Consider the following 144,179-nt stretch of genomic DNA (forward strand, 5'->3'; position numbering starts at 1 on the left):
TATAGGATTTCTGTCCCTGAACACAATTGAGTAGATGTTTTTTTCTTAAGTTGAAATGCCTCTTTCGGAAAGCAATCTTGTTCTAATGTTGAAATGTGAACAATTATGTTGTCATCAGAGTAGTTTCTTGTAATTGAAAGAGAAGCATCTGTACAACTTAAGGTACATATGTTTCTTTAGGTATATGAGCTTAGAGAATGCATTTAACATATTGATCCTCAATTTTTCCATCTGTTACATATAGCTCTTTACTTTGAAGACTAGGCTATTCATATATAATGCACTTAAAGTTTTAGACACATGGCAAGTGCTCAGAAAACGCTAAAACCTCCCACATTTTATTCAGTTTTTTATAGAAACAGCATTGGACGTTAAGGAAGAATCACAAACTCCCCTCCTCCGTTTTTTAAAGTACTATATTTTAGTGGTAGAGAATTTTCCTTCACTAGCTGTTTCCTCGAATGAAATAATACATTTTCATATCAGGGTATTTGGAATGGCCTGGGTATTAATCCTAGCTAATACATATTGTTCTCATTGATTCATGTGGGGAATACTATCTGGCTGTTCTGATTAAGATGAAATCACAGGTTGTTAAAATAATCCAGAGATTCATTGTCTTTGCAGTGAGAATCATGCATAAACATTAACTATCTTTGCCTAAGCTTTTAGTTCATTTAGCTTAATTCATTTTCAGATCTCTGTGTCAAAGAGAAACTCTTAAATTTATTTCCTTAATTGGAAAAAATGTGAAATGACATTATCAGAAATTAACTTCTATGCTAAAATCATCGTTACAGATTCAGAACCAAAAAAGTGACCTATCTGTATGAAAACTGCAAAAAAGACACACTGTAAGAGAATGTAACTTTTTGTTTCATAATAAGTTACTGCATTTATTTGCACTTAGAATCATTAAAGGACAGAAGGCTGATAAACTGAGATACTTTTGGCACACACTCACAAAATGCTCCCCAAAATGATGTCAGAAGCTGACAACAGAAGCCATTGCAATCACAAGCCATAAAATCTTATTATACAAAGTGACTATGTATGGACACAAATAACTGTTATTACAGTGGTTTATCAAGATCCAAACCATTTATATTTAGATCATCTATATCTTAAAAGTCTTTTAATTAGTAACTCTTTTCAGCTTAACTGCATTATAGTTATTATAGGCTCATCTTAACTATTCACACAGATTCAAAGGTACCAGGTACATTCCATTGTCCAACAATAATTTATTTTGAGACAAATACTTCAGAAATTGTTTGAGAATCAGAAATCAACTTCCTGGATTTGTCTGGTCACTCAGCCACCTATTTCTACTCACGCTTCTCCCTCCTTCCTCTCTTTGTCCAAATATAATATTTTTCCTTAGTTAGAGAGAAAGAAGAGAAAGTTACTTGAAGAGAAAGCCCTTTCAGTGAAGGAACAGATTTTTACAAAATAATAATAATTTGGACAGACTGTACTTCAGGAGATTATTCTTTTTTGTCATCCCTAATGTGGGAAAACCTTAGATCAGTAGGAAAAATAAGCATGTGATTAAAATGTTACAAGTAACAACAAGATCATAATACTTCCAAAATTACCTTGTAATGTTTTACTGTCAGTTTACACTCACATACCTACAATGCAATACAGGATCCCCTTTCCTACCCACAGCATGTCACTTAGTTAATATTGTCTGTTAATCACAGCTTCTTGTTTGCCTTTTTTTTCCTTTTATTTCAGGATCTATCTTTCCCCCTACTCCATTGAATTTCTATTCTTATTTCTATTTCTATTCTATTCATTCTCTCTCCTTCCATGTATTATAGTAGAAGCTTCCTAACTGGTTTTTCTTATTCTAAGCATCACACACCAGTAGGATGAAACTTTCATGATATTAATAATGATGCTTCTGTACTCATGTAACATCATAAACTCCTCAAGAATTGGTATCACCCAGTTCTGTTCAGTAGCTCAGTCATGTCTGACTCTTTGCAACCCAATAGACTGCAGCACGCCAGGCTCGTTTCACCCAGCCCTCTGAAATTTGTATTCTTGCCTCTCTATCATGGGGCTAGACCTATCTATCTAGCCTCATCTTTGCTTGTCCCTGTATGAATTTTAACCTTCAATTAAAATGAACTTTTATGTGTACCCAAATAAAAGCAAACTTTTATTTGATTCTGCTTCTTTATTCAAGATGTTTACTCAACTGGAAAATGTGTTCTCTATTAACCTCACCTATTGACATACTGAATTCTCAAACTCCCATTTCTAAGCACATATTCTCCAAGAAACTTTCTCAGAGTTACCCTCCCTCCCTTAGATTGTATAACTCATCTTCTGATGATATGATGATTTTCCTAACAAAGTTCATTTTTATATTCCCTCTTGTACCTCATTACCTTATACATAGGAAGTGCTGCATAAATATTTGAATTAAGTTATGTTATTTTCAAAATGAAAACACAAGAAAAGCAGACCTGACCTTACATTGACTAGAGCAGTGTAGTCAATAGTGTCTGGAAACAACATTTAGAAAATTTGTTAGAAGGTTGGGAATGGACTTTACTATGGTAAAGTAAAAGTAAAGCAAATGGACTTTACTATGGTAAAGTTTACTATGCTTTGTCAAGGGCTCTCCAGCAGCAAAAACCATGACGACCAAAAGAAACAATAGCAAGTAAGTCTGGACTTTGTCTGGTGTGACAAAGGGAGTTACAAAAATTTGATGATGTAAAGAAAAATAGCTTGGTCAGAAATTATTTTCAAAATGTTATTCTTGGGACAAATGCTAAATCATTAAAGGTCTATGGAACCACTTCACTTAAACTCCAGCACTAAGATCAATGAAATATTGTAATTGAAAATGTGGTATCTTGCTGAATTTTTCAAGAGTGAAAACAGGCACTGGTATAAAACTTTGGGGACTTCCCAGGTGGTTCAGTGGTAAAGAATCTGCCTGCCAATGCAGGAGACACAGCGGGCACAGGTATGGTCCCTGAATCAGACAGATCTAGAGGAAGAAATGACAACCTGTTCCAGTATTCTTGCCTGAAAAATCTCATGGAGAGAGGAGCCTGGTGGGCTACAGTTGATGGGGTCATAAAGAGTCAGACATGACTGAATGACTGAGCAACAAAAAAATAAACCTATGATTTTATACATGCATTTATTTATTATGCATTTATTCATTTATTGGTAATCAATTTAAATTTTAAACTCAAACATATCATCTGATCTAAATCTCTTGCATAATCAAAGTACAAGATGCCTTTCTTCACAACACACTTGACTTGAATTACAATTTCACATCTTACAGTTAGGGGCCCTTGATGTGAGAGCCCTGTCATTATTTTTGATGTTGAATCCTTGGAAAGGATGTAGCTCTCAATATGGGTCTTGTTATTAAGCTGAAATATAAGATATTTTATGATTAAATTTAATATCAGAATATGGGAAAACACTAAAGAGGGAAAAAACCTTGGGGATTGTTTCAATATTTACCCACATTTATTATGAAAAGTGAAATGTTAGTCACTCAGTCGTGTGTGACTCTGTGACCCCATCAACCGTAGGCTGCCAGTTTCCTATGTCCATGGAATACTCCAGGCAAGAATACTGAAGTGGGTTCAGTATATTTCAGTATACTGAAATACTGAAGCTATTCCCTTCTCCAGGGGATCTTCCCAACCCCTGCCTGCAATGGGGAATGAACCTGAGTCTACCTCATTGCAGGCAGATTCTTTACCATCTAAGCCACCTGCTGCTGCTGCTGCTGCTGCTAAGTTGCTTCAGTCGCGTCCGACTCTGTGCGACCCCATAGACGGCAGCCCACCAGGCTCCGCCGTCTCTGGGATTCTCCTGGCAAGAACACTGGAGTGGGTTGCCATTTCCTTCTCCCCATATTTATTGTACTTTAAACTAAAGTTAATAAGTTTTAAAAACTCCTTAATGAAATCTATATCTTTAAAATATGATGTATCCAATGAATTGTCTAATTTCTGCTTATATATACCTTCTATATAGCTAGATTTACTCTTGAATTATGCTCTTTCCCTACTGAATTCTCAGAAAATCTAAGTTCTTTTTTTTTCAGAGATGACTTGAAATTTTAGGAATTTGATTTCAATTGAGTTTATCTATGCAATTCAAAAATAGATAAAATATTTTCATGCACTCATAAATCCAAGAGAATAAAATCATGCTAGTCACGATTTTCCTTTTCAATACTTCTAGATCCTGGTAACATATTTAGAGGATAGTGCTATGTGAATTAACACTTCTCCAAATTATTTTAAGTCCCTCTGGTCCAGTTATCCTTTCTCTATCTATATCTTTTTTTTTTTTTGGTGTATGTTATTCGGTGTATATTTAAACAGTCAGAAAACACAAGTACCAGTGAATCCAATAAAATCAAGATGTAACTCACATGGAGAAAGAGGAGGAATTATTTTTTAAGAAATCTTTCTTAAGATAATAAAAATAATACTTGAAAGAAGAGAGAAACAGGGATTAGACTGCATTTCCTTTTAAAGTAAGATCTACTTGATTTGTAAAAATAATCTAATTGTAACTTCTTTTCATTCTCATTTTTAGAAAGAATAAAATTTGTACACACTTCCCTTTCTGATCCGCATGTTTAAACAGAACTGCTCAGAATACCACTGGCTTTGAAAACAAATCAGATGTCTTGATGGTATATACAATGAATGTACATAGAAAAGCATGTCATATTTTTATCTAATTTTTATCATATTTTATTTTCTCTTATTCACAATGTGAAAATTGTTAATAGTGAAGTCGAGTTAATGGAACACAGTGAGAAAAGCAAAGTTGTTCATATTAATTTTTAAGAATTTTGAAGTATGGTCATGCTCAGATAGACTTGAAAGAATAGCAGAATTAAAACTGTCCCCATGATAATGAGCAGGCCAGAGCTTAAAACATGGAAATACCCATGATACATTTTAATGAAATGATTTATTCTTCATTGGTACTTCATTTTTCATTTATCTTTAAATGAATGTTTACTTTAAGAATATCCTCAATATGCAATGTTATAAAAATGAAAGCATGAGCACTTTGTAAGTGAATATATACATGGCCAAAGTTTAATTTGGCTCTCCATTCAAAAAAAGCAGTGTCGGTGGATATTTGGGCAATATCACTTAATTCATGGTTACTTTTCCCCAAGATTTATAAGCAAAGTGAAAAAATTCAGATGTAGGCTGTTGATACAAAATGAAATATACTAGACTGAAAAAAAAACCCTATATATTCTCAAAACCTAAGTAATACCATGCCAGAGCATAATCATGTATTCACTAACCATGTGGTGTCAAGTGCCCAAGGGATAGCTTCCTCCACATACCATAAGATGGTCAGGACCATAAAACGCTTTGTCCTGATGGTTGCTGTTGACAATGGAAACAATTTTTAAAAGCTACCCTCAAGATCACTCTGGTGATTTTCCAAATGATTAGGTTATGGTGAATGAATAGGGAGTTCTTATAAATAACTGATATGCCAAACTAGTTACAGGAATATAATAATTAAAGCCTGAGTTTAACTTGCCTCTTAACAAAACAGACATTTGGAAACTATTAACCAACAGGCTCTAAACTATAGTAAGATTATTTTTGTTCCTATCTCTCAGAATTGAGAGTTCCATACATTCATTTTCATTAGAGGTACCTCTAACAGAATTTCACCTTTAATATAATTTCTGTGCCTGCTCACATTTTCTAAAAAAGAGAATGTCATTACAATTTGTAACAAACTCGTAAACCTGACCAAGTTGAAATTTAGGAACTGGAAAAGACGATATACAACACAGTCCTGAAACTGTGTTTCCAGAATATTACTGGTCTGACAAATGTTAATAGCATGTACTTAAGACAATATCCTTAAATTGAATTTCAAATCAATTTGCTGGATAATATTCTTTAGCCACATGAGTAAATACAAGCCCTCTTCCTCAATGTTTGTTGTTGTTAATTTAAGGAATATAACACTTTTGTAAAAGGTTAAGAAAAAGTCATAATTTCAAGGTTGGTAGATCTAAACATTTCAATATTAATTTCTTTGTTCTTCATAAATGCTATGAAACAAGAATAAAATGGTTAAATGTAATATTTTTCATTTATTTTCACCTTGTATTTAAGTGTCTTTGATAGTTTCCATCCTAGTTTGCAAGCCACCAAACCTAAATATTTCATCAGGAAATGAACTAGATTAAAGGTAAGCTAAAAACTGGCTTTTTCTTCTTTAAAAAATAAAAATTGTAAAATTAATTTGTTTGGAGGAGTAAAGCTTCTTAGAAATCAACCCAATGAAATCATGGTTCACTGTTTTCAACTAGTTCTATTCCAAACAAAGCATAAAAAAAAAAAAAAAATCAAATTAACAATATTTTCTAGGCAAAAACAGATTACATAGTATTAGGCTACCATTACAAATGATTGATTAAACTTAAATAAAGTTTGTAATAAATTATTCCATTTTTAAAATATGAATCACAGAACTCATAAATTCAAACTCCTAATAGGATATATGTAAAAATAAAGAAAATTAAAGTACAAATATACAATACTATTTTAATAGGTTGAATTTTGCAATAATCTGTTTTATATAAAGTACATTAAACTGAAAGCCACTACTTTATTTACCTATGAAAGCCATAAAATAGGTAAAATAACTATTCACATTTAAACCATTGGTTTCTCTGCATTTTAAATTCAAACTTCATGCAGTACTGAAGGACAGTAGATTATATTGGATTTAGTCAGACTTCTTTTTCATTTTTTCTAGTAAGTAGAATTTATAAGTAAAGATAGCCAACCCAATAAACCAGATTGAACAGGGCAAAAGCTGTTGGGAAAAATATTCGAGAATAAGAATCAATTTTGGCAATGCGTATGTGTATCCTCCCTTCCCTCCAAGATCCTGTTCTGCAGTCTTCAAAGCAACAGAAGAAGCTGGCACAATCTTTGCCCTCCAAACACTGGTAGCCATAATCATCTTCTCCTTGTGGCAGAGAAAGGCTATTCATTGGAATCAGAGTAGATCCAGGATGGAGTCCAGAGGACATCTGAGTAAGATAATAAATGAGTGTTGAGAAAAAAAATAGCCTAAAAAAGATCAATTTGTCCCCTCAAGGCAAACTCTAAGAGTGATATGCAGTAAAAAAAAAAATCATATTTTTCAAAAATCAAACAAATATTCAATCCTAACATCTTTTTTAGACTATAATTTACTTTGTAGCATATACCAATATTATTTTATGGTCCAAAGATTTTGAGGGAAAAATACACTAAAAAATGAAATATATTTTTATACCTTTAAAAAGATGATCTACTAAATTATTATTGACCATGAATCTAATTCTAAAATGAGGATAAACTATATTTTCTATGATATTTTACAGTAAAATATTTATAATACTATAAACATCTGTTGGTTTGCTGTGGTTATATTCTATACTGTATTTTAGTCATAATGAAAACAAATAATAAAGATTCACAAGTTGGTATTGATTTTCTTATCACTTAATACCTATATAGCATATGTTCAAATGTTAATCAGAGTGAAGGTGGTTAAAATACAAGATTGTTAGTATCTGATTTTGGTAAAGCAGAAAATTTTAAGAAGGTGTAAATGAATAAAAAATATTTGAGGTCTGGAGTTGTGGATAAGCACAAAGCATTGTGTTTGGGAGAAAGAACGTGCAGGAGTTAAAAACTCAGCTTGGAAACAACTGATATTCAAAATTTTGCTCATTCTACCAAAATTTGTCTCATTCCAGTCTTCCCCATAGCTGGGGAAGAATTATATTAATGAATGCTTTAATTAAATGGCAAATAAATTATGAATGAAAATTGCCATCTTTAGTAACCCTTATTCTTTAGGACATCCACGTATTTCAGGGGTTATTTTAGATGTGAATCTCACAATATAGTATAATCAGTGGTTTTATTTTATAAACACAGAATACAATGCTGAGATTATCACAATTGTTTTATCCTGATTTTCAATTCTAATGAGAATGTTTATAAAAAATTTTTCATCCTAAATTCTGAAATAAATCTCAAAACTATGAAAATTAAACACTGTATGAGAAAGATTTAGAAAATCAAGCACAAAATGAGAATTTAAAAACATTTGGACTTATATTCAAACCCACTTTATTTCTAAAATAAACATAGAATCTGAACCAATAAACATTAAACATTCAGTAGATGCAAAAAAATAATCACATTTAATGATGTTTTAAAAAGATAAATCCATTACACAAGTTACACTATCCATATTAGAAAAAAACTGTGCAGCTCAAAGATAAACAATGCCCTAAAAACAAATAAATGTGTGACTTAACCTGTGCACACGCATCATGAACAACAGAGGCAATATATAATTATATGTTAATGATGATCTTCTGAGACTGTTACTTGGGTTTACTTGACTGGACTCCTAAATTTTAGTGGAGCACTAACTTATGTACAAAATTGAGATAAATTTGTATTAATTTTCTTATCACTTGATACTTAAATAGCATATGTTCCAATGTTAATAAGAGTGAAAGTGGGTAAAATATAAGATTGTTAGTATGCAATTTCAAGGCTATAAGACATAAAGCACATTCCCTTTATCACTCAGAACTGCCATAAATGGACACCGTGTGTTTGTTGGAAGATATCAGTTTTGTATGAGAAGGATGATCAAACATAAAAGTGCACAAAAATGGAGGAAAACTGCAAATGTTTCACTTAAAATATGAACCAATCCCTGGTGGCCAAAATCATGGAGAACATCTATTGCAGAGACACTTCAGACTGATGGTTTTCTAGTTTCCTGCTATCTCCCTCAAAACACTACTAATCATAAATTGAAACTACACTTCATTGAATGATGAACGTGACTTGAAGTGAATTTTGTATGTGCTAAGAAAAATAACTAAAGAGTTGATACAATATCAGTAAAATAAAATATTTGTGATATACAGATTTGTAATCTGGAACCACTGAAATATGAATTGGAAAAGTATAAACATTATAAACTTTATTTATCTGAAGTACAACTGCATAGCCTACCTTATAATTTCTCAAATAAAGATCCTGATGTCCACCCAAAATAACAAACATTGAGAATATAAAATAGACCTGTTTAAATAATATAAAGAAAACAATAATCGAATAGAATTTTCTTTTACTTCAAATGATGTAGTTTTGAGAATATACCATCTTTTTGTTATTTCAAAAAAATCATTAAGAATATAGCTGAACTTAACATTTTGAGAAATCAATCCCATTCTATTAAAGATACATATGCATCTGGTTATATACTAAATACTCTATTGCTTATAGTTTAATCATATAGTTTAATATACAAATCATATAGTTAATATACAAAATATACTTTAAGCACCAAGGCCAATACTTTCTATTTAGATCATATACTACTACCATTGATAATATTTAGTATTAGCAATTAGCAGACATTGCAGACATTATTAGGTCATGTTATTGATATTATGAAATATTGACTAGTATCACTATTATTAATTTTTCATCAAAAAGTTACATATGAGAATACTTAGTTAATTATCAGTCAAAATTTCAAATATTATGAAACTATATTAGTGTTAAAATAGATGTGAGGTAGATTTTCGTCAGAGTTGTCAATCTTGGTACTTCAAGAATACAGAAGTTAATGTAAATAATTATCAGAGGAAAGTAAAAAATAGAAAGTTAAAAAAATAAACAAATAAACCTAATTCTGAGGGTTGGGACCAAGGCTGATAAGCAGAGAACTGTATTTTCACTTGTACGTTTATACATTGTTTGATTTGTTCATTTGTTTCAACCATACACAAGTAAGCTTCTTACTGTATTTCAGATTTCACCAATATCAAATAACCAGTCCTGGGAGCTTTGCCAAATACCATTATAGGAAAGAAAGTTTATAATTGGTGAAACTGTGTATTGATACAGCTTTTCATTATTTTTGTGCTCTAAAAGGTAGAGGATTGCTTATTTATAAAGATATGATATGTATTAGCTGAAGAATGGGCTGTGGGTTGTGTACTCTGGACAAAACAAATACACACACACAAGAATACCTTTCACACTGTATTTCCACTCTTATATTCTAGTGACATTCTCAGTAATATATTACATCTTGAACTCGTGCAGTAGTCTGTATCTCCTTGCTTCTTTGGTAATTCAAAAGTATTCCATGCTACTTACAATTGTCTTTCAAAAATACAAAAATAAATATGCCATCTTTTTGAAAACATTCATAGCTTATCAGTGCTGACAGGGCAAAATCTAAATTTCTTAACATTGTGCTGGAGATTTCAACATCTTGGCAATAAACAACTTTTCTATCCTCAACTTGGCTTAATTTCTTTCCTAAGATTCCTATTTTTAAACCAGCATTGTCCAGAAGTTTCTACTAGTTACATATGGCTATTAAGCACTTGAAATGTGACCACTGCTACTAAGATTTAAATTTTTGGTTGTTTTTAGTTAATTTAAATCAACCTAGCTAGTGGTTATTGCATTAGACAAAGAGCTTGAGAAACACACCAGTCTACTTTTTATTCTTATATGTAAACCTCAACCTGGATTACATGGTTCCTTCTCTCAAAGGTTCTTACTAATTTGTTTCCTGAAAACTGCAATTTATTCTTCAGAGAACTACTTCAATGATGTCATGCTCTCTTTGTAGTTTTCTCTATCAAATTCCCACTTGGAAGAATTAGTTTACATACACTTTGAATAAATTATTTACAGTGAAATGAGAGAAGCCCACCCACTGCACTGTCACTCACAATGGTATAGCTCTTTCTCAACACCATGTGCTTGTTAGTGTTTCACAAACTACATTACATAATGTCTCAAGATTCGTTTTGTGCATGAGACAGGCCACTTAGTTTGGACTCTGTGGTGGCTATCTCTATTTCAGTATGAACATCTTCAAATATGCTTAACATATCTGTTGTAGAAAATATTTTGCTGCTGCAAAGGTATTTGAAACCAGTTATCTAACTTCTACTTCCTTACAGTGTCTTTGTTTACTTTTGATTTTTACATTGGACTGTTATTTGTACTGTATTTCTTATCTTCTGTTTATACTTCTAATTCATTTTTCCACAACTAGATTTACAGAGCCCTGAAAGCAGAGAACACATTCTGTCATTATTCTCTTTATAGTGTCTTGTCCATTCTTAGTCACTCAGTCGTGTCCAACTCTATGCAACTCCATGGATTGTAGCCCACAAGGCTTCTCTGTCCATGGAATTCTCCAGGCAAGAATACTGAAGTGGGTAACCAACCATTCCCTTATCCAGAGGATCTTCCTGACCCAGGGATCTAACTTGGGTTTCCTGCACAGCAGGGAGATTCTTACTTCAGAGCCACTAGGGAAGCCCATCTTGCCCACTGTTGGTGAAATAAACTTCAAACATTTAACATTTCCACCAACTAAGAGATTACAAATAAGAAAGTTCCATCCTCAAATGGGTATACCAGGCTCCTAAAATAGGTATAAAATAGTTTTCTGGTATTTTTATCATCAAAGGGCTGAATATTTGAGTTTTAAAATGAACAACTCTTTATTTGGATTGTTTATTACCATTGATTTTCTGAGATCTTTACCTCTTTCATAGGGGATCTTGATTCTATAATTCAATATATTTAGTATACTAGATTTAACTGAAAATGGATATTGATACAAACATACCTGAATCATATTCTCAATGAATAGAAATAAAATCCTATTAAAATATATTCAGTTCAGATGCTCAGTCGTGTCTGACTCTTTGTGACTCCAGGGACTCCAGCAGGCCAGGCTTCCCTACCGTCACCAACTCCTAGACATTGCTCAAACTCATGTTCATCCAGTCAGTGATGCCATCCAACCACCTCATCCTCTGTTGTCCCCTCTCCTCCTGCCTCCAGTTTATCTCAGCATCAGGGTCTTTTCAAATGAGTCAGTTCTTCATATCAGGTGGCCAAAGTATTGGAGTTTCAGCTTCAACAACAGTCCTTTCAATGAATATTCAAGACTGATTTACTCTAGGATTAACTGGTTGGATCTCTTTTCCATCCAAGGGACTCTCAAGAAGCTTCAACACAATAGTTCAGTTCAGTCGCTCAGTCATGTCTGACTCTTTGTGACCCCATGAACTGCAGCATGCCAGGCCTCCCTGTCCATCACCAACTCCCGGAGTTCACTCAAACTCACCTCCATTGGGTCGGTGATGTCATCCAGCCATCTCATCCTGTGTCATCTCCTTCTCCTCCTGCCCCCAATCCCTCCCAGCATCAGAGTCTTTTCCAATGAGTCAATTCTTCGCATGAGTGGCCAAAGTACTGGAGTTTAGTTTTAGCATCACTCCTTCCAAAGAACACCCAGGACTGATCTCGTTTAGAATGGACTGGTTGGATCTCCGTGCAGTCCAAGGGACTCTCAAGAGGCTTCTCCAACACCATAGTTCAAAAGCATCAATTCTTCAGCGCTCAGCTTTCTTCCCAGTCCAACTCTCACATCCATACATGACTACTGGAAAAACCATAGCCTTGACTAGACAGACCTTTGTTGGCAAAGTGATGTCTCTGCTTTTGAATATCCTATCTAGGTTGGTCATAACTTTCCTTCCAAGGAGTAAGCATCTTTTAATTTCATGGCTGCAATCACCATCTGCAGTGATTTTGGAGCCCCCCAAAATATACACAATCGTTACAAAGCATCAATTCTCTGGCGCTCAGCTTTCTTTATAGTCCAAATCTCCCATCCATACATGACTACTGCGGAAACCATAGCATTGACCTGGGTTCATGTACTGTTGAAGCCTGGCTTGGAAAATTTTGAGCATTAGTTTGCTAGCAAGTGAGATGAGCGCAATCATGCAATAGTTTGAACATTCTTTGGCATTGCCCTTCTTTGGGATTGGAATGAAAACTGACCTTTTCCAGTCTTGTGGCCACTGCTGAGTTTTCCAAACTTGTGGCATACTGAGTGCAGCACTTTCACAGCATCATCTTTTAGGATTTGAAATAGCTCAACTGGAATTCCATCACCTCCCATAGCTTTGTTCGTAGTGATGCTTCCCAAAGCCCATTTGACTTCACATTCTAGGATGTCTGGCTCTAGATGTGTGATCACACCATCATGGTTATCTGGGTCTTGAAGATCTTTTTTGTATAATTCTTCTGTGTATTCTTGTCACCTCTTCTTAATATCTTCTTCTTCTGTTAGGTACATGCCATTTCTGTCCTTTATTGAGCCCATCTTTGCATGAATGTTCCCTTGGTATCTCTAATTTTCTTGAAGGGATCTCTAGTCTTTCCCATTCTATTGTTTTTCTCTATTTCTTTGCATTGATCATTAAGAAAGGCTTTCTAATCTCTCCTTGCTATTCTCTGGGACTCTGCATTCAAATGGGTATATCTTTCCTTTTCTCCTTTTCCTTTAGTGTCTCTTCTTTTCTCAGCTATAGTAATAAAGACCCCGTCAAAATGGAACTGACATTCACAATAAAAGATAAAGAAGAAAGAAATAAAGAAATACAGACATAAGAAAATGGTAGAAGGATGAAAAGAAGGATGAAAAGATAGAAGGAAGGAAGGTGGGGGATGGAGTAAAAGAAACAGAGAAGAGGTCCATTGTATAATATCACATGGAGAATAAGGTAGAAAGCATTTTTATTAACTTATACTTTTCTTAGAGAGATCATTGAAGCTAAAAATCTATTGTGTTCAAGTATCATCTCCTTCTCTTGGAGGAGGGCATGGCAACCCACTCCAGTATTCTTGCCTGGAGAGTCCATGGACAGAGGAGCCTGGATGGCTACAGTCCATAGGGTTGCAAAGAGTTGGACACAACTGAAGCAACTTAGTACTTACGCATGCATCATCTCTTCCTAAGTAAAATAAATTGAACTTTTCAGGGATTCTCAGCTAAGCAGTCAAAGAGATCTCAAGAATGGCCTTGAGTATCATTGAAATAGACACGTTGACCTTTCAATGACTCTAGGCAAGATCTTTGGTCCTGGCCCATTGCCATAAATAATTTGGTGAAGGAAAGGAAATGCTTGGTTTTAAACTATTCACAATTTGGGGCCTATAAAATAAAGTAGAGTGTTGGCAGAACAGAGACATAGAGAATGAGAAAGGAAGATAAACTCACAAACTATTGAAACAGGTATAAAGGCAATGTGCTGCAAGATTTCTGGATCTAGGCTTGCCTTTGATTCTCCTGGCTGGAACAGAAGAAAAACACAGATTCCACAAAGCCCTTAAATAGAACATTTTGAGACAACAGCAAACAGAGCTATCTATTCTTCATAAAAGTGTGTTCTGATTTACCTGATTAGCGAGACCATATGGTTGAACACTGAACTAGGCAGGGAGTCAGCTTTGATTAGTGATCCAGTTTTTCACTTAAAGTTTCATTTAGTATTGAAAGAGCTAATGAAGCATGTAACTGAACAGAAAGAAGATACTATAGAATTTTATTTTAGATAGCTCTAAATATATTTCTTCTCTAGGTAGTCAATTACATGTTTAACTTTTTGATATTTATAATTTAATGCTTTTAAGCACTCATTTATTTTTTATTCCCTACTTTTTCAGCTTTAGTATTTAGCTTCTAGGGCTTGGTAATATATTGTAAATATTCAACATATAGATATTTTTTTTTCTTAAATAACTGTTCTAGAACAATACCTAGAACCTGGGTGTCCTTGATAAATATTTGATGAATGAACAATTATATGAACATCATAATTTTAAAGCTTGCACTCCAGTGTTTCAGCTTCCTGAGTGAGGCATCTGGTAAGGTGACACATGACCTGGAGTCAAATCGTAGTTTGACTGTAGTCAAACTGACTACAATCTGTAGTCCTACAATAGCCTTAGACTATATTAGTATCTATATCACATATTCTTAGAATGAAATTCTAGAATCCTTGTGAGACTGTACATTGTTATCCTATAGTGTCAATTATTTTTATTTTAAACACTTTCATTTACAATGTTCAGAAATAAAATTGTCAAGGTAGTAATTGAGCATAGCTGTGGATGAGTAAATGATGAAATGGAAAATCCAGAGAGGATTCTTGGCTTGGATTAAAGGAAGAAAGTAGAAAACCTGTGTTTTTCTTTACTTAAAAAAATAGCAAATGGGTATTAAACTTGAAGTCATTGCCTCCTGATGCTTTGTCCATTCAGAGCCCATAGTTAATCTTATTAATAAGCTAAAATGACATCAGTTTGAGAGAATCACAGGCTAATTTTACCACGTAAATTCTGAAACATGTACCACCAAAAATGTGTTCTTCTTCCTTGGAATATTGTGGAAATTTGGAAGCAAATACATAAGGCTTTGGTCCTTGGAGTACAACATAATATAATTTTAAAGCGTGGCAAAATTATATAAACAAACTGATGAAAAATGAGGGACAGGAGAAAAAGCATTATATCCTAGAACTTACAAATTTAGCACATAACCTGAAAAATCCCATGCTTCGTTATGTATCTGCTATGGTAGGCTTGGGCTCCCCAGGTATTGCTAGTGGTAAAGAACCCATCCACTAAAGCATGAGACACAAGAGACCTGGGTTCAATCCCTGGGTCAGGAAGATACCCTGGAGGAAGATTCCCCAGTCCAGTATTCTTGCCTGGAGAATTCTATGGACAGAGGAGCCTGGCTGGCTACAGTCCATACGGTTGCAAAGGGGCAGACACCACTGAAGCAACTTAGCACACAAGCATGCATGGTAAGTTTACAAGCTTGCCACTCATGCATAACTGTTTTGTATACTTTTCAAGTATATTGCTATTATGGAACAAATCTGCTTGGAGAACATTTAGTGAAATTAGCAATGAAGTGTCTTATTTTTCAGAATCTTTTAAGAACATACAACATAAAGGAAGGGTTACAAGCTTGACCTCTGGCACCAAAAAAGACCTGGGTTTGAGTCTTGGATTCTTCACTTTCTAAGGCTGTCTTTGTGCAAAGTATTTATTAGGTGCCTATGAGCATAAATGAAATCATGCATGTAAAATAGAGGAGTTCCTGGCACACTCAGTAAAAGTATTACTTTAAGGTTGTTATAATGCCATTATAAAAAGAAATTATAGTTAGTCATCCAATACTTAATTATTTTAGAGTCAGTAGAATTAATTCTAATTAACAAACTTGATGTTTTATAAGTTAAGGTAGACATATGCTTACGAAGGAGGAGTGAGAGAGTACAACTGTATCTGTACAAAAGCCAAACAGATATCTTTCTCTGACATAGAAAGCTGTGTTTTTCAAACACAGTTGAATACCAACATTAAAGAGGGATATTAATCTCTAAAAATTAGGTTTGTGGGACAACCATATTAGAAATTAAAGTCCTATCACAAAAATAGATTCAAAGAGAGAGCTTAAATGAGGAGTTTTCTAGGGCAAAGGATTTACTGCTTGTGGAAAACTTCACAGCATAATAACCACTCTTTGCAGAGGTGATTCAAAAGTAATTTCTAGGGAAAAAATATAAGTATACTTCTGCTAGTAGGAAATATTAGGTACTCAGTTTCATTTTAGTATCTTTTGTCAGGGTGCCTCTAACATCTATATCAGTTTAAGAAAATATAACATGAGAACTCAAAAGAGTATCTCCAACAGTAAGTTGTTTATAGAGATAATTTTTTTTTTCACATACCGAGGTCTTGAGTTTTGGCTTTTTTTCTCTAGTAGTCTTAACTTTTTTGTTGCTGGTAAAATAATGCAAGGTGCCATACTCCATCAAAGCTGCAAAAACAAAAATGAAACAAACAGAAACAAAGAGATCCATCGCAGTCACATAAGAAACCTTAGGTAAGGACTTCCTGGCAATTGTACTCAGAGTTGTCATAGTCAGCACTGTGGTGATACCTGTGGAGGGAGGGAAGAAAAATAGATGATGAAAATGATCTTAGACCATTTTTGTTCTTCCATTTGATATGGCAATATTGTTTGCATAAATAAAAAATAGAAACAAAAAATATGATTATTCATGATTTACAGGGGAAAAAAATCTGGTAACCATAGCTACATTGTGTTCAGTGTGTTCTTGTATGACTGTTAATCATGTAAATTCTCTGGACTGAAAGTAGGTAACTCCCCATATCTGTCCTTGCCTTCTTCCAGAATAATAGACTATCCAATTTTCATCTGGCCTGTGCCTGCCCGGAAGTACACATTTATTTGCCAGCATCCTTTAGCTATGTGTGGCCACAGGCTGAAATGTAGCCAAGAAGAATCAAGTCAAGGTTGTAAACAAGGACCAAAAGATGTCCTTAGACATTAGAGAGATAGGAAATGCCCTTCTTGTCCTCTTTCTCGGTTGATTTCTGCTGGAATATGATGGCCAGACCATCAGAAGCCACGTTAGACCCCTGTCTAATTTAATCTACAGTGATTTAAGGTTTCCTGTCACACACAGTTCAAATTAATCCAAACTGCCATAACATTTTTATAACTTGTATTAAAACTATTTTTTTTAGTCTCACTAAAGAATACAGGCAAAATGATACCAAGTGACTATTTTTAAAAGACAAGAGTAAATCATATTTTGAAGAAGTCAACATATAAAATGAGGATGTCCCCCTGGACTGAAGCCCTGTGTATGGATCTCTGAGGCTGTCTATTTCTCTTTATCCATGGCCTTCTTGTGTTCTTACCACTGCTCATTTTAGTCCCCCTTACAGATGCACATGCTCTACCTCCTCTTATCTAAACTACCTTACTTCTCATTCTTTGTCTCATGAAACAGAGCACCATTAGTGGAATTGTTTTCTCTCCAAGAAGTACTAAATATAATGCCAGATGAATCTTAATTTGGGCAGTTATTTACACACTGGTAATATCTGGGTTGAAAAAAATAGCACCTCTTTTGTATGATGAAGTTAATAGCCAACTTTTTCTTTCGTGTCTACATTAAACCACACCTTAATAATTTCTTTCATATGCCCATCGTTTTATTTTTGTCATCACTTAGGATTGAAAAAAATTAAGGATGATACAGTTATGATGGATTGGAAGTCATGGAGACAAGTTAAGTTCAAATTCTGACACTCCCACCTATTAATTCTGTGACCTCAGGGAAGTTTCTTAACTCATCTGTGTCCCTCAGCTAAAAAATTGACATGGAAATGTAATACATTTTGTTTAATATATTTATAAAAAATGTATTTACTTCACTTGGGTTTAAAGTAGATGTAAAATCTTTCTTCCCTTCTAATACTAGAGTTTAAATCTATAATTTCCCCCTCTAAGCAAGGCTTTAGCTGCATTTTACAAATATTTATATGCTAATTTCTTACTAAAATTCAGTTTGAAATGTTTTCTAATTTCTCTTATTTAACCCAGGGGCTATCTAAAAGATCATTTTAAAAAATTCCAAATAAATGAGGCCATTATTAACCTATAAAAAGTTTTATTAATTTTTCATTTACTTTCATTTTGTTCAGAAAATATATTCTGGAAAATTTTAGGCTTTTGAATGTTGTCAATACCTTGGTTAATGTTTTGTATGCATTTGAACATGTTGTATATTCTGTAGTTAGGTACAGTGTTTTATAAATATCAATCAGGTAAAGTAGGTTGATTATTTCATTTAAATTTTATATATCTTAATTGATTTTTCCATGTAGTTATTCTGTAAATGAAAAAGAAAGGGTATTAAAATATCCAATTATTACTGTAGATTTTTTTTGTATTTCTCTCATTATTCCTGACAGTTTTTGCTTCAATTATTTTTAACCCAAAATTATAATTAAAGGATTTTCATATAGTAAGTGTGAAATAATCTCAGTGACTACCACTCTTCTCTCTTCCTTGCTGAGTGCACTATTTTTTGTAATTTATTAAATCATAACATTCCTATGGTCAAAGGTAGATTTCCCAAGGTATCCCTTGCTTCCATTATTATGTCTCATTCCAAGTAGACTGATTTCATTATCAGTGATGAAATTAAATTTCACTTGACTAAAATACTATTACATATCTATTTCATGAAGTAAGGAAAACTATAGCAGAACTTAGCTTTTAGATATTTACCTATTTTATTTAGTGTTTATTATCACAGAGTTTAGCTTAAAAATAATATGGTGGATTTCCTATTAAAATATCTCTGAGTTCATGAAATTAAGAAAACATTTAGAATACCAGATATCCAACAGAGATTTCATTAGGTCTCTGCCACCTCCTCAGAGAGGACTAATCTAACTCCACAAGATAACATAGCAAATGAGTATCTACCCACATACCTTGTCATTCTTAGCCATTTACTTTGATTTTTCTTTATAGCTGTTATTACTCACTGACATTTTATCATATGCTTTATACATGTGTACATCACTTTTGTACCCCGCTAAAACATAAATGTTTCCTGTTTTAACATGAACATTAGCACTTTATAACATATGTTCACTGTTAACATTGCAGCACCTAGAACACTACGTATTTCACATAAAGCAGTTGAAAAATTTTGTTAAAATGCAATGTTGAATAAATGAGCTGAGGAAATTGTCATTCAGTGACATATATATGCATGTATGCATATATAATTTTTAAAATATCCTTGCTCCTCCAACTACATAGGATTCACAATTTTAAGAGATATTTTCTAAGTAGACTTGACTATGGCTTATGTTTATAGTTGATATGGTAACATTATAAAATATGAATTCATGTAAAAATACAATTCCACAATTGTCTATTCTCTTTGACATTATGGCATAGGCTTTTGGCTTTGTAGAAACCTAAAGGTATAAAAAATACATCCAAATTATCTTTGGGAAAATATGAAAATAATGTTTAAAAACAACATACAATATTTACTATACTCAGTTGTTGTTGTTTAATTGCTAAGTCATGTCCTAACTCTTTGTGATCCTGTGGACTATAGCCCAACAGGATCCTCTGTCCATGGGATTTTCTAGGCAAGAATACTCAGAGTAGCATACAAAAAGAATCTAAAGTAATTTATTTACCTTGTAACATAAAATAATTTGAAATAATTACAGAAACAACATTCAGATATGGATGCATTGTCCCCAGCTGTATCTATACCTCTCTAGACCCTCTGAGAGTTGCAGTTCCAAGTACAGAACTAGGTACTTCCTGTTTTATCTTGCTACTTTTATGTGATTTGAATTTTACAATTTTTTTTTACTATTTACTAAATGGAGTTATTTATTTACCAGCTGCAATAGAACCACAGGAAAACCTCTTTATTTTTGAAAATAGAAACTGTCCCAACTTTTTTTGTTTTTAAGACACGATTATCAGTAGTGAGATTCATGCACTATACTGATGTGGGGAAGTAATCAATTAATCAATAATTTATCTTTGTATATCTATATAAGAGTTTAGGTTATCATTTTCTTTTAAACAAAATGTATAGTAATTAGGGACATTTTCTTATGCCTAATTACTGATTACACTGATTATTGCAACAGATTGCCAAAGAAAGAAAGGAAAAGTTTCTTTTATCAAGTACTAAATACTAATTATCCTTTTAATCAATACAGGCAACTCTCAAAAGTTCACAGAATAATAACACATTTTATAGATAACAGAAGCCCAGAAACTTCTTGTTCCTGTCCTTTGGAACAGTTGAATATTCATTAGTACCATTGTAAGAGCAGGGGATTTAAAAGCCTTCTAAATACACGCTAGTCAATAAATACTGCCTATTAGTGATTCAGCTAAAAATAGTCTTGATGAAAAGTATTGACAATACTGACCACATTTAAGATGCATGGATTATGTATGATTTTCATGCATTAATTCTTATTTAGCTTTTATGCTTCCCTTGACCTCTATTAAAAACATTTCTGAGATTTCCATCTCTTTACAATTCTATTTCTTACTTGTTTACATATATTCACTTCAACATCACACTGCACTAGAGTTATCTGTCCATTTTTGTCTGACTGTAGTCAGAGGAATATTTCTAATATATTAAATTATAAACTTTTAGCACATTAAAAGTTGTATGACACTATGGCATAATATTACATCATACCTAATGATGTTCTTGCAGGTACTGCATCTTTATTGATCCAAAAAGATACCCAAGAAAGTACAACTGTCAGAATACATGGAATGTACGTCTGAATAGTGAAATATCCCATTCGTCTACTCAGGTCAAAGAAAATTGTCATGATAATATAGTCCCCTAGAAGGAAAAAAAAAATTTTGGATATAAAATACAAATAAGTATAGGATTTCAAGCCATAGATTTAAATACAAATGCCACTTGATGCTAGCATTAGTCATTGATTTGTGTTCCTTTCTTACCAGAGATTGTGTGAGAGATTTCAGTTGTGTTCCGTAATCCTACAAATGCAAACTGATATAATCTCCAGTATTTAGGATCAGCCACTTCTACAGAAGGCTTTTTCCACTTATACTCAATTTCATTTTTAGGATATCCATCTAAGTAAAAATTAAAATTAAAAATATATACATTAGCAGATCCAAATCTGTTACTGTTGCAATACCAACATTATCAAAAGACAAATGTTTGGAAATTCTTTCTCATTTTTATATTTTGATATATAAAAATACTGCATAAAATTGGTGAGTATAGTATAAAGAATAATCCTAATGATTAAATAATGATAGTCCATGCTAATTACATTTAAATCAAGAAATAAAATCTTGCTAGCATTTAAGAAAAACCTTGCATCCACTCCAATAGTGTTTCCCCATTCAACAAGAGGTAACCACTGACCTGATTTATGTGATAATCCTCCCCTTGTGATTTTGGTTATATATATTTTTGATAAGCAGTTCTTAAAAATATAGTTTAGGTTCTTTTTGAACTCTGCTTGATTTTTACCATGCTGGATGTATTATTTTATATCTTATTTATTATAATATAGTGTTTATATTCATCATTCATGCTATTTTATGTAGCAGTAGTAAATTTTTTCTGTTGTAAAGATGTGCCAAAATGTATTCATCCATTTTACTGTGTCCACACTTGTAATCTTTCCTGTTGGCTATTACTAACACTGCAGTTTACAATATTATTGTACATGTCTCACAAAACACATATATGCAAAAGTCTCTCTGGTACAAATACTTAGACATGAAATAGCTGGGTTGGGGATTACATATACTTCCCACTTTATGAGATAGTGTCAATCTCTTTTCCATAGAGAATATATTAACCTCATCTCTCACCAGGCAGAGTTTGAAAATGCATGTTGATCCATGTTCTCATTAAAGTTTATGTGGACAGGCTTCTTTATTTTCACTGTAGAGTGTGTTTTTTTTTTTTTTTTTCCCCTGAATACAAATGAAATCTAGAACAAATTTCACGTGCTTATTAGATTTTTGAGTTTGTTCTTTGGATCATTGCTTATTCAATTGCCCATTATTTTACTGTTTGGCTTTTTTTTTTTTTTTCCTATCTTTTCTTGGTCTGAATTCTTATATATATTCTGGATACTAGACCTTTGTTAGTTATCTGTGTTGAAAACATCTACCTTCTCTATAGCTGTCTAGAATGGAAGTGCATTCTTTTAAAAAATATATGCTTTTATTTTTGCTATATATCCTAGAAATACACAAGGTATTTTGGACCAAGTTAAGGAAATTTGGGAAAATCCCTGTTGGGTGGGCTTGTGATTAAATCCTCTCAAGGAGTTAATTCACTCAGGTATGCTGATTTAGACCTTAGTCAAATAAGACAGTGAGGTAGTTACTTAACCACTCTAAATTTCATGATTTTGAGTCTTAAAATGGGAACTATAATGACATCTTCTAAATATATTTGTTGTGAGATATTAGATGGATAAGGCTTAATTCTCTATTGGACTCATATAGAGTGTGTGAAAAAAAGATGGTTATAATTATTATGTTGATGTTAGTGACACCCAATTGCACTAACAGGGATAGAATATTCCCAGTAGAGACAATCAAAGCTAAAGAGATACTACACCAAGAATTTAGGCATGATATCTAGAGGAGAATATATCTTCAAATATTCCTGTATCAGCTACTCCTTGAATGTTCCTTTAATCAAGTCTTTGTTATTAATTGACTGTTTTATTCATTGAGAGGTCAATGCTAGAAAATCAAAGTAGTGAGACATGAGATTATGAATTAAAAAGGACATTTTAGTGAGATGAAAATTTTAAAAAGTCAAGAAAATCCTTAATAAAGGGCAATAAGAGATACATGGGAATGTTTAAAGTGAAGAAGCAGGATAAAGACTTATGAATACTTATAATCTACTGTAAATAAATTCTAGAAAATATCTTTAAAAATCAATTTTAAAATAGGAAAATAGAATTATATCATTCACAGACATAGGCAATATCATTTTTAAAGGTATTTTATGTGTTTTAAAGACTTGCTCAATTATATATGTAGAAAAATACTTTTATAAAAACATATGTGAGAATAAATGTTAATAAATATAAAATAAAACTGATATTGATATAGAAAGATTATAGCTATTTCCTTGCAACAAATATTCAGTTTGTGTACCTAAATTATTTCTCTCTAGAAATTTATCTTTGTTTCATTCATTCTTTTGAATGAAATAAACATTTCTTCCTTGACTTTTCCAACTCATTAAAGTCTTCTTAAATATTTGCTATTTATGTGGTAAAATTCTTCACCAGACCAATTAAATATATTTTCAAATACAATGTAATAAACTTAAATCTGGCCTCCTAGAAGATGAATAAAATTTCAATCAACTTTTTATTCATGGCACTGTAAAAATATTTGAATACAAATCTATCTTCAGTAGTCCTTTAGTTAATCAAAATAGGAAAAGGATTCAGATAGAATGAATATTTGTAAATAATAAGATATATATTCAATATGCATTTATTATCACTTTTGAAAGTAAGAAATAAATGTTATTTATAAATTTAAGACAGTTAAACATAATTTAAACTTCTGCTAATTGTATAAATCATGGTTTATCTCACATCATTTTACATTTTTAAATAAAAAGGGTCATAGACTATAAAGTTCTATGAAAATATCAAGCATTTTATCACTTACAACTTGAAAATTCCAATGGACATGAATGTTCATCCATAGGAAAGTTATGAAGCTGAAGATAACATTCTGCATTAATTGTCAGTCTATTTAGATAGAAAAACAAATATTAAATAATGAGAAATAATTTCAGGTATTAAAAATATTTTCTTTAATTTTAAAACATAATTTTGTCCTACAATAATGGACTGTGATACAATATAAAATAATATTAATTCTGAAGTCTCAAATCTTAAGTAGTAATATTATAACATTCTTAAATGGTTAATAAAATTCTGACATTTTTCTCTCCAGCCAACTAACTTGCCTCAATTAGCCCAAGTGTGGTTTCTGAGTTTGTGATTAAAATTTTATACTTCAGAATCTCAACAAACACACAGGCATACATACACAGGCAGATTAACAGAGTGTATTCAGTTAAGTATGGTAATTTTTTTTCTTTGGATCATAAACACCTTTCCATTAAAGGGATGATTTATAATGAGTCAATATGTTCAAGACAATGAAATAAATAAACCTGAATCTTACCTATTAACCCTCATTCAATCCTCTGTTAGGGATGTTTTACTACACCACTGAAAATCAAAGTATTTTAAAGTATTATAGCAGGGTGGACTCCTAAAGAAAATCTTTGTCAATCGTTTGCCTTATAGGTTTAAAAATATAGTGTTTATGCCACAGCCTTTTCTGCTTCAAAACAGGGAAATCGAGGAGTTTTTCCTCTTTGCTTTCAGTCCTATTCACATACTGGTAATGCCAAGCTTAAACAAGTGTTTCCACAATATTTCACCTTTTTAAATTTTAGTGTATGAAAGAAGCTTCATATTTATTACTTTGCAACTTTGAAAAAGGGAAATTTATGCGCTTCAAATATTAATATGGAAACTAAATTAGAGCAACTACAAGTTGTTTTTTTTTTTTTTAACACTAATACCTTAGAGTATATAGAACTCGTCCATCATTCCATATTCGAAGAAGACGATTAGGAGTTGTTATCCAATGAGCATCAGATTTTCTTGAGTTTCTGAAGAAAGTGTCAGGAATCCAAATTTTCCCAACCATATTACTGTTAAGCATGAGCACTTTCATGGTACTATTGAATTTTAGACGACTATCAAACCAGGTTTGGGCAAAAATTATATCTATTGTGTATTCCTAAAAGATAAAAAGAGAGTAATGATTCATGATAGTAAAGCTTCTATTTTAGTCATTCTCTTCAGAAGTTTGAATTTTTATATTTTAAAATTTCTGTAAGTAAATAGCACTTGAACTCAATCTTTTCATAGAAAAGTGTATGCCATTATCTTAACCTTTCTTTTTCATTGTTTACATGAGTCATGTAAAACAAAATCCAAGATTTCTAGCAATAACTGCTGTCCAGTGTCGCTTCACACACTTTTTGTAAATTGTATTCAACATTTTATAATATGGTTATTAATATAAAGGTCAATCACTTTCATGTTAACAACTATATAAAAATTTTGTGATACTTATGAGTGATTAAGTCACACAAAAAGGCACACACTAAAATATAAAAATTCAAGCACTCACCAAATTATCTAACAGCCATCAGATTATCCTTTGTCCAGAAAACTAATTTCAGTCATTTAGATTCAAATGTTTTAAAGCAAACACACTCTCTTTTTCTCTCTCTCTTTCACACATACACACACACACAGAAATTCATTAAGCACTTATAATATGCTAAGTATTGTGTTGAGTTCTGCAAGTATCAAAAATTGAGAGAGAGAGAGAAATAGAGTTTTGCATATATCAGGGCTTCCCTGATAGCCAGTTGGTAAAGAATCCACCTGCAATGCAGGAGACCCTGGTTCAATTCCTAGGTCAGGAAGATCTGCTGGAGAAGGGATAGGCTACCCACTCCAGTATTCTTGGGTTTTCCTTGTGCCTCAGCTGGTAAAGAATCCACCTGCAATGGGGGAGACATAGGTTCTGATCCCTGGGTTGGGAAGATCCCCTGGAGAAGGGAAAGGCTTCGCACTCCAGTATTTTGGCCTGGAGAATTCCATGGACTGTATAGTCCATGGGGTTGCAAAGAGTCAGACATGAATGAGCGACTATCACTTCCAAGTATCATGTCATTAAATCCTTACTACAGCCCTATGAAATAATTACTACTATAATATTTATTTTAAGGAATGTTTATTAATAGAAACTGGAGAAGGCAATGGCACCCCACTCCAGTACTCTTGCCTGGAAAATCCCATGGACAGAGGAGCCTGTTGGGCTGCAGTCCATGGGGTCGCTAAGAGTCTGACACAACTGAGCGACTTCACTTTCACTTTTCAATTTCATGGGTGGAGAAGGAACTGGCAACCCACTCCATTGTTCTTGCCTGGAGAATCCCAGGGACAGGGAAGCCTGGTGGGCTCCCGTCTATGGGGTCGCACAGAGTCAGACACGACTGAAGCAACTTAGCATTAATAGAGACATAAAATAATTCTCCCTACATCACAGAGTAGATGGTATGAAAACTGAGGCATTGTTAAGTTGAATCCCAAATCCATATACATAGCAACCACATATAATGGTCATCATAGTGAGGCCTGATGGATGCCATAATTAGAGAAAAGCCTCTGTTCATAATCAGAAAGACTGTAAATAGGAAATTGCATGGTTATGAGAAAATTCTTAGAAGTAGGTGCTTAGGTATAACCTACCTTTGTATCCTGACAGTTATGCCTACCATATTATAAAAGTAAAAAATAATTTGATAAAATTAATGAATAAGAATGCATAACCAATGCTATTGAGAAAGGAAAATAGGTGTATGTATGTGTGAAACTTTGATGTTAGAAGGTTAGGAAAAGAGTAAACCGAAAAGTATGAAGTTTTATATGAGTCATTTGAGGTGGGAGAGATTACTTGCTCACTCTTGATGTAATGCTAGCTCTTGTCCAAACTTACCCAGAAAGAAATATTTAATATAATAAATAGAAGTATGCTTGAGAGTTTGACTAATGAAATAAAAATCTTTAAATGGTAGAGAGAATTGAACAGCAGAAACTGCTTAAGATAAAGTAAGAGGCTAACATACCCCCACCAGGATTATGGATTAGCAAAGATACAACATTGGTTGGTAGAGGAAACCTTAAGCTACTTGGTAGGTATATTGGCTGCAGTATTCCTAATGAACAGGACATTAAAAATGACACTTGAGAACTAGCTTGTATAGGGCTGGGAAACAGCCCAGCAAACAGTTGTGGATCCTGCTTTTCAGCTGGCAGTTCCTTCTTTAGCAGACCTGTTTGTAACTGTGCTAATCACTGTTGGATGAGTTATGACTTCCAAAGGGTCAAATTTCCTCAAGCAGAGATTTTTGGGAAAATGGGAAGATTTTTTTCTGCTCACAATTCCCTCAATCTAGGTTCAAGAAGAGAAAGATACAGAGCATGTGTCTTGATAATCCATCCTTCCTAAACTTTTTGCAGAGGTTAATACTTCCAAGCTGTTTTAAATTACTAATCCTTAATAAATGCTTCACTGAGATAAGAAGTTATTCAAGCCTGTGCCATTTTATACATAATTGAAAAATCCCATTTTATTTGCTCATTTGTATTAGTGTAGTTTCAAGAAAATGATCAAACCGTGTTCTTGTACTTCATGTTCCTATTTACAGGTTATAATTATCTACATAATAACTAAGCAAAAGAAACATGAAAAGGAACTTCCAGTCACTCAGAACAACAAGGAGAATAGCTTCTAGGATAAACATTTCAAGATGAGGAGCAGTGCATTTAGCATTTCAGCATTGTGAAACTTTGCCTCCTTGCAGTTAGCCCAGAAAATAGCATTAGTGGGTAAAGGTGAAGAAGTGAGCCATCTTGACTTCTAACTCAATCAATCAAACCATAATTGATGAAAGTGAGTGTCATGCCCTTTTCCCACTTCACTGTCAGCTTGCAATTACATGCTGTGTCTAAAACTTAAATGCACAGGTTAACTCAGTATCTTTTTTTAGTAATGAAATTAACATCACACAAAATGCAGACCTAAATAATTAACTTAGGTGCATAATTACATCATGAAATTGGGTTGATTCTCATCTGATCTTAGGAACCTGGCATTGATCTTTCCCTAAGCTATTGATTCACATGGCCAAAACAGTAAAATAGATCAGTGGTTAGCAGTGAATCAGATACTAAGGCTATAAACATGTAAAGAAAAGGTACAAGTGTAGCTAATCACCAGCACAAATAGCTTTAGTGATGCAAGTTCATAGGATTCTTCCCCACTTTGCTCAATTATCATAAAAGCACCAACTTCTTGATACTGTCACAAGATAAGAAAAAGACTTGGTATTCCTTTCTTCAAATGAAAAAGAAAAAAAGGTTTTGTCAGATACTTAAATCATTGAAGTCAGTCATCAATACATTGACGGATATTATGACATAAATCCTCCATTCAGTTACCAGCTGGGTTCTATTTTTATGTCTGTAAATTTAGATTGCCAAAAGTACATAATGCCATGTATATTCATCAAATAACTTTTTAACAAATATTTTTCAGTGTTCAAGATACTTCTATATTGTTCTCAGTTTACAAAGATGAATGTGAAGTTTTTCCGTTATGTATATTTACATAATAAAATTGGAAATTAATACTACTTAGGAGAGACAGAATTAAAGAGAAATAAAAACAAAAGAGATTATTTTCAGCTAGGAGAAATTAATAAAGACTTCACGATGAAAATTTTATTTAACCTGAATTGACTTTTAAACAGTTGCAAACTAACATTAGAGATTTTTGTCTCTAAAACAAAAGTTAATTATGCTGTCCAAGTTCAAGTACTAACACAAACATAGAATCAGAGAATTTCTGATGTATCAGTATGCTTCTAGAATAGCACTCTTCGCAGTATCATCGGAAGTGCTGGCTTCCAGTGTTTACTTATCACAAAATAGAGTTCTCTATGCAGATAAAACCAAAGCCTGTTGCAGGACTTGCACAACTTCTCCTAGAGAGATTTGTCATGATTTCTGTTATAGCAAAATGTTAAAAGTGGAGACTTTTAACAAGATTTATCTACTTCAGATTTTATTTAAATTGATGTGAGTTAAAATCCATTGCCCATGGGAAACCTAAGGCTTTCATACATTATTTAAAAGCCTTTGGACTGAAAAAATAAATAAATAATATATATATATATATATATATATATATATATATATAACACAACTAAGGAATAGGACATTCGCTTTAACTGTATGCTGCTGCTACTGCTGCTAAGTTGCTTCAGTCGTGTCCGACTCTGTGTGACCCCACAGACGGAAGCCCACCAGGCTCCCCCGCCCCTGGGATTCTCTAGGCAAGAACACTGGAGTGGGTTGCCATTTCCTCCTCCAATGCATGAAAGTGAAAAGTGAAAAGGAAGTCGCTCAGTTGTGTCCGACTCTTAGTGACCCCATGAACTACAGCCTACCAGGCTCCTCCATCCATGGGATTTTCCAGGCAAGAGTACTGGAGTGGGGTGCCATTGCCTTCTCCACTTTAACTGTATACATAATTTTAAACACTTTTAAGATAAACTACTACAAATACATCAAATGTGTGTTATAGTGAGAAGTTACGATGTAATCTAAAGAATACTGGTTGAATGGAGACAGGAAATCATGTCAGCTCCCAATTCTGAGTTCCTAGAGTAGGAAGCTGATTAAGTCCTTTATTCTTTTTCAATGGAAAAATGAGGGCACTACATAAAATTATCATTCTTATCTTTCCTAGCTCTAAGTTTCAGTGATCATATTCTAAACATAAGAATAAAGGCCCTGTCGACATTGTAGCACCCAGTGACTTATCCTTATAAAAATACTTCTGATTTAAGATATTGAGAGAGTCAATTCCTATGTGGTTGATAAGAAGTCCAGGGTCCCCAAGGAGGAGATTTTTCTTTTTTCTTTTTTCTCTACATTCCTCAGTGTTAGTCACATAAAACTTCATTTTCTTTAAGCCCAGAACTGATGATTACACAACAAACAACTCAGTTTAAACTCTGCACTAGGAATTATATAACAACAATGAACCCTGCTTGAGAGTGATTTCTCTTTCCTGAAAACCTTCTGACTAATTCTGATACCTTCACTTCAGTTCAGTCAGATAGTTCAGTCCCTTGCTCGTGTCTGACTCATTGCAACCCCATGAATTGCAGCACACCAGGCCTCCCTGTCCATCACCATCTCCCAGAGTTCACTCAGACTCACGTCCATCGAATCAGTGATGCCATTCAGCCATCTCATCCTCTGTCGTCCCCTTTTCCTCCTGACCCCAATCCCTCCCAATTCAGAGTCTTTTTCAATGAGTCAACTCTTTGCATGAGGTGGCCAAAGTACTGGGGTTTCAGCTTTAGCATCATTCCTTCCAAAGAAATCCCAGGGCTGATCTCCTTTAGGATGGACTGGTTGGATCTCCTTGCAGTCCAAAGGACTCTCAAGAGTCTTCTCCAACACCACAGTTCAAAAGCATCAATTATTAGGTGCTCAGCTTTCTTCACAGTCCAACTCTCACATCCATACATGACCACTGAAAAAACCATAGCCTTGACTAGACAGACCTTTGTTAGCAAAGTAATGTCTCTGCTTTTGAATATGCTATCTAGGTTGGTCATAACTTTTCTTCCAAGGAGTAAGCGTCTTTTAATTTCATGGCTGCAGACATCATCTGCAGTGGCACTTCAGTTCAGTTCAGTTCACCCTTTGTGACTCCAAGAATCGCAGTACATCAGGCCTCCCTGTCCATCACGCACTGCCAGAGTCCACACAAAACCATGTCCCTTGAGAAGGTGATGCAATCCAACCATCTATCCTCTGTCATCCCCTTCTCCTCCAGCCCTCAACCTTTCCGAGCATCAGGGTCTTTTCCAAAGAGTCAGCTATTCATATCAGGTGGCTGAACTATTGGAGTTTCAGCTTCAACATCAGTCTTTCCAATGAACACCCAGGACTGATCTCCTTTAGGATGGACTGGTTGGATCTCCATGCAGTCCAAGAGACTCTCAAGAGTCTTCTCCAACATCACAGTTCAAAAGCTTCGATCTGTGCTCAGCTTTCTTTATAGTCCAACTGTCACATCCATACATTACCACTGGAAAAACCATAGCCTTGACTACATGGACCTTTGTTGGCAAAGTAATGTCTCTGCTTTTTAATATGCTGTATAGGTTAGTCATAACTTTCCTTCCAAGGAGTAAGTGTCTTTTAATTTCATGGTGGAAGTCACCATCTGCAATGATTTTGGAGCCCAGAAAAATAAAGTCTGACACTGTTTCCACTGTTTCCCTATTTATTTCCCATGAAGTGATGGCACCGGATGCTATGATCTTAGTTTTCTGAATGTTGAGCTTTAAGCCAACTTTTCACTCTCCTCTTTCACTTTTATCAAGAGGCCTCTTTAGTTCATCTTTGCTTTCTGCCATAAAGGTTGTGTCATCTGCATATCTGAGGTTATTGATATTTCTCCCAGAAATCTTGATTCCAGCTTGTGCTTCCTCAAGCCAAGTGTTTCTCATGATGTACTCTGCATATAAGTTAAATAACTAGGGTGACAATATATAGCCTTGATGTACTCCTTTTCCTATTTGGAATCAGTCGAATGTTCCATGTCCAGTTCTAACTGTTGCTTCCTGACTTGCACACAGATTTCTCAAGAGGCAGGTCAGGTGGTCTGGTATTCCCATCTCTTTAAGAATTTTCCACAGTTTATTGTGATCCACACAGTCAAAGACTTTGGCATAGTCAAAAGCAGAAGCAAATGATTTTTCTGGAACTCTCTTGCTTTTTTGATGATCCAGTGGATGTTGGCAATTTGATCTCTGGTTCCTCTGCCTTTTCTAAAACCAGCTTGAACATCTGAATGTTCACAGTTCACGTATTGCAGAAGGCTGGCTTGGAGAATTTTGAGCATTACTTTACTAGCGTGTGAGATAAGTGCAATTGTGCAGTAGTTTGGAAATTCTTCGGCATTGCCTTTCTTTGGGATTGGAATGAAAATTGACCTTTTCCAGTCCTGTGGCCACTGCTGAGTTTTCCAAATTTGCTGGCATATTGAGTGCGGTACTTCCATAGCATCATCTTTCAGGATTTGAAATAGCTCAACTGGAATTCCAATACCTTCAAAAGTTGTGTTCATAGTGATGCTTCCTAAGGCCTACTTGACTTCACATTCTAGGATGTCTGGCTCAAGGTGAGTGATCACACCCTTGTGATTATCCAGGCATGAAGATCTTTTTCTACTGTTCTTCTGTGTATTCTTGCCAACTCTTCTTAATATCTTCTGCTTCTGTTAGGTCCCTACAATTTCTGTCCTTTACTGAGCCCATCTTTGCATAAAATGTTCCCTTGGTAACTCTCATTTTCTTGACGAGATCTCGAGTCTTTCCCATTCTGTTGTTTTCCTCTATTTCTTTGTATTGATCGCTGAGAAAGTCTTTCTTATCTTTCCTTGCTATTCTTTCGAATTCTGAATTCAAATAGGTATATCTCCTTTTCTCCTTTGCTTTTCATGTCCCTTCTTTTCACAGCTATTTGTAAGTCCTCCTCACAGCCATTTTGCTTTTTTGCATTTCTTTTTCTTGGGGATGGTCTTGATTCCTGTCTCCTGTACAATGTCACGAACGTCCGTCCATAGTTCATCAGGCACTCTGTCTACCAGATCTAGTCCCTTAAATCTTTCTCACTTCCACTGTATAGTCATAAGAGATTTGATTTAGGTCATTCCTGAATGGTCTAGTGGTTTTCTCCACTTTCTTCAGTTTCACTCTGAATTTGGTAATAGGGAATTCATGATCTGAGCCACAGTCAGCACCCGGTCTTGTTTTTGCTGACTGTATAGAGCTTCTCCATGTTTGCCTGCAAAGAATATAACCAATATGATTTCAGTGTCAACCATCTGGTAATGTCCATGTGTAGAGTCTTCTCTTGTGTTGTCGGAAGAGGGTGTTTTCTATGACTAGTGCGTTCCCTTAGCAAAACTCTATTAGCCTTTGCCCTGCTTCATTCCGTATTCCAAGACCAAATCTGCCTGTTACTCCAGGTGTTTCTTGACTTCCTACTTTTGCATTCCCGTCCCCTATAATGAAAAGGACATCTTTTTTGGGTGTTAGTTCTAGTAGGTTTGTAGGCCTTCATAGAACTGTTCAACTTCAGCTTCTTCAGCATTACTGGTCAGGGCATACACTTGGATTACCGTGATATTGAATGGTTTGCCTTGGAAATGAACAGAGAACATTCTGTCGTTTTTGAGATTGCATCCAAGTACTGCATTTCGGAGTCTTTTGTTGACTATGATGGCTACTTCATTTCTTCTTAAGGGATTCCTGCTCACAGTACTGTAGATGTAATGGTCATCTGAGTTAAATTCACCCATTCCAGTCCATCTTGTTTCGCTGATTCCTAGAATGACGATGTTCACTCTTGTCATCTCCTGTTTGACCACTTCCAATTTGCCTTGATTCATGAACCTAACATTCCAGATTCCTATGCAATATTGCTCTTTACAGCATCAAACCTTGCTTCTATCACCAGTCCCATCCCCAACTGGGAGTTGTTTTTGCTTTGGCTCCATCCTTTCTTTCTTTCTGGAGTTATTTCTCCACTGATCTCTAGTAGCATATTGTGCACCTACCGACCTGGGGAGTTCATCTTTCAGTGTCCTACCTTTTTGCCTTTTCATACTGTTTATGGGGTTCTCAGGGCAAGAATATTGAAGCGGTTTGCCATTCCCTTCTCCAGTAGACCACATTCTGTCAGACCTCTCCACCATGACCCATCTGTCTTGGGTGGCCTGACACAGCATGGCTTAGTTTCATTGAGTTAGACAAGGCTGTGGTCCATGTGATCAGATTGGCTAGTTGTCTGTGATTGTGGTTCAGTCTGTCTGCCCTCTGATGCCCTCTCTCAGTGCCTACCATCTTACTTGGTTTTCTCTTACCTTGGACGTATCTCTTAATGTATATTATGGGAGTAGGTCTGGTCAGTACAATTCAGTCACTAAGTCCTGTCTGACTCTTTGAAACCCCATGGACTGCAGCACTCCTGGCCTCCCTGTCCGTCACCAACTCCCAGAGTTTACTCAAACCCATGTCCATTGAGTCAATGATGCCATCCAACCATCTCATCCTTTGTCATCCCCTTCTTCTCCCAGCTACAATCTTTCTGAGCATCAGGGTCTTTTCAAATGAGTTAGTCCTTCACATCATGTGGTCAAAGTATTGGAGTTTCAGCTTCAACATCAGTCCTTCCAATGAATATTCAGGACTGATTTCCTTTAGGATGGACTGGTTGGATCTCCTTGCTGTCCAAGGGACTCTCAAGAGTCTTCACCAACACCACAGTTCAAAACCATCAATTCTTCGGTGCTCAGCTTTCTTTATAGTCCACCTTTCACATCCATACATGACAACTGGAAAAAACATTGTTTTGACTAGACGGATCTTTGTTGGCAAAGTAATGCCTCTGCTTTTTAACATGCTGTATAGGTTGGTCATAACTTTCCTTCCAAGGAGTAAGCATCTTTTAACTTCGTGGCTGCAGTCACCATCTGCAGAGATTTTGGAGCCCAAAAAAAACAAACTCTGCCACTGTTCCACTGTTTCTCCATCTATTTGCCATGAACTGATGGGACTGGATGCCATGATCATAGTTTTCTGAATGTTGATCTTTAAGCCAACTTTTTCACTCTCCTCTTTCACGTTCATCAAGAGGCCCTTTAGTTCCTCTTACTTTCTGCCATAAGGGTGGTTCCATCTGCATAGCTGAGGTTATTGATATTTCTCCCCAGCGACCTTGATTCCAGTTTGTGCTTCATCCAGCCCAGTGTTTCTCATGATATACTCTGCATATAAGTTAAGTAAGCAAGGTGACAACATACAGCCTTGACGTTACTCCTTTCCCAATTTGGAACCAGTCTATTTTTCCCTGGCCAGATCTAACTGTTGCTTCCTGACCTGCATATGGATTTCTCAGGAGGAAGGTCAAGTGATCTGGTATTCCCATCTCTTTCAAAATTTTCCACAGTTTATTGTGATCCACATAGTCAAAGGCTTTGTCATAGTCAATAAAGGAGAAATAGATGTTTTTCTGGAACTCTCTTGCTTTTTGGATGACCCAGCGGATGTTGGCAACTGGATCTCTGGTTCCTCTGCCTTTTCTAAATCCAGCTTGAACATCTGGAAGTTCACCATTCACGTACTGTTGAAGCCTGACTTGGAGAATTTTTAGCATTACTTTACTAGCGTGTGATGAGTGCAATTGTACAGTAGTTTGAGCATTCTTCGGCATTGCCTTTCTTTGGGATTGCAATGAAGACTGACCTTTTCCAGTCCTGTGGCCACTGCTGAGTTTTCCAAATTTGCTGGCATATTGAGTGCAGCACTTTCACAGCATCATCTTTCAGGATTTGAAATAGCTCAACTAGAGTTCCATCACCTCCACTAGCTTTGCTTGTAGTGAGCTTCCTAAGGCCCACTTGACTTCACATTCCAGGATATCTGCCTCTAGGTGAGTGACCACACCATCATGATTATCCGGGCATGAAGATCTTTTTTTTGTGCAGTTCTTCTGTGTATTCTACTCACCTCTTTTTAATATCTTCTGCTTCTGTTAGGTCCATACCATTATGGCAAAGACATTACTTTGTTGAATAAGGTCCATATAGTCAAATTTATGGTTTTTCTGGTAGTCATGTGTGGATGTGAGGGTTGGACCATAAAGAAAGCTAAGTATCAAAGAATTGATGCTTTTGATCTGTGGTGTTGGAGAAGACTCTTGAGAGTCCCCTGGACTGCAAGGAGATCCAACCAGTCCATCATAAAGGAAATTAGTCCTGAATATTCACTGCAAGGACTGATGCTGAAGCTGAGGCTCCAATACTTTCACCACCTGATGTGAAGAACTGATTCATTGGAAAACACTCTGATGCTGGGAAAGGTTGAAGGCATGAGGTAAAGAGGCAACAGAGGATGAGATGGTTGAAGGGCATCACCAACTCGATGGGCATGAATTTTAGCAAGCTCCTGGAGTTGGTGATGGACAGGAAAGCCTGGTGTGCTGCAGTCCACAGGGTTGCAAAGAGTCAGACATTACTGAGTGACTGAAGTGAACTGAATTGAATCTTCTAAAATGGTGAAATATTATCCCTTTGAAGTGATCTTTAGTCCATGATAAATCATCATCTTATGTGCTAAACTGCTTTTTCCTATTCATTGTTTTTCTGTTTTTTAAAAAATATTATTAGCAACATATTACTATTTGTCACTCTCCTCATATAAATAAATTTTATATTAAGAAATGAAACAATCAAAATGGTTGCTTAATAACTTTGAATTCATCACTGAAAACCCTTGGTAGGTACCATATAACTCAATTTAAATAAAGAGGTGAAAACTGTAGATTCAAAAGGTATAACTGTATTAACTATAATATTTGACAAATGAAACAGGGCCTTAAATTAGCTAGGTAGGAAGCAAAACTAAAAACCAGATTTTAACGACATTTTGACAGAACTTTCCCCCTAATCCTAACCTGAGGCCAGAACTGTCAAGCAGTACTAGCCCATTATAGAACATTCTATATCTATTAGTACATAAAGGACTCAAAATTATAACTAAGCTGGGAGGCAAATCATTAAAAAATAATTCAACATTAGACACCTCCAAAGACTAACCACAGTATTAGAAAATAAATTATTAAATATATATTTAATATAGGAGGCAATATTTAATATTTTTAAACAGGAATTAACTGTAATAACCAGAGAAGGCAATGGCACCCCACTCCAGTACTCTTGCCTGGAAAATCCCATGGACGGAGGGGCCTCGTGGGCTGCAGTCCATGGGGTCGCTAGAGTCAGACACTACTGAGCGACTTCACTTTCACTTTTTACTTTCATGCATTGGAGAAGGAAATGGCAACCCACTCCAGTGTTCTTGCCTGGAGAATCCCAGGGACAGGGGAGCCTGGTGGGCTGCCGTCTATGGGGTCGCACAGAGTCAGACACTTCTGAAGTGACTTAGCAGCAAGTGTAATAATAGCCATGATATAATACATGGAAAGATACCATGTTATAGTAAAAATATGCATAATAATATAGTATTTGGGGAAACCATGTATATAAAGTTATTAAAATGTTAAAATAGTAGCTAACAGTGGTGACCACTGTATAATGATAATCCATGATATTATTCAAAAATAGTTTAGAAAATATGGCATAGGATCACCATTTGCAAGTTAAAATATGTATGGATTTATAACAGAATTTTTCCTGACCCTTCGTCCTCTGTATTTATCTAATCCTCCCCACTAGGTTTTATGCTTCTCCAAAGAAGGCTATATATTTTCTAACTCAGTAATCAATGTATCAACTGTCACAATAGAAGTGTTACATAAATAAAAGACAAATAAGATCATAGAATAAAAATTTTAAAGTGTTTTTTAACATTAAGAAATAGTATAAATTATTTTAATAATTTTTGCAGGTTTAGTTGTCAATTTAATTTCTTTATTATAAGAACTCTAACTTCCTATTCTTGGAGCAAATGAGCATTCTGGATCAAAGCAGCACAGAGATGAAAATAACACTTATCTATTTATAATTTTTAATTTTATTTCTGTTAGTGTTGAGTCAAAAGTTACCTAAAATAGAGCCAGTGAAAAGAAATTGACTTTAAAGGATATAATGAAAAAATAAATCTTAATGTAATATGCAAAAAAAGAAATAAAAACTATGGTAGCAAGCTTTAAAATGTTGCACAAATGAAACAAGTAAACTTAATGTGTTGCTGTTTTATAATTCCTAAAAGTAATATAGCTGGCAAGGAGTGACTATTTCCTGTTAATACAGTAAAAGTAAAACATGGAGTTAATTTAATATTTAGAAGCTATGTTTAAATCTTTATTTCCTTAAATCTGGAAGCATCAGTAACAAAAAAAGAGAAGAAAGGAAGGAGAGGAATGGGAAGGAAAAGAGTAGAGAGGAAGAAACCCCAAGAAAGAGGGGCAGAAAGAGACAAAGACAGAGAAATGGAAGAACTTATGAACATTGGGTAGAGAAGGAAATGGCAACCCACTCCAGTATTCTTGCCTAGAGAATCCTGTGGATGGAGGAGCCTGGCAGGCCGCTGCCCATAGGGTCGCAAAGAGTCAGACACAACTGGAGTGACTTAGCATGCATGCATGCATTGGAGAAGGAAATGGTGACCCACTCCAGTATTCTTGCATGGAGACTCCCAGGGACAGAGGAGCCTGGTGGGCTGCTGTCTATGGGGTCGCACAGAGTCGGACACAACTAAAGCGACTTAGCAGCAGTAGCAGCAAGAACATCACGACCAATTGTATGAACCATGCTAAAGAAATGTGCTCCTTGAAAGAAATTCATGATTCATGAAGAAAAAACTTCTCCCCAAGCACCAGCTTTCTCAGTATATTTGGAATGGTTAAACAAAAGTTATATGTCTAGGGATTTAATGATAAAAATTGAGTTTGATAAAATAAGGTAAAATTTTAAAAAAATCTTAAAAGTCAGTTCTCACCATTCTCAAATGAATTATTTAAATATACCTTACCCTCTAACTATACCTCATGGGCTTCCCAGGTGGCTCAGTGGTAAAAAAAAAAAATAAAAAAAAAAATCTGTGCTAATTCAGAAGCCGCAGGAGACACCTGTTCATTCCTGTGTCAGGAAGATCCCCTGGAGAAGGAAATGGCAACCCACTCTAGTATTCTTGCCTGGAAAATCCCATGGACAGAGGAGCCTGGCAATGCTACAGTCCACGGGGTCACAAAGAGTTGGACTTGACTTAGTGACTAAACCACCACCCTCTATATGGTGGCTCAGTGGTAAAGAATCTGCCTACAATGCAGGAAGCCGCAGGAACCAGGGTTCTATCTTTGGGTTGGAAAGATCCTCTTGAGGAGGGCATGTCAACAAACTTGAGTATTCTTGCCTGGAGAATCCCAGGGACAGAAGGGCCTGGCAAGCTACAGTCCATGGGGTCACAAAGAGTCAGACACGACTGAAGAGACTTAGCATGCACTCAGGCACCTTCTATACAGACATTTGATGCTTGCCCATTCTGCTTAAATGATAGAACAAAACTTCTTTACTAAAAAAATCTCTTATCCACCTTATTTCATTTCCATGCAATAATAATTAATGTTTATAACTTTTGTAAGTTCACGTATGCTTTAAGATTATTTATACTTTTATAGGGAACAGTTGAACTTTCCTTTTCTGGAAAAAAAAGCCTGAAAGGGGGCATTATTGTTAAATATTTCTATACTGGCAAGAAAGAAAACAACTTGTCTTTTGCTAAATACAATAAATCCTATTTGTGTACTGCTCAGATCCTGATGCTGGGAAAGACTGAAGGTGGGAGGAAAGGGGGATGACAGAGGATGAGATGGTTGGATGGCATCACCGACTCCATGGACATGAGTTTGAGTAAACTCTGGTAGTTGGTGATGGACAGGGGAGGCCTGGCATGCTGCAGTCCAGGGGATCACAAAGACTGAGGGACTGAACTGAACTTCCCTGTGTTGTCACTCCAGCAGGTAGTTACTCTGGAATCTAGCCCAGCTGGTGCCCTGGCTTCTTTCTAATTTGCCCTCTTTATAACTGGTGCCTTCATTCTTCAGCCCTGTCTCCAGTACCATAACCAATAAAAATTTCAAGGCTGAAGAATCTATCCAGCTTAGGAACCATAGTCTCAGATCATGTGACCTATGACCCTGGCATTTACAATGATATAAAGTTAAATTCTATAGACATGATTTGGGATCTTGTTCTTGAGAAGTTTTTTTATCACTGTTTTTCTCTCTGATCTGACACTTTCAAAGTACCTATACTGATAATCTCTTAATATTGGGCTGTATAAGGGTGTTGCTGCTACTGCTGCTAAGTCGCGTCATTCGTGTCCAACTCTGTGTGACCCCATGGACGGCAGCCCACCAGGCTCCCCCATCCCTGGGATTCTCCAGGCAAGAATACTGGAGTGGGTTGCCATTTCCTTCTCCAATGCATGAAAGTGAAAAGTGAAAGTGAAGTCGCTCAGTTGTGTCTGACTCTTAGCGACTCCATGGACTTCAGCCTATCAGGCTCCTCCGTCCATGGGATTTTCCAGGCAAGAGTGCTGGAGTGGATTGCTATTTCCTTCTCCAGGGGATCTTCCCGACCCAGGAATCGAACCTGAGTCTCCCGCATTGCAGGCAGACGCTTTACCGTCTGAGCCACCAGGGAAACCCACGTCCAAACTATAGCTGTAATTTTCAATGATTACTGTTCTGTACTTACTCCCCTTGTGTTGCTGCTGCTGCTGCTGCTAAGTCACTTCAGTCGTGTCCCACTCTGTGCGACTCCATAGACGGCAGCCCACCAGGCTTCCCGGTCCCTGGGATTCTCCAGGCAAGAACGCTGGAGTGGGTTTGCCATTTCCTTCTCCAAGGCATAAAAGTGAAAAGTGAAAGTGAAGTCGCTCAGTCGTGTCCGACTCTAGCGACCCCATGGACTGCAGCCTACCAGGCTTCTCCGTCCATGGGATCTTCCAGGCAAAAGTACTGGAGTGGGGTGCCATTGCTAGATACCCATTATATCATCTTGGATTCACTGGAGCTTTCACTGATTTTTATTCAGGGAATTCCCATAACCCTTGGCTGTTATATGTGCTACCAGAGGATAACTGCAATTGTTTAATTACCCTGAGATATTTACTCAAAAGAGTGAAAACACATAATCTCCTCAAAACTTGAAAAATTAAGAGGATGAAATACTTTAATTTCAGTCTAATAACCTCTATTAACATTTTGTGCCTTCATTTTTTATTGTTTTTTTTTTTTTTCTGTTTACATTTAGACAGTTTTAATTAGAGCATGCATAGTTGAATGGCCTCTTTCCAAGTTTTTTTTTTTCAATTCTGATTAGTTGTATCTGTTACTCACTTTGCACTAAAATTTTCAAAATAAAAATTATGGGACAATCTATTTATCGACTAATTTATTCATTCTTTTAACATGCAATTATTGAATATCCAATGTTTGACAGTGACACCAGGATTGAAGCCATTAACCTAACCTTGAATTTAAAAAAAAAGAAAAGAAAGATACATATGATCGTAGAATGATACTGTTTTAGGTCTTATCAATAATCTACAGATACTATTTTATGCAGCCAAGTTTGAAAAAAAAAAGCATTTTGTACCAAACCGTATTTTATTTCATTTGAAAAAGTAAAATTATTAAACTTATATAGTAGCTTTGATTCTTATCAGTACCTTAAGTTGTTTATGTAGTTAAGAGGGGGAAAAGACTTGCTTGCTTAATTCTATTCAAGTCAAAGCAATTCTATTCATTTTATAATAACTGAATTCTAATGTTCCTGCATTGTTTAGTTAAAATAGTTTTCTCTGTAAACTGTTCCTTCGTTCCTAGTATGACATGCTTCTGTTTTAATAAACACTATTAAATATTCTAGTTTTTTTCTTATATGTGCTTTAGTATCACCAATTTTAATAGTAATTTCATTTAATTAGCTTTAAAAAAAAAAAAAAACTATCACTGTCCAAGGTTACAAGTGTGTGATTTGCCCCACTGGAAACTAAATATTTAATACTATGAAACTTTTATGCAAGAATATCATCACAGAAGTCTCTTGATAGCTATTCATGTGAAAGTATTTCTGGAATACTAATTCAGTCTTGAATTCTACTTCTTTTTAATAACCTCATTTTTTCTTTAATGAATTCATTCAAATTGAAGACAAAGGGCTCAAATAAAAAATACACAATGCAGGAAAATTTAGACTTCCACATCCCTAAATGGGTTTACCTAAGTATTAGTAGAGACTGAATATTTTAAGATTCTTTTAAAGAGAAAATTAACATCTTAGTAAGGCATTACTTTATAAAATCTTATATTTGCATAATGTTAAATTAATACACACAGCTATATAAACTTCTTTATCTTTATGAAAACCAAGTGGTTGTATATAAATTTGTTTGGAGTTAGAAGGAAAACTAAAACACTTTCAAATTTTACCTTCCCTTGCTTTATCTTCATTTTCTTGTCAACTTATCAGTTTAATTTGCTAACTCAGCTTCATCTTACAGGTCCTTAAATGTATATATTCCTCAAGGTCTGATATTGTTTCTTTTTCCTTCTCTCTTTACTTTCAGATCTTCCAATTCCTCAGAGGTTTAGCTAATCCCTGACAAATATTTGCATCAACCCTTTACCCTGAGAGCTGGCTCCAATTTTCAGATTATCAAATTCAACTTATCCACAGCCAGTTCATATTCATTTGCATTGAGGCAACAAAGATGTCCATTATTGTGTGGAGAGAATCCTGCCACTATGGTGATCAATATAGGCACTGTGAAAGTTAATGACAAACACATGAACATCATGTTGACTAAGAGAAAAACCGATCATGACTGTAATACTATAGGACAAAGTAGACACTGATAACTGTTAGGTATATAATGATGGTTATTCAGGTATAATAAAGGGCTTCCCCATTGGCTCAGTGGTAAAGAATAGCTTGCCCATATAGGAGGTGCAGGTTGGATCCCTGGGTCAGGAATATCCCCCTCAAGTAAGACATAGCAACCCACTCTAGTATTCTTATCTCGGAAATCCCATGGACAGAGGAGCCTGGCGGACTACAGTCCATGGAGCCACAGAAGAGTCAGACAGGACAATGACTAAACAATAACATTCAATTATAAAATGGTTAAGACTAGAATAAAGGGACAATTTGTTGTAATAATGAATAAATGAAGTTGGGGAGAAAAATCATCAAAGCCTTAGAAAATTATCTTTGCATGGTATTATGCACTGAATTCGGAGAAGGCAAGGGCACCCCACTCCAGTACTCTTGCCTGGAAAATCCCATGGACAGTGGAGCCTGGTAGCCTGCAGTCCATGGGGTTGTGAAGAGTCGGACACAGCTGAGCGACTTCCCTTTCACTTTTCACTTTCATGCATTGGAGAAGGAAATGGCAACCCACTCCAGTGTTCTTGCCTGGAGAATCCCGGGGACGGGGGAGCCTGGTGGGCTGCCATCTATGGGGTCGCACAGAGTCAGACATGACTGAAGCGACTTAGCAGCAGCTGCAGCATGCACTGAATGGTGTCCTCCCACAATTTATATGCTGAAGGCCTAACCCCCCAATACGTTAGGGTATGACTGTTTTGGGAGACAGGGCTTTTAAGGAGATGATTAAGTTAAAATGAGGTTGTTAGGGTGGACCTGAATCCAATCTGACTGCTGTTCTTATAATAAGGGAAAGTTTGGATATTTGGATGAAACTTGGATGAAAATTTGGATACACAAAGAGCACAAGGGAAGTGGATGCACTGAAGAAAGCCTATGTGATTCAGCAAAAAGGCGGATATATGCAAACCAAGGAGAGAAGTCTTAGAAAAAAGTAAAGTTGCTGACACCTTGATTTAGCTTTTGTCCTTCAGAACTTGAGACATAAGTGTCTACAGTTAGAGCCATCCAGTCTCTGATACTTTATTTCGGCAGCCTGGGAGGCTAACATGGGTGTCCATCAAAGGAGATGAAAATAACACATGATAGAACCCATTGAAAAGCAACAAGTAGTCTGACTCAGAAATGGGATTATTAGGGTTCGGATCAGTACATTTTCAATCTGCTTTAAATAATGTCTATGGGTTGTATTGTAGGTGTTAATTATGTCTTTTTAATGGTAAGGAAAACTATTCACTCTACATGTAAGAGATAAAGCATAGTTACACACTTTTATTAATTTTCAGCCTAAATGACCTTCCCTTGGCATTTTTTCATATTCTCTCTCTTGCCCATAGTTCTCTTACACTCTCTTCCCTCTCTACCACCAACTTCTTATCTCATTCTCTTCTAAGTCAAGTTTCTTAAAATAGTAGTTACAGTGTAAGTCAATTTTCTCAAAATAGTAGTTCATAAAATTAACCTGCATTCCCACTTAATCTCCATCATCTTGAAATCAGCATATGATTTCATGTCTGTGAACCTGTATTTCAGGGCTCTGTGCCAAGAAGTTGGGTATGAGACCAATTATGAGGCTGGAGCAGACATATGATTCAGCTCTTATTCTTTTCTTACTTTCAGCATTCCTCTGAATTTTATCTGAGAGAATCAGTACCATCTAGCCAATACCAGTAGGCCCAATTTAATTCATTTATCATTGGATTCTCATGTACATAGACAATTGTTTATTAATTCCTTCTTCTTCATCCTCTTTTCTTCCTCAGATACTTTAATACCATCTTCTCCCTGCTTCTCTTACCCACTGACTTTTCTGATTATGTCCCTTTTCTGCACTTCTCTGTTTTTCCACTGTAGTTTATACACGTTGGCCTCAATTTACCATCTGATTGTCAGATCTGTGTTCTTCTTAATATGTATCTCTCTTGGATCACTTCTCAAGGCTTCAAGCTATATCTTATACTGCTTATTCTTCTTCCTTTCTCAATTTATATCTATTTCCAAATCATCTCCAGATCAACTTATTCCCTGAACTTAAAATCCAAATCATTGCTGGACCGTTCCTCCTGAATGTGCCTTTAGCATTTGAGGGCATATGTGACTATATTCCCAATCTCAAAAGATGACTCTGCTGTCCACAAAGTCATCTCTATACCTTAGAGTCAGCCTATGCACAACCGGAAAATCACTTCACCTTTTCACCTCGAACTCATTCAGAATTAGCTCTCAGAAGTTGCTCACATATTCATTCTATTGCTGTGGTATGTACTCAAGAACTTTATGCAAATAATAATTTTTAATATCATAACTCACCATATTTATGGGATCAACTGGTCCAATGCTGTTTACATAAACATCAGTTTCAATTACTGTGGGCCTCACTGCAAAATACCAATACAAAGAATGTTCAAAGATATAATCAGAGGTGGTATTAAATCTTATTTAAATAAGTCTTTACTAATCATTAATACTTTATCATTTTAGTTATAAAACATTTTGCACTATGAAATGAAGGAGCATGATTCATTATATAAACACAACCATCTTTTAAGTCAATTATGTAACTAAAAAAGACCATTTTTGACTAAAAATATTTCAGCGCATAGCCTAAAAATGTTAAAACTGTTCAAACCTTCCATGAAAATTAATAAAGTTAATTCAGTTAAAGTTGTTAGATGACTTACTCTGCAACAGTTATAGAATTTAGGACCAGATGGATTTTAGAGCCTAAATACTGTTACGTAAGCCTGTGCATGTGCACATGTTCAGTCGCTTCAGTCGTGTCTGGTTCTTTGCAACTGCATGCACTGTAGCCTGCCAGGCTCCTCTGTCCATGGTATTCTCCAGGCAAGAGGGAGTGGGTTGCCATGCTGCCGGGAGCCGGCATATTGCATATTGAGTGCATATTGCATATTGCATATTGAGTGCAGCACTTTTCACAGCATCATCTTTCAGGATCTGGAATAGCTCAACTGGAATTCTATCACTGCCGGTAGCCAGCGTGAGGAACTCCGCCCATGACAAAGGTCATGAGGAAGGAGGCTCGGCATACGCAAAGGCGGGATCGAGCTTCAGGAGTCCCCCTGGAAATTCTCGAGCAGAGTCTGCCGACTTTCTGCTTTGTGCTTTCACCTACACCTCTGACTTTACGGGGGGCTGTCCCCCACTACCTCTCTGAAAAAAGAGTTAGCTTACAGCTCCAGTTAATAATTCCTGGGTGTGACAGTGTTTAACCTACAAACTCCTTTGGAAATCCTCTAGCCTGCCTGAATAGGTTTTTCCGGCCACATGTGATTGTTCAGAGCCTCCCAACTGTGAGAGGCAGGAGATGTTCTAAACTGTCTAAACACAGATTCTTTTGAGTAGTTAAAAGATTGATTAGAAATTGTATTGGTGAAGGGATTTTCACTTGTTGGGCCAATGTTTGCTGCTAAGTTTCCATATCCCTTACCTGCTGTGTCCCCGGCAGTGTATTGATTAATATAATTGGTGTAAGTAGTAGCTTTAATGTTTGTAACCTGGGACCCTTGAGTTAATTCTTTTTCTTGTTATAGCCCACCATACCTTTGCTCTGTAGGAATGCAACTTTATCTAATGCTTTTGGAGGGTGGCTCCTGACCAATCACCTTTAGAGAAAAATAAGTTTTCTGAAGAAAGGGTCTTAAAATGTTAACAGGCCTCCGGGCCAGAAGATGATGCAAATCACCTAAGCTTTTGCATATGATAAGTTTGCAGGAAGAAAGCCTGGCTTGCTGCAAGACTCTACCCCTTCCCCGATTATCCTCTATGCATAACTTAAGGTATAAAAACTACTTTGGAAAATAAAGTGCGGGGCCTTGTTCACCGAAACTTGGTCTCACCATGTCGTTCTTTCTCTTACCTTCTGGCTGAATTATTCAGCCTGTTTTCTACACTGAATTTCCTCACTGAGCTATCCTTATTTCAGCCTCTTTTCTTCACTGAATTTTACTGAGCTATCCTCATTCTATTACTCTTTATATCCTTAATTAACATTTAATTAAGCAATTGTTTCCTGATCTCCGCCTACGCCGTCTCTCCTTCGAATACCCTGGATCAGCCGGGCTGGTCCCCGGCACCATGCCCTCTTTCAGGGGATCTTCCCGACCCAGGGATCAAACCCATGTCTCCTGCATGACAGGTGAATTCTTTACTGCCAAGCCACCTGGGAAACCTGTTAATCTATTTAGTGCATATCAGTGGTGTGCTAGCAAATGTTACCAAGCTTACTCTTAGAGATGAGTAAAAAGCCCTGATTTGTATCTTTTGCTGATTTCAATGTTGCAAATACTCCCACAATAACTGATGTAGAGATACCACTGTGAAGTCACTGAGTGCAGAGTGGGGACAATATGTAATTAGTGGCTATTGTGAGCCAGTATAAACCAGTCCCAGCAATACTAGAATTTGAAGCACAGTTATGATGATCAAAGGAGGTGATGAATGTAAAGCATCTACCTCTAGGTCTGATTCTTATCAGGAGCATAATCAGTGTATATACACCCCCTTCTTCCCTTGTTAACAATCTTCCTTTGGATTGTTTACAGTTGGCTCCAAGGAAAGGTGTATTTTCATCTAATTCTCAGAGTATACTATATAGCCACCACTGTGAACTTCATCTGTACGCAGCCATTTGTGCTTTCTGAGTTAGTCTTTAAATGTCTATAGTCTTATATTCTATCAAAATGTGTAGCATGGTTCAGCCTTTTAAACATTTACTGAATTATATGGTTAACTAATACACTCTATAGTAAATATTTTGTGATTGCTAAATAGTGATTGTGATTTAGGCTTTCTGCCTTTGTCAGGTATTTTTGGCTTCCTATAATGAGATTTACCATAGTAATGATAATTTATATTCATGAGATTTTTTTGTTTACTATGAAAAACATTTTCACATAGTTTATTTTTATTCCCTACTCCCCTAAAGGTTCATTTATTGATTCCACAAATACTTGTTGAGGAATACATGTAAGGGTTTCATAAGTGGACAAGAAGGGAACAAACGTTGTGAGAAAAAATCTATAATAGATCTCAAAGAGATTTACATAGAGATAATGCAAAAGCAGAAAAACCACCTTATACATTAAAAGTTTCTAAAGTAAGCATGTTTCTAGTAATATTTATTCAGTCATCCTTTCTGGATAACTTTATGTGATTTCCCTTTCTGGCCCAGTGTTTATCATTCTTACAATGCAAACACTATATTAGACCTGGCAGGATGAATCTTCTTAATATGTAGCTGAGTCTGCCTGTCTGACTCCCTTGCCTGTCCAAAATCTCCCTGTCTTGGTAACCTACTCTGGCAGAGCCTCCAGGCTGGTAAGCTTCCATGGAAAACTTAAGGCATTTTGAGAAACAGTGCTTATATTATTTTAAAACCATATTTATTTTTAATCTTTGAAATTATAAATAGTTTCAGCAGGCAAAACTACAGGTTTCGGTACTTGAGTGCTCAGTTGCTCAGTCCCACTCTTTACATCTGACTCTGTGACACCATGGACTGTAGCCTGCCAGGCTCCTCTCTCCATGGGATTTTCCAGGCAAGACTACTGTAGGGGGTTGCAGTTTCCTCCTCCAGGTGTAGGCTTCTAGATTTATACAATACATGACAATGTAATTGGATCTACTAACCAACAATTAGATTTCTTAAATAAAAGTAGGTCTTGTAAAGTAGAGAAGGTTTTATAGCTTAACTGGTGACTTCTAAATGAGTTCTTTCAATCAGCTGCCATTTATTTTTGACTAGCTATGAGTTGTAAATGTTCCCTGGTGGCTCAGAGGATAAAGCATCGGCCTGCCATGTGGGAGACTCAGGTTTGATCCCTGGGTTGGGAAGATCCCCTGGAGAAGGAAATGGCAACCCACTCCAGTATTCTTGCCTGGAGAATCCCATGGATAGAGGAGCCTGGCGGGCTACAGTCCACGGGGTCGAAAAAAATATCATGTTATTAAGCTAATTATAACTATATTCAGAGTGGTTTTATGCAAGTCAATTAATAACAAGACAATAGGTTTATTAGTTTCATTTGCAAGTACATTTTTTACTAGTTATAAGCAATTAAGTGCAGTGAACATGTCTTATTTGATTAGATTTTTGGTTCACCTGATAAACCAACAAACACTGAATACCTGCTCTTTATTGCATGATACTTGGGGCTGAACTTAGTCTATACCAAGAACTAAATGATTCTTGAGGACATTATTGGGCTTCCCTGATAGCTCAGTTGTAAAGATTCCACCTGCAGTGCAGGAGACCTAGATTCAATTTCTGGGTTGGGAAGATTCCCTACAGAAGGGAAAGGCTATCCACTCCAGTATTCTGGCCTGGAGAATTCCCATGGGCTCACAAAGAGTCAGACACGAATGAACAACTTTCACTTTCACTTTCAATAATTTAAAATGTGAGCATCTTTTCATCCACCTGTTGACCAGCTATATGTATTCTTTGGGAAAATGTCTATATACGTCTTCTGCCTATTTTTGGATTGGCTTACTTGTTTTTTTCAATATCGAGTTGTAGATACTGTTTGTATATTTTGGATATTAACTCCCCATTGGTCACATCATTGCCCATATTTTCTCCTATTCCATAGGTTGTCTTTTTGTTTTGTCGGTGATTTCCTTTGCTGTGCAGAAGCTTTTAAATTTAATTAGGTACCAATTGTTTATATTTTGCTATTATTTATTTTTCCTCAGGGCACTAATCTAAGAAAATATTGCTACAATTTACGTCAGAGAATGTTTTGCCTATGTTCTCTTCTAGGAGTTTTATGTTGTCATGGTTTTCATTTAGGTCTTTAAGCCATTTTGAGTTAATTTTTCTGTATGGTATGAGGGAGTGTTCTAATTTCACTGATTTATAAGTAGTTGTCGAGCTTTTTCAATACCAGTTTTTGAAGAGACTTAAGTCATTTAATATATATATACTCTGAGATGAAAAGATAAAATGCTACTTTGCACTGTACATTTTGTTGTTGCTGTTCAGTTGTTAAGGCCTGTCCGACTCTGTGACCCCATGCACTGCAGCACGCCAGACTTTCCTGTCCTTCACTGTCTCCCAAAGTTTGCTCAAACATGTGCCCATTGAGTCACTCAACCATCTCATACTCTGTCACCCCTTTTCCTCTTGCCTTCAATCTTTCCTAGCCTCAGGGTCTTTTCCAGTGAGTCAGCTCTTCATACCACGTGGCCAAAGTATCAGAACTTCAGCTTCAACATCAATCCTTCCAATGAATATTCAGTGTTGATTTCCTTTAGGATTGACTGGTTAAATCTCCTTACTGTCCAAGGAACTCTCAAGAGTCTTCTTGAATGCCACAGTTTGAAAGCATCAGTTCTTCTGTGCATACATGACTACTGGAAAAACCATACATGACTATATGGAAAAACCATACATGACTATATGGACCACCCAAAATCCATACATGACTACTGGAAAAACCATAACTTTGACTATATGGACCACTGTCGGCAAAGTGATATCTCTGCTTTTTAATATGCTGTCTAGGTTGTCATAGCTTTCCTTCCAAAAGAAAGTGTCTTTTAATTTCATGGTTGCAGTCACCATCCAAAGGAATTTTGGAGACTGAGAAGAGAAAATCTGTCACTATTTCTACTTTTTCCCCATCAATTTGCCATGAAGTTATGGGACGGGATGTCATGATCTTAGTTTTTTTGAATACTGAGTTTTAAGCCAGCTTTTCCACTCTCTTTTTTAACCCCCATCAAGAGGCTCTATATTTAAATAAAAGTTAATGAAGTAAGCTTGAATTTAAATGTGCTTGCTTAGCCATACTAACATAATTCAATACTCAGTAGTCAATAACCATTTTCAAATATTCAATACTCATAAATATAAGGCTATTATTAATATATGACATATAATTAATACATATAAATTTAATTATTGAGAGTGTCTTATTAGAGGAAAAAACACTGATCTCTAATTCTGAATAAATGTCTCTTTAGGCAGAAGGCTGAGCAACTTATCCCTGGGCTTATACCTAATCAGGGGTAAAGAAAAAGAGGACTGGTAAGATTTAAGGAAAGAGAAGCAGTGGAGTCTTTACACACTCACACTTTAGAATGGCTCAGTTCAGTTCAGTTGCTCAGTCATGTCCGACTCTTTGCAACCACATGGACTGCAGCACTCCAGACTTCCCTGTCCATAACCAACTCTTGGAGCTTGCTAAAACTCATGTCCATTGAGACAGTGATGCCATTCAACCATCTCATCCTCTGTCATACCCTTCTCCTCCCGCTCTCAGACTTTCTGAGCATCAGGGTCTTTGCAAATGAGTCAGTTCTTCACATCAGGAGGCCAAAATATTGGAGTTTTAGCTTCAGCATCAGTACTTCCAATGAATATTCATGACTGATTTCCTTTAGGATTGACTGGTTTGAGCTCCTTGCCATCCAAGGGACTCTCAAGATTCTTCTCCAACACCACAGTTCAAAAGCATCAATTCTTAGGGGCTTAGCTTTTTTATACTCCAACTCTCACATCCATACATGACTACTGGAAAAAACATAGTTTTGACTAGATGGACCTTGGTTGGCAAAGTAATGTCTCTACTTTTTAATATGCTGTATAGGTTGGTCATAACTTTCCTTCCAAGGAGCAAGCATCTTTTAATTTCATGGCTGCAATCACCATCTGCAGTGATTCTGGAGCCCCCCAAAATAAACTCTGTTACCATTTCATCATTTCCCCATCTAATTCCCATGAAGTGATGGGACCAGATGCCATGATCTTAGTTTTCTGAATGTTGAAATTTAAGCCAATTTTCACTCTCCTTTTTCACTTTCATCAAGAGGCTCTTTAGTTGTTCTTCACTTTCTGCCCAGAGAAGGCAATAGCAACCCACTCCAGTACTCTTGCCTGGAAAATCCCATGGGCGGAGGGGCCTGATAGGCTGCAGTCCATGGGGTCACAAAAAGTTGGACACGACTGAGCGAATTCACTTTCACTTTTCACTTTCATGCATTGGAGAAGGAAATGGCAACCCTCTCCAGTGTTCTTGCTTGGAGAATCCCAGGGATGAAGGAGCCTGGTGGGCTGCGTCTAAGGAGTCGCACAGAGTCAGACATGACTGAAGCGACTTAGCAGCAGCAGCACTGTCTGCCATAAGGGTGGTGTCATCTGCATATCTGAGGTTACTGATATTTCTCTGAGAAATCTTGATTCCAGCTTGTGCTTCATCCTGCTCAGTTTTTCTCATGATGTACACTGCATATATGATAAATAAGCAGGGTGACAATATACAGCTTTGATGTATTCCTTTCCCGATTTGGAACCAGTCTGTTGTTCCATGTCTAGTTTTAACTGTTGCTTTCTGACCTGCATACAGATTTCTCAGGAGGAATGTCAGATGGTCTGATATTTCCATCTCTTTAAGATTTTTCAGCAGTTTTCTGTGATTCACACAGTCAGACTTTGGCATACTCAATAAAGCAGAAATAGATATTTTTCTGGAACTCTCTTGCTTTTTTGATGATCCAATGGATGTAGGCAATTTGATCTCTGGTTCCTCTGCCTTTTCTAAATGCAGCTTGAACATCTGGAAATTCACAATCCATGTACTGTTGAAGCCTGGCTTGGAGAATTTTGATCATTACTTCACTAGCGTGTGACATGAGTGCAATTGTGTGGTAGTTTGAACATTCTTTGGCATTGCCTTTCTTTGGGATTGGAATGACAACTGACCCTTTCCAGTTTGTGGCCACTGCTGAGTTTTCCAAATTTGTTGGCATATTGAGTGCAGCACTTTCACAGCATCATCTTTTAGGATTTGAAATAGCTCAACTGGAATTCCATCACCTTCACTAGCTTTGTTCATAGTGATGCTTCCTATGGCCCACTTGACCTCACATTCCAGGATGTCTGGCTGTAGGTGAGTGATCACACCATCGTGATTATCTGGGTCATGAAGATCTTTTTTGTACAGTTGTTCTGTGTATTCTTGCCACCTCTTCTTAATATCTTCTGCTTCTGTTAGGTCCATACAATTTCTGTCCTTTATTATGCTCATCTTTGCATGAAATATTCCCTTGGAATCTCTAATTTTCTTGAAGAGATCTCTAGTCTTTCTCATTCTATTGTTTTCTTCTATTTCTTTGCATTGACCACTGAAGGGGCTTTCTTATCTCTTCTTGCTATTCTTTGGAACTCTGCATTCAAATGGGTATATCTTTCCTTTTCTCCTTTGCCTTCACTTCTCTCCTTTTCTCAGCTATTTGTAATGCCTCCTCAGACAGACATTTTGCCTTTTTGTATTTCTTTTTCTTGGGGATGGTCTTGATCACTGCCTCCTGTACAATGTCACAAACCTCCATCCATAGATCTTCAGGAACTTTGTCTATCAGATCTAATTCCTTGAATCTATTTGTCACTTCAACTGTATATTCATAATGGGTTTGATTTAGGTCATACCTTATTGGTCTAGTGGTTTCCCCTACTTTTTCAATTTAAGTCTGAATTTTGCAGTAAAAAATTTGTGATCTGGGCCACAGTCTGCTCCCAGTCCTGTTTTTGCTGACTTTATACAGCTTCTCCATGTTTGGCTGCAAAGAATATAATCAATGTGATTTCAGTATTGACCATCTGGTGATGTCCATGTGTAGAATCTTCTCTTGTGTTGTTGGAAGAGGGTGTCTAGGATATTTTATTTTCTTATGGGTACCATTCACATAAAAGGAAAATACCTGGACCAGAGACAGCTTGCCAGTTTTTTGGCCACTAGCAATACATATATCCAGACTAAATTGTTGATGAAAGTAGGTAACACAGGTGAAAGATATAGAGAAGCATCCTCAATTCCAAGTCAAGGAAATGAGCAATTTAAAATGCCTATGAACAACAGCAAAAGCATTCCTATACTCCTACCTATAAAATAGTCATTATGTATATGTTTGCTTCTCAACTTAAAAATGCAGATGTGAGTTCTATGCTATTCTTTGATCACTCTTCCCCTTGGTATATATGTTCTGTCATTGTACAGCAATAGTGTCTAAACAAAATACAGTGGCTTAGAACTTGTACCTGCCCCACAGGGAATTAAATCAGACAATCCATAATCAACTTTCCCTCAAGGCATGTACTAATTCCTAAATTGTGTATGTGCACATGTGATGCTGAGGAAACAAATATTAAATCAGCTTCTGAACTCTAAATTAATATGTAGAGATCTCAGCTATTTAGAGAAGTCTAGGGCCACCAAGGAGAGGGAATCCTAGTACAACTCTCAGGCTATAAGTTGAGAAATTTCAAATGACTGTGCTCTAGGAGAAATAAAAGTTTTACAAAATGAAATACACCAATTTTGGCCAAATGAAGTTTGGCCAAACTCACCCTGACTACACAAGCAAAATTACATCAACTTTGCAGGAAATAACATCATCTAGAATATCTATTGTTTTAAATATGTCATCGCATTCAATAAAAAATTAACACACATTTCATGAAACAGAAGTAAATCACCTTTAACCAAGACATAAAATTTTCAAAAATTATTGAAAGGTACACAAATAACAAATTATTGTGATTATCAGAGACTTTAATACAACTATGAGAAAATTGATGAGATGATGTCAAATTTGATAAAATGCCTAAAGTTGATTTAAAAGTTACTAATGTTTAAAAGTGATTTTCAACAGAAATAATCAAAGAAAATGGAGTAATGTGTATAAATTTTGAAAAGGCAATAATAGCCATTCTGGGGTTTTGCATACATTGAAAATATGATTAAAAACTGAAGACCACACAAAAGTATTTTCATATAAAAACTGAAGTAAATTTTTGCCAGGAGATTTACACCAAAAGAAATACTACAGGGCATATGTTTCTAAATGGAAATACAGTACTGAAAAGAGGAAAGAATATCAGAAAGAGTAATTTCTTGATTAAAGTTAATTGTTGTTCAACATTTAAAAATAATAGTTTCTTTTAGTATTTCAAAATATAGACTGAAAATATGTGAATGTAATAGCAAAAAAAATAAGGACTAGAGTTTATGTAGTAAATGGCTTGTGAGGTCCTCAAATCATGCTAAAGTTACTAATGTATGAGTAAATCTAATAAAGAAGGCATATTTTAATCACTAAAATTGATAAACAATTGTACATATAATAAGATAATGTCAAAAGAAAATAAAATTATAACTAGATGATGAATTCAAAAGAGGGAATGAACTGAGGGAAAATAAAATCTGGATAAAATTGATCGTACAACAACAAAAAAAACAGAGCCAATATATTGGAAACCATGCAACCCCTCACTCACCACCAACCAAATATACACCACCCACAACAACAAATCCATTCAAAGTTGAGGTTTTGCTCTACTGACATAAGAAATAACGATAAACTAGTAATCTTGCAAAACACTCATAAACATCAAAAAGAAATAGGAAAACAGCAAGGAAAGGATCCATACTAAAATGCTGAAGAAATAAGAAATCAAGATCCAATGCAAATTAACTGTGGAAAATCCCCTCAATACACGTAAGCAGGAAGTTAAAAAAAAAAAAAAACAGGTACACACAGTCAAGCAATCACTCTGGGATAAGAAAAACTTCCTTGTATCATAAATTCAGAAACTAAAAATGTGCCATTCCCCCAACACAAACATGAACATAGGAAGAGATGAATAGGAAATTTATTGAACTTAGGAAAGAAATGGAATACAATATTACAAGATAGAAAAATAAATAAATAAACTAAAAATAATGAATAAAAAATGAGGAAAATATCAAGAGAATATAAATGAGTTAAAGAGAGAATTCAAAGAGAATGAAAGAAAATAGAAAGCTATGATTAACACGCCTGTAATTGTAGCTTAAAAAGAAAACCAAAACAGTCAAAGAAAATCAATATTCAACACTATAATGCAATAAATAAATAAATCTATTAAATCTATCCAGATTTAATCTATCCAGAAAGAAAACCTGAAATTGCATTTTAAAAAGACATTGATTACCCAGAAAAAAATGTTACCTAAAATGAAAAACTCTAAGATACATCTTAACGAAAGTATTCAGCTGAAAGACAAAGAAAAAATCCATAAAGTCCTCTAGCTTTCATAAAACAGAGATTGAATCAATAACCAGGGCAAGAAAATTGTATTGGCATTAGATTTTCTCAAAAATGACACTACAACTCAACTTCAAAAAAAATAAACCTAATTAAAAAACAGGCAGAGAAACTGAATAGATGTTTTTCCAAAGAAGACACACATATGAAAAAATGTCCAGCATCACTAATATCAAGGAAATACAAATCAAAACCACATTGAGTTATCACCTCATGTCTGCAAGAGGGCTTTATCAAAATGACGAGAAATAACAAGTGCTGGTGTGGATGTAGAGAAAAAGAAGCCCTAGTGTATTGTTGTAAGTGTGTGTGCTCAGTCACTCAATCATGTCTAACTCTTTGTGGTCCCATGGACTGTAACCCACCAGGCTCCTCCGTCCATGGAATTTCCAGGCAGGAATACTGGAGCGAGTTGCCATTTCCTACCCCAGGGGATGTTCCCAACCCATACTTTGAACCCGTGTCTCTTGTGTCTCTAGCATTGGTGATAGGTTCTTTACCACTAGCACCATCTGGAAAACCCAGGGAACTATTTGTAGGAATGTAAATTGGTAGAGTCACTTTACAGGAAATAGTCTGGAGGGTGTTTAAAAAATTAAAGATAGTTATTCTACCCATTTTTTAATTGGGTTGTTCATTTTTGATGCTGAGTTATATGAGATGGTTCAGTCAGATAATTTGCAAATATTTTTTTTTCCTATTTAGTAGTTTTTCATTTTGTTTTTGATTTCCTTTGCTGTGCAGAAGTTTTAAGTTTAATTAGGCCTCATATGTTTAGTTTTTCTTTTATTTCCTTTGTTTTAGGAGACAGATCTGAAAAAATCTTGCTATGATTTATGTCAAAGACTAATATACTTGTGTTTTCCTCTAGGAGTTTTATAGTTTCCCATCTTACATTTAGGCATTTAATCCATTTGGAGACGTTCAACATCACTAGCCATGTTGCCATTTGCAACAATATGGGTAGGTTTTGAGGGTATTATGCTAAGTGAAACAAGTCAGAGTAAAACAAAGTAAATTTAATCTCATATGTGTAATCTAAAAAACAGGCAAACAACCCCTCCCTGCCCCCCGCCAAATGCAGACTAATAGATACAGAAAACAGTTAATTGGTAGAAAGGAGAGTGGTGGGTTAGGGACAAAATAGGTGAAAGGGATTAAGAGGTACAAACCTACATTTATAGAATGAATGGGTATATAATATAAAGCATAAAAAATATGATCAATGATAGTTTTATATTTTATGGGACCAGACAATTACTAAATGTATCATGGTGACCATTTCATAATGTAAAGAAATGCCAACCACAAAGTAGTACACTTGACACAATATTGTACCTCAAATATATATATATATTTAAAAGAAACACATGAAGCACATCAACTCTGAAACAGTCTAATAAAAGAAAACTCAGTGAAAGAAAGCCTGAACGAAGAATATTATATGCAGCCAATGTGTCCTTCAAGCACTGGGTCAATGAAAAAGAGTTTTCAATGTAGAAAAACTTCTAAAAATATATACTAGATTGGAGAGAACTGGGAAAATAGCAGAAGAAAAAAATGCTAATGATGAGCCTTTTAACACATATCCATGCAGATCAAATACTAAAACAAAGACTGAGACAAGGATGTGAGACTATTTACAGTTGTTATATGTTGTTGTAAAGCAGAAAATATGTTAACTAAAAATAATAAAGCATTGGAGAGGAAAAATTAAAACCTAGAAAAAGCTTGCTGTTTCATGGATAATAGGTGGGAGTTAAATTATACCAAAATCATCTGATAATAGAAAGATCAAAGACTTTAAAAAAGGGGACTAAGCCCATTAGGAAAGTTAAAACTATAAAGGTAAAGTAGAACAAAAATATAAAGGTTTGAAAATACTAAAATATAAACATTATCAATTAAAGTGCAAATAATCCAATCTCATATAGAAAGACAGTAACTATGACTAAAATGTTATGAAAGAATTGAGAACAAACCTATCAGTCATATTGACAAATATAATGGAATCAAATGATCTGTTAAAAGAAAAAAACCAAATTGTCTTTATCTTGGACTACAGAACAAGACCTAATGACATGGTGCATACAAGCGACATAGCTAAAACAAAGTGATCAACAGAGGCAAAATTAATGAAGACGAAAAGATACAGGCAAGTGGAAACAGTAAGAATACTAGGATTAGCAATATCTTGATATCAGATAAAGGAAAATGTAAGTCAAAAAGCCTTGTGATCTGCTATGCTCAGTCATGTCTGACTCTTTGAGAGCCCATGGACTGTAGCCCATCAGGCTCCTCTGTCCATGGGATTTTCCAGGCAAGAATACTAGAGCAGGTTGCCATTTCCTCCTCCAGGGAATCTTCCCAACCCAGGCACTGAACCCATGTCTCTTGTGTCTGTTGCAGTGGCAGGCAGTTTTTATTCTTTACCACTGAGCCATCAGGGAACCCCAAAAAAACGTTATAGGTGTGACAAATAGCTGACAAGTAAGTTCTCTTTTTAATGTTTAAATCCACAAGTCAGTATGAAGCTATAACACAAAATTTTTCTACACTAAATAAAATGCAGCCACGTTTGCTTCTCTGGTGGCTCAGCAGTAAAAGAATCTGCCTGCAATTCAGGAGATGCAGGTTCAATCTAGAAGGGTCTGGAAGGGCCCCTGGAAAAGGAAATGGCAACCCTTCCCAGTATTCTTGCCTGCAAAATCCTATGGACAGAAACTTGGTGGGTTACAGTCCAGGAAGTCACAAAAGAGTCAGACACAATGACTAAACAAAAACAAACAACATTTATGAGGTAAAATATACAGGGAAGAAGAAGAAAAAAAAAAAAAAAGGAAACACAAATAGTAACACACCAAAACTTAAAGAGGGAAAATAAATCATTAAATTTCAAGCTCAAAAAACACAATACAAAATAAACAAAATAAAATGAAGGTTATAATAAAGACAGAGTAGGAATTATGAGATAGTTAATAGAAAACCACTAGAATGCATTTGCTATTATAATAAATGGAAATCCTGAAAAAATCCACTACTCATAATTTTTGTGATTAGAAAAAATGGGATAATAATACAAAATATGAAGTAGGAAATAACAAATGGGAACTAAACATTGAAGCAGAGAAAAAAAATGATCAAAAGATTAACTATTTCCAAATAGCACAAGACCTGGATGAATTTATATGGAATTCTACCAAATTTCCAAGAGTCAGACAATGCCAACACCTGGACAAAGAAAGTGTTAGACCTTTGTTGAGCATCTTTTCACATGCCTCTTGGCCATCTGTATGTCTTCCTTGGAGAAATGTCTATTTAGGTCTGCCATTTTTTTGATTAGGTTGTTTGCTTGTTTTATATTGAGCTCCATGAGCTGTTCATATATTTTGGAAATTAATCCCTTGTTAGTAAATTCATTTGCAAATATATTCTCCAACTCTGAGGGATGTTTTTTCATTTTGTTTATGGTTTATTTTGCTGTGTCAAAGCTTTTAAGTTTAATTAGGCCCCATTCAACACCATTGTTTACTAGAGAAATACAAATCAAAACTATAATGAGGTATCATCTCACCCCAGTCAGAATGGCCATCATCAAAAAATCTACAAACAATAAGTGCTGGGGAGGGTGTGGAAACAAGGGCATATACACTGTTGGTGGGAATATAAATTGATACAGCCACTGCAGAGAACAGCATGGAAGCTCCTTTAAAAACTCAGAGGGTAACAGGCAGGAAGGCCAGGGGTCTCCAAATGGAGGAAATAGGCTGCAAGTGTCAGACATTTTTATCTCTCTTAATCAGCAGGAGGAAACAAACTAGCGAAATTTTTTTCCTTCTCTATACAAATTTAAAAGGAGGTTTCTCTTAAAATACTATGTTGCCATAATGACCCCTGGTTTCACCTGAAGTTAACTATTCTCAAACCTTGAGTTAACCAATGCACTTCTCTTATGGAAATGTTTGTCTTAAGCTATGTTAATGTACTATGCATTTACCCCAAACTCTGTCTTCAAGTCAGGTTCCTCCTAATGGCTCAGAACCTACTTGACAAACCAGTATGTTATACTCAGATATTGTTCCCCTAATCTATGTAAACAAAACTATTTTTATGGTAATCTGCCCTTCTACAAGATTCAAGTCAATCCTTTTATGGCCCAAGATGAATCATCTGGTGCCAAGATTATCCCAAAATGCATTTTATGGATGAGGGGCCTGGTGCCATTCTGAGTTTTAAGACATTCCTTTCTTTCATTAACAGACTGCTAGTCACTATATAACATCCAGTTGAAGACTAGCAGGGGGGTACTATTTCTGCCTCCTTCTGATGCTTATGTCAGAAGCTTTCTCTATCTCCTTTATACTTTAATAAAACTTTATTACACAAAAGCTCTGAGTGATCAAGCCTCATCTCTGGCCCAAGATTGAATTCTTCTCCTCCAGAGGCCAAGAATCCTGGCGTCTTTTCGTTCAGCAACAACCTTTCAAATCTGAAACAGAGCTACCATACGATCCAGCAGTCCCACCCCTGGGTAGATATCTGGAGGAAAGCATGATTTGAAAAGATTCATGTAGCCCAATGTTCTTTTCATTTTTGTTTAGTTGCCAGATCATGTCTGACTCTTTTCTGACCCCATGGACTGTAGCCTGCCAGGCTCCTCTGTCTGTGGGATTTTCTGGGCAAGAATAACTGGAGTGGGTTGTCATTTCCTTCTCCAGGGGATCTTCCCAACCTAGGGATTGAACCTGCATCTCCTGCATGCATTTCCTGCATTGCAGATGGATTCTTTTAATGCTAAGCCACCAGGGAAACCCAACCCCAATGTTTAGTGCAGCACTATTTACAACAGCTAGCACAAGGAAGCAGTCTAAATGTCCATCAACAGGGCGAATGGATAAAGAAGATATGGTACATATGTCTCTTTCAATTCTGGTTTCCTCAGTGTGTATGCCCAGCAGTGGGATTGCTGGATCATAAGGCAATTCTACTTCCAGTTTTTTAAGGAATCTCCACACTGTTCTCCATAGTGGCTGTACTAGTTTGCATTCCCACCAACAGTGTAAGAGGGTTCCCTTTTCTCCACACCCTCTCCAACATTTATTGCTTGTAGACTTTTGGATCGCAGCCATTCTGACTGGCGTGAAATGGTACCTCATTAATAACAGCACTGTTTATAATAGCCAGGACATGGAAGCAACCTAGATGTCCATCAGCAGATGAATGGATAAGAAAGCTATGGTACATATACACAATGGAGTATTACTCAGCCATTAAAAAGAATACATTTGAATCAGTTCTAATGAGGTGGATGAAACTGGAGCCTATTATACAGAGTGAAGTAAGCCAGAAAGAAAAACACCAATACAGTATACTAACACATATATATGGAATTTAGAAAGATGGCAACAATAACCCTGTCTACGAGACAGCAAAAGAGACACTGATGTATAGAACAGTCTTTTGGACTTTGTGGGAGAGGGAGAGGGTGGGATGATTTGGGAGAAGGGCATTGAAATATGTATAATATCATATATGAAACAAGTCACCAGTCCAGGTTCAATGCACGATACTGGATGCTTGGGGCTGGTGCACTGGGACGACCCAGAGGGATGGTATGGGGAGGAAGGAGGGAGGAAGGTTCAGGATGGGAAACACACGTATGCCTGTGGGGGATTCATTTCGATATATGGCAGAACCAATACAATATTGTAAAGTTTAAAAATAAAATAAAAAAAGAAGATATGGTACATATATACAATAGAATATTCCTCAGCCATAAAAAATAAATAAATAAAGCCATCTGCAGCAACATGGATGAATCTAAAGATTGTTATACTCAGTGAAGTAAGTCTGACAGAAGGAAATAAAGATTATATGATATCGCTTATATATGGAATCTAAAAAAGAATGTACAAATGAACCTATTCACAAATAGAAATAGAGTTACTGATGTAGACAACAAACTGATGGTTCCCAAGGGGGAAGCAGGTGGGAGGGAGGGAGGGATAAATTGGAAAAAATTGAAATTCACATATATACACTACTATCTATAAAATAGATAACTAATAAGAATCTAATAAATAGCACAGAGAACTCTACTCAATACTCTGCAATGACCTATATGGAAATAGATCTAAAAAAGCATGGATATATGTATACATACAACTGACACACTTTGCTGTACAGCAGAAATTAACACAACATTATAAATCAACTATACTCAAATAAAAATTAATTTTAAAAAGTGCTAGACCTTTGAGAATGAAGGAAAATACCCTTTCATGAAACAAATGTAAAAGGGTAACAAAACATATGAAAACGTTACTCAAAAATAAAATGGAAAATGAATATCACTTATAAATACCAATGCAAAATACTAAATAATATATTAGTAAGCAGAATCCAACACCTTGATAAGTGTCTTAGTCCAGAATTCAAACATCTTTATCTTTAGTAAGATCAGTATCTTACTAAAATATCAATATTTAGTAAGAATTTGTAAGAAAGTAAGAATTAGTAAGAAACTATTGATCCAGAATTCAAATAGTTTCAATTACTATTATATACCATACTAATAGATTTAAGGAGGGTAAAACTCAAACTTATGTCCATAAATGTTGAAAAAGACTGAAAAATTTCAACACTGATTCTTGATTTTAAAACTAAATCAAGTGAATCAAGGGATAAGTTCTTAATGTGACTATTCATATAAAGGAATACTTGAATCATTTCCCTAAGAATGAGAACAAGGAAAAGTTATCCATTATCTCCGTTATTATTTATTATATTAGACTATGAGACATTGTAATGTTTTTAGACAAGAGAATTCAATTAGTTTCATATGAATTGGTAAAGAAAAAAGATTTTTTTGCATATGGTATAATAGTAAAATTTTGAAAAGAAATAATGCTTAAACTAATAAAAATTGATTAAGCTAAAAGGATATAAAATAAACATTCATAAATCAATAGCACTAAAATACAAAAACAATAATCAGAAGATATTATGTTTGAGGAACTATCATTTACGGAAGAAAAACTTAAATGTTTAGGATTCAATTTAACAAATGTGACAAAAATCAATGACTAAATCTTAAAACATTCCAGAGAGATAGAAAATAAGCATGAAGATTTAGAAAGACAGCCCATGTTCCTGTTTTAAATGACTCAATATTATAAAGATGCTAGTTCTCCCAAAGTTAATTCATAAGTTTGACAGAATCTCAATAAAAATACCAACAAATCTTTTTCAAGTGAAACTAAACTTGTTGTTGTTCCTATATACAGGAATAAACCTCATTCATATATATATATATATATATATATATATATATATATATATATATAAAGACACACAATAGCCAGGAAAACTTAAAAGGAAAAACAAACTAAAGTGAAAATATGAGGTGGGGCTAGCTTTAGGTCAGGCATTAAAATACTTTAAAGGCATTACAAGTACCAAAATACTGTTGAATCTCTACTGTTAATGTAGTGTAGTGGCAAATAAATAGAAAAACAAGTAAGAAAATGGAATAGAAAGGTCATAAATAACAAAAATACATAAGAAAATACAATATACAGTTGACATCTCACATAATGGAAGCAAAGATTGACTTTTTAATAAATCATGCTGAGTCAACAGAAAAGCCATTTGAAAAAGATAAAAATTAGATTCATACTTTACACCATTCACAGGATAAAGTTCGAGTGCATTAGGGAATTAAATGAAATAAAACCATACAAATGCTTAAAGTAAACATAGTTGGATTCCATTCAAAGTGGAATATAATCAGTAACACTGAAACCAAACTGGTAAAAAATGGGTAACATAACAACACTGAATGGGGATAGGGAAGAACAGAACTAAGTAATTTTGGGGAACAGTGTTTTCATTACAGACTTCAAAGATAAATACAAAACTAATTGTATACGAATGCTTTATTCATGTTAGTTAATTTTTAATAGACCTATTAAAATTATAGAACAACTTTATGCATTTATTAGAATTGAACAAATAAGAAAATATACAATGGGAAGATGAGAACCAGGTACCTATTTGTTGGAAAAAAGAAGTTACAAATAAGGAAAAGTGAAAGGTTTGGATTCATGGTTCATAATACATGTACATATGGATATACACAGGAATGTGTGAATGTGTAGGTAGAATATATATTTTCTCCATCTGTCCAATGAAGTCAAGAAGCAATGACCCTCAATATTAATGAATATACCAAGGACCCTTGTAGGGGTGTCTGACATGGGCGACCCCATGGACTTATACAGTCCATGGAATTCTCCAGGCCAGAGTACTGGAATGGGTAGCCTTTCCCTTCTCCAGGGGATCTTCCCAACCCAGGAATCCAACCAGGGTCTCTTGTATTGCAGGCAGATTCTTTACTAACTGAGCTATCAGGGAATCTTCCTTCATAGCTCAGTTGGTAAAGAATATGCCTGCAAAACAGGAGATCCAGGTTTGATTCCTGAGTTTGGAAGATTCCCTGGAGAAGGAAGAGGCTACCCACTCCAGTACTCTTGCCTGGAGAATGGTATGGACAGACGAGCCTGGCAAGCTACAGTCCATGGGATCGTGAGAGTCGGATGACTTAGTAACTAAACCACTACCACCACCAAGAACCCAGATTTTGGTTTCTAAATATCATTCTACAAAAAGTGGAATCAGGGTCTTCTGTAATGAGTCGGCTCTTTGCATCAGATGGCCAAAGTATTGGAGCTTCACCTTCAGCATCAGTCCTTCTAATGCATATTCAAGGTTGACTTCACTAAGGATTGAATGGTTTGATCTCCTTGCAGTTCAAGAAACTCTAAAGAGTCTTCCCTAGCACCACAATTCAAAAGCAGCAATTCTTTGGTGTTCAGCCTTCATTAGGGGGCTTCACTCATTGCTCAGTTGGTAAAGCTGATAAATCAGCCTGCAATAAAGGGGATCAGGGTTCGATTTCCAGGCAGGTAAGACCTCCTGGAGAAGGAAATGGCAACTCACTCCAGTATTCTTGCCTGGAGAATCCCATGGAGAGAGGAGTCTGGCAGGCTACAGTCCATGCGGTCACAAGAGTCAAACATGACTTAGCGACTAAACCACCACAGCCTTATTTATGGTTCTACTCTTTCATCCATACATGACTACTGGAAAATGCATAACTTTGACTATAGGGACTTTTGTTAATAAAGTGAGGTCTCTGCTTTTAATAAACTGTCTAGGTTTCTCATAGCTTTTCTTCCAAGGAGCAAGCGTCTTTTAAATTTGTAGCTGCAGTCACCATTTACAGTGATTTTGGAGCCCAAGAAAATAAAATCTGTCACTACTTCCACATTTTCTCCTTCTATTTGCTGTGAAGTGATGGGACCAGATACCATGATCTTAATTTTTTGAGTGTTGAGTTTTAAGCCAGCATTTTCACTCTCCTCTTTCACCCTCATCAGGACACTCTCTGCTTTCTGCCATTTGAGTGGCACTATCTGCAAAGCTAAGGTTCTGATATTTCTCCCAGCAATCTTGACTTCACTTTGTGATTCATCCAGCCCAGCATTTCACATGATGTATTCTGCATGTAAGTTAAACAGGGTGACAATACACAGCTTTGTCATACTCCTTTCACAATTTTGAACCAGTAAGTTGATGCATGTAAGGTTCTAACTATTGCTTCAGGCTTCACAGGAGACAGGTAGGGTGGTCTGTTATTCCCATCTCTTTAAGAATCTTCCAGTTTGTTGTGACCCACATAGTCAAAGGATTTAACATAGTTAATGAAGTAGAAATAGATGTTTTTCTATAAATCCTCTGCTTTTTCTATAATCCAATGAGTGTTGGCAATTTGATCTCTAGTTCCTCTGCCTTTTCTAAATCCATCTTGTACATCTAGAAATTCTTGGTTCATGTACTGCTGAAGCCTAGCTTGAAGGTTTTTTAGCATAACATTATTAGTATGTGAAATAAACACAATTTTATGGTAGTTTGAACATTTTTTGGCACTGCCTTTCTTTGGGGTTGGAATGAAAACTGACCTTGTCCAGTCCTGTGCCCACTGCTGAGTTTTCCAAATTTGCTGACATATTGAAAGTAGCACTTAAACACTGTCATCTTTTAGGATTTTAAATAGCTCAGCTTGAATTCTATCACGTCACTGGCTTTGTTCATAGCAATGTTTCATAAGGTCCAGTTAAGTTCACATTCCAGGATGTGTGGCTCTAGGTAACTGAACACACCATAGTGGTTATCTGGGTCATTAAGACATTTTTGTATAGTTCTTTTGTATATTCTTGCCACCTCTTCTTAATTGTTTCTGCTTCTGTTAGGTCTTTACTGTTTCTGTTCTTTATTGTGCCCATTCTTGTAGGAAATGTTTCCTTGATATCTCAAATTTTCTTGAAGAGGTCTCTACTCTTTCCCATTCTATTGTTTTCCTCTACTTCTTTGCATTGTTCATTTAAGAAGGTCTTCTTTTCTTTCATGTTGTTCTCTTGAATTCTGCATTCATTCAGGTATATCCTTCCCTTTTCCCCTGCTTTTCGCTTCTCTTCTTTCCTCAGCTATTTGTAAAGCCTCCTTAGACAACCACTTTGCTGTCTTGAATTTCTTTTCCTTTGGGATTGTTTTGGTCTACCAGATCTAATCTCTCTATCAGATCTAATCCCTTGAATCTATTTGTCAGTTCCACTGTATAACTGTAAGGCCTTTGATTTAGATCATACCCGACTGGCCTAGTGATTTTTCCTACTTTCTTCAATTTAAGTTTGAATTTTGCAATAAGGAACTGATGATCTGAGCCACAGTCAGTTCCCAGTCTTGTTTTTGCTGATTGTATAGTGCTTCTCCATCTTCGGTTGCAAAGTTTATAATCAATCTGATTTCAGTATAGACCATCAGGTGATGTCCATGTATAGATTTGTCTCTTGGGTTGTTGGAAAAGGGTGTTTGCTGTGACCAGTGCATCTCTTGGCAAAACTCTGTTAGCCTTTGCCCTGCTTCATTTTGTGAGCACACGTGCAGAAAAGCACAAAATATCAGTCTGTGGTATTCTTGGCAAAAATGCATAAGCACAATTTAATAATGAAGATATCAGACAAATTAAGTGGTTTACTCTGGCTAATATACTTTAAAGTTATCAAGTTCATGTACCAAAGAGAAAACTGAGAAACTATATCAGATTGGAGGAGAGTATGGAGACATAAGAACAAAATGCAATGTGTGATCTTGGTTAGGGTTCTGAACTAGAAAAAAGGGTCATTAGTGAAGTATCCAGCATAATTTGAATAGGTCTATAGATTAGTTAATATTATTGTATTGATACTACTAGTTCGTTGATTTAGGTAATGGTTCTATGATTACATAAATGTTAACAGTACATTTAAAGGTTTATGGGAATTCCATGCATAGATAGCATTTTGTTGTTGAGTCACTTAGTCATGTCTGATTCTTTGCAACCCCATGAACTGTACCCCTCAGGTTCCTCTGTGAATGGGATTTTCCAGGCAAGAATACTAGAATGGATTGCCATTTCCTTCTCGAGGCAATCTTCCTGACCCAGACATTGAACCCACATTTCCTCTATATGCAGGAGAATTTTTTCTACTGCTGAGCCACCAGGGAAGCCCATATAGTATTTTACTAAGTCTAAATTCTATTTTTAAATGAAATATTTAAAACAATGTAGGAACACAGGAAATTAAATAAACAAAAAATAAATTAACATAATAAACAAAATAGTGACATTTAAGAAATTTGACAGAGCCAATATTTGATTTTATGACAACTGATAAAAAGTTTTAAGTCCTTCAAGATTTATTCATAAGTGAAAGAATAGTTTATCAATATGAGTGATAAAGGGGAAAAATCCTTAGTGCTAAAAATCACTAAAAATATCACAAAAGCTTTATGAAACAATTTAACATTAGTAAATTTAAATTCCTTGAAAGCCCACCAAAACTGATTATTGAAGTAATGGAACTGTTAAAAATTTTTCCTAAAATGCAAACTTTAGGTCAACATGATTTTACCAAATAATCTTTTCAAATTTCTAAAAGAAACAGTATCCATTTTAAATAACTCTTTCAGTGAAGAGAAAAATGGGGAACCATAACTCATTTGTAGATGCTAGCATAATCTTGACTCTATAACTGAAAAAAAAATTTTTTTAAGCAAAATAACTAATTTTCTTCCTGAATATATATATAAAATTCTAAAACAAAATATTATCAAATTGAATCTAGTGATATATTAAATATCTTACCATGTAACAACCAAGTGACATATAAGCATGCAAATTTGGTTGATGTTTTAAAAATCAGTCAAATTTATAAAACAAATGGTAAGTAGAATAAACAGCAAAATATGATCAATATGATTGCTTCGAAAGATGCACAGAAATCATTTTAAACATTAGGGAGGAAGAAAGAGCCCTAGCAAAATTTTTGAAAATGAAGTAAAAATTCATTAGTTGAAAAATGGACACTATTTGCAAAGTAGTCATTATTTGTAATAATCACCATTCAATAAATAAAGTTGACAAATTCAGCAAGGCTGCTGAGGCTACAATAGATAGCAAAATGTCTATCATATTTCCATATGCTGCTAATAAACACTTACAAAATAAAATTTAAAAAAATTTATGCTTATATAAAAACTCCAAATATAGATAATTAAATCTAGCAAAATATGTTCAGAACTTCTTTCAGAAAACATTAATAAAAATAGAATACCTACAGAAGGATATATGATGATCATGAATTTGGTTTGGAAAAATTCAATATGGTAACATTTCAATTTCCCTATATTGATCATAGATTGAATACAATTTCAATAAAAATTTTTGCTGACTTATTAATGTATTTTGCTCCTTTGTTTTAAATTGTCACAGGAGAAACAGAAGTTAATCATGTTATAAGAGGTACACAAAAATGCACAGAACTGAGACTAACAATTTTGACAAAGAAGAACAAAGTTGGATTACCTACGCTAAATATACTCTCAAGGCTTATAATTCTACATTATCTAATACAGTGCAGCAGTACTTTACAGAATTAGAACTCTTAGTTACATTTGAAATATTCTGTTTAATGAAATATCTCAGCATTTCATCAAAACTTTGATGGCTATTTTATCAAAACTTTGCCATTTCACCCTTTGTTGTAGCAGTTGTAAAATAATGACATAAAAAATATTTAGATACCTTTCTTCCCACATCAAACTGTGAATCTTTTGAAGCAGTACCAGTCCAACTAATAACTGTCAAACCTAGCAGTTTATAACATTTGTCAGAAAATCAAAAAATATGAGATATGATTAAAGTAACATCAGCAAGTGTGGCTTTCATAGGCACTAAAATCCCAGAATGATTACTCAAACTTACCTCCTATATCTGGGCGAAGTTTATTGTCATAGCCTTGAAGCAAGGAGTTGAGAATTTGTGTTATATCTCCTTCGTGAATCTTTGGTGCCAAGACCCAAGTTTTGTTCACTGTTAAGTCCTCATCATCTTCATCATCTGCTTTATCAACACTAAGGAATTCAAAGAAAAATTTGTATGATAGTTCAGTCAAAGAAGGATTTTAAAAAATAGTTTAAGGTTGCTATAATTGTTTATGGGAGTAATAAGAGGTGAAAAAAAGCATTAGAAATATCTTATACTAAGTAAGCCTAATACCTAATACCTTCATCATATGAACTGTCCTGTTTCAATAATATTCAAAAATGAAGAAATCAATACAAGGAATAATCATGTATATTAATATAATAAAATTTTCCCATCCCACAACTGTTATTTACAATGACAGAGATCATGCAGATAATAGTGTAAGTAGTGGCCCTAGATTTGTGCAGATCACTATCTGTAGAGTCATATACAGTGATTCTAAACCAGACAGTAAAATAAAAATTAAAAGGTAAATATATATAGGAAAAGTTATAATAATTAGTCTAGTAAATGTATTTAAAATGCAAGTATAAAAAAGAAGACAAGGAAAGATGAGTGAAATAGAGTTCAAAGAATAAAAGGAAGAAGTATTAAATACATCTGGTCACAGCAAACACCCTCTTCCAACAACACAAGAGAAGACTCTATACATGGACATCACCACATGGTCAACCGAAATCAGATTGATTATATTCTTTCCAGCCAAACATGCAGAAGCTCTATAGAGTCAGCAAAAACAAGACCAGGAGCTGACTGTGGCTCAGATCTTGAATTCCTTATTGCTAAATTCAGACTTAAATTGAAGAAAGTAGGGAAAACCACTAGACCATTCAGGTATGATCTAAAGCAAATCCCTTAATATCATACAATGGAAGTGACAACCCTTATGATTATACAGTGAAAGTGACAAATAGATTCAAGGGATTAGATCTGATAGACAGGGTGCCTGAAGAACTATGGACAGAGATTCATAACATTGTACAGGAGACAGTGATCAAGATCATCCCCAGGAAAAAGAAATGCAAAAAGGCAAAATGGTTGTCAGAGGAGGCCTTACAAATAGCTATGAAAGAAGAGAAACAAAAGGCAAAGGGGAAAAGGAAAGAAATACCCATTTGAATGCAGAGTTCCAAAGAATAGCAAGGAGAGATAAGAAAGCCCTTCTCAATGATCAATGCAAAGAACAGAGGAAAACAATAGAATGGGAAACACTAGAGATCTCTGCAAGAAAATTAGATATACCAAGGGAACATTTCATCCAAAGATGGGCAAAATAAAGGACAGAAATGGTATGGACCTAATAGAAGCAGACAATATTAAGAAGAGGTGACAAGAATACACAGAAGAACTGTACAAAAAAGATCTTCACGACCCAGATAATCACGATGGTATGATCACTCACCAGAGCCAGGCATCCTGGAATGAGAAGTAAAGTGGACCTTAGGAAGGGTCACTATGAACGAAGCTAGTGGAGGTGATAGAATTCCAGTTGAGCTATTTCAAACCCTAAAAGGTGATGCTGTGAAAGTGCTGCACTCAATATACCAGCAAATTTGGAAAACTCAGCAGTAGCCACAGGACTGGAAAAGGTCAGTTTTCATTCCAATCCCAAAGAAAGGCAATGCCAAAGAATGCTCAAACTACCACACAATTGCACTCATCTCACATGCTAGCAAAGTAATGCTCAAAATTTTCCAAGCCAGGCTTCAACAGTATGTGAACTGTGAACTTCCAGATGTTCAAGGTGGATTTAGAAAAGGCACAGGAACCAGAAATCAAATTGCCAACATCTGCTGGATCATCGAAAAAGCGAGAGAGCTCCAGAAAAAATATCTACTTTTGCTTTATTGACTATGCCAAAGCTTTTGACTGTGTGGATCACAACAAAGTGTGGAAAATTCTGAAAGAGATGGGAATACCAGACCACCTTACCTGCCTCCTGAGAAATCTGTATGCAGGTCAAGAATCAACAGTTAGAACTGGACATGGAAAAACAGACAGTTCCAAATTGGGAAAAGAGTCCATCAAGGCTGCATATTGTCACTCTACTTATTTAACTTATATGCAGAGTACATTATGAGAAATGGTGGACTGGATGAGGCACAGGCTGGAATCAAGACTGTTGGGATAAATCTCAATAATGTCAGATACGTAGATGACACCACCTTTATGGCAGAAAGTGAAGAAGAACTAAAGAGCCCCTTAGTGAAAGTGAAAGAGGAGAGTGAAAAAGTTGACTTAAAGCTCAACAATCAGAAAACTAAGATCATGGCATCCGGTCCCATCACTTCATGGCAAATAGCCAGTGAAACAATGGGAACATTGACAGACTTTATTTTGGGGGGCTCCAAAATCACTGCAGATGGTGACTATAGCCATGAAATTAAAAGACACTTGCTCCTTGGAAGAAAATCTATGACCAACCTAGACAGCATATTAAAAGCAGAGACATTACTTTGCCAACAAAGGTCCATCTAGTCAAAGCTATGGTTTTTCCAATAGTCATGTTGGACTATAAAGAAAGCTGAGCACCAAAGAATTGATGATTTTGAACTGTGGTGTTGGAGACGGCTCTTGAGAGTCCCTTGGACAGTGAGGAGATCCAACCAGTCTATCCTAAAGGAAATCAATCATGAATATTTATTGGAAGGACTGATGCTGAAGCTGAAACTCTAATACTTTGGCCACCTGATACGAAGAACTGACTCATTTGAAAAGACCGTGATGCTGGAAAAGATTGATGGTTGGAGGAGAAAGGGATAATAGAGGATGAGATGGTTTGATGGCATCACTGACTTAATGGTATGAGTTTGAGTAAGCTCCAGGAGTTGGTGTTGGACAGGGAAGACTGGAGTACTGCTGTCCATGAGGTTGCAAACAGTCAGACCCAACTGAGTGACTGAACTGACCAAACTGATGCTTCTTCCTTCTAAGTCAGAAGAACCCAGACCCCAGACATTTATTCCAACAATTTGGTTGAAAATTGTGTTTTCAAATCATTGAGTGAATGACTCACTCTTCATATATACATGACTGAAAACTCTGATTATCAAATTTTAGGACTAGAATTTAGACTTTAGGGATCAAATAACCCACTGCCTTTATTTTATAAAGAGGAAACTGAAGTTTGTAGGGAACTAAAGAAAGCACAAACTCATTTGTTTGCAAAACTGAAACTCAAACCCTGGTCCTACAGCTAATGCTTCCTGTTAACCTGTGTGTTTAACAAGCATAAAGTTTCAACTTACTTATGAATTATATTAGAAACATATTGTGGTAGTAATATCTGTGTGTGAGTGGGTGGGTGTGTGTGTGAGCTCAGTCTCTCAGTCATGTCCAACTGTCTGTGACTCCCTGGACTCTAGCCACTAGGCTCCTCTGTCTATGGAATTTTCCAGGCAAAAATACTTGAGTGGGTGGCCATTTCCTACTCCAGGGGATATTCCCAACACAGGGATTGAGCCCAAATCTCTTGCATCTCCTGCACTGGCAGGTAGATTCTTTACCACTGTGCCACCTGGGAAGCCTCAGTTGTAATATATTTATCTTTGAAAAGTCAAAGTCACTCACTTGTGTCCTACTCTTTGCCAGTCCATGGTATAGTCCATGAAATTCTCCTGACCAGAATACTGGAGTGTGTAGCCGTTCCCTTCTCTAGGGAATCTTCCCAGCACAGGGATCTAACCCAGCTCTCCCACATTGCAGACAGATTCTTTACCATCTTTGAGTGAAATCATCCTAGACTTACACTCATCTTTAGTAAATCTTAGTCCCCAGTGAAAATATATATATATATATATATATATATAAACTTTTATTGGTAAAATTAGGTAAATCTATAATACATTATTTACTTATATATGTTTCAGAGATGGGCTTCCCTCCCATAATAGATATTGAAGTTTATCATAATAGCTTTAGTTGTCATTTCTACACTATTCATTCAGCTGTCTTTTGCTGTGGACCTAAACATCTTAGCTAATGCAGTCCTTAACTCTTTTATCATTTTTTCCAGTTTTATTGATACATAATTGACTTACAACATGGTATATATTTAAGGTATACAACACGACGATTTGATCTATGTATACAGCAAGATGACTACCACAGTAAGTTTAGTTAACATTCACCCTTTTTATCCTTTAAACAGTATAAATTAACATTGTAAATAAAAACTTAACCTTTGAAATATGTGTGCCTCATTTCATCTTCACAGTTATTATATTGATAGTTATTAACAGATAATGGGATGTATTAGTCTTCTCAATATTTCTCATCTTCTTCCTGTCAGATAATTATGGTTTTCACTTCACTGGCTTCTAACTTGGTTATGTGACCTGAGTTCTCCTTTCTCAAAGAGAATTATACATCCCTGACCCACTAAACTCAAGTTTGGCTCAGCAGTTTGTTTTGGCTAATGGAATATGTAACGTGTGCCACTGCCAAGCAGAAGATCTAATGTCAATGCATGTTCACCATATCTCTCTTGTCCTTCTGTGAAAAGACTCAGACACACTCAGAGGCTACTACTCCATGACTTGTCTATCAGAGTAAAGGCAACCTGAACAGAGCCACAGTTGACCTACAATGGACACGTGGCCTGAGTGAGAAATAAACATTTAGAATTGTAAGTCACTAAGATTTGGGAGTAGTTTATTACTAGAGTATATAATTTTATCCCTTTTGTAAGCTACTGAGACTTGGGGGGTCTCAGTATACAAATTATTATATATTATATTATATACTGTATTCTATTGTATACTGTATATATTATGTGCTGTATATTATATACTGTAATATATTATATTATATACTGTATTATATTATATACTATATATTACCACAGTATACAAATTTTATACTCCTGGTATATTAACAGATTTTTAATGTTCATTCATAATTATTTTGCTGTATTTAACTTAAAGAGTATATACTACTGAAATACAGTTACATGATTTCCTTCAAATAATTTATTTTCTCTCAATAAAAGGTATATATATGTACATAGATACATTCATTTATGAACTAAGGAGTCGAAAACACTGAAGTATTAGGAATCCGTGCTGGTATGTCCTCCAGCAAAATTTTATGAAATTAGAATTGCTGAGATATTGTCAATAACCAAAACTTTAGGGCATACATCTATCTTTAAAACCCGGTTTTATAAAAAATTTGATGGATAGAGAAGATCATTACACATATAAGAACTTGATTTTTCTTTGCAGTATGATTGTAGTCAAAAGGATGTTCCCAGAAAACATAAAAGCTTTGCCTAATTTTTAGGGCAACAAAATCTTTGTAATCCCAAAAGTACATGCTAACACTGATGTATATTTCCATTTTCCCAGAAAGCTCAGAGGTAATATGAAAATTTACCTCAAAGATATTACAAAGCTAACTTCCCTCACTTTTGGCAATAACAGAAAGGAATTTTCATTATATTAATAGCTTATTATTCTACATTTTCTTCTACATTTTCTAAATTGCCTTCAGAATATTAACTACTTTAATATTATATTGGTATTATTTTGTGGATTAAAAAACACTTGTAATAAGTTAAACATAGTTTGTATAGCATATCAATGTCTCACTGTCTTTCATAGGCTGGAAGATCTGTAACATTTACGTATGTCGAGTGAACATTCATTTGGGGGAAATAAGTAGTATTTTCTTAGGAAATTTCCCTGGGAATTTCTAGACTCATTCTCAAGCACTTCTTTTAAATAATGTGAATAAATATAATTTTATAATTACTGGAAATACATAGACTCCTCAGTATATAATTTTATAATTTGTTTATTTTAATGAGTGATGTTTTCATTTTTATTAACAACTGTTGAGGGCCAGTAATGCACCATTAAGTTCCTATTATGTTTTCAGAACTGTGTGTAAGGTTTCTTCCATATTATGTTATTTAACACAGAGTAGCCCTATTAAATAAATATTACTATTCCTATTTTACAAATGAGAAAAAATAGATATACAGAATTTCCAGGACCCACACTATTAAACAATAGAGGCAGAATTTGAAACAAGATTGATGTAGTTTGAAGGCTCATTTTCTCTTTGAAGTTTCCATGGTATCCTATCATTAAACAATCCAGTGTGGTTGAATTTTGAGTCTTCTAATTTATAAGAACACAACACTTGTGGTAAATAGTTAGCAAGTGCATTAGGATTGTGCATGTGTAGGATGCTTAGTCTCTGCCTTGAGTTCTGAGAAGTTAGAATGATAATTTCAAAGAATCACACATGCTCTCTCTGATGAAAAAGATTTTCTAACAGGTATGCTTAATCTTCAATCCAATGCTTTCATTCTTTTATAGCAGAAATAACAAGTGCTACAAACATGTTAACTACAGAAAACATAAAGACAAATAAAACTGTATTCCTGATCTAAATGATCTTCTTGTTATTGTTTAGTCACTAAGTCGTGTCCAATTTTTTGGAACCCCATGGACTGTAGCCCACCAGGCTCCTCTGTCCGTGAGATTTTCAAGGCGAGAATACCAGAGTGGGTTGCCATTTCATCCTCCAGGGGATCTTCCCAACCCAGGGATTGAACCTGAGTCTCCCACACTGGCAGGAAGATTCTTTATCACTGATCCACCAGGGAAACCCCTAAATGACATTATTTTCTATTAAAGGAGATAATTATTCAAACAATCGGGCTTCTGTGGTAGCTCAGCTGGTAGAGAATCTGCCTGCAATGCACTGCAGTATTCTTGGGCTTCCCTGTGGCTCAGACAGTAAAAATCTACATGTAACGCAAGAGATCTAGGTTCAATCCCTGGGTCAAGAAGATCCCCTGGAGGAGAGCATGGCAACCCACTCCAGTATTCTTGCCTGGAGAATCCCCATGGACAGAGGAGCTTGGGAGGTTATAGTCCATGGTGTCTCAAAGAGTCAGACATGACTGAGCAACCAAGCACAGCACAGCACATTCAAACAATACAGAAAACCATTATATACAAAGATGCTTATCACAGTGTTATGTATAGTAGCACAAACTTTAAACAGTAAGATCATGTTTAAGTAAATTATTATATGCCTATAGCGTCTAAATGGATTTATCCATTCAATTAGTGATTGTGAAGTGTCTTGTAAAAATATAAAATTATTTTCATAATTGAATGTTATATACAAAGTAACACATAATAATTTGCGTTTATCAAACCCTAGGTATAAAATAGCTAGAATATTTAACAAGAAAGTAGCAATATGAATATATTAAGTGTTCTATACTCATGGAGCTATAGAACATTTAATTTTTTCTGTATATTAATAGTATACTGCTATAATTTTGTACTATAAATACATGAAAAGCAGTTCATTTGACATTAATACCTACCTAAAAATGAACTGCCTCTTCCTATATACCAGATAATGCCCTGAAATAAATTTCTAATCATAAAAATTAAATAATTAAATAGAGGCTTTTATGGAGAGAAGTAGAGCTTTATACTCTGCCAGGAAAATGAATATGGCAGCCCTAAAATGTTGCCACTTGGCTTTCCTGGGATGGGAATATGGTTTACTGACAGCCTAGGTGCCAGTTCTCTGGACCAGCACTGTGTCTGCACCAGATCCAAGCTCCCCCGGGCAGCTTTCAGGCAATAACTCCACATTGTGGCAATGGTTGGAGAAGGTAATGGCATCCCACTCCAGTACTCTTGCCTGGAAAATCCCATGGACAGAAGAGCCTGGTGGACTGCAGTCCATAGGGTTACGAAGAGTCGGACACGACTGAGCAACTTCACTCTCACTTTTCACTTTCATGCATTGGAGAAGGAAATGGCAACCCATTCCAGTGTTCTTGCCTGGAGAATCCCAGGGATGGGGGAGCCTGATGGGCTGCCATCTATGGGGTCGCATAGAGTCGAACACGACTAAAGCGACTTAGCAGCAGCAGCAGTGGCAATGGTAGTACAGACCCATTCCTGCAGGACGAGGGACCTCTCTACAGGGCAACTTTGGCTGGATGAATCCAGAAGGCCTGACTGCCTTTGTTGAGAGGGCACCCTATTCTGAGACTCTTTTGAATCAAACATCTTCTTTGCTCTATACTTTCATAGGGGTCACATCTCCATTATTATCTGAAGGCTCTCTCTGCTTATTTCTACTTCCTCTCCTTTACCCTGCTGGGCATTTCTCTCAAAAATCTCTTACATGTCTAATCCCATTTTAGCATCTGCTTCTCTGAGGCTTTTGCTTCTCACATTCCTTAATTGACCCTTGTGATCAGTTACTAAAGAAAGTTTTTTGAGTCACCTGCATCAATATTGGGCTTCCCTGACAGCTCAGTTGGTAAAGAATCCATCTGCAATGCAGGAGACCCTATTTTGATTCCTGGATTGGGAAGATCCACTAGAAGGGATAGGCTACCCACTCCAGTATTTTTGGGCTTCCCTGTCGCTCAGTTGGTAAAGAATCAGTCTGTATTTATGTGTTACTAAGCTATTTTAATACATTTACAAGTCTGATTATAGTAAATATATAGTAAATTATTTGATGTAAAAATACTTTAATGAGTATATTACTCTTCCTAATACAATAAGTAAAAGTTTAAACTTATGATAACTAAGAGATAAGTATAGACAAGATATGTTAATGCATATAATCATGAAAGAGTTCATCTCTACAGCTAGAAATACTTATATATATAAAACAAGTCAATCAATCAATATAATTTTTCATAAATAGGGTAAACATTCATCAAGATTTGCCCAGGACAATCTTGATTTATACCTGTTGTCCTAGAATAATTATAAATAGTACCCTCTTTTACTCACAGAAAGCCTAATTTCAATTATAAATTGTATAGCCACCCTGTATATAGTTCATATAAAGTTGACTTCAATGCAGGTATCCTTGTTCTGACACCTGGGGAAGACCCTTCCATTAATCTGTTAAGACAGTGCAGATGAAACTCAAAAGCCAGGCCTCATCGGTAAACTGAGCTCATGACAAATTAGTGCTTTTTTATAAACATCAGATACATTTCCATAAGTCAACTGACAGATTCCAGGGAAGAAATATAATGTTCTAATGCTTCTAATTAGACTATATCTTAAAGTCAAAGCTTACAGGAGCTAACTTTTAAAGAGTATTTATAGGCACCGATTTGAATTTAAAAGTCAGAAAAAATAAAATTTTAAAAATTCAATTATTTTTCTTCTTTTTGCCTTTATATTCTCATCACATTTCTTTAGTATAGAGTTCTTTTTAGGGTAGTGATGCTGACTCATTTTCATTGTTCCTAAATGTTGGTAGGGAAGCAAAATAAGTAAGAGTGATAGATAACAATGTTACAGATTTGAACCTTCAGAGGTGAAATGACAGTCCACTCAATTCTGTGATTATCTAATAAGCACAAACAAATTTGGGACCCATCACTTAAGGCACTAGAGAGGAATGCTTTGGAAATCTGAAGAGGTAGAAGGGAAGCATGCCTAGAGTATTAAGTAAGTGTATTCCACCCTGTGCTTTCAGCCTATTCAGTGCTTAACTCTACCATAAATTAATCACACTGCATCTTATTCAACTACTTTATTTGTTTATGGTGCTCTATAAGCTCCTTGAAAGCCGGGGCTAAGCTTTTCAATATGAAAACATTGTTGCTTAGCCTGACATATAATGTACACAATAAAAAAATTAACTAAATAAATGAATAATAATGTAAAGAATATTAGAAATCATCTTGATGTTCATAGGTAAAATTATAGTGAATAAAGAAAATAAATAACTAAGAACTGTAAATATTGGTCTTAATCAGAGAATTCATTATTTGTTCAGTTCAGTACAGTCACTCAGTCATGTCCGAAACTTTGCAACTCCATGGACTGCAGCACACCAGGCTTCCCAGTCCATTACCAACTCCCGGAGCTTACTCAAACTCATGTCTACCATGTCGGTGATGCCATTCAACGATCTCATCCTCTGTTGTCCCCTTCTCCGCCTGCCTTCAATCTTTCCCAGCATCAGGGTCTTTTCCAATGAGTCGGTTCTTTGCATCAGGTGTCCAAAGTATTGGAGTTTCAGGTTCAGCATCAGTCCTTCCAATAAATATTCAGGACTGATTTCCTTTAGGATGGACTGGTTGGATCTCCTTGCAGTCCAAGGGACTCTCAAGAGTCTTCTCCAATACCACAGTTCAAAAGCATTAATTCTTTGGTGCTCAGCTTTCTTTAGAGTCCACCTCTCACATCCATACATGACTACTGGAAAAACCATACATTTGACTAGACGGACCTTTTTTGGTAAAGCAATGAAAAATGTCTCTGCTTTTTAATATGCTGTCTAGGTTGGTCATAGCTTCACTTCCATGGAGCAAACATCTTTTAATTTCATGGCTGCAGTCATTTTGCAGTGATTTTGGAGCCCCCCAAAATAAAGTCTGTCACTGTTTCCACTGTTTCCCCATCTATTTGCCATGAAGTGATGGGACTGGATGCCATGATCTTAGTTTTCTGAATTTTGAGTTTTAAGCCAACCTTTTCACTCTCCTTTTTCACTTTCATCAAGAGGCTCTTTAGTTCTTCTTTGCTTCTTGCCATAAGGGTGTCATCTGCATATCTGAGGTTATTGATATTTCTCCCAGAAATCTTGATTCCATCTTGTGCTTTTTCCAGGCCAGCATTTCACATGATGCACTCTGCATATATGTTAAATAAGCAGGGTGACAATATACAACCTGATGTACTCATTTCCTGATTTGGAAACAGTCTGTGGTTCCATGTCCAGTTCTAACTGTTGCTTCTTGACCTGCATACATTATTGTAATTTTTACCTAATATAAAATTAATTTTAAAAACACAGTAGCTTTCTCATCCTAGTACTAATCTATCATAAAGTTCAGAAAAAACAATTCAATACAATCTAAAAAATAATTATAAAAAATATAGCAAGAAAGGTGTACATCTTATGTGAGGAAACTAAAAAACTAATTGAAGCATATAAGAATAGAAAAAATAAATGCAAAGCAAATATTTTGGCTATAAAACAGTCACATTAATATATAATTCTCAAAATAGTTTATAAATCTAAGAAATCTATATTTTAAAAATTTTGTTGATGTATTGCAGAAACTAAACCAATATTATAAAGCAATTAGCCTTCAATTAAAAATAAATTAACAAAAAGAAAGCTTCCTATGTAAAATGTTAAAATCATTATACTGTAATTAATCCTCAATATGAGAATTACAAGAAATTTTTGAAAAATAGATTGTGAGATGAAATTTGCCTTGCCAGAATAAAGAGAAAAATAGTAAAGGTACTGTAATTAAAACCATATTGTGGTAATACATAAAGAAATCAGTGAGAACGAAATCAAACATTCAAAGTGATATACCAAATGTCCAGAAATTCTGTGTATGATAAATGTGACTAGTCAGCTTAGAAATGAGAGCATGAATAATTCAGTAAATGCCTGTTAAAACATTTAGAAAAAATAAATTACTACTTACATAATAAATTACTAATATACCCAGGTGGGGCTAGTGGTAAAGAACCCACCTGCCAATGCAGGAGAAACAAGAGATGTGGTTAGATCCCTGGATCTGGAAGATCCCTGTAGAAGGAAATGGCCACCCATTCCAGTATTCTTGCCTGGGAAATCCCATAGACAGAGGGGCCTGGAGGGCTATAGTCCATAGGGTCGCAAAGAGTCAGAAGCAACTGAAGCGACTCAGCATGCATACTAAATATCAAAATATAATAAAGTATAAAACAATTAAAGAAAATATCAAAAATATTTATTTTCTAACTTTTTGGGGTAAGGAGTTCTTTCTACACAACATGTTGTCAAACCAGGAGAATAAAAAAACTGACAAAAATAAATAAATTATGGAGGACATTAGACAGAATTCAGACAAAAACTAGAGATGAATGATAAAAACAAAGATATTTACAACATAACTTGTACAGGAATTTCAGAGGGAAGAGAAGACTAATAAATATATGAAATTATGCTGATATTTACTGGTAGCAAGGGAAAATAAGTTTAAACCATGGCAAATTTTAGCCATAACACTGGCAAAACATTAAAAGTTTTGGTACTAGTATATTCAGTACTAGCAATAATATAGATAAATGGCATTTTTATAACCATTTCTGTTCAGTCACTCAGTCATGTTTGACTCTTTGTGACCACATGGACTGACGCACACCAGGTTTCCCCATCCTTCACTATCTCCTGGAGTTTCCTCAAACTCAGGTCCATTGAGTTGATGATGCCATAAGTAGAATAAACTACTCTTAAGAACAAATTGGGTAACTTGGAAACACTGATGAAGTAATAAAATTAAAACACGAGAATCCCATGGACAGAGGAGCCTGTGCAGGCAATAGTGCATAGAGTTGGATGCACGGAGTCAAACATGACTAAAGTGACAACACACATGCAAGCACATGTGTATATATGAACACAGTGATAAAAAAGCCATGTTCCCCGGAAGAAAAACTATGACCAACCTAGACAGCATGTTCAAAAGCAGAGACATTACTCTGCCAACAAAGGTCTGTATAGTCAAAGCTATGGTTTTTCCAGTGGTCATGTATGGATGTGAGAGTTGGACCGTAAAGAAAGCTGAGCACCAAAGAATTGATGCTTTTGAACTGTGGTGTTGGAGAAGACTCTTGAGAGTCTCTTGGACTGAAAGAGACCAAACTAGTCAATCCTAAAAGAAATCAGTCCTAAATAGTCATTGGAAGGATTGATGGTGAAGCTGAAACTCCAGCACTTTGGCCACCTGATGCAAAGAAGTGATTCATTGGAAAAGACTCTGAAGCTGGGAAAGATTGAAGGCAGGAGGAGAAGGATGACAAAGGATGAGATGGTTGGATGGCATCACCAACTCAATGGACATGAGTTTGAGGAAGCTCTAGGAGTTGGTGCTGGACAGGAAAGCTGGGGTGCTGCAGTCCACAGGGTCGCAAAAAGTTGGGACACGACTGAGCAATTGAACTGAACTGAGATACATAGTCCCTCATTTTAATGATGATGTGGTATTCTATGTTACAGAAGTATCATAATTTATTCAGTTAGTCCGTAAACAGTGAAAAGGAACTAAAAAGCCTCTTGATAAAGGTGAAGGATGAGAGCAAAAAAGCCAGCTTAAAACTAAATATTAAAAAACTAAGATCACAGCATCTGGCTGTGATTCACTTCAGTCAGTTCAGTTCAGTCGCTCAGTTGTATCCGACTCTTTGCAACCACAGGAATCACAGCACAACAGGCCTCCCTGTCCATCACCAACTCCCAGAGTTCACTCAGACTCACGTCCATTGAGTCAGTGATGCCATCCAGCCATCTCATCCTCTGTCATCCCCTTCTTCTCCTTCCCCCAATCCATCCCAGCATCAGAGTCTTTTCCAATGAGTCAACTCTTTGCATGAGGTGGCCAAAGTACTGGAGTTTCAGCTTTAGCATCAGTCCTTCCAAAGAAATCCCAGGGCTGATCTCTTTCAGAATGGACTGGTTAGATCTCCTTGCAGTCCAAGGGACTCTCAAGAGTCTTCTCCAACACCACAGTTTAAAAGCATCAATTCTTCAGCGCTCAGCTTTCTTCACAGTCCAACTCTCACATCCATACATGACCACTGGAAAAACCATAGCCTTGACTAGACAGACTTTGTTGGCAAAGTAATGTCTCTGCTTTTGAATATGCTATCTAGGTTGGTCATAACTTTCCTTCCAAGGAGCAAGTGTCTCTTATTTCATGGCAAATAGAGGGGGAAAAGGTGGAAGTAGTGACAGATTTCTTCTTCCTGGGCTCTAAAATCACTGTGAATTGTGACTGCAGCCATGAAATCAGAAGACATTTTCTTCTTGACAGGAAAGCTATGACAAACCTAGACAGTGTGTTGAAAAGCAGAGACATTACTCTGCCGACAAAGACTGTAGTCAAGGCTATAGTCTTCCCAGTGGTCATGTATGGTTGTGAAAGCTGGACAGTAAAGAAGGCAGAGCAATGAAAAATTGATGCCTTTGAACTATGGTGCTGGAGAAGACTCTTGAGAGTCCCTTTGACAGCAAGGAGATCAAATCAGTCAATCTTAAGGGAAATCAACCCTGAATACTCATTGGAAGGACTGATGCTGAAGATGAAATTCCAGTATTTTGGTCATCTGATGCAAACAGCTGACCAATTGGGAAAGTTCCTGATGCTGGGAAAGACTGAGGACAGACAGAGAAGACAGCATCAGAGGATGAGATGGCTGGATGGAATCACCGATGCAATGGGCATGAATTTGGGCAAATTTTGGGAGATGGTGAGGGACAGGGAGGTCTGGCATGCTGAAATCCATGGGGCTGCAAAAATTCAGAATGACTGGGCTTCTGAACAACAACAACAACTACTAAGTATATATATAAATCTAGAAAAATATCTTTGATATTAGTTGTGTGACAAAAACAAGTGTTAGATTTCATTTGTAAAAAAAATGTACACACAAATGTGTATACACATACTTGTTTAAACTTACAGAAAAATCTGGAGGCATAGGCTTTAAATGGCTAAGTAATTTTGAGAAGTAGAAACGTAATAAGTATTATTCTATTATTATTAACATTACATGGTCAAAAACATTATGACACTAGGGGAAAAAGTTTTATTTTTTCCATGTACTTCAATAACATATAGGAGAAGGAAATGGCAACCCACTCCAGTATTCTTGCCTGGAGAATCCCAGGGAGAGAGGAGCCTGGTGGGCTGCTGTCTATGGGGTTGCACAGAGTCAGACACGACTGAAGAGACTTAGCAGCAGCAACAACATATATGTGTATCACTAAGAGATTATTTAAATTATTTAAGAAAATAAAGAAAAATAAATTCTAATTATTTGTGGTAAAAAACTTAAAATATTTTATGTCCACAGAATAGAATAGAAATTGGATTAAATATTAGTGATTCTACAATTTGAGATGTGGAATATTAGTCTAGAAGAAAAAATAAAATATGATATCTTCATCCACTGTGAACTTTATGTGACTTTCTTGATAAAGTAGGATACATAGAATCTGTCAAACTACATTAAGGTTAAGAAATTAATGACCATAGAGACTGCTTGGGCACACAGTGCTTCATTCTTAGTTTCAAAAAAGAGTATAACAAATTCCTAAATCTAGTAGAACATAATTTGATCTGATTAGACTAGATATAGGAATGTAGAGTTATAATAGTTAATAAGAAAAGGGAAAGACTCATATCAGAATATATTTTTTAAAAATTAATTAGTATAGTGACATATATTTAGAAAGAAAACAAAAAGAGAAAATTACAAAATAAAGCGGCTTATTTTTTCTTAACATCTTTGCTCATAGTTATGAAATTCTCATGGTTTAGTGATTGATCCAAAAATACTAATAATAAAACAATGTTTTATGCAAGTTTTTGGATTTTTTATTTGCTTTGTTTGACACACCAATTCTATTTTCTTGAAACAGAGTTTATAAAATTGTGAACCATGATTCCAAAGAATAATATTTAGGGGGGATTATAAATGTTTTTTGAGCCTGTTTCCAAGTGAATATTTTTTTGAGGAAGGGAAATAAACCATAATTTTCTTCAGTCTATTAAAAAATTACTGCTGGATTGAAAGTATATTAAAATGAACACCAAATTTTTCATTATTTCATTTTATATTCATAGAACACAACACAACACAACATAAATTAGACTTAGAAACAATATAACTCTTCATGACATTCACATTCTCTAAGTCTTTGATGCTCAGATAAATTATATAAGACTGCTAAAATTTTTGCAAAATTGAGGCATAATATTGAGGGTTATTAAATTATAAAAGATATGAAAAGATCTTTAAATGGAAGAAATAAGTGGGAATTTTTCTTCTGAATGCAAAAAGGTATACTTTTTCCTAAGTCTTGAGATCGTAAAGTAAGAGGTAAAATATTTTCACTGACATAAGTATCTTCTCAGAACTTTCACTTTAAAAGGGAGAGAATACAAATGAGTAGAACAGAAACAACAAAACACTCTCAACAACTACAGTTATGACAATCTGAAGGTTTTCAGAAAGAATTGTTACTAAGGAAATGACAGGAACAAATGTACACTCATAAGTCACCTGCACAGAGTAAGAAATCAGTTTAAAGAACACAGATGTCTGATTAAAACTTAATCTAACCAATAGAGCTACCTTGTTTCAGTCAATATGACTCTTTAGTAGAAAAGTAATCCTTGCTCAAAACCCTCTACTACATGTGTTGGAAAATTATTCTGATAGTTATACACATCTAGGATGACTGATGGAGAAGGCAATGGCACCCCACTCCAGTACTCTTGCCTGGAAAATCCCACGGACGGAGGAGCCTGGTAGGCTGCAGTCCATGAGGTTGCTAAGAGTCAGACACAACTGAGCGACTTCACTTTCACTTTTCACTTCCATGCATTGGAGAAGGAAATGGCAACCCACTCCAGCATTCTTCCTGGAGAATCCCAGGGACAGGGGAGCCTGGTGGGCTGCCATCTATGGGGTTGCACAGAATCGGACACAACTGAAGCGACTTAGCAGCAGCAATAGCAAGATGACTGAGAGGTGAATGACGTGCCTTTATTAAAGCAGTTCTCAAATTCTGCAAGCACGAATCATGGTCCTAGTAACATACCCAAAGATTAACTTGTTTTCCAGAACCCTATTGTCTTATAGTTAAGTAGCGAACCAAATCATACCCTGATCATAACAATGTTAAAATTTTATATTAAACCTAATTTTCTAATCATAAGCCTTCTGATATGCCCATCCACCTACAGGTTGAAGTTCAGGGTCTACGTTAACTTTCTTTCTATATCCCTGTGTTACTCAAAATATTTGTCTAAAAGTAAGGAGAAATGTTAAATCTCCAAATGGATTGTATTTAGGAGAAAAGGATTCCTACAGTTCAGAAATTTACTATTTAACTAAATTATATAGATTTTAACAGAATGTTAGAAAGTGAAAATCACTCAGTTGTGTCCAACTGTTTGTGACCCCATGGACTATACAGTCCATGGAATTTTCTAGGCCAGAATACTGGAGTGGGTAGCCCTTCTCCTCTCCAGGGTATCTTCCCTACCCAGGGATAGAACCCAGGTCTCCTGCATTGTGGGCAGATTCTTTACCAGCTGAGCCATAAAGGAAGCCCAAGAATACTAGAGTGGGTAGCCTTTCCCTTCTCCAGCAGATCTTCCCCACCCAGGAATTGAACCAGGGTCTCCTGCAGTACAGGAGGATTCTTTATCAACTGACCTGTCAGGGAAGCATTGCCATTTTAATGAAACACGTTAAATGATCAAAGTAAATAATATCCTGGGAATATAGTCTTCAAAAGGCTCACCAAAATGTGAGGCCATATCTCTGGCCACAGAATATAATGTTCTCTCTCTATGTATATTTTTTACTAACACTAACGCTGTCATATGAACTTATGCATATGACAGCTAAGAATATTAGTCTTTTCCTAGAGTTGCAACTGATGCCAGTCTCCTTGATATTTCCTTATAGCTCATCTAGAATTCTGAGGAAGAGTTATAGTATTTTACTGTTTTTGCTTTTATATTGACAGACCATCTCAACACTAACTACTAGAATTTAAGTCCACTGAAGATCATGGCATCCAGTCCCACCACTTCATGGGAAATAGATGGGGAAACAGTGGAAACAGTGTCAGACTTTATTTTTCTGGGCTCCAAAATCACTACAGATGGTGACTGCAGCCATGAAATTAAAAGACGCTTACTCCTTGGAAGGAAAGTTATGACCAACCTAGATAGCATATTCAAAAGCAGAGACATTACTTTGACAACAAAGGTTTGTCTAGTCAAGGCTATGGTTTTTTCTGGGGTCATGTATGGATGTGAGAGTTGGACTGTGAAGAAGGCTGAGCGCCGAAGAATTGATGCTTTTGAACTGTGGTGTTGGAGAAGACTCTTTAGAGTCCCTTGGACTGCAAGGAGATCCAACCAGTCCATTCTGAAAGAGATCAGCCCTGGGATCTCTTTGGAAGGACTGATGCTAAAGCTGAAACTCCAGTAGTTTAGCCACCTCATGCGAAGAGTTAACTCATTGGAAAAGACTCTGATGCTGGGAGGGATTGGGGGAAGGAGGAGAAGGGGACAACAGAGGATGAGATGGCTGGAAGGCATCACTGACTCGATGAATGTAAGTCTGAGTGAACTCCAGGAGTTGATGATGGACAGGGAGGCCTGGCGTGCTGCAATTCATGGGGTGGCAAAGAGTCAGACATGACTGAGTGACTGATCTGATCTGATCTGGGGGTGGGGCTGTGCCTTCTTTGTCCAGCACATATACTATCACATATATGTCCTGTCTACAATATACAAACACTACTAAAAGACTATGTCTTGCTTACCACTGTATCCCAATTCCCAGACTCTGATTAATAAATATTAGGGCTGAGTAAATATTTGTTGAATGAATGCTAATGTTTAATAACTGATTACAAAATTAATAGCTAAGACTCTTTCCTGAAACATGGGGCTTCAGTTGGCTAAACTATTTTAGTACCGATAGAATTAGATCCTGAGCTATTTAAAAAGAAGAAAACCATAGATTTCATCTCCTGCTAACAAGTTTCTGCTAAAAGTCTAATGATAAGGCATCCATTACTTTGTTAGAAGACTTTTGTATGGATGAAAATCTGTCTTCACATAGCTTTCACTACTTAGTTATGGATTGTTTATAACATCTATAATTAGTAAATTCAAGCATGATTTTCTCTGGCATCCTTAAGAATATAAGATGCCTCAATACAAGTTTCCTGAATTCCAAATTCTCACTTTTAATTCTTTATCCAGTGGGGGTTTTTTCTAGATCAAGAAGCCCAGTTTGTTGAAGTTTTTTTTTCCTAAAATAATTAATCCAGCACTGCACATAATATTCTAGATTATGTGTCAGGTACACAGTGGATAGTGTACCTACTGTGCTTCTCTCAATCACACTCAAGTGTCTCCTCCCCTCTCTTCTCTTCTCTCTGCTCCTCTCTTTTTCTCTACTTTCCCTTCCTCATCCTTTCCCTCCCTCCCTTGCTTTCCTCATCCACAGTTATGTTAATGGGTTTGATTTACATGGCATTTGTAATCTTAGAGGAAAGGTGATTAAAAATTCAGGTTCTGTGCAGAGAGCACACGGATCAGAGTCATGGATTCAGCATTATCAGCAAGATGATCTTTGCTGTTGTTTATTTAGCTGCTCTACTGTGTATTATTTTGGGCTTCCCTGATAGCTCAACTGGTAAAAAGAATCTGCCTGCAATGCGGAAGACCTGGGTTCATCTCTGGGTTGAGAAGATCCCCTGGAGAAGGGATAGGCTACCCACTTCAGTATCCTGGCCTGAAGAATTCCACGGACTATACAGTCCATGGGGCCGCAAAGAGTCAGACATGACTGAGTGACTTTCACTTTCTTTCTATGTATTATTTAGTACCTACTCTGTATTATTTAGGGGGGCCCCCAAATCACTGCAGATGGTTACTGCAGCCACAAAATTAAAAGACCCTTGTTCCTCGGAAGAAAAACTATGACCAACCTAGATAGCATATTAAAAAGCAAAGACATTATTTTTCAAACAAAGGTCTGTCTAGTCAGAGCTATGGTTTTTCCAGTAGTCATGTATGGATGTGAGAGATGGACCATAAATAAAGCTAAGCACTGAAGAATTGATGCTTTTGAACTGTGGTGTTGGAGAAGAAGTTTGAGAGTCCCTTAGACTGCAAGGAGATCCAACCAGTGAATCCTAAAGGAAATCAGTCCTGAATATTCATTGAAAGGACTGATGCTGAGGCTGAAACTCCAATCCTTTGTCCACCTGATGCAAAGAACTGACTCACTGGAAAAGTCTCTGATGCTGGGAAAGATTGAAGGCGGCAGGAGAAGAGGATGACAGGATGAGATGGTTGGATGGCTTCAACAACTCGATGGACATGAGTCTGAGAAAGCTCTGGGAATTGGTGTTGGACAGGGAATGGATGCAGGGTGTGCTGCAGTCCATGGGGTTGCAAAAAGATGGACATGACTAAGCGAATGAACTGAACTGAACTGAACTGAATTTAGCTATGTAGTTGTGTCAAACTCTTTTGTGAACCCATGGACTGTAGCTAGCCAGGCTTCTCTCTCCATGGGATTTTCCAAGCAAGAATACTGGAGTGGGTTGCTATTTCCTCCTTCAGGGGATCTTTCAGACACAGGATCCATCCTATGTCACCAGCATTGCAGGAGAATTGTTTACCACTGAGCTATCTGGCATCTTTAGTGAGTTCCTAAAAATTGATGTGCCCTGATTTTTCCATCTGTAAATTTGGGAGAATAATGGTATCTAATCTTTATTTTCCCTTCATGCTTGATTGTAGTTCCACTAAGTAACATTCTAGGTTGAACTGTCTCTTTATTTTGGAGACATTTCCCCCATGGTTTTCTGGTATTGTCAATGAGTAATCTTATGGTGTTCTAATTTTCTTGCCTTGACTGTGATATTTTCTATTAGTACCCTCCAGCCTTAAAAAATAAGCAGGGTAACAATATACAGCCTTGACATATTCCTTTTCCTATTTGGAACCAGTCTGTTGTTCCATGTCCAGTTCTAACTGTTGCTTCCTGACCTGCATACCAGTTTCTCAAGAGGCAGGTCAGGTGGTCTGGTATTCCCATCTCTCAGAATTTTCCACAGTTTATTGTGAGCCACACAGTCAAAGGCTTTGGCATAGTCAATAAAGCAGAAATAGATGTTTTTCTGGGACTCTCTTGCTTTTTACATGATCCAGAAGATGTTGGCAATTTGATCTCTGGTTCCTCTGCCTTTTCTAAAACCAGCTTGAACATCTGGAAGTTCATGGTTCACGTATTGCTGAAGCCTGGCTTGGAGAATTTTGAGCATTATGAAACTCCAATACTTTGGCCACCTCATGCAAACAGTTGACTCATTGGAAAAGACTCTGATGCTGGGAGGGATTGTGGGCAGGAGGAAAAGGGGATGACAGAGGATAAGATGGCAGGATGGCATCACCGACTCGATGGACATGAGTTTGAGTGAACTCCGAGAGCTGGTAACGGACAGGGAGGCCTGGCGTGCTGCAATTCATGGGGTCGCAAATAGTCAGACATGACTGAGCAACTGAACTGAACTGAACTGAACCTTAAAAATTTAGACCCCTCTGTTTATCTTTGGAGTTAAGGTATTTTTCCTTATTCTGACTACAAGATGTTTCCCTTTGAGTAATATCATAAATCTCAGCCTTAGCAGTGAGTATAACAGTAGTACTCATGTAAAACACTGGACACAAGTACTGTCCATATGTTTAGTACTCATGTCTAGTTTATTCACCACTGTAAACCAGCAAGTTGTACTGTGTAGAACATAGCTGGTATTCAGTAAATATTTGTTGAATGAAAGACTGATATTTCTCATAATTTAAAACTGAAAATGTGAAAGTGTTAGTCACTCAGTAGTGTCCTACTTTGTGATCCCATGAACTGTAGCCCATCAGGCTCCTGTCTGTTGAATTCTCCAGGCAACAATATTGGAGTGGATAGCCATTCCATTCTCCAGCGGATCTTCCCCACCCAGTCTCCTGAAATGCAGGTGGATTCTTTACCATCTCAGCCATCAGGGACGTTTCTGATGGCTTTATGGTATCTCTAATTCAAAAGAGATTTAATAATATGAAAAGTAGTTTCATAGTTCAGTTCATTTTAAGATATTTAATAATAATGCACAATAATTCAAAGAGCTTGACTTTAACTAGAATAAATAATTCTAGAGTTACTGTGATTCTGAGAATATCTGTTATGTCATTTGAGTTAAAAATTTAGGTGACATTACTTTGCACAAATTTTCTTTCTTGGTCTTGAAACAAGCTTGAAACGTAGATGTCATTTCTGCTTTTCACAAATGAGGACTCTGCTCAAAGATTTGTCTGAAATCACCCTAGTGGGAAGGGGTGTAGCTGAAACTAGTGTTATATCTAATGATCAGGTCCAGGATTCTCAGTTGGTAGCATGCATATATGTGAATTAATCTCTAGAGGCCTGTGGCTGTCATTTTATCATATTTTAATAATATCTCAAGAGCCGATTTTTTTTTTTTCAGTTTTCCACCCTGCTTTGCCTCCTCTTGTTTGGGACCCCATCGTCATTATTATTTTCTTATATAAATCTTAATCACCTGTATATAAATATATAACACCAGATATGTCTATTTCATTTTTAAATGAAAAATCAGACATTCCTTTTGCTGCTTAACCAAAAATGTGTCTCATACTATATAATGGGATAAAAGGGAAGAAGAGTATACTTGAAAGACTCTATAAATAGGGGATTTATTAATTATGCATTTGCATTTTAGCTTCAAAATTATTTTGTCTCTCATTTCTTCTTAAAATATCTAATTGTTATAGAACATTATTAGTCATTTTGTCTGTAAGTTTGCACCCATATTTTATTAGAGAATGAAGCAAAAAATCTAAATGTCTAAAGAAAAACCATGTATTATCATCTCCACAAAATATATTACTAAAATTATTTGAAAATAATATATTTTAAAAGCAATTATACTTGAATATTGTCATTTAGGCAAATGATTGCTATATTGTATGATTATTGATTTAAGAAATTGTTTTTAAAAATAAAAATGAGTTCTCTTCCTTGAGCTCTCTCAAAATATAACTTCTTAGTCAAAGCTCACTAAATTAGTTTAGAACAGCCAAAATCTCACACCACTTTTTCAATTCTTTTACAAAGTCTGATCAAAATGAGGTTGTTTTCAACATTACAAATAAGACAACTCAAGCTTGAGAAATTTTAACCAACTTGCCAAGATGCCACAGAGCCTCACTGAGAATAAAACACAGGAACTGTGACTTCAGGTTTTAGCTACAACAACAGGATCGGTTTTCATAATTCAGCAATATAAAAATCAATAAAATGTCTCTTCTTTATACTCTTGATGAAAACTAATGAGGAAACAAGCTACTATCTCTGATTAGATACAGAAAAATAATGGCTTCCAATTTGGTAAATTCCAAAATAGGTGACTTTGAAGATTTAATTTAGAAACTGGCATCAGACATCAAAATTCTTAGAAAGAACCATCTGTGGTTAGCTTTAGGAAGGTCTCACAAAAAAGGAAACAGCAAGAATAAAATATGAACATAAGTGGTTTATACATGTCTACATCAATTATCTTCAACTAAATATTAAAAGGATGAAAAGTTCATCACAACTGTAGCGACTTTGAAAAGTGAATACATACATTCTCATCATTAAGACCCCAAGAGCTAATTACAACAGCAACATATAGCTTTATTTTTTTTTTTACTATGTATTTATTCACTGGCCAGAAAAATTTATATTCTGTTTGGTACTATGATAAAATAATTCATCTACTTTAGCTGTTAACACATTTGTCTCTCTCTCACTTATCCATAATGGCAAAAAAAGTACATGACATTCCCAATTAAAATTTCCCTCTTGAAAACTCCTAAGAAAAGCCAATGACACGACTACTGAGTTATTTTCTTTCGGTTCAAATCTTGGACATACTGTATATGAAAACTTGAAGAAATCATAAATGATCTACTACTCTCCTTCATTTCCTAAATGAAGACACTGTGTTCAGAGAAATTAAGGACTCTTGACACATAGAATCATGTCTCCAGACTGCCAGAGTCCATCTCTGTCTACACTACCACAAAACTCTCTATTTCTGAGCAGCTTGAAAGAGAGTTCTGGAACCTTGATAATGCAAATATCCTCAAGAAGAAACTATATTATTTAAAACCAAACATCTCTTTAGAAAGACAGTATGCCCTTTAGTAAGCAGCTTGTCTATTAGGTTGCAAAAGAAACTTGCACTTGGAGTGATAAAGGAGCATACAGGTTGCTATTTTAGAAAACCACTGGGAAATCTGTTTTTACTTATGAGAACACAGATTCATTTGCAATATTATGAAGATGCAGGAGAGCACTGATATATGGCCTACCAAGGTATCTTTCATAATTTCATAATAGATTCAAAGAAATAAACCAATATGACACACTTAAATATAAGAAGTTATTAATTACGTAGTATGTTTGTGCCCATACAGAACATTTACGTTTCTAAGGGAAAACTAAAACCGTAATATTTAAAAAACAATGTCAAACATATTCTGGCAAGACTCGTATTACTTAGCATACTTTATTCTCTGTTTTTGGAGAGAAAATACAGTTGTTCTATAGGCCAGTAGTGGCAAAAAAAAAAAAAGCACTCTAGCTATATGCTAAAAATAATCATCATCATAATAAATTTTAGCAATGATGCAAGTAGTTATAAAGGCATGTTTCCATCTCTATAGTGATTACATTTTACTCTTGAGTTCTAAACACTGCCCCCCCCTTCCTTTTCTGTCATACACATGCGCGCGCGCGCGCACACACACACACACACACACGCACACATGCATTCCAGGACATTCACATCAACATAACACTTTCATTTACTTGTACACAGCCAATTAAAATAAAAATCATTCAAAACTGACTCAATAAATTATACACAATTAATTTCTAACAAATATAACACACTTGCCACCCTGATGGATTTTTTTAGCCATATTTATGATCTTTCTTGACTAAAACTTTGCTTATTTTTTTAGAATAACAAAAAAGAAAAGATAAGGGAAAGAGCAATATTAGTGTATAGAAAAGCATCATACATCCCATGCTGTGTAACAAGTTTCTAAAATAACTTTGTCTTTAAAATGAAGAATCATTCAGAAAGTTCATCAGTGGCATTCATTCACTAAATGCAGTTACAAAACCATTTCTCCTCCCCTCCCTACTTCCAGTAACTGAGTCTTTCCTAGTTTCCACTGCGCTTCAAGTCAAAACCAACTGAGCTAATTTCGGTGCTTCACACACAGGCTCATTTCATTCTAACAGAAAATGAGTAGATCTAATTAAAAAAAAAAAAAAAAACTGATGGTAAAATATCCCAAATGTGCCCGGGGAAAAGCAAATTATTTAACCCAGAATGATTTCTAAAGAGAAACGAGGAGGCAGTGGGTAGATAACAGAGAATAGTTTGAAGTCCTTGAATTTACTCACCAGTTTCCCAGATGCACGGTCAGTAACAGGAACATCAACCTCACCCCTCTCCTTTGATTCCACAAAAGAAAAGGGGAGAAGAGAAGAGCTTTCCAAGAACCCATGGGGATCGCTTTTTCTTAGTTCTCCAGCCAGGACTTTTCCTCCCACCTCAGCTGCAGACTGGTGAGTACAGAAAGGAGACTGTGGAAAGGCTGTACACCTCCCAACCAGGTAGGATGCGACTCCCAGCGGAATTGAGCAAAGCGAGCCAATCAGACCGAGAGGATGCTGGTAGAAATTAGCTGAAAAAAAGTTGGGCCAATCAACAGCCCAAGGAGGCGGAGCTTCCCCTACTAGAAATCGAGCCCAGTAGGGAAAAGGGCTCTTTTCTTCCTAAAAGAAAAACAAACCTCTTCTCCCTGGCAGCCTCAGAGAAACAGTTGAGTGGCTCCGACAGATTTCCCTCCCTAGGGAAAGGCGGCTTCCTTCTTTTCCCCTAGCCTTCCCTCCTGACCGACTCTATTTCGGGAGTCTCCTCTCCCGCGTTTGGATTCTGAATCTGTCTTCCAAGAGGGATCCGTGGGGAGCTTGCCATGCCTAATTGGTTTTCCCCAGGCTCGCGAAGGTTCTGCTAATTTTGGTAATTACTGTTGTTACTTTGCGAGGGGCGGTGTCTCATTTCTTTTCAGACCCAGCACCTGGCATAATGCCCCACACAAATATGTTCTCGGGAGGTGTTGAAATATATAACTGTATGAGTGAATGAGCCAGCTGGGTGCATTCCTCGTAATCACGTTTCCTACCCACCCCACTTCCGTTGCAGTTACAAGTGAGAGGATTTGCCTTCTCCTCGCTCTGGGCACCAAATGATACTAAGGAACAATACCAGGCAAAAATTATCTCATTTTACAAAAACATAAACAAAAATCCGATTTTAGAGAGATTATTTCAGTCCTAGGAGCTGTAGATCGAATACATGTGTAATCCTTGTTCTCCCCTTTGCGTTTGTTGAGCTCCAGTGTTTGGTACCTAACTTCAGAGGCTCTGCTTTGAGTTTGCAGCAGAGCCCAACAGTTGCTATGGCAACTAGAAAGCCTCTGGCAGCCTGAACAACTGTACAGGCTGACAGTGGTGGCGGTGGAAGCAGGCTCGCTCTGCCCAGCCATCTTCCTCCTCTATGCCCTCCCAGATCGCTGCTTCCTGCAAAACCCGTGGGGTTGGAGCCTTTGGCTGTGTCCTTAATCATCTCACAACTACCTGGAACTGACCAGATTCAAGGGTGAACTGCAATTTACCATGGAGTTACCTTAGAGTATTTGTCACCCCAGCAAATAGTTCAAGGTAGTGGTAACAATGTGTATAAGTATCTGTTGCTACCCTAGCTTCTGAAATCACTTAAAGGAACTGGATGGGGTAACAAGGTTACAGATATTTTCTTGCCCAGAATAACAGATGGTGAAAAAAAAAGGGCTTTTCTCCTCTCTCTTTGGTTCTCGTCTCTTTAGTCTTCTCTGAATATAGGTATTGACTTCCTTATTTTTCTTCTACCCATTAATTACTAAGCATTATTCTCTTTCATCAAACCACATTAGTCAAGGTACCTCATACTAAATAATTTGAATAACAATAGTTTCATTATAATAAATTTTGAGAAGAATTGAATACAGTTAAAGGTTGATTTCAAAAGGAATCTGGGTAGTAGTTGTTGTTGTTTTTCTGGCCAATTAAGAACGCACTTTGCATAGCTGTTTAACTGTTTCATTGGGTGTACACACTAATTCACTGCTCTGGTTAGCCAGCAAACTTAGGAATGAATTTATTAGAAGTATGTGGTGAATAACAAATACTTGTCTAGGTACTCTTTGCATTTTTCAAAGATTAGGTAAGTTTTCTGCATATAATCAATATGATATCAATTTAACAATATGATATTACATATATTTATACAACGGTAGTTGAAAGTTCTCCCATCAAAAATTTTACTCTTATTGTTCTAATGCATAACTGAAAGATGCTGAGAGCCATTACAAAATATTAATGGAGAGGAAAGGTGAAGGATATATCCTTAGGCTACTATACATTGTTTATTGTTGTAAAAGATAAAGGACTGGAATAATTTCCAAACTGGGAAATTTTCTGTATTTTCTGAAATACACATTTTTGCCAATTTGGGGCTGAAATATTTCAAATTTATTTAAATCCTTTCTTTCAAACAATGTCATGTGACTTTTTATTCCTATGTCTCTTCCTTTGATTTTTCTTTTCCTTTTTGTAACATTTGTCTTCTGGGAAAGGGATCCTATTCTGCTGTCATAGTTAATTATAACTCCCTGTAAACTATGTTAGAGGGATGTGTGCCCTCCAGAACCTGATTTTGTATATCAGCCATGTCTTGACCCTGACAGTCTGTCTCATTTGATTTACTGAATCAGTTGTGTGTGTGTGTGTGTGTGTGTGTGTGTGTGTGTGTGTGTACGTGCGGTGGGAGTTGGGGATGACACACAGTGTGAGCTCTGAAAAAAGCCAAGAAGGAAAACGGTGCTCATCAAACCAACCATAGTGTGTCATAGAGGAGCCTTATGGAGAAACAGATTAGGTGTTTTACACAAGTCTAGATTAGAAGGCCAGAAGCTGCTATAGGGAAGAATCTAGACAAAACTCTCTGTCTTCCGTTAAGGCCGTGGTTTCCAAACCTGGGCATCTTTACCTCATAAGACATGTATCAGTGTCTGGAGACATCTTCAGTTGTCACAGCTTGGAGGGCGGAGTGAGCTACGGGCATTGAGTGAGCAGAGTCCAGAGTTGCTACCACACGTGGTAAAATGCAAAAGAGAGCCATCCCACAGCAAAGAATTATTGCGTTCAAACAGTCAATAGTACCAAAGATGAGAAGCCCTGCATTATGTATAAAAATAGAAAGAGTAGACTCATTCCCTTGCAGCTGATGATTTCCTAATATTATCATTGAAATCATCATACCCCTTCTCCTTCCTTTGATGTGCATGTTAAGCCGCTTTAGTCAAGGCCAACTTTTTGCAACTGCATGGACTGCAGCCTGACAGCCCCCTCTGGGCATGGGATTCTCCAGGCAAGAATACTGAAGTGGGTTGCCATGCCCTCCTCCAGGGGATCTTCCCAACCCAGGGATCAAACCTACATCTCTCAGGTCTCCTACATTGGCAAGCAAATTCTTTACCACTGGTGCCACCTGGGAAGCCCTTCTTTTGACCAGCTGAGCCATAACCATTATTCATTAATCTCATATCTAGTTGTAATGACTATAAACTGATATTTCACAGCAATTTTTAAAAATGTATCCAAATATTAGACTAAAATGAATATTTGTACATTAGAATAAAATGTTTGGAGTATCTCCTTACAATGTGAAGACATGGGCTTCTACCCAGACCAAATGAATTAGAATTTTTAGCAAGAATCTCTGGAGCTTCTTATGTGTCAAAATGTTTGAAAAATATAATCTGATAATCGTCCCACAAAATGACTAGTGAGACAGTGACCTGATTATGAATGTGCAATTCTGGCCCTAGGAAAGCTAGATTTCCAAATGATTCACCTGTCTGTTGTTAATATGTTCATTGAAATATTTGTGAATAAATTTTGATGTCAGACACTGTACCTGACATTAAGAATACAGTAGTGAATAAGACTTACAACTTCTTGCCTTGCTTTCTTCATCTATAAAAAGGTGATAAGAATTTTTAGTCTATTGAGTTGTTTTAAAGATCAAATGGATGAACACAAGGGGATTGCTTTGAACAGTATGTGGATAATAGAGATTACTCAAAAAATGTTATTTGTCACTGTCATTTACTTGTTGAGAGTGGATTTCAAATATAATTTGCTTACTCCAGCAGTTGGTATAGAATCTGGCACAAAGCAGTATTCCTAGAATTTTCAGTCTTAGGGGACTATGGAGAAGATCAGAAGAACACTGATGTTCTCATCCTACCCTCAACATTGTCCTGAAAACTGGCTTCTCCAGAGCAAGAAGACAATTGGAGTCATGTCCAGTTCTCCTGATAACACTTTTCTTCTGATGGCCACAAATTCTATACAGTTAAAACTGTAATTGTAGCTTCCTAAACTTATCATTCAATATCATAATTTTGTGTTTGTTTTGTCCTGTCATATGCTATTCCTTCAGCTTATGGGGCCCTTCCTTCTTCTTCATCTGCCTAGTCTCTCATTATTCTTCGAGAATGTTTAAGTGTTATTTTTCTCCAGGGAGTCTTTATTGATTGTTCACTACTTGCTAGTCTGTGGTACAGTTCTGTCATCCAATAATAGTTAATGTTAATTGAGTGTTTGCTGTGTCACCAGGCATTATTCTTAATGGTTCTGCATTATAGATGTATATAATACTCTCACAGCTTAAAGTAACCATTTCATATTTGTATCACAGAACATAACACATTTTTCTAAATGTGCCAAAGCTATCTGTATTTCTACCCAAATTATTAATTCTGTGTTTTTAGATTTTACATATAAAAGATTTCTAGTACTTCCTAGACCTGTTATTATATATATATTTAATATTATTGTAGTTTATCTATCTTTAGTATCATATATCTATTCTATCAGTACATTTCTCTCCTTAGAATTTAACTCCATGAAATCAAAGATTTCATTTGTGTTCATCACTCACTCCTTTTGTCCAAAGCAATGGCTAGTAAGTAGTAGGTACTTGATAAATATCTATAGAATGAAAATAAGTGTTCAGAGAATAAATAAACACATGCATGGCTTTAATCCTTCTATAAATTTCTGGAGCCATTATGGGACCTCTTTCAACAGCATAGGTTCCAAGTGCCCATCTCTAATTAGACAAAATCCAGAGCTTGTTGCTTGACTTATTCCTTCTTATCACACCATGGGAATTAATTATTTTTCTCATTTACATATTGCCATGATAAATCTTAACACACTCAGGCACTTTAATTTATGCAATAAGATTATTATTTAAATCAAACAGAAGAGAGGGCCAGCATACAGAAATTTCACAAAACTGAAAGTACACACCCTTTCTTTGTCAATCTGTTCAATCTCCTTAATCCTGTACCTGGCCTCTGAAGTACAGCCAAGAGAGGAAATACTGATCATTGGTGGCAGGTAGCCATGGATTTAAAGCTTCTAAATCCATCCCATTTTTTGGTTTATATATTGTAGTTTCCAATAACCTTTTGCCACTGGTTATCACTATTCTTTCTCGTATCTTCCATGCTTTCTTTTCTAGCTGATTTCCTCTCAGTATGCAAATATGTCCGTAAAAGTGAAAGTGAAAGTCACTCAGTTGTGTCCGACTCTTTGCCACCCTATGGACTATACAGTCCATGGAATTCTCCAGGCTAGAATACTGGAGTGGGTAGCCAGCCTTTCCCTTCTCCAGGGTATCTTCCCAACCCAGGAAGTTGAACCCAGGTCTCCTACATTGCAGGCAGATTATTTATCAACTGAGCCACAAGGGAAGTCCAAATACGTCCATGTAGACCGTTAAACTTTGTACATGTACTACATTAACCTTATTACCTCCTCTGTTTTTTATGCCTATTCCTTACTCCCACTAATAACCATTCTTCTCTATTTTGTCACCACGCATTCACTCACCAAGCTTTGTGGTCTGGCCTCTGCGCCATGACACTGATGGCTCCAGGTTGCTAAATTCAGTAGAAGTTTCCCACATTCACCTTGTATTTCATTTCCATTGGATCCAGTTTATTCTCTTTCTCAAAACACTTGGCATCATGATACCATGCTTTCCTGGTTTGTTTGTTTTTTACATCCTTTAGCTGATTTATTTTAGGCTTCTTTGCATGCTTATTCTACCTGACCCCAATATTTCTGAGTTCCTCAAATATGAGTTCAACTTCTTTTCTTTTTTGCATCACACTTTCACATTGAGTAAACTCATCTATTTCCCAAGCTATTTATATAATTTTAAAACCTGAAGTGTATCCCCTCAAATTTAAAATCCAAGAATTTCTATTGGGCCATAGATACATATATCAAATCAATCCCAGCCAGGTAGTCAAATGAGAAACCTCACATTTTTTCTAGATATGTGTATTGTCTAACCTGTCATTAATACTTCAATATTTGCAAAGCATATTTCCAGTCGCACGTGAGTGTGTGCTAAGTCACTTCAGCCGTGTCCAACTCTTTGCAACCCTATGAATTGAGCCTGCCATGCTCCTCTATCCATGGGGATTCTCCAGGCAAGAATACTGGAGTGGGTTGCCATGCCCTCTTCCAGGGGATCATCCCTATTCAAGGATCAAACCCACCTTTCTTACATCTCCTGCATTAGCAGGCAGATTCTTTGCCACCAGCACCACCTAGGAAGCCTGTATCTCCCATCAACCAATGTAAATAGATTGCAGTGGCCATGGTCTCATATATAAAATAGCCTGGGTTCAAACTCAAGATCCTCTGCTACTAATTGTGTAAGAATAGGAAGTTTACTCATTTTTCAGTGTCTTAATTTGCATTAGATTGATGTGAAAATTAAGTTAGTCAATTTGCATAAGGCTCTTAGAATAATGCTTGGCATATAGTAAGTGCTCAATCTTAACAATTATTACTATTGCTATTGTTATTATCATAATCCAACTAGTTCTCCTGCCAATTAATCCAAGCAGCCATCATCAGTTACATGGACTAAGTGCCTACCATTTTCAACCTTGCCTACTCCTAAATTACTCATTATATAACTAGCTGAATGGTAATTTTAAAGTAGAAATCTGATAATGTTTTTCTTATACATTCAGTGATTTTCCTGTTGTACTTAGGACAAAAGGCAAAGTTTTATCCTGGACTTTGAGACCCTCCAGCTTCTGGTCCCTACATCTCTCCCCTGCACCATCTTTTCAGTTCTTCCCTTCTCTCAATGTGTTCCTACCAGAATGAACTTACTTTTTTTGTTTTTCCCATTGCCAAAACTCACTGTTAATTTTGGGCTTTACAAATGTTTTCCCTTTATCTTGGTCACTCCACCTCACACTTCACCCTATATCTGGCTATTCCATTACCCTCTTTTCAGTCTCAGCTTAAATGGCACATTCTCAAAGAAGCCCCAATTTCCAAATTTAAATTATGTCCTCTGTTATGCCATCTAGTAGCATTCAGTACTTTTCCTTTCTGACACTTGAAGTATAACTCACTGATTTATTTAATTCAAGAAATAGTCATAGAGCACCAAAGTTTTAAGCATTGTTTGATATATTTAAGGTTTTACGCATCCTTTGATATAGTGAACATATCATAATGAATAAAACAGAGATTCATGCTGTCATGGAGCTTACATTTTATTGAGCTTTAATAAATGAATGATATATTTTTCATTCTTAAATATATTTTTCACAATCAATTATTTTTGACTCTTTAAAAAAATTATTTTTAATTGGAGAATAATTGCTTTACAATGTTGTGTTGGTTTCTGCTGTAAAACAACCTGAACCAGCTATAACTATATAATCATCCCCTCCCTCTTGAGCCCCTCTCCCACCCTCTTCCCCATCTCACCCCTCTAGGTTGCCAGAGAACACTGAGCTGAGCTCCCTGTGTTTTATAGCAACTTCCCACTAGCCGTCTATTTCTCCCATGGTAGTGTGTTTATGTCCATGCTACTCTCTAAATTCGTCCCATCCCCTCCCTCTACCCCACTCTGCCAGGGCTCACCTATTTGCAGGGCAGGAACTTAGGCACACAGACGTAGAGGATGGGCTGGTGGTCACAGCAGGGGAATGAAAGGGCGGGACACATTGAGAGAGTAGCACTGAAATACATAAATTCCCTTTTGTTTAATTTTTACCTCTTATCTACACTGTAGCTCCTTGATGACAAGAGATTTTGGCTTTTTTTTTTCCCCTTTTGTACATCGTCCCCAATGTCTGTGATTCTGCCCCCATCATATCCATTTGTTGAATGAAGAAATGAAGTACATTTCTACATTCACTGTCTCTAAAACTTTGAGCAGCATACTTCATTTCTGTAAGCTTACATTTATTCTCTATAAAAAAAATGTACAGGATATCAATATGAAGTTTGCAGAGTTGATGTACTAGTATTAGATAATACAAAAATGCCGAGCACATTATAGACCTCAATATATGGCTAAGATTTGGAATCAGGAGGGTAAACTCTTGTTAACATCATAAAGTATATGATTAAATTACACTTGTAAAAGTAAGGTGTGTAGAGTCACCTTCAGTCAGTTCAGTCACTCAGTCATGTCCGACTCTTTGCAACCTCATGAACCGCAGCACGCCAGGCCTCCCTGTCCATCACCAACTCCTGGAGTCCACCCAAACCCATGTCCATTGAGTAGGTGATGTCATCCAACCATCTCATCCTCTGTTGTCCCCTTCTCCTCCTGCCCTCAATCTTTCCCACCTTCAGGGTCTTTTCAAACGAGTCAGCTCTTTGCATCAGGAGTCAGCTTACATAAATTTAAATCCTGTCTACACTAATTATTTTCGTGACCTTTGGCAAAACACAACATCTCTCTGAACCTCAGATTTCTCAATTACAAAGTGAAAATGAAAACCCCTAAAAAATTGGTATGAAGATCAAATACAATAATCTTATTATAACTTTTAATAAACAAATAATGTAGAAATATTAGTTATGTTACTAATAATATCAGACAACAGTAGTATCACTGTTATTCTTTGATGATCAGTACCAAATGACAGTAATTAAAGAAGATATGACAAAGAAATATGAAATGACAAAGAAATGTCAAGAGTTCACCATTTTTTAATCCTCAAGGTTTTCAATTATTCCAATTATTATTGGAATTCTTTATTTGGACATCTTAATTTATTAAAAGCCTGAAACATTTCTGTGAGACAGTTACTATTGTAATTCCTTTATTTTACAGATAAGGAAATTGATCTAGTAGATTTAGTACCTATTCATGTCAGACAGCAAGTAATTGACAGAATTCGGATTTGAATCCAGGGAGTCAGCATTCAGAGCCCACATTTGAACTACTATGTGATATTGTCTTCAGCATGACAGATGAACCATGATTTCTTCTTTAAAGAAGATAATTTATATATCTGCCATGACACCCTTTCCCACCTCAGGTCAACCAACACTGTTATTTTAGTGACTATGTACAAGGGCATCACTGTCATGAAAACCTTCTATATTTTACTTTAAAGGCCCACCCCATAAAAATGTCGAAGGTGGGAAAGAGCTTTTGAAGAATGACGCTTAAGCAGCCATGATTCAAAGGAATACAGTCCTGTTCAGCATATGAGACACTTACAGGAAGAGATCCAGGACTTGGAGATATATCAAAGCCTGACATTTAATGAAAACCTTAAAGGTCTTGATGAAGCTTTATTATATCAATTACTCATTCACCTTGTATATAGCCCAATATATTTTATTTTAAAAATGTCTTGCTAGCAGGACTGGCATTGAAATAGTAGCCCTGAGGGCATCTCTGAATGTGTCCTTATCTAGTACTTAACTCGCTACTCATCTAGTTAATAGCCTACAATATGTCTATTTATGTGGTTTTGACTAGCAGCTAAAGAATCATATAGTTTCATATGGCCACTATAGTCCACAGAGAGAGAACCTCCTTCTGCTTGCATATTTACTCCCTTATTTGTCTCACAGTAACTCTTGGTCCAACGAAGCATGCAGTGATTATATGTTAGTATCAGAAAACCATTTATAGTCCTCAAATCTCCTTTTAGACCCATGAACAGATGCCATGCATACCAAAAGAATTGTTCCTAATCACTCTGGGGAGCCTTTGTGAGAATAAATTCTAAGCCGACTAGATCAGAGTAGAAGAATTATAATGCTGAATTGTCAACATGTGTTGCAATAGGTACATTCACTAAGTGAAGATTCTGGATTCTATATGTTTAATCAAAAGTGTTTCTAACATTAGCTTCAGTGGTTGACTGATCCTTTACCCAAAAGTAACAAGTTATGAAGTTAAAATATCCATGGTACTGGAAAGTAGGTATCCAGAATTTTTAGAAGGGCTTTCTCTGGTGGCTCAGATGGTAAAGAATCTGTGTGCAATTCAGGACACCCAGGTTCTATCCCTGGGTTGGGAAGATCACCTGGAGAAGAGAATGGCAACCCACTCCTGTATTCTTGCCTGAAGAATTCTATGGACAAAGGAGCCTGGCAGGCAACAGACAGTCCATGGGGTCACAAAGACTCAGACACAACCGAGTGACTAATGCTTTCACTTTCACAAAGTTTTTAGAAGAAATGGACTTTAGCATATGGATTTGTCCAGCTTACCAGCTCGAATATAATGGCCTCTAAATTTGTCCAAGCATACTCCCTTAATTTTAATGTATTCACTGGGGAAGTTCCAGCCACCTTGAACCTCTTGGGTGTCTCTTACCTGTAGGTCAGATAATAGTGGGAAATGCTGCCATCAAACTGGATTCCCCATTTCAGTGGGGATAATGGGAGCTCAGGGATTCTATGTATTCAATTGGCTTGATAGAATTCTAGAATGTCAGGGGCCTAGTCAAAACACTTATAGTCAGGGTTAAGGTGGGCATCAGTACAGAAATATATACCAGAGGCAACATGATAATCAACCTGGTTTGATCCGCAGAGAACTTTCCTGTTGTTGCTGTTTAGTCACTAAGTTTTGTCTGACTTTTTGTGACCCAAAGAACTGTAGCCTACCAGGCTTTTGTCCATGGAATTTTCCAGGCAAGAATACTGGACAATTCCATTTACCATTGCAACAAAAGAATAAAATATTTAGGAATATATCTACCTAAAGAAACTAAAGACCTATATATAGAAAACTATAAAACACTGGTGAAAGAAATCAAAGAGGACTCTAATAGATGGAGAAATATACCATGTTCATGGATTGGAAGAATCAATATAGTGAAAATGAGTATACTACCCAAAGCAATCTATAGATTCAATGCAATCTCTATCAAGCTACCAACGGTATTCTTCAGAGAGCTAGAACAAATAATTTCACAATTTATATGGAAATACAAAAAACCTTGAATAGCCAAAGCAATCTTGAGAAAGAAAAATGGAACTGGAGGAATCAACCTGCCTGACTTCAGGCTCTACTACAAAGCCACAGTCATCAAGACAGTATGGTACTGGCACAAAGACAGAAATATAGATCAATGGAACAAAATAGAAAGCCCAGAGATAAATCCACGCACCTATGGACACCTTATCTTTGACAAAGGAGGCAGGAATAGACAATGGATTAAAGACAATCTCTTTAACAAGTGGTGCTGGGAAAACTGGTCAACCACTTGCAAAAGAATGAAACTAGAACACTTTCTAACACCATACACAAAAATAAACTCAAAATGGATTAAAGATCTAAATGTAAGACCAGAAACCATAAAACTCCTAGAGGATAACATAGGCAAAACACTCTCCGACATACATCACAGCAGGATCCTCTATGACCCACCTCCCAGAATATTGGAAATAAAAGCAAAAATAAACAAATGGGATCTAATTAAACTTAAAAGCTTCTGCACAACAAAGGAAATTATAAGCAAGGTGAAAAGACAGCTTTCAGAATGGGAGAAAATAATAGCAAATGAAGCAACCGACAAACAACTAATCTCAAAAATATACAAGCAACTCCTACAGCTCAATTCCAGAAAAAGAAACGACCCCATCAAAAAATGGGCCAAAGAACTAAATAGACATTTCTCCAAAGAAGACATACAGATGGCTCACAAACACATGAAAAGATGCTCAACATCACTCATTATCAGAGAAATGCAAATCGAAACCACTATGAGGTACCATTTCACGCCAGTCAGAAAGGCTGCGATCCAAAAGTCTACAAGCAATAAATGCTGGAGAGGGTGAGGAGAAAAGGGAACCCTCTTACACTGTTGGTGGGAATGCAAACTAGTACAGACACTATGGAGAACAGTGTGGAGATTCCTTAAAAAACTGGAAATAGAACTGCCTTATGATCTAGCAATCCCACTGCTGGGCATACACACTGAGGAAACCAGAATTGAAAGAGACACGTGTACCCCAATGTTCATCACAGCACGGTTTATAATAGCCAGGACATGGAAGCAACCTAAATGTCCATCAGCAGATGAATGGATAAGAAAGCTGTGGTACATATACACAATGGAATATTACTCAGCCATTAAAAAGAATACATTTGAATCAGTTCTAATGAGGTGGATGAAACTGGAGCCTATTATACAGAGTGAAGTAAGCCAGAAAGAAAAACACCAGTACAGTATTCTAACGCATATATATGGAATTTAGAAAGATGGTAATGATAACCCTATATGTGAGACAGCAAAAGAGACACAGATGTATAGAACAGTCTTTTGGACTCTGTGGGAGAGGGAGAGGGCGGGATGATTTGGGAGAAGGGCACTGAAACATGTATAATATCATACATGAAATGAGTCTCCAGTCCAGGTTCGATGCATGATACTGGATGCTTGGGGCTGGTGCACTGGGACGACCCAGAGGGATGGTATGGAGAGGGAAGAGGAAGGAGGGTTCAGGATGGGGAACACATGTAGACCTGTGGCGGATTCATTTTGATATATGGCAAAACCAATACAATATTGTAAAGTTAAAAAAAAAAAAAAGAATGCTGGAGTGGGTGGCCATTTCCTTCTCCAGAGTATCTTCCTGACCTAGGGATCGAACCCATGTCTTCTGCTTGGCAGGCGTGTTCTTTACTACTGAGCCACCTGGAAAGCTCCACAGAGATCTGTACTGTTAGCTAAATGGTATCGGTGTCCTTGGAACTGAAGTAGATGATCAGCCTATAGAATCTTATTGATTTGTATAATCAAAAAGTCACTAGGTCCAGTGAAGATGTGATGTGGATTATCACAAAAGAGTTCAAGTCCCTCAAACCAGTTTCTAGTTTTGAATCTAGGGCCTCTTAATGAAGGGGAGGTGAGATTTGCTTAAAGAAGTTTATAGATACACATACAAAAATTAATTCTATAAATTTATGTCCTGGCCTTCCTCAAAGAAGTCCTGCCACCGTTTATCAGAGTGACTATAGAAGCTGAATAACCAGATTCCTTGAGACTATAAGGCCCTCGTTCTAACTTACAGCAATTACTGGAGACCCCAAATGCCACCATGGTCCAAGGTAGCCACAGTAGGCATCAATAGATATAAGATCATTTATAGTTTGGGATACTCCCAAAATAGGCCTACGTGCACCTTAACATATCATGTGGTTTTTTTCCCAGTTATACATAGTTGGGAGGCACATACTTAGCAACTGGTAGAATATTGGAGAAGGCAATGGCACCCCACTCCAGTATTCTTGCCTGGAAAATCCCATGGATGGAGGAGCCTGGTGGGCTGCAGTCCATGGGGTCACTAAGAGTAGGACATGACTGAGCGACTTCACTTTCACTGTCATGCATTGGAGAAGGAAATGGTAACCCCCTCCAGTATTCTTGCCTGGAGAATCCCAGGGATAGGGGAGCCTGTTGGGCTGCCGTCTATGAGGTTGCACAGAGTCGGACATGACTGAAGCGACTTAGCAGCAGCAGCAGCAGAATAGTGGATTAATTCTGTGACCTGTGGGGAAAAAGCTCAATTAAAAGTCACAGAATAATGCAATACCACATCTCTGCCACATCAAAGACATAAAAGAAGACAGAGTGGTGCTTCTTACTAAATAGAAATTTAGCTTATCTGTTTGGCTTATTCATAAAGCAAATGGATATAAGAGAAAAGAGTGGATTAGCAAAAATCTAATTGGGTAATGATTCCAATTTCAGCTCTTTTCCTAGATGTGATTTTATTGCTGGAGTGAATCTCCTCATAACTGGTGTGTAGAAAATAGATCAGTGGTGAAACTCAGTAGAAGTTTACTTTCAGACCAGAGAGTCAGAATACACTGTTGCTGACTCACCTCAGGGCCAAATCAAACATCCAGCCCAGTGACATAACCTAGTCAAAAGAGAGCTTCTGTGTGTGCTAGTTGCCCAGTCATGCCTGACTATTTGTGACCCCATGGACTGTAGCCTGCCAGGATCTTCTGTCCATGGAATTCTCCAGACAAGAATACTGGAGTGGGTAGCCATTCCCGTCATCAGGGCATCTTCCTGACCCAGGTATCAAACCCAGCACTCCAGAATTGCAGGCAGTTTCCTTACCATCTGAGCCACCAGGGAAGCCCTTATTGTATAAGATATCATATTTTTTCATTAAATTGAAGACACCATTCTGACTGGATCTGGTGAACAAGAAGGAACTACTCTAGACACCTTGATAAGACACATGCATACTAAAATGTGGGAAAAGAATTCCACAAAAATGAGGGGCCTTATTTACACCTTGATGAAATTACTAGGGGTTCAATGACCTGGGCATGGAGATATTCCTGTGAAGGTGAAGGAAAACTTCATGCATCAAGTCCTTTCTATTATGAAAGAAGGAACATACTGTCTCTTTGGATTTTAGAAGCAACATATCCCTTGTTTAGGTTTATTTCTCCAGCCCATTTACCAAGTAACTTTAGAGTATCTGTTTTTATTAAGGATTTTATTATTTTTATTAGGACTTAAAAACATAGAAAACTCTGCAATAGATTTAGACTACTGCACAAGAGCCTCTACCACTTGGCCAAAAGTGAATGCTAATCCAATTATGTCTGAAAGGATTTTAGCAGATAGGGATACTGTATGGCATTTATGAACAGACTTCTGTTGGTGAAACACAAAGCAGACTTTTAAAATTTTAGAGCAAAGCTGTACCATCCTCTTCAGATTAATATTCTCCTTTGAAGAGATAAATTCTGGCTTGCTACAGGTCTCTAATAGAGATTGAACACTTACCATAAGCCACCAAGTTACCCTACAAGCTGAGTTACCCTTCATGAACTGGTACTGTCAGCATGGACAGAAGTCCACAGTCAAATGATAGCAACACATAAGAGATCAGGCTTAAACGAGGCCTGAAGGCATAGATTAAGACATACAAGCAAATGGCTAAGATGTCTATGCCCCTTATTCCCTAGCTCCTTTGTGTCCCTCTCAGTCTTCATGCTCAGCCTCACTTTGTTGTTTTTATTCAGTCACTAAATTATGACCAACTCTGTAACCCCGTGGACTGCAATACACCAAGCTTCCCTGTCCTTCACTATCTCCTAGAGCTTGTTCAAACTAATGTCCATTGAGTCGGTGATGCCATCTGGCCATCTCATCCTCTGTCGTGCCCTTCACCTCCTGCCCTCAATCTTTCCCAGCATCAAGATATTTTTCAATGAGTCAGTTCTTTGCATCAGGTGGCCAAGTACTGGAGCTTCAGCTTCAGCTTTAGTCCTTCAAATGAATATTCAGGGTTGACCTTCCTCAGGATGACTGGTTTGATCACCGTGCGATCCAAGGGACATTTAAGAGTTGTTCTGCAGCACCAAAATTCAGAATTATCATTTTTTGTGTGTGTGCTCAGCCTTCTTTACAGTCAAACTTTCATCTGTACATGACTACTGGGAAAACCATAGCTTAGATTATATGGACCTTTGTCAGCAAAGTGATGTCTCTGCTTTTTAATATACTGTCTAGGTTTGTCAATAGCTTTCTTCCAAGGTGCACATGTCTTTAAAATTTCCTGGCTGCAGTAACCATTCACAGTGATTTTGGAGCCCAAGAAAATAAATCTGTCACTGTTTCCACTTTTTCCCCTTCTATTTGCCATGAAATGACAGGACAGGATGCCATGATCTTAGTGTTTTGAATGTTGAGTTTTAGGCCAGATTTTTCACTCTTCTTTCACCTTTATCAAGAGGCTCTTTAGTTCCTCTTCATTTTCTGCCTATCTCAGGTTGTTGATATTTCTCCTGGCAATCTTGATTCCAGCTTAATTAACATCCCTTGTGATTAGAGAAGTGAAAATCAAAACTACAATGAGGTATCACCTCACAAGGTTCAGATGGCCATTATCAAGAAATCTACAAACAATAAATGCTGGAGAGGATGTGGAGAAAAGGTAACCCTCTTGCACTGCTGAGAATGTAAATTAATATAGCCATTATGGATAAAAGTATGGTGATTTCTTTAAAACCAGGAATAAAACTGCCATATGACCCAGAAATCCTACTACTGGGCATATACCCAGAGAAAACCACAGTTCTAAAAGACACATCTACCCCAGTGTTTATTGCAGGACTCTTTATAATACCAGGACATGGAAGAAACTAGATGTCCACTGACAAATGAATGGATAAAGAAGTTGTGGTATATATGTACAATGGGATATTACTCAGCAATAAAATAAGTGAATTCAAGTCAGTTCTAGTGAGATGGATGAACCTAGACCCTATTATACAGAGTGAAGTAAATCAGAAAAGGAAAAACCAATATCGTATGTTAACTCATATACATGGAATCTAGAAAAATGGTACTGATGAACCTATTTGTAGGGCAGCAATAGAGATGCAGATATAGAGAACAGGCTTGTGGACACTGTAGCAGAAGGAGATTATGGGACGAATTGAGAGAGTAGTACTAAAACATATACATTACCCTATGTAAAATAGCCAGTTGGAATTGGCTGAATGATGCAGGGAGCTCAGTATGGTATTCTGTGACAGCCTAGAGGGTTAGGATTGGGTAGGAGGTAGGAAAGAGGTTCAAGAGAGAAGGGGTATATTTATACCTATGACTGGTTCATGTTGATGTATGGCAGAAACCAACCCAATGCAATTATCCTCCAATTAAAAATAAATAAATTTTAATAAAAGAAAAAATAATCTTCACCTAGAGTTTTATTAAGCATTTCCTATGAGTAGTAAACAGAGACTGAAAAAAAAAAAAATCAGGCCTTATTTACAAATGATTCGGTAGAATTGGCACCCCAAAGTAGATAACTTCAGCTTAACAAAGTATTATTCCATATCCTCCCAAATAAATTGAAAAAATCTTTTTCCAGGAGGCAGAACATTGAGTAGTAAATAGTTTTGTTGGATTTTTTTAAAATGAGAGATTGTTAGGAATAGAATCTACATTGATATATAGGTTGTGTAAAGTCAGAGACATGGAAGAGCCATATTTGGAAAATCAGTGACAAGAAGAATGGGGAAGAGATATTTGAATAGATTTCTCTGAAGGAACAGAATATCAAGTTATTTTTCATTCCATCTGTGATTCTCACCAAAGATACCCTCAGCAGAATAAGTCCTTTATATTCACATGAACAAATGTTGTGCTATATGACTACCCGCTTTCTCCAACCATCCATGTTCTTACAGACTATAATCTTACACAGTGATGAAAGTTACACATAGATTCAATAAATAACATAGATTCACTGAGAATGGTCTGACTTGGAAATTTTCCAACCAGTCAATATCAGATGCTAATACTTAGCTCCAAACATTATACCATTCCTTGAGGGCATTAATTAGCCACCCAGCAGCAAGTGGATTGAATTGGACCCTACCATGGATGCCATTTCCTTCAGCAAGTTAACCTGAGTTTCAAGATTGGAAGTTGTGAGAAACACCCTAGTTTCCAGTTTTTCTTCACTCTTCATCCCTTTGCAGCCAGCTTTCTTCCAAAATTTCTATCCCTGCTGACTTATAGCCATTTTTTACCCACCACCACCCATGACATTCTATAGCAGTCTGACTTATTTTGAACAAAAATAAAGGGTGCTCTGAGAGAAGTACAAATTACAAAGTCTCCAAGAATATTAATGTCTAAATATTTGAGAATAAACATGGGCTAATGTGTTATCCACCCAGTCCATTCTAAAGGAGATCAGCCCTGGGTGTTCTTTGGAAGGAATGATGCTAAAGCTGAAACTCCAGTACTTTGGCCACCTCATGTGAAGAGTTGACTCATTGGAAAAGACTCTGATGCTGGGAGGGATCGGGGGCAGGAGGAAAAGGGGAAGAAAGAGGATGAGATGGCTGGATGGCATCACCAACTCGATGGACGTGAGTTTGAGTGAATTCCGGGAGATGGTGATGGACAGGGAGGCCTGGCGTGCTGCGATTCATGGGGTCGCAAAGAGTCGGACATGACTGAGCAACTGAACTGAACTGAACTGAACTTAATGTGTTATCACTATGTAAAACATATTTTTAAATTAAATTTTTATCGACAGACCCCACATACACACAATCATCAGATATTGCCATATATTTTCTGTATTTCTACACTGTATATGTGTTCCATTTTAGCCATTAGTATTTCATATTATAGTGTTTGTCATAATACCATATGGCAAATTATCTGTAGCAAAGACTCTTTTGTCTGTGCTTCTAATAATACCTAGCAACAGTAAGTACACTAGTTGTTGGATGAAAAAGTAAATTTGTAAATTATCTTTCAGTCAGTCTATCTATCTAGATAACTAGCTATAGAAATAAGACTAGCATTTACGTCAAGAAAGCATAATGAAGAATTGAAGACTTGTCATAAATTTGAGTGCATGGGATGGGATGTCAGGGTTAATGCAGGGAGATATTTCTTAGTAGAAATTGAGATGGTACAAGGGTCTGGTACAAGTTAAGTCTTTCAGAATTGTGATATATTGCATTTTTATTGATTCAAACAAAAGTTAAAAGTTAATCAGGTGAATTGTATTACATTTCATGGGTAAAAGAGAAGAATATATTTGTCTGGATATCAAAGGTTTTGATAAAGAACAAGAGTATGGACAATTAATCTCTGAAACAAATTATGAGACAAAGAAATGAGGAATAAAAAAGCAAATAATGTCAAACAAAATATTTTACAAATGGAGTAGATGAAGAGGAGGAGGCATCTACAAATTTGCATAACACGTATACATAATAATGTAAGTATACCCACTCCAGTATCCTTGGGCTTCCCTTATGGCTCAGCTGGTAAAGAATCTGCCTGCAATGCAGGAGACCTGGGTTTGATCCCTGGGTTGGGAAGATCCCCTGGAGAAGGAAAGGCTACCCACTCCAGTATTCTGGCCAGAAGAATTCCATGGATTATAGTCCATGGGGTAGCAAAGAATCGGACACAACTGAGCAACTTTCACTTTCACTTTCCCCAAGATTAAATATTTGGTTAATACAGCTGATTCCTAGAAGTCTTTATAGCATTTTCTGCCATATTTTCACATCAGAAGATTATGAGCATCAGTGTGCTATTCTCTGAAAATGAATTTTTTTTAAGTATTACTATATTGTTTCTTCAAATTCAGTAGTTCACTTGGTAAAGATTTCTTCATTATTGCTAAATTTTTTAAATTGAAGTTGCTCAATCGTGTCCGACTCTGCGATCCCATGGACTGTAGCCTACCAGTCTCCTCCGTCCATGGGATTTTCCAGGCAAGAGTACTGAGTTGGTTGCCATTTCCTTCTCTTGGGGATCTTCCTGACCCAGGGATCGACCCCAGGTCTCCTGCATTGTAGACAGATGCTTTACCATTATTTTGTCATTATTGCTAAAGACATCCATAAATATATTTTGTCATTATTTTGTCATTATTGCTAAAGACATCCATAAATATATTTCCAAAAATAAATAATCCTTAATTATTTATAAATAATCCATATTTAATCCATAAATAATCTTTCCCAGAACAAATGTTTGAAATAGTTATGAAGGCATGGAATTAACTGCCATTGTCTTTAGGAACGAATTTGTTATCAATATTTTTTTTCCACTGAGAAAGTTTAACTTAAAGAACATGTTAGATAATTTCATTCCTTTACAAACATTGAAAAATAGCACAGGACTTAGTAAGTTTTGAACCGCATTTCCAAACTAGGCTATTGAACAGAAAGACCTAGTGGAGGCTTTAAAAATAGAAATTTCACCACCCTATACCACATGATTCAGTTTCACTAGGTAAAATCCTGAAATTTATATTTTTAACAAACTTCTCAAGAGATAGTAATACTAACGCAAAGGATATATAGACCTGCATTGAAACCACTGATACCATATACAATTGCAAAATGTGGTCAATACATATTTGCTCACTGAATATATAAATGACCAACTTTGCAGCTTGGCTAAATGTATCACATTCCTAGGGATATTAAAATATTTCCCACAGCTTAACAAGTATTTATAAGCCAACATCATGGTGATCCTTCTCTTAGGGTTTGGTAACTTCTAAATGAAAAGATGAATGGGATTCATTGTCTTTGAACTCCATTTTACATAAATAATATGTATGTATTTTTTTCTCTAAGAAGAAGCTCCATTTCATTCTCACTGATTCAGCAAGTATTTGACTATCAATAAGGGATTCTTTCTTCCATCTCCCAAAGGTTAAGAACCATTGCCCTAAATTACTCATATTGCTGTTGATTTGCATGCATGCTAAAATCTTTCCTCTAGGCTCACAACCAACATCATTTGAATGTTAAACAAAGTGCAATTACCAAGAATCCATATGCCCTTAGAATAAAAAGGGAAGAGTATGATCAGGAAACAAGGCCAAATAACATAATTTTTTCCACAGTAATTTACATGTAGAATAGCCTCAGAGGTTTAAGCTTTTCATATTAGAATTCAAGACAGAAATCCTTGCTCTGAGATAACTTCATCAATCCTCTCTATAGCTCAACTGGCTACATTGGAGGAACTTGCCTCTGACAGACATGGTAAAGGGTCATGGCTTTGAAGTCCTCAGGGTACATACTGTTTCAGTCTGTTTAGTAGCTGTAGTCTGTGTGGATTTAAAGTTGGTTAGTCAACCAAACAAGGACACTACAGATTTAATTGATCAATGTCACCCTGAAAGAAAATTAAAAAGTATGTTTTGCAAGGTAATGAAAAATATGAAGCTAGGAGAGAAAGCTTTCTTATCTACTGCATGACAGAATTTAGCTTTGGGAAATCTTGACACAGTTAAAATCTAACAGAAACAAGTATAAAGAACATTGCTTATATCTCATGATTATTGAGATATATGTTACAAGTGTTAAAATTTACCCTGCTTAGGAGTTTGATTCTGTAGGTTTTGACACTGTCACTATGAAGTGACAGTAAAATATTCCCACTATCCCAAAAGTTTCACCATGTTCCTCTGTAGTCAATCTATCTCATACCCAGTCCTGGCAATCACTGTCTTGATACCTGTCTCTATACTTGGCCTTTTCCAGAATGTCATATAAACAGAATCTTGAAGAATGCAATCTTACATTTCTGTGTCTTTCATTTAGCATAATAAATTTGAGATTCTTCCTTATTAGAAGTTATCAATATTCTGCTTCTTTTATTTGGGAAAAATATGTAACTGTATGGATGGTCCAAGATTTATTTATTCATTCACCAGTTGATATATAAATTTTCTTTTTTCCAGCTCCTCTATAAGCCTTTGTATACAGTCTTTTGTGGACATATGTCTTTATTCTTTTTGTTAGATGCCTGGGGTGGGGATTACTGGGTTGCATATGCTACATACTAAATTATATTATATAACATAGATACATCTTATACATTGTATAAAAACAACTAAATTGTGCTCTAAAGCAAATGACTGCACCATTTGCTTTCCTGGAAGGAGTGTATGACAGTTGCTCAGCGTTCGTGTCTGCACTAGATATTGACATTTTTAGCCATGCTAATATATGCATAATGAAATCTCACTTTGGTCTTTATTTGCATTTTCCTAAAAAATAGGGATGTTGAACCTCTTGAAAGTGCTTGTTTGCTATCCAAATCTCTTTTATGGTTAAGAGTCTGTTCAAAAGATTTTTTCCCATTTTTTAATGGATTTATTTTTGTTACTATTATTACAATTGAATTGTGAGAATTTATATGATTTTTAATGGATATGTGACTTGTAAATACTTTATTCAATCTTTAATTTGTCTTTTTAGTTTCTTCAATGTGTATAAAAGACCAAAGTTTGTAATTTTGATTAAATACTGATATCAGTTTGATTTCTTTTATGGATTATACTTTGCATGATAAAGAAATTTTTTCTTAATCCAAGCTCAGAAAGATTTTCTCTTATGACTTCTAAAGCTCTGTAGTTGTAGGTTCTGTGTTTAATTCTATGATCCAATTAGTGTAGATTTTTATGCCTTGTGCAAAGTATACATAAAAGTCTCCTTCTGTTCATACAAATACCCAACTGGTACATCACAACTTGTTGAGATGACTATTCCTTCTTAACATTGTATAACCTTGTCAACTTTTTTTGAAAATTAATTACTAACATATATGTAAACCTATTTCTGTACACTGTTATGGTTCAATGATCCTTTTGCCTATATCACACTATCTGGATTACAATAGATTTGTTGAAAAAGTCTTCAAATCAGATATTGGAAGTTCTGTTACTTCTTGTCTTCAAAATTGTTTTGACTTTTAGGTTCTTTGTGCTGTGCTTAGTCGCTCAGTCGTGTCCGACTCTTTGCAACCCCGTGGACTGTAGCCACCAGGCTCCTTTGTTCATGAAGATTCTCGAGGCAAGAATACTGGAATGGGTTGCTATGCTCTCCTCCAGGGGATCTTCCTGACGCAGGGATCGAACCCAGGTCTCCCACGCTGCAGGCAGATTCTTTACCGTCTGAGCCACCTGGGAAAACCTTAGGTTCTTTACCAGTCCATAAATATTTAAAACAAGCTTATCAATCTGTAACAAAACAAAAAGTCAAAAATACCACTGGGATTGTGTTTGATATTGTTTTGGATCCACAAATCAATTTGGGGATAATTGATATCTTAATAATATTGGGTCTTCCAAATCAACTTTCCATGTATTTAGGTTTTCTTTGATTTCTCTCATTGATGTCTTAGTTTTCATCATATTCATCTTTTATACACTTTGACAAATTTTTCCCTTTTAGTGCTTCACATTTTTGATCCCACTGTAAATAATACTTTAAGTTTTTTGTTTGTTTTCAGCTGCTTGCTGCAAGCATAATTTTTGTTTCCTCATTTAGTTTTTATTTTTAAAATCTTGACTACATTCAGTTGAAATTACTCCTGTAGATGTCACTTTACATGATATTTTAAGTAATAAAACTTAAAATTCAATTTAAATACTTTATCACCTATATACATAAAAATTATTTTTAATGTACCCAAGTACATCAAAGTATGAATAAAATAAGTTTTAGTTATTTCTTTCTCATCTCTGTACTTTTAGATTTTGTTTGTTTGTTTTGTTTGCCTTATTTTTCAGTTAAGACTTTTATTATGAGTAATAATGGTTACAGAGTACATCACTGCCTTATTCTCCATCTTAGCAGGAATTAATTCTCAATATTATATCTATAATATCAACTGCAATTGTTTGGTAAATACCTTTAACCAGGTTGAGATTGTTTTCTTTTGTTCCTCCTCTGCTAACAGTTTTTATCATAAATGTCAAATTATTTTTGAAAAGGCAAGGAATGGAGTATTTGTAAAAGCCTCTGGAGAGTGTAGTTTTGCCAACTCCATGACTTATACATAGCTCAGCTGGTAAAGAATCCACCTGCAATGCAGGAAACACCAGTTCAATTCCTGGGTTGGGAAGATCCCCCGGAGAAGGGATAGGATGCCCACTCCAGTATTCTTGACTAACCAAACCTGTCAATCCAAAGGGAATCAATCCTGAATATTCATTGGAAGGACTGATGCTGAAGCTGAAGCTCTAATATTTGGCCAGCTGATGTGAAGAGCTGACTCATTAGAAAATACCCTGATTGCTGGGGAAAGGTTGAAGGCAGGAAGAGAAGGGGATGACAGAAGATGAAATGGTTCAATGGAATCACCAACTCAGTGGACATGAGTATGAGCAAGCTCTGGGAGATGGTGAAGGACAGGGAAGCCTGGAATGCTGCAGTCCATGGGGGTCACAAAGAGTTGGACATGACTGAGTGACTCAACAATAGCAATGTTACACCAATTCACAAAGAGTTTAAGAAAATTAAAACAGTTTATATAATTCCAATTATGCACTCTCGTCCATTCTGTTATTTTTCTCATAATATTACTTTTATATATAAGGCCCACATTATATTTGTTCACTTTTACTTTAGAGAATCAAATATATTTTAAAGTATTAACAATAAGAAGGTATGCAATTTCTATCGGCATGGATTTTAAAAATTTTATTTCCCATATTCTTTTTGCTTTACCTAGATTCAAGTTTCTATCTGGTATAATATTTCTTAACATGGTCTGAAAAATTTCTTAACATGATCTGCTGGCAGTGAAAAATGATCTTTATTTCATTTATTTTTTGTAAGATATATTCTTTGGATGTAAAATTCTGCTTTGGGTGTTTTTATTTTTCACCCTGTGGTTTGAAGATGTAAAACTGTCTTCTGGCTTGCATAATTTCTGATCAATAAGATTATTTTTAAATTTTTTGGTGTGTAATGTTTTCTTTTTAGTCTGATTATATTAAAAATTTTAAATACTTTCCCACATATTTTGACTATGATGTATCTAAGTGGATAGTTTTTTGTTTATTTCTCTTTGAATATATACACATTAAGATTCTACAGGCATCTTGATCATTATATCTTCAAATATTTCTTCCCCATCCCAATTTTCTCTTCTCCTTCCGGAACATTTATTATACATGTACTTGACTATTCCATGTTGTTTATCTACTCTTCAGTTCAGTTCAGTTCAGTTCAGTTGCTTAGTCATGTCCAGCTCTTTGCGACCCCATGAATCGCAGCATGCCGGGCCTCCCTGTCCATCACCAACTCCCAGAGCTCACTCAGACTCATATCCATCGAGTCAGTGATGCCATCCAGCCATCTCATCCTCTGTCGTCCCCTTCTCCTCCTGCCCTCAATCCCTCCCAGCATCAGAGTCTTTTCCAATGAGTCAGCTCTTTGCTTTCAATCTTTCCCAGTGTCAGGGTCTTTTCCAGTGAGTCAGTTCTTCACATCAGGTGGCCAAAGTACTGGAGTTTCAGCTTCAGCATCAGTCCTTCCAATGAATATTTATGAATGATTTCCTTTATGATTGACTGGTTTAATCTTACAGTCCAAGAGACTCTCAAGAGTCTTCTCCAACACCACAGTTCAAAAGCATCAATTCTTTGGTGCTCACATTTTATGTCACATTTAATGTTGATATAAAGTAAGGAGTAGAGAACCAGACTTGTTTTTGTTTGTTTGTTTGTTTGTTTTTAGTGTTTCTGCTCCTCTTTTAACTTTAGTCATTTTGGCACACCTGCACCATAGATAGGCTTTTTCTACATGCCCTTGCCCTCCATTAAGTGTCAGACCATCGTTGCTTGTTACTTAATGCTTGAACTGTGTGAGATGTGGGGACAGTAATTTGCTTTTGCCTTGGTTCAGCCTGAGCCATGGAGAAGGCAATGGCACCCCACCACAGCACTCTTGCCTGGGAAATCCCATGGACGGAGGAGACTGGTAGGCTACAGTCCATGGGGTCGCTAAGAGTCGAGCATGACTAAGCGACTTCACTTTCAATTTTCACTTTCATGCTTTGGAGAAGGATATGGCAACCCACTCCAGTGTTCTTGCCTGGAGACTCCCAGGGACAGAGGAGCCTGGTGGGCTGCCGTCTATGGGGTCACACGCAGTTGGACATGACTGATGTGATTTAGCAGCAGCAGCAGCCTGAGCCATAGACTAACCCACTGTTGGCAGACTTAGGAATAGGACTTTCTTTGCATTTATTCTCTTTTCCCTCATGGCAGTCAAGCTCTTCTTTATGTCTTCATTAGTCTTGGGTGAAAGTTTCTAGAATGTTCTGAATAACAATCAGTTCAAATTAAAAAAAATATTGTTTAAAATATTTGTATATATAAAGCTGTCAAAATTCAGAAATAAGTCAAAACTGGTAAAATCAATTATAGTTGCCATTAGGTAGTAAATTCCATAAAATTGATAATAGCTGACATTAAATGAACAATTATACTTTTTAGTAAGATCTATGTTGTCTTTTTGCATATATTTAGTATTTCATTTAATCCCTAAAATAAATCTTCCACTTTAATATTATTATATTTATTTTATAGATAGAGTAATAAAAACTCAGAGAAGTTAAAAACTGGCCCAGTGTTACACAGCTACTAAGTGGCAGAGCTGGTATTTAAATCCCAGATCTTACCAACTCCAAAACCCTGCGGCTTTCCACTGTACATCAAAAGAATTTAAGTAGCTGCTTAATGCTAAAAGCATATTTGCTTCATTTAACTAATGTGATGCTAGCAAAACATCAAAGAAGGAAATTGGAGATTGGATACCAATGGTAAAAAAGCATTGATTTGTTTAATCATAAAGGAATCTTGGGACTCAAATATCTAAAATAAATAAAATGACTTTTCTCACCTAAATATAAAAATATCCTCTCAATGTTTTTCTCTTCATTCTAATTTAGTAGATGCATGGGTTTATTGACAGTAATTTATGATTATAAATTAAACTCAGGGTATCAGAACCTATTAATGAAGAAATCAGTCTCACAAGCCTCAGCAAGTGTTTTTTTTATCATAGTGTCTCATTAAAAAGATCATAGGCTTACTCAAAGACAAGATTAAATAATTGTGATGTTATAGAAATGAACATAATTAATCAGATATAGAAGTACAAGCAGCAAAGGTGACTACCAAGAAATATTCAGTTCAGTTCAGTCAGTTGCTCAGTTGTGTCCAACTCTTTGCAACCCCATGAATCGCAGCACACCAGGCCTCCCTGTCCATCACCAATTCCCGGAGTTTACCCAGATTCATGTCCATCGAGTCAGTGATGCCATCCAGCCATCTCATCCTCTGTCGTCCCCTTCTCCTCCTGCCCCCAATCCCTCCTAGCATCAGGGTCCTTTCCAGTGAGTCAACTCTTCGCATGAGGTGGCCAAAGTATTAGAGTTTCAGGTTCAGCATCAATCCTTCCGATGAACATACAGGATTGATCTCCTTTAGGATGGACTGGTTGGATCTCCTTACAGTCCAAGGGACTCTCAAGATTCTTCTCCAACACCTCAAAAGCATCAATTCTTCACTGAGAAATATTAGAAAGTAAGAATCATTCATATAAGCAGTATAAGCCATGGTCTCTGAAGCTTAAAGTTACTCTTTGATAATAAAATAGATGCTTATTATTATCTCATATATATTTGATTTAGAATGATGTATAACACAAAGTAAATAAGTGTTCTGTCAATTTGTGACTTCATTTCCTGATAAGACAAAATTTCCAGTTAGAGGACATGGTCTCCTGTGAAGTTGGCAGTAAATTCTGATAATTTAAACTCCATAGTTTGAGCTTCATCTCATGTATGACCATGTGATATTGACAACTAAATAAGTAAAAAGTTGGATCCTGAGTTACTGTTGATGATGAGTCACTGGAAGTATCATCAATGCAAATGAGGGCTCTGTTTATAGTTGAACAGAGGAACTCTTGTAGCCAAAGAAATTGAAAGTAGAACTGTCTTTAGTCACCAGGTGGAAGAACATTGATACTTTGGGAAAACATTAATTCATTGGAGACTCCAGAGATACCATAATTCAGACTGGAGATAGACATCAGTCATTGCAGTTGGTCCATAGTGGGCAGAGGGGCAAGGATGTGAAGAAAAAATTTTATTAACAAAGGCCATGAAGTAAAATGTGAGATTCCCAAAACAGACCAGAAGATGTGGAAAAACAGCTTCTACTTTTATAAACATTAAAGGTTAAATGTTATAGACTGTTACTTAAAAAAGAGAAACTAGAAATTAATGATAAAAGCCACCTTCCTTTAGAGTTCATTATGTATAAGTATAGTATAGGTAATTCTACGTAGTTTTCAAAAGTGAGTGTAAATTTAGTTGTACTCAATAAATCCTTTAACTTCTAAATTTTATGAGTTAAATGAAGAAGTGAAGTGAAGTAAAAGTCACTAAGTCTTATCTGACTCTTTGCAAACCCATGGACTACAGTCCATGGAATTCTCCAGACCAGAAAACTGGAGTAGGTGGCTTTTCCTTTCTCCAAGGGATCTTCCCAACCCAGGGCTTGAATCCAGGTCTCCGACATTGCTGGTGGATTTTTTACCAGCTGAGCCACAAGGGAAGCCCAAGTTAAATGAAAACACTTTAGTATTGTTTCATATTGATATAAGAAACATATGAATGTTTTCTAAACTTTAGAATTAAGATTTTGGTACTTAGAATGAACAGAATGAGAAATAAAAGGCCTTTCTCAAACACTCCTGCCTTAAGTCTTAATAGTGTTTGGATATGATATACCTCACAGTAGCATTTACTCCTGTATTCTGAAAACTGTATTTACTGTTTGTCTCCTAAGTAAATTGAGATTTCAGAGGGAAAGAAATCATGCATTACCCATCTTCATGCCTCCAGTGCCTAATATATGCATGGAATAAAGGAGAGGCATAGTATGTTTACTGAAATAAACTGAATTAAGTAGAATAAATAAAGACTAATGTAGAGAGAAGAGATGTGCCATTACATTAAGAGGACTGGTGTGTGGATTAGAAAGTGATCTTAAATGGTGAGCCTGGCGTTAATTAAATGATGTTTAAAGGATTGAGTTCTTTCAGTGCAGATCTTGAACTATATCAATTATTTGTAAACATTTGGGTTTTGTTTTGGTTTTATTTGTAGTCCTATTCTCAGATGAATACTTATCACAAATCCCAATTACAAAAAAAAACTAAAAATAAATATGAATTGGATAAATCAGGGATGCAGGTTATGGAACCCTGCTTGGTTCTTCCACTGCTGTTTGTTCTTATCCCATAGCATCCAACAACAGGAATCATTAATCAATCTCCTAAAAGTGTTTTGTAAACTCAGCCTCTGTTCACCAAAGCCGAATAGAAATGTGGAGACAGTTTTGGGTGAAATAGAAAAGAGTGGCTTTGATTGCTTTGCTCAGCAAAGGGGACCACAGTGGGCTGAAGCCCTCAAAACTACACCCCACTGGAGGGTGTAGTGAAGAGTTTTATCATGTTCAAGAAGCGGGATGTTATCAACTTGTGAACAATTCTTGGATTGATTAACATCAAAATGTAGTTTCAAGCATCATGGACCTCTGGTTTCAACCAGTCTATGTACTTATGGTCACAATTTTCATCTGGAGTTGGTCTGCTTTCTGTAAAAACAACTTAGGAATGTGTGTCAGGCCTTTATCTATATCTCTTAGGGAACTGTGTGTTTGGTAATTCTGCTATGTGACAGAATTATAGTCTAAATTGTTGCCAGTTCCCCAGCCCAACAGCTACTCTTTGTTTCTACATCTTTATATTTCCCAATCATTAATTCTTGAGTCAACATTTTACTTCAAAAGACAAGGACACGGGGACTTTTACGCAGTTCCAAGAGTTGAAAAAAGTGGAGTTTGAAAGCCAACAATTTGACTATGTGATCTTTAAGAAAGGAGTAGGTATAAAAACACTATGCATATAAATGTGTATTTGTAAATAATAAAATATGTATGTGTAATACATAAAATATATAACATAAAATATAAAGTAAAAATATAAAAATAAAACTGATAAATATAATAAAATAGTGTTTCATAGTTAAGCTAACATACCATCACCATACCCAGCTCTTGTCATGCCTGTCTTGCTTTGATTGAACCATTGTCAAGACTTTCCTATAAAAACAATTAAAATTATCAAGGAGTTAGGATTAAAAGGGTTTCTCTACTTGTCTTTAAACAAATTTGTTCTTGTTCTTACAATTCTGCCTGACTCCTTTTAATATACTTTCTTTATAATATATAAAAGAGCTGTAACTGCTAAAGATGTATATAAAAGAACACGGTGACTCAGTGTCCTTTTTGAGGACTCTTTCTCAAGTGTGATTCATCTTGAATTCCATATTTTACTCCTCAGTTGTTTGGTGAAAAACAATTTCTCTAATCTAATTAAATTATTGCCATTCTCATGAATTTGATGAGTGCAAAATGATATAGTAAATATTTTCTATTAATTACATCTTTAAAATATAAATGAAAAATTATTTTTAAATTGCTATAACAAGTTTATCATTATTTAAATTGGTGTAAGTTATGTTTTACTTTGTAAATATCAAAGTAATCTGATAATTACTTTGTCATCTTGGCTTGAATATGATCATACATATTTCATATTTTCTTTGTCTCTATTAATGCTCTTTATGCTAATACTTTGTTCTGATTAATATTTTTTAAAAAGTGCCTAAGTTTTTATGAAAATGCAAGATACAAATTCTTCTAAAATTATTCACTGCCAAGAAAATAGAATAATATCTCTGTTGTGTGCTTCAAACCTACATTTAAAACCCAACATAGGTTTTATAATTTATACTTGTAGATAGAAACAATTATTTTGATTATTTCATATATTCCTTTTATTCTTATATATTCAGTAAGAGAACATTTGTGTAGAAGATTAAGCAAAGAAGAAGTCTTTGCTTTTATGGAGGCTAGTTGTATAACATGCAGAAAACAAAAATTCTATTAACAATAATACCTTAAGTTTCTTGAGTGTTTAACTTCCTCCAGTCTCTGTTCTAATATATTTAAATACGTTAAACAGAAGAGAGTTTAGGAACAGACTCACAGCTAAGCCACTTGGTAATGACTCTATGAACCTCTGTCACATCAGGAAAGTGAAGGATCAAGAAGCTGCTTCTGCAATCATTAGCTCCAAAAGCACATAATTGGTTTGCAGTTATAATAAAGATTAGGACACTCCCTTCAGAATACTGGAATCAGGGTCCTATCATTAATCCTTCAGTAGCAAAAAATAAAATAAGAGTCTTTTTAACTCCTCTAACCCCAGTTAGCTCATTTCCAAATTCAAAGTTTATACTAATTCATCTGATTGACAAAGCTGAACTCAAATCCAAGATCCTAGATTCTAAGAAATCTGTGAAATACTTCCAGCAGGAAATTGGAATAGGAGTTCAAGTGAGCCAATCTATTAAATCCAACAACCACAAATATTATTTTTGTGTGCTAAGATTGTTAATCATTTTACAACTTGAGATTGGTTATTTTAAGAATTGCATTTGGTAAGTGTTGCGAGAGGGCATCAGAGGACAGACACACTGAAACCATAATCACAGAAAACTAGTCAACCTAATCACACAGACCACAGCCTGTCTACCTCAATGAAACTAAACCATGCCCTGTGGGGCCACCCAAGATGAGCGGGTCATGGTGGAGAGGTCTGACAGAATGTGGTCCACTGGAGAAGGGAATGGCAAACCACTTCAGTATTCTTGCCTTGAGAACCCCATGAACAGTATGAAAAGGCAAAATGATAGGATACTGAAAGAGGAACTCCCCAGGTCAGTAGGTGCCCAATATGCTACTGGAGATCAGTGGAGAAATAACTCCAGAAAGAATGAAGGGATGGAGCCAAAGCAAAAACAATATCCAGTTGTGGATGTGACTGGTAATAGAATCAAGGTCCAATGTTGTAAAGAGCAATATTGCATAGGAACCTGAAATGTCAGGTCCATGAATCAAGGCAAATTGGAAGTGGTCAAACAGGAGATGGCAAGAATAAATGTCAACATTCTAGGAATCAGCGAACTGAAATGGACTGGAATGGGTGAATTTAACTCAGATGACCATTATATCTACTACTACGGGCAGGAATCCCTTAGAAGAAATGCAGTAGCCATCATGGTCAACAAAAGAGTCCGAAATGCAGTACTTGGATGCGATCTCAAAAACAACAGAATGATCTCTGTTCATTTCCAAGGCAAAGCATTCAATATCACAGTAACCCAAGTCTATGCCCCAACCAGTAACGCTGAAGAAGCTGAAGTTGAACGGGTCTCTGAAGACCTACAAGACCTTCTAGAACTAACACCCAAAAAAGATGTCCTTTTCATTATAGGGGACTGGAATGCAAAAATAGGAAGTCAAGAAACACCTGGAGGAACAGGCAAATTTGGCCTTGGAATATGGAATGAAGCACAGCAAAGGCTAATAGAGTTTTGCAAAGAGAATGCACTGGTCATAGCAAACACCCTCTTCCAACAACACAAGAGAAGACTCTACACATGGACATCACCAGATGGTAAACACTGAAATCAGATTGATTATATTCTTTGCAGCCAAAGATGGAGAAGCTGTACACAATCAGTACAAACAAGACCAGGAGCTGACTGTGGCTCAGATCATGAACTCCTTATTGCAAAATTCAGACTTAAGTTGAAGAAAGTAGGGAAGACCACTAGACCATTCAGGTATGACCTAAATCAAATCCCTTATGATTATACAGTGGAAGTGAGAAATAGATTTAAGGGCCTAGATCTGATAGATAGAGTGCCTGATGAACTGTAGACTGAGGTTAGTGACATTGAACAGGAGACAGGGATCAAGACCATCCCCATGGAAAAGAAATGCAAAAAAGCCAAATGGCTGTCTGGGGAGGCCTTACAAATAGCTGTGAAAAGAAGAGAAGTGAAAAGCAACTGAGAAAAGGAAAGATATAAGCATCTGAATGCAGAGTTCAAAAGAATATCAAGAACAGATAAGAAAGCCTTCCTCAGTGATCAATGCAAAGAAATAGAGGAAAACAACAGAATGGGAAAGACTAGAGATCTCTTCAAGAAAATCAGAGATACCAAGGGAACATTTCATCCAAAGATGGGCTTGATAAAGGACAGAAATGGTATGGACCTAACAGAAGCAGAAGATATTAAGAAGAGGTGGCAAGAATACACAGAAGAATTGTACAAAAAAGAGCTTCATGACCCAGATAAACACGATGGTGTGATCACTCACCTAGAGCCAGACATCCTGGAATGTGAAGGCAAGTGGGCCTTAGAAAGCATCACTATGAACAAAGCTAGTAGAAGTGATGAAATTCCAGTTGAGCTCTTTCAAATCCTGAAAGATGATGCTGTGAAAGTGCTGCACTCAATATGCCAGCAAATTTGGAAAACTCAGCAGTGGCCACAGGACTGGAAAAGGTCAATTTTCATTCCAATCCCAAAGAAAGGAAATGCCAAAGAATGCTCCAACTACCGCACAATTGCACTCATCTCACACGCTAGTAAAGTAATGCTCAAAATTCTCCAAACCAGGCTTCAGCAATACGTGAACTGTGAACTTCCAGATGTTCAAGCTGGTTTTAGAAAAGGCAGAAAACCAGAGATCAAATTGCCAACATCCTTGGATCATCAAAAAAGCAAGAGAGTTCCAGAAAAACATCTATTTCTGCTTTATTGACTAGGCCAAAGTCTTTGACTGTGTGGATCACAATAAACTGTGGAAAATTCTGAAAGAGATGGGAATACCAGACCACCTGACCTGCCTCTTGAAAAACCTATATGCAGGTCAGGAAGCAACAGTTAGAACTGGACATGAAACAACAGACTGATTCCAAATAGGAAAAGGAGTATGTCAAGGCTGTATATTGTCACCTTGCTTATTTAACTTATATGCAGAGTACATCATGAGAAATGCTGAGTTGGAGGAAGCACAAGCTGGAATCAAGATTGCCAGGAGAAATACCAATAACCTCAGATATGCAGATGACACCACCCTTATGACAGAAAGTGAAGATGAACTAAAAAGCCTCTTGATGAAAGTGAAAGAGGAGAGTGAAAAAGTTGAATTAAAGCTCAACATTCAGAAAACTAAGATCATGGCATCTGGTCCCATCACTTCACTGGAAATAGATGGGAAATGGTGGAAGCAGTGTCAGATTTTATTTTTTTGGGCTCCAAAATCACTGCAGATGGTGAATGCAACCATGAAATTAAAAGATGCTTACTCGTTGGGAGAAAAGTTATGACCAACCTAGATAGGATATTCAAAAGCAGAGACATTACTTTGCTAACAAAGGTCTGTCTAGTCAAGGCTATGGTTTTTCCATTGATCATGTATGGATGTGAGAGTTGGACTGTTAAGGCTGAGTGCCAAAGAATTGATGCTTTTGAATTGTGGTTTTGGAGAAGACTCTTGAGAGTCCCTTGGACTGCAAGGAGATCCAACCAGTCCATTCTAAAGGAGATCAGCCCTGGGTGTTCTTTGGAAGGAATGATGCTAAAGCTGAAACTCCAGTACTTTGGCCACCTCATGTGAAGCGTTGACTCATTGGAAAAGACTCTGATGCTGGGAGGGACTGGGGGCAGGAGAAGGGGACGACAGAGGATGAGATGGCTGGATGGCGTCACTGACTCAATGGACATGAATTTGAGTAAGCTCTGTGAGTTGGTGATGGACAGGGAGGCCTGACGTGCTGCGATTCATGGGGTCGCAAAGAGTCGGACACTACTGAGCGACTGAACTGAACTGAAGCCAAAGGAAACAATTCCATTCAGCATTTCAATGAGAAGAATAAAATACTTAGGAATAAATCTCCCTAAAGAAACAAAAATCTTATATGTAGAAAATTATAAAGCACTGGTGAAAGAAATCAAAGATGACACAAATAAATGGAAAAATATACCATGTTCATGGATTGGAAGAATCAATATAGTGAAAATGAGAATACTGCCCAAAGTAGTGTATAGATTCAATGCAATCCCTATCAAGCTACCAACGGTATTTTTCAAAGAACTAGAACAAATAATTTCACAGTTTTTATGGAAATGCAAAAAAACCTTGAATAGCCAAAGCATCTTGAGAAAAGAATGGAACTAGAGGAATCAACCTGCCTGACTTCAGACTATACTACAAAGCTATAGTCATCAAGAGAGTATGGCACTGGCACCAAGACAGAAATATAGATCAATGGAACAAAATAGAAAGCCCAGAGATAAATCTACACACCTATGGGCACATTATCTTTGACAAAGGAGGCAAGAATATACAATGGAGAAAAGACAATCTCTTTTACATGTGGTACTGGGTAAACTGGTCAACCACTTGTAAAAGAATAAAACTAGAACACTTTCTAACACTATACACAAAAATAAACTCAAAATGGAATAAAGATCTAAATGTAAGACCAGAAACTATAAAATTCCTAGAGGAAAACATAGGCAAAACACTCTTTGACATAAATCACAGCAGGATCCTCTATGACCCACCTCCCAGAGTAATGGAAATAAATACAAAAATAAACAAATGGGACCTAATTAAACTTAAAAGATTTTGTACAATGAAGAAAACTATAAGCAAAGTGAAAAGGCAGCCTTCGAAATGGGAGAAAATAATAGCAAATGAAGCAACTGACAATTAATGTCAAAAATACACAAGCAACTCCTGCAGCTCTATTTCTGAAAAATAAACAACCCAATCAAAAAATGGGCCAAAAAACTAAACAGACATTTCTCCAAAGAAGACACACAGCTGGCTAACAAACACATGAAAAGATGCTCTACCTCACTCATTATCAGAGAAATGCAAATCAATGAGGTACCATCTCATGCTTATAAATGCTGGAGAGGGTGCAGAGAAAAGGGAACCCTCTTACACTGTTGGTGGGAATGCAAACTAGTATAGCCACTATGGCTCAGAGGTTAACGCATCTGCCTGGAATGCAGGGGACCTGGGTTTGATCCCTGGGTTGGGAAGACTCCCTGGAGAAGGAAATGGCAACCCACTCCAGTATTCTTGCCTGGAGAATCCCATGGAGGGAGGAGCCTGGTGGGCTACAGTCCCCGGGGCTGCAAAGGGTCGGACACAACTTAGCGACTTCACGACACCATGACAACAGCCACTATGGAGAACAGTGTGGAGATTCCTTTAAAAACTGAAAATAGAAGGCCATATGACCCAGCAATCCCACTGCTGGGCATACACACCAAGGAAACCAGAATTGAAAGAGACATGTGTACACCAATGTTCATCACAGCACTGTTTACAATAGCTAGGACATGGCAGCAACCTAAATGCCCACTGGCAGATGAATGGATATGAAAGCTGTGGTACATACACACAGTGGAATGTTACACAGCTATTAAAAAGAATGCATCTGAATCAGTTCTAATGAGGTGGATGAAACTGGAGCCTATTGTGCAGAGTGAAGTAAGTCAGAGAAGAACACCAATACAGTATATTAACACATATATGTGGAATTTATAAAGATGGTAATGATGACCCTTTATTCAAGATAGCAAAGAGACACAGATGTAAAGAACAGACTTTTGGACTCTGGGAGAAGGCGAGGGTGGGATGATTTGAGAGAATAGCATCAAAACATGTATATCACCATATGTGAAATGGATTCCCAGTCCAGGTTCAATGCATGAGACGGGATGCTCGGGGCTGGTGCACTGGGATGACCCTGAGGGATGGGGTGGGGAGGGAGGAGGGACGGGGGGTTCAGGATGGGGAACACATGTACACCCATGGCTGATTCATGTCAATGTTGGCAGAAACCACTACAATATTGTGGAGTAATTAGCCTCCACTGAAAATAAATTAATTAATATATATAGAAAAAGAAAAGAGCAATGTTTGACAGTAAATAAAACTGTGTGATGCGTTATAAAAAAAATAAGAATTGCATTTAGACAGATTGAGAAAACCTGTATCTCTCCTCCAAACCTATCACCATGATTTGGTGTAAATGCTATTTTTGTTAAAGGAAAACTTTTAATAGCCCTGGAAAACAAAAGTGCATCATAAATAGGCCATGTATTTTGAAAAACTTCTAGGAGATAAATAATATTTAGGATTATAATGATAAAGAAAGATTGAAGAAAGCCCACCACAATGTAAAATATGTATAAGAGCAAGTCAGTGAAAGGTTATTGTAATTTCATGATAGTTTAAAATTAGCAACGAGAAATAAGTAATCAAGAGGCACTCCTCAGTTAATTCCCAGTGTCTTAATTAATAATACACATTCTCCTGAAGTTAAATTTATTACAATAGCACAGCTGTTTATAATAGTTTATAATATTATGGCAGCAGGGGATTGCTATTTAGATACCTATATAAATAACTCTGCATTTTCATTCAGTAAAAAATTCAATTTTTTTTTCTTTTTTTAGAATTGGAGTATATTTAATAGACCTAAGGAAAAGGACCAAAATTAATGATCAAAATAACTGAACTCAAAAGAAACAGAATTCACCAAAGAAAATTCTGAGTACAAGAAATTCTCAGAGCAGTTCTGGGGAAAAATTAAACCATGATAAACAAGGCTATTGTAAGAGAGGAGAAGATACTAAACAGCACAACACCCTTGGTATTTTAAAATGTAAACTAAGTAAGTCTAAATTTGGCCAAAAATAAAATTCATTGTCTAAAAGGGAAAATCGGAGAACTCTTCAGTACCTAAAAGATCAGTCTACAGGAGATATTTAGACATTTATGTAATGTGTTCTCTATAAGATGAGAACAAGGAAAATGGAAGAGGAGAAATGTGTGGCCTTTTTGCTCATTTTCCTTATTTGTCTTTTAAGAGGATAATTTCCCTAAAACTAGTCCTCAGATTGAAAGAGGCTATCAAATTCTGAGGAAAAATGAGTTCATTCTTTCCTTAACTCTGACCAGTAAACTGGCAAAATTATAAAAATCTTAAGATAAAATTTAAAAGCTTTGAGAGGGAAAGAAAATAGTATCTCTAAAGGAATAATAATAAAATTGCATTACCTTTCTCTTTTCCAATATTAGACACTAGAAATACAATAATTTCTTTAAATATCTGAATGAAATTTATTTTCAACTCAGAGTTGTATTCACTGTAATACTTAAAATCTGGAAAATGAACAGTTTTTTTTAAGTCAAAAATTACTCACCAAATAATGATTGGTAGTTAGTCAGTTTGTCATTTGGAGAGTTTTGAAAGAATTTTATGAGAATAAAAGGCAGAATTTTTTACAAATGTATTTAAATAAAGAGATAGATGTATAATACAATAAACATTAGCTGAAAAATAAAATGGCTAAAGCAATATTGAAAATCTAAATTGTTTATTTCATAGTGAAAGACATTAAGATATCGATCAGTCCATATATTTTAAAAGTTAATGATTATAAGATGAAGTCTAGAACTGATTAATGTGATAATATTCTATGACAGTATGACTGATTTCATGAACAAATTTCAAGATCAATTATCCTTCTTGAATAATGATGAAAAATTCCATGATAATCTTGATAGATAATGAAAAAGCATTCAAAAAATTTAACATGCATTTGTGATTATAAATGACTAATAATAAATTTTTATGTTAAAACAAATTTTAGTTAATAAGATATGTCTATCAGAAATCTATCAAAAACTTCAAACTTAATGGTGAAATATTAGTTACATTTTCAATTATAGTCAAAGACTAGACAAGAATGACCCTACTATTCAATATTATATTACTAATTTTTTATTGACTTTGTTTTTTAGAGGTATTTAAGATTCACAGCAAAATTGAGGGGGCAACTGAAAGTACTTTGATAAATAACACTCACATATTGTATCTTTTGAAAAGGAAGCATTCTAACTGTCATTGTTGCTGCTGCTGCTGCTAAGTCGCTTCAGTTGTGTGACCCCCATAGACGGCAGCCCACCACGCTCCTCTGTCCCTGGGAGTCTCCAGGCAAGAACACTGGAGTGTGTTGCCATTTCCTTCTCCAGTGCATGAAAGTGAAAAGTGAAAGTGAAGTCGCTCAGTTGTGTCTGACCCTCAGCGACCCCATGGACTGCAGCCTTCCAGGCTCCTCCGTCCATGGGATTTTCCAGGCAAGAATACTGGAGTGGGGTGCCATTGCCTTCTCTGCTGTCATTAATATATCACAAAAGTCGGATATGTAACCTCCATAAAAGCAAGGATTATTTTGTCTTCAGAGACTAGAAATTGCATTGCACCTGAAAGAGAAAGTTGTTCAGTCATGTGCGATTCTTTGCAACCCCATGGATTATACAGTCCATGGAATTCTCCAGGCCAGAACACTGGAGTGGGTTGCTGTTCTCTTCTCCAGGCGATTTTCCCAACCCAGGGATTGAACACAGGTCTCCTGCACTGCAAGTGGATTCTTTACAGTCTGAGCGACCAGGGAAGCCATGGTAGATACTTAATACCTAAGTAATAAAGTGCCTCAGATATGCAGATGATACCACCCTTATGACAGAAAGTGAAGAGGAACTAAAAAGCCTCTTGATGAAAGTGAAAGAGGAGAGTGAAAAAGTTGGCTTAAAGCTCAACATTCAGAAAACAAAGAACATGGCATCTGGTCCCATCACTTCATGGGAAATAGACGGGGAAACAGTCGAAACAGTGTCAGACTTTATTTTTCTGGGCTCCAAAATCACTGCAGATGGTGACTGCAGCCATGAAATTAAAAGACGCTTACTCCTTGGAAGAAAAGTTATGACCAACCTAGATAGCATATTGAAAAGCAGACACGTTACTTTGCCAACAAAGGTCCGTCTAGTCAAGGCTATGGTTTTTCCAGTGGTCATGTATGGATGTGAGAGTTGGACTGTGAAGAAAGCTGAGTGCCGAAGAATTGATGCTTTTGAACTGTGTGTGATGTTGGAGAAGACTCTTGAGAGTCCCTTGGACTGCAAGGAGATCCAACCAGTCCGTTCTAAAGGAGATCAGCCCTGGGTGTTCTTTGGAAGGAATGATGCTAAACTGAAACTCCAGTACTTTGGCCACCTCATGAGAAGAGTTGACTCACTGGAAAAGACTCTGATGCTGGGAGGGATTGGGGGCAGGAGGAAAAGGGGACGACAGAGGATGAGATGGCTGGATGGCATCACCGACTCGATGGATGTGAGTTTGAGTGAACTCCGGGAGTGGGTGATGGACAGGGAGGCCTGGCGTGCTGTGATTCATGGGGTTGCAAAGAGTTGGACATGACTGAGCTACTGAACTGAACTGAATAAAGTGCCAGACAAAATAAGGATTGATAACATTCTTATACAGTGTATGGAAAATTAAACCAAAATAATAGTAACAAACTTATGGAAAATCTAGATATAAAACTTGTAACTGTGTAGAATCCATTTAAAGCAATTCTGACATTTTTATTAAGAACGTAAAAGAAAACAAGGATAAATTTAGAATATTTCATATTATGAAATAGGAAATGTTATAATGTTTATAATATAAAGATATGAATATTTATAAACATTATTAAGCTTATATAAAAAGGAAAATGACAGACTGTAAGAAAATAATTGAATATATTGAATCATTAGTAGCAGAATGTATAGAGTTAATTTTTTTTAAAAGTAAGTCAATGAATTAGGACAATTCACCAAATAAATAGCCAAAAAGTATACAGAAATAATCTCCCAAGTTGAAAAGTAGTAATAAAAGGAAGGAAGTGTAAATTACAACAGCAGTGAATATTATGTCTTACAATTTAGAATGGAAAAACTACTTTAAAATTTGTTAATACTCTTCAGTGGTGAAGGCGTGGGAAAGAGTTCCAGCATGGGACTTGAGGGTAATTGTGTCAAATGTCATGTAGCAAGTTTAGAAATGTGTACAAAAAAGTGGGAGGGGAGAAATAATGACAGGCAACAAACATGGATCAGAGAGATGGTTGAGTGTGGGCAGCAGTGGGGACTAGATATGCCTAGAACAATGAAAACAGACAAAACTCAAAAAAAATGCATAAAAGAAAGAGGCTAAAAGGTGCAGTGAACAGGATTAACTTTTTTCCTAAATAGACAATATTGTACATTCCATGGAAAGAGCTTGTTGATCAAAGTGAAAGAAGAGAGTGAAAAAACTGGCTTAAAACTCAACATTAAAATAACTAAGATCATGGCATTTGCTCCCATCACTTCATGGCAAATAGATGGGGAAATAATGGAAACAGTGACAGACTTTATTTTCTTGGGCTCCAAAATCACTGAAGATGGTGACTGTAGTCAGGAAATCAAAAGACACTTGCTCCTTGGAAGAAAAGCTATGACAAGCCTAGACAACATATTAAAAAGCAGAGACATTACTTTGCCAACAAATGTCCATCTAGACAAAGCTATGGTTTTTCCAGTTGTCATATATGGATGTGGGAATTGGACTATAAAGAAAGCTGAGCACCAAAGAATTGATGCTTTTGAACTGTGGTGTTGGAGAAGACTCTTGAGAGTCCCTTGGGCTGCAAGGAGATCCAACCAGTCAATCCTAAAAAAAAAAATCAACCCGAATATTCATTGAAAGGACTGATGCTGAATCTGAAACTCCAATACTTTGGCCACCTGATGCAAAGAACTGACTCATTTGAAAAGACCCTGATGCTGGGAAAGATTGAAGGCAGGAGGAGAAGGGGACGACAGAGGATGAGATGGTTGGACAGCATCACTGACTCAATGGATATGAATTTGAGCAAGCGCCAAGAGTTGGTGATGGACAGGGAAGTCTGGTATGCTGCAGTCCATGGGATTGCAAAGAGTTGGACATGACTGAGTGACTGAACTAAACTGAATACAGTTTTATTGAAAAATGGTAATATGTCACAGGGACACAGGAGAAAATAGCCTTCCCTTTTTAGATAGCATTAGGATGACAGACTTACAAAAATAATAGAAGTAAAAAATCAACCTAAAACTAAAAGGGATAATCTAAGGCTAAGGATGTCCTGAATAAAAGAACACGATAATGACAGTCAAGGGAACTGGAAGCCACTTAAATGAGATCCATGCCTGAGATTGATCTATGAAAGATAATTCATAGAAATTATGAGTGTTTAAAGTTGAGAAATAAGAAATATTTTGAAAACACATAAAAATATTAATGTTTACATTATAGAATGGCACACACATATGTATACACTGAAATTTTATATATATATATATGTATTGTGTGTGTGTGTGTGTATATATATATATATATATATGAAAGCTTTGTATTAAAAAAAGAGAGTTTTCCCATTAAAGATGTTTATGAAAACAAAAGAGAGAAAGAAAGAGCAAGAATGAGATTTTCAGAGAACCAGATCCAAATACAATAGTTATTTGTATCATAAAAGCAATAACTTGACGAGTCCAGGTGTTGGCAGTCAGTCTTCTCCACACCATCTGGCATTTATTTAGTACACAACTTTAAGTGCTGATTCTACCATTTATAAATGTAGAAATTCAATAAGCTTTCTCCAGGTACTATTCACACAGTGTAGTGACAAGTGTTTTCTGTGGATCAGATTGTCCCTATAATTTTAGTGCATGAATGCATGCTTAGTCATTCAGTCATGTCTGACTCTTTGCAACCCTACCCATTATAGCCTGCCAGGTTCCTCTGTCCAGGGAATTCTCCATGAAAGAATACTGTGATGCCATTTCCTCCTCTAGGGAATTTTAGGGCAAGTGGAAGTATTTGAAACCACATTCCATTTGTAATTTTGCATATTATCAGTATACAATTGTTGCTGACACTGCCTTTTTATTTTAATATTTGTCATTGGAGATGAGTTGTGCCAGTAGCAAATGTGGAGATCTTTTATAGTAATATCCCTGGTGGCTCAGATTGTAAATAAACCGCCTCGAATGCAGGAGACATGGGTTTGATCCCTGATCAGGAAGATCCTGTAGAGAAGGGAATGGCTACCCACTCCAGTATTCTTACCTGGAGAACACCATGGACAAAGGAGTCTGGTGGGCTACAGCCCACGGGGTCACAGAGAGTCAAACATGACTGAGCAACTAACATCATTCTATTTTTAAAAAAGGGCAAAAAGCAGAATTGAAATCAAGCACAATAAGGGATGGTTTTTGAACAATCAGCTTGCTGCTTGTCTCATTTGTCTTCAGTAACAATACTCAGTACTTGACTGGAGACCTGTTGTTATTTGATACACAAGCCACCAACTCTAGATTTGGGAGATGACATGAAAGAGCATTTACAGTTGAACAATAAGACAGGGGAGTCTAATCATAGAAGCTTTGTGGACTGGATGGGACTGGAGGAAGGTTAGCAGAGAGGATCTGCTGTACAATATAGAAATTTGATGTGGTATAAGAAGCAAAAGTTAGGTTTTTAAATACTGGGAATAGCAGGAATTCAATCTGGAAATTCTAAAGATGTAACAGCATCATGACTGAACACTTTCTGGAATAGATAAAATTTGTTTTTTTGTTTAATTTAGTTTAGTTTAGTTGTGTGTGTGTGTGTGTGTGTATGTGTGTACTGGGCAAGGGAGAATCTGGGGTTTAAACTCACTGTGATTCACAAGGGGTGGATCCTGTCCTTGGTTAAAGCCAGTCGAAGGGAGATAATAGAATAAATACCCTCCCTGAAAGCATTTGCTATTGTGAGATTTAGTTCTAAACTTTTTTTTAATAAAAACAACTTTAATTTGTTCTTGTTAACTCTCTATAAGTCTCAAAATCAGGTCTATCTTCCTGGTACCAAACATATTACAAATATTAATGTGAAATGCTTATGTCTTAAAGGTGATCTGCAAGAAAGAAAAAAGCTATGCGGACATGTGTAGAATTCACATTTAACCTCTAGTACTTAATAAACGAAGACAGTTATCTTTCTTCTTTCCATTTGTCTCTCAGATTCTTAGAGAAGTGAAAAGACTAAATTTCTGCTCATACAATATCTGAGACTGAGCAGAATTCTTAATTCTGCTGTTTTCTGCTTCCAACTTTATTTAACCCAATGTGTGATTTTAACTCACTATACACTGGGGAAAAGTTGGCTTGAAATTTTTTATGTCTCTTGAATTTTGTGAATTCTCCTGGTCTTTTCCAATTTTTATGTCTAAGTTTACAACTACATCTCTCTATGTTTCATTAACATGAAGTTTCCATTTGCTCACTGACAAATGCAATCTTTCACCACTTTATCTTTTGTTTGCTCTGACAGAAGAAAACATAATTCATTTTTAAACCACATTTCTCTTTTAAAAGATATTTTTGATACCCTTTTTATTCTCCTCAATCTTGGGATAATATTATCATACTAAAATGGAAGTCACCTTGCTCCAATGATGATTTATAAATATCAAAACTGAAGTCTGAGCATTGGAAAGGAAAGACTACTTCTCTTATTTAACTATTTAGTTTTCCCTCAAAGGGATCTTGAGAACTGCTAAAAACTTCTGCATATTCAGAAGTATAAAACCTTTGGCTTTTTAAAAAAATATCAGGACATATTTAGTAATCTTGTTTCTCACTTTTGAGGGTAATTCTCATATTCTCACATAAATCTTTGCTAAGGTGACAATTTTCAATGTTCTTTGTTTAAAAAGTAAATTAAGTGTATCAATTTTTAGAATCAAATTAATAAAGAACCATTAAATGTCATCAATATTTTGGGAGTAAAGGAAGCATGCTTACTTTCTACGAGTTTAAACTTTAGTTTAAATCAACCTGTGGACGCAATGCAAAGGAGTTAATTCATATTAATATACAATGAATAATAAATATCAAGTGAGGTTTATAGGATGAAATTTATTTAAGGTTTAGTGAGGAAACCAATTGCTTAAGATGGAACTGCACTGGAAAGACAAGCACCTCCTGAAATACTGATCAGCAACTGACCACTCTAGTGAAATAGACATAATTGGCTCATATGACTTGGATACCGGGCTTTCCAGGTGACTCAGTGGTAAAGAACTGCCTGCCAATGCAGGAGCTGCAAGAGAATCAGGTTAAATCACTGGGTTGGGAAGATCCCCTAAACTATCTACAGCAACCTACTCCAGTATTCTTGCCTGGAAAATCCCATGGACAGAGGGGCCTGGTGGGCTGCAGTTAATGGGGTGGCAAAAGTCAGACATGACTGATCGACTAAGCACGTACTTGGATATAGAAATATGAAAGAGATTTGAAGATAGCCTTAGGGATGCTGACTCCTGGTGTTATTACACTTGTTTTGTTTCATTCGTACAGAGACAAGAGTTTTACTCTAATGATTTAATGCAGATGTAAAAGGAAGCTTCAGCTTCAGCATCAGACTTTCCAATGAATATTCAGGGATGATTTCCTTTAGAATTGACTGGTTTGACTGGAACTCTCTAGAGCCTTCTCCAGTACCACAGTTTCAAAACAATTCTTTGGCTCAGCCTGCTTTGTGGTCCAACTCTCATGTCCATACACGACTACTGGAAAAATCGTATTTAAGAGCCAAAGAAAAAAGAAAACCTTATAGACAGCCTACTATGCCCCTGTACTGTACTAGATGTACAGTTATTAGCAGATGGAATTCTTTCAATGACTGTGAAGTAGATTTAAATTAACATAGTCATAATTCACAATGAGTATTTATTTTTAGGTATGATAGCACAATGCAGCATATGTCTAGCTTTTTTAAAATAAAACTATTAGTTATTTTAATGTGTGAGTTTATGCTTTCAAATATGCATGCATGCCTTTTGTATATGTAAACAGTATTTTTCCAAATAATAGTGTATCAGTCATAAGAGGCTAAATTATATTGCAGAAACAAAAACAGAATTGGATAACAGGTACATTTATCAGGTGTGTGTTCAATGTGCAGTAAAGGTCAGCAGAGTTTCTCTGATTTATTTAGTCAGAGAACTGGACTGACAAAGACCCCATCTAGGCTCATTCTTAAGGTTACGAGAGCAGGAGGAATAGCGAAAGTGAAAATGGCTCAGTCATGTCTGACTCTTAGCCACCCCATGGACTATACCGTCCATGGAATTCTATAGGTCAGAATACTGAAGTGGGTAGCTTTTCCCTTTTCCAAGGAAGCTTAACAACCCACGGATCAAGCCCAGGTCTCCTGCATTGAAGGCAGATTCCTTACCAGCTGAGCCACCCTGGAATAAAAAATGAATAACGATGCACTGGATTTTAATGCTTCCTGTCAGAAAAAGTATACATCCCCTAAGTCCAATCAAGTCATACAGCTGCCTCAGACTTGGAAGAATATTTGCATTTATTTATTCATGTTTTTTTACTTAAAATCTTAAATTTCTGTTTTCTGGCTAACAATATAATAATAAATAGCTTGTAATCATCCTGAGCAACATTCTTTATCTAGTAGATTTGTCTCTCTTTGAGAAGATATGTAATATTTTCATATGGAAAAAATAAAGATGAGTCATATTTCAATTTTGGCCTGGTATTTAGCAAAAAAAAAAAAAAAAAAACCCTACAATCTCTTTCCGTTCAGTTCAGTTCAGTCACTATGTCGTGTCTGACTCTTCATGACCCCATGGACTGCAGCATGCCAGGCTTTCCCGTCCATCACCAACTCTCAGAGCTTACTCAAACTCATGTCCATTGAGTTGGTGATGCCATCCAATCATCTCATCCTCAAATGAGTCAGTTCTTCACATCAGAAGCCAAAGTATTGGAGTTTCAACTTCAGCATCTGTCCTTCCAATGAATATTCAGGACTGATTTCCTTTAGAATGGACTACTGGATAAACCATAGCTTTGACTAGATGGAACTTTGTTGGCAAAGTAATGTCTTAGTTTTCTGAATGTTGAGCTTTAAGCCAACTTTTTCACTCTCCTCCTTCACTTTCATCAAGAGGCTCTTAAGTTCTTCACTTTCTGCCATAAGGGTGGTGTCGTCTGCTTATCTGAGGTTATTGATATTTCTCCTGGCAGTCTTGATTCCAGCTTGTGCTTCATCCAGCCCAGTGTTTCTCATGATGTACTCTATATATAAGCTAAATAAGCAGGGTGACAATATACAGCAAACATACTTGACATACTCCTTTCCTGATTTGATCAATATAAATCACAATGAAGTAATTGAATTTTTTGTAAGGAACGAGTTCTGAAAGTGAAATATTGGGATATTTCCATATGTCTTACTAAGTAATACCAAAATGGACAATGTTAAGATGCCTAAATTTTAGAAGAACATCTTCCATATGAATTGATAAATACTTTCTCCAAGTATACCTGAGTTTCAAGTCATCATTTTATGAATTTGTTAAACTACAATTTATCTTCTATCCTCATTTTCTCAACAACCTAAAACTTTTGAACACTCATTCCTTTCCAAATTTAATCAAAATCTGTGGGAAATGTTAGCACAATCAAAATAAACATATTACTTTAAATTTGGTGTCTCCTTAGCTCTCTGATTCACTGTATCTATGTTTTAAGCTCTTGGCCTTTTGACATCCCTAGATGCAAATTCAAATAATCGGAAAATACATTACATTGTAATTTGTGTGGAATACAGAGAAAAGCCAGGTGTTTCATGGAAATGAATAAAAGTTCTGAACAAGTGAGGTTGCTATAATTTTCAAGACACAATAGTCTTTTTCTAAGTCATTGAGAAGAAAGCTAGACAAGTCAATCATTACATAAATGAGAGAAAAGAAGAGAAAGAAAGAGAATACAAGAAACTTTTGTTGTTTAAATCACCTTATGATCTTATAGTATTATACAAAGTTAAATATTATTTCATTCCAAACTTTTATTTAATCTGCACATTAAATATAGAATTCTTAATAAAAAGAAAGGGTTAACATCTAATGAGCTTCTACTATCTTCTAAACTTGATAATAGACATAAGGACAAGTAGGTAAGAGGTAAGATAAATGTTAGATAGATACATGCATATATATACACACATTATATATATATATATATGTACTGGACATGCATGTGTCCAAAGTCATTTCAGTTGCATCTGACTCTTTGTGACCCTATGGATTTGTAGCCCACCAGGCTCCTTTGTCCATGGGATTCTCCAAGTAAGAATACTGGAATGGGTTGCCATGTCCTTGTCCTGGGGATCTTCCCAATGCAGGGATCAAAACTGTATTTCTTACGTCTCCTGCATTGGCAGGTGAGTTCTTTACCACTAGTGCTACCTGGGAAGCTATGTATGTACTGTATACACATATATAATATGAATATATATAATGTTTATATATACATACTTTAGGTAAGATGCTTCCTGGTTTGGTTTTAATTTTTTTCATTTTAAGATAATAATACCTACCTTCCTGACTTATTGCAAGGATTAAATAAGGTAATTACTAAAAGTATATAAATACTCTTCTCCTTCTTCTTCAATAAATGTCCCATTTTATGGCCATTCTTAATTCACTCCTTCAACATTACATTATATTTTTTAACACAGGCCAGTTTCCAGGTACTGTGCAGGCCCTGGGGATTGCTTGTGAAATAAAACACATACAAGATAACTGTTCTTGTGGAATTTATACACAACTGACTCCATAACACTTAAAAAAGAAAGAAAATTTTCTTGGAAAATTTGTGATTTTATGGTTTTCTTCCCACACTTTTGATAACCAGTTCCTTGAATGTAATGTCCAAATAAATTACCCTTCTTCAATCCAGATGCCAATGCAGAAGACGTAAGAGACACAAGTTCAATCCCTGGGTTGGTAAGATCCCCTGGAACAGGAAATGACAACCCACTCCAGTATTTCTTGCCTGGAAAACTCCCTGGACAGAGGAGCCTGGTGGGCTACAGTCCATGGGATTGCAAAGAGTCAGACCTGACTGAGCATGCACATATGCTCTTGTTCAATGAAATAAGTAACATGTTTATCTTCTGCCTTTCAGAATTTTACAGATATAATCTCAGTTTAATATTGAATAATCAAGCATTTAATAGAGTTGTGGTGAAAAAATTATAGACAAGAAAAGTTTCTGTTTTTTTCATAGTTTCAGCTTATTGTCCAATACAACCAAGTTTGCACTGGTTATTATTGCTATCTCATAGATATAACCTCTGACTTACTGTGATTCTTTAAATCCTATAACCCAATATCATGTCTAGAAGCCAGATAGAAAACACAAATAACTGTTTTCTTTAAAAGAAGAAATTAAGTTTTCAAACATTCAAGAAAAAAAATAATTCATATTTTCAATGCACAATTTAAAGTAATGAATCAGAGGCCTGTAATTTCAGAGTAGATGTTGGAGGCCAGAAGCTACTGTTGAGGTCCAGTTGACAACCTCTGCATTTCTCTCTTCTTTCCTCTAGTTTAACTCAATAGCTCTTGTTATCAATATTGTGAAAATATATATATTTAATTTTTATTTTTGACTTTTTCCCCCTGGTTTTTATAGAGAAATAATGGCCACAGTACAAGTTTAAGGTCTATAGGATAATGATTTAACTTACATCATGAAATGACTACCACAGTAAATTTAGTGAACATCCATTATCTCATACGATAAAGAAATAGGGGGGAAAAAAAAAAAAAAAACTTTCCCTTGTGATCAGAAGTATGATTTACTGTTTCAACACCACAGTTCAAAAACATCAATTCTTTGGCACTCAGCTTTCTTTATAGTCCAACTCTCACATCCATACGTGACTACTGAAAAAACCAAAGCTTTGACTAGTCAGACCTTTGTTGGCAAAGTAATGTCTCTGCTTTTTAATATGCTGTCTACGTTGGTCATAAATTTTCTTCCAAGGACCAAGCGTCTTTTAATTTCATGGCTGCAGTCACCATCTGCAGTGATTTTGGAGCCCCCCAAAATAAAGTCTATCACTGTTTCCATTGTTTCCCCATCCATCTGCCGTGAATTGATGGGACTGGATGCCATGATCTTAGTTTTCTGAATGCTGAGCTTTAAGCCAACTTTTTTACTCTCTTCTTCTTCACTTTCTGCCATAAATATGTGTCATCTGCATATCTGAGGTTATTGATTTTTCTCCTGGCAATGTTGATTCCAGCTTGTGTTTCATCTAGTCCAGTATTTCTCCTGATGTACTCTGCATATAAATTAAATAAGAAGAGTGACAATATACAACTTTGATGGACTCCTTTCCCAAGTTAGAACCAGTCTGTTGTTCCATGTCCAATTCTAACTGTTGCTTCTTGACCTGCATACTGATTTCTCAGGATGCAGGTCAGGTGGTCTGGTATTCCCATCTCTTTAAGAATTTTCCACAGTTTGGACCAGTCAACAGAGCAGAAGTAGATTTTTTTTCTGGAACTCTCTCACTTTTACAATGATCCAGTGGATGTTACCAATAGATCAAATAGATTTGATCTCTATTTCCTCTGGCTTTTCTAAATCCAGCTTGAACATCTGGAAGTTCACGGTTCACACACTGTTGAAGCCTGGCTTGGAGAATATTGAGCATTACTTTGCTAGCCTGTGAGATGAGTGCAATTGTCTACTAGAATATAACATATATATATATATATATATAGTTATATAACATATACATATGTATATATGGTATATAACATAGTGAAAGTGAAGTCGCTCAGTCATGTCCGACTCTTTGCAACCCCATGGACTGTAGTCTACTAGGCTCCTCT

At 36.1% G+C, this 144,179-nt stretch overlaps 1 protein-coding gene across 1 annotated transcript; it reads right to left on the minus strand.

The window, feature by feature from the left end:
* Nucleotides 1-876: 876 nt before the first annotated feature.
* GABRG1 (gamma-aminobutyric acid type A receptor gamma1 subunit) lies at nt 877-94,770 on the minus strand. Its single transcript, XM_027544411.1, has 9 exons — nt 94,204-94,770; nt 69,038-69,186; nt 44,875-44,942; nt 25,001-25,221; nt 24,070-24,152; nt 21,340-21,477; nt 21,065-21,217; nt 16,715-16,926; nt 877-7,090 (listed from the first exon to the last, which is right to left on the minus strand). Exons 1-9 carry the CDS (start codon nt 94,305-94,307, stop codon nt 6,821-6,823), a joined length of 1,398 nt encoding a protein of 465 aa, XP_027400212.1. The 5' UTR covers nt 94,308-94,770; the 3' UTR covers nt 877-6,820.
* Nucleotides 94,771-144,179: the final 49,409 nt, after the last annotated feature.

This window comes from Bos indicus x Bos taurus, chromosome 6, assembly GCF_003369695.1.
Source record: "Bos indicus x Bos taurus breed Angus x Brahman F1 hybrid chromosome 6, Bos_hybrid_MaternalHap_v2.0, whole genome shotgun sequence".
Taxonomy (NCBI): Eukaryota; Metazoa; Chordata; class Mammalia; order Artiodactyla; family Bovidae; genus Bos; species Bos indicus x Bos taurus.

What these genes read in the sequence shown, in the direction of transcription:
- GABRG1 (XM_027544411.1), bottom strand. Translation starts at nt 94,307, where the DNA reads ATGGGTTCTTGGAAAGCTCTTCTCTTCTCCCCTTTTCTTTTGTGGAAT. An exon ending in ACTTCGCCCAGATATAGGAG is followed by an intron (nt 44,943 to 69,037) that starts GTAAGTTTGAGT and finishes GGTATTTTGCAG; the next exon opens with TGAGGCCCACAGTAATTGAA. An exon ending in AATCTCTCACACAATCTCTG is followed by an intron (nt 21,218 to 21,339) that starts GTAAGAAAGGAA and finishes TTTTCCTTCTAG; the next exon opens with GGGACTATATTATCATGACA.